At 34.1% G+C, this 144,179-nt stretch overlaps 11 protein-coding genes across 14 annotated transcripts; 4 read left to right on the plus strand and 7 right to left on the minus strand.

The window, feature by feature from the left end:
* The first annotated feature begins 10,381 nt into the window (after positions 1-10,381).
* LOC113782108 (glucan endo-1,3-beta-glucosidase-like) lies at positions 10,382-12,789 on the plus strand. The gene is made up of 3 exons (XM_027328021.1): positions 10,382-11,496; positions 12,214-12,493; positions 12,641-12,789. The coding sequence occupies exons 1-3, from the start codon at positions 10,429-10,431 to the stop codon at positions 12,667-12,669; spliced, it is 1,377 nt and encodes a 458-aa protein (XP_027183822.1). The 5' UTR covers positions 10,382-10,428; the 3' UTR covers positions 12,670-12,789.
* Positions 12,790-33,194: 20,405 nt separating this feature from the next.
* On the minus strand, positions 33,195-37,899 carry LOC113778516 (leucine-rich repeat-containing protein 9). Of its 2 annotated transcripts, none has more exons than XM_027323964.1 (10): positions 37,778-37,899; positions 37,622-37,693; positions 37,397-37,489; positions 36,709-36,790; positions 36,552-36,608; positions 35,190-35,236; positions 35,015-35,110; positions 34,722-34,808; positions 34,539-34,619; positions 33,195-34,448 (listed from the first exon to the last, which is right to left on the minus strand). In XM_027323964.1, exons 1-10 carry the CDS (start codon positions 37,874-37,876, stop codon positions 33,684-33,686), a joined length of 1,479 nt encoding a protein of 492 aa, XP_027179765.1. In that variant the 5' UTR covers positions 37,877-37,899; the 3' UTR covers positions 33,195-33,683. The 2 variants fall into 2 exon arrangements, with proteins under 2 accessions (XP_027179765.1, XP_027179757.1); XM_027323956.1 differs by having other exon boundaries at positions 35,190-35,254.
* A 5,316-nt stretch (positions 37,900-43,215) lies between these two features.
* On the plus strand, positions 43,216-46,845 carry LOC113765516. 2 transcript variants are annotated; one of them, XM_027309764.1, is made up of 10 exons: positions 43,216-43,426; positions 43,559-43,743; positions 43,859-43,969; positions 44,084-44,140; positions 44,663-44,743; positions 45,094-45,128; positions 45,512-45,601; positions 45,693-45,849; positions 46,138-46,346; positions 46,513-46,845. In XM_027309764.1, the coding sequence occupies exons 1-9, from the start codon at positions 43,306-43,308 to the stop codon at positions 46,255-46,257; spliced, it is 957 nt and encodes a 318-aa protein (XP_027165565.1). In that variant the 5' UTR covers positions 43,216-43,305; the 3' UTR covers positions 46,258-46,346; positions 46,513-46,845. The 2 variants fall into 2 exon arrangements, with proteins under 2 accessions (XP_027165565.1, XP_027165636.1); XM_027309835.1 differs by having other exon boundaries at positions 46,138-46,310.
* A 1,101-nt stretch (positions 46,846-47,946) lies between these two features.
* LOC113782226 (nicalin-1) lies at positions 47,947-57,376 on the plus strand. Its single transcript, XM_027328133.1, has 14 exons — positions 47,947-48,337; positions 49,993-50,189; positions 50,896-50,999; positions 51,409-51,475; positions 52,083-52,175; positions 52,258-52,422; positions 52,492-52,632; positions 52,741-52,818; positions 53,779-53,891; positions 53,988-54,048; positions 55,406-55,573; positions 55,883-55,984; positions 56,496-56,585; positions 56,791-57,376. The coding sequence occupies exons 1-14, from the start codon at positions 48,016-48,018 to the stop codon at positions 56,851-56,853; spliced, it is 1,764 nt and encodes a 587-aa protein (XP_027183934.1). The 5' UTR covers positions 47,947-48,015; the 3' UTR covers positions 56,854-57,376.
* A 1,512-nt stretch (positions 57,377-58,888) lies between these two features.
* On the minus strand, positions 58,889-67,147 carry LOC113763213 (mRNA-decapping enzyme-like protein). 2 transcript variants are annotated; one of them, XM_027306970.1, is made up of 8 exons: positions 66,769-67,147; positions 66,621-66,661; positions 66,410-66,459; positions 64,755-64,899; positions 63,881-63,937; positions 61,443-61,554; positions 60,281-60,751; positions 58,889-59,090 (listed from the first exon to the last, which is right to left on the minus strand). In XM_027306970.1, exons 1-8 carry the CDS (start codon positions 66,931-66,933, stop codon positions 59,034-59,036), a joined length of 1,098 nt encoding a protein of 365 aa, XP_027162771.1. In that variant the 5' UTR covers positions 66,934-67,147; the 3' UTR covers positions 58,889-59,033. The 2 variants fall into 2 exon arrangements, with proteins under 2 accessions (XP_027162771.1, XP_027162764.1); XM_027306963.1 differs by having other exon boundaries at positions 61,428-61,554.
* Positions 67,148-68,044: 897 nt separating this feature from the next.
* On the minus strand, positions 68,045-75,275 carry LOC113760651 (OTU domain-containing protein 5-B). Its single transcript, XM_027303322.1, has 10 exons — positions 75,151-75,275; positions 74,566-74,616; positions 73,578-74,477; positions 72,808-72,969; positions 71,326-71,403; positions 69,526-69,604; positions 69,286-69,431; positions 69,007-69,072; positions 68,736-68,910; positions 68,045-68,573 (listed from the first exon to the last, which is right to left on the minus strand). The coding sequence occupies exons 3-10, from the start codon at positions 74,292-74,294 to the stop codon at positions 68,359-68,361; spliced, it is 1,638 nt and encodes a 545-aa protein (XP_027159123.1). The 5' UTR covers positions 74,295-74,477; positions 74,566-74,616; positions 75,151-75,275; the 3' UTR covers positions 68,045-68,358.
* Positions 75,276-76,529: 1,254 nt separating this feature from the next.
* On the minus strand, positions 76,530-77,407 carry LOC113772867 (casparian strip membrane protein 3-like). The gene is made up of 3 exons (XM_027317362.1): positions 77,109-77,407; positions 76,840-76,963; positions 76,530-76,745 (listed from the first exon to the last, which is right to left on the minus strand). The coding sequence occupies exons 1-3, from the start codon at positions 77,405-77,407 to the stop codon at positions 76,530-76,532; spliced, it is 639 nt and encodes a 212-aa protein (XP_027173163.1).
* Positions 77,408-79,443: 2,036 nt separating this feature from the next.
* On the minus strand, positions 79,444-85,550 carry LOC113764996 (mitochondrial fission protein ELM1). The gene is made up of 10 exons (XM_027309049.1): positions 85,132-85,550; positions 84,231-84,469; positions 83,571-83,667; positions 82,646-82,795; positions 82,422-82,548; positions 81,483-81,595; positions 81,331-81,394; positions 81,151-81,244; positions 80,869-80,977; positions 79,444-79,830 (listed from the first exon to the last, which is right to left on the minus strand). Exons 1-10 carry the CDS (start codon positions 85,330-85,332, stop codon positions 79,729-79,731), a joined length of 1,296 nt encoding a protein of 431 aa, XP_027164850.1. The 5' UTR covers positions 85,333-85,550; the 3' UTR covers positions 79,444-79,728.
* Positions 85,551-117,464: 31,914 nt separating this feature from the next.
* On the minus strand, positions 117,465-122,142 carry LOC113762206 (serine carboxypeptidase-like 18; the record flags this gene model as incomplete). The annotated part of the gene is made up of 12 exons (XM_027305587.1): positions 117,465-117,733; positions 117,858-117,903; positions 118,008-118,121; positions 118,207-118,325; positions 118,407-118,478; positions 118,579-118,740; positions 119,179-119,265; positions 119,387-119,488; positions 119,610-119,647; positions 120,696-120,798; positions 121,638-121,760; positions 122,053-122,142. Coding segments are annotated over 12 exons (1,140 nt in total), but the record flags the coding sequence as incomplete, so codon positions are not given.
* A 15,153-nt stretch (positions 122,143-137,295) lies between these two features.
* LOC113772876 (basic proline-rich protein-like) lies at positions 137,296-137,967 on the plus strand. Its single transcript, XM_027317374.1, has one exon. The coding sequence runs from the start codon at positions 137,296-137,298 to the stop codon at positions 137,965-137,967; it is 672 nt and encodes a 223-aa protein (XP_027173175.1).
* A 522-nt stretch (positions 137,968-138,489) lies between these two features.
* LOC113768938 (neoxanthin synthase, chloroplastic-like) lies at positions 138,490-139,977 on the minus strand. The gene has a single exon (XM_027313469.1). The coding sequence runs from the start codon at positions 139,975-139,977 to the stop codon at positions 138,490-138,492; it is 1,488 nt and encodes a 495-aa protein (XP_027169270.1).
* Positions 139,978-144,179: the final 4,202 nt, after the last annotated feature.

Here is a 144,179-nt window from a genome sequence, read left to right on the forward strand (position 1 = left end):
ATATTTGTAAACTAATTTCTAACTAATGCAAAGAAAAAACCAAATAAGAAAAGAAATCAAATTGACTTTACTCAAATACATCACCCTAATCAAATTATATTGATAAATATATATATTTTAAATTATTAATTCATTTATATCGGGATCCGGATCTAATACGGGTCGGAATACTATATTCCGTATCCGACCCGTTTTTTTTGTTTGACAAAACGGATCCGGATCCGGATCCGGAAAACGGAATTAAATCCCTACCCATACTCGCAATAATTTCACGGATCCGGTTCGGATCCAGGTCTAGACCCGACCCGTTGACAGGCCTAATCAGATATTGCCCACTGATGCATATCAAATCATGTGTAACTTCTAACAGCACTCTTAAAGGAAAAGGGGCCACCTTCAATATTCTATTGGATGGCTTTCTCCCAGCCCAAAAAAAAAAAAAGTATTTCTGTGCTTGGATCAGAATATTTAAGATTGATTTTTTATCTTCAAAAAAAAAAAGAAAAAAGAAAAAATTGAACTGCACCTGAATTGCGTAGATAACTCTAAAGTACTTGAATCTTATTATGCTTTTAATAAATGCTTTAGTTCGTATGTCATCTGTTCTAATTTATAACCTATTGTTGGGATTCATCTCATTTCTGGGAGAATTACATTAATCATCCCTCAGGTTTTGACTCTATAAGTTTTTCACCTCTTAGATTAAAATGAAGCATTTGGTCCTTTATATATCCTAGAAAAGCAGCATATTATAGTCCCAGAGTTCATTTGCCAAGAAAGAACATGGACAAATCAAGTGAGTGACATGGGCAATGAGGAAGCATAATAAGGGAAAAAGTTAGGGTCCTCCATGGGTTTGAGTAAGCTTTGTTGTGCATGTGTGTGTGCTCTTCCCCCCCCCCCCCCTCTCTCTCTTATGTTCTTCCTAAAATGTTGTTCAAGAGATGTACTCTGGTGAAAAATAGACTATAAATGAAGTTTTGGACTATATCACAATACTTATAAAATCTGAGGGACTAAAATGCCTATTTTAAGTGTGAGGGACCATAAAAGTATAAAATACCAAAAATATGAGGGATTACTTTAATAATTTATCCTTCAACTTTTTAAAATTGCAAATGATTACATGATTAGGTGTTGGTACAACAACCAGCTATTCAAATAATTGAGCCTTAATTACAAATAAATTACTCCCTCCGTTCCTTATTAGATGGCCTGAATAACTAATTCTCTTAGATTAAGAAAGTTGGTTATTTTCTAAAAGTCAACAAAAGTTTTACTTTACTTCTCAAAATTACCCTTTATCTCTCTTCAGCTATACCTAATTAATACTACCTGTCATTTACTCTCTCTCACATTTCTCAATCAATAGATTAAATCTGAAAATCTGAATAGTTCCCACCAAATTTGTTTTCATAGATCTCAAAATTTGAATATTAATGAAGTTGATCAATCCCAATTTATAGACACATTTCAATTTAATTCTTCATCTCTTCAACTACTTCTATTGTTAATGCTACAAATACTGCATTTAATTATTTAGAGTTCCAATTCAAGAAAGTTGAAAGGGTAAGCAAGGGTAAATTTGGAAAAAAGTTCATAAATGCTTTCTTGATATCATAAAATGACAGATAAAAAGAAACAATGGATTAGGACATCTAATAAGGAACAGAGGGAGTACAATCCAATAAAATTGATCAAGGACAAAACTAGAATTCGAGATTTGCCAAATCCCATTATTAGTTCAGAAGGGCCATCTTAAAGTATATAATTACAAACATTTCGTGTCTCTTTCCCAGCATATCATGTACTCTCCATGGCCTTAATGTCCTAAGTACATAAAGAAAACAATATACAAAAACATGCGAAAAAGATTGATCATTAATGACTTTTTATTGGCTTGTCATGTTGTAGACTACTGCAGCCTTTTTTGGTCTTTCAGCCATCAAAGTGTTTTGAGCTTTCGTCTCAAATATATATTATCTTGAAGGGAATTAATCACTATAAATTAGTTTATCGATTATCAGTATCTAAGATTGTTCCAACAATTAAAGCAGCTTAATTACCATGAGGGACAAATGCCGCTCTTTAATATTCTATTGAGCCGCCCCCTTATTGAGAAAATGCCATTTCCTCATGATTCTTACATGCTTATATAGTATTTCAATAGTAAGTGAACAGATGTACATATTTTATGTATTTTTTCATGTGTGTAAACATCAAGAAGATTAGTCTTATTGATAAGGAAATATTACCCATAAGGAATATTAATTTGTCTTTAGCAGTAAAGATGGACGGGTTAAGCAGTTCTTATTACGCTAGTAGCTACGATAGATTGAATTTTAGTCTTAATCTTAACTATTGGTGTTTTAATTAAGCTTTGCTTTTCTTGTACTGGTGACTACTAGGAAAAGTCTTATGCACTCGATAAATAGTATGATCCATCTATATTATTGCACTAATTTTTTGGTCTTCCTCATAAGTCATGAGAATGATATAAGACCTAATCTTCTTCATGATGCACAAACTACCATAGTACAGATTCATTCATTTCTATTATGTCAGCACAAAATCATATAGTATTAGAACATCAAAAAGGGGTGTCATCAATGGTAGTGTTTTTTCTAAAAATAGACGCCTGTATTTTTAAGTCTAATCCACTGGGAGGAGGTATCTTATAATTGATCTTTATCTGCAGTCTGAAGAACACAAGGTTTAAGCTAGTTTCAATTTTTTTTTTTTTAAATGGAGCTTGAAAAAGTTGCTATGTCAGGGATTCTTTATTATTCAATATTGATACCTTACACACAAGGCAAATGAACGTCAAAGTTCAGATTTTTTTTCCCCACTTTGTTTAAAAAAATGTTACTAATTTTAGCTCAAATTAAATCTTCAATAGCATAATTTAAGTTCCAACTGGAGTTAGGATTAGGACATAGAAGATGTCTGTCCTGTCAATAAACAAGTCATTAGGGGAGGATTGAGTTGGATGGTTAGGCGAAGAATTGTAAATAGGAAATACAGGAATCAAGACCTCCCACTTACTAAAAAAATGAAAAGAAAAAGGTTCTTTATAAATTCAAATTTAAAAAGATATTTTCACTGAAAAATGAAATAAAATAATGCGTGGTTTTTTATTAAAAAAAGTCATTTTCACAAAAGAAAATGAAACAAAATAATGCATGGTTTATTTTATTAAAAAAAAGGTCATTTCCACAAAAGAAAAAGAAACAAAATAATGCGTGGTTTTAATAAAAAAAAACAAGGAGGGGCAACATCTATTTTGATCATGATATCAAACTAAAACCTTGCTAATAATAATTAGGTAATGGGTTGCGGACAAGGACTCGGTGGCCTTTCAGTTTCAGTCTCCCACCAGAAATACCTTGGCAACCTCACAAGTAACTTCGAGTTGGGTGGTGAATTGTGACATCCATAAACCACAATCGCGGATTACCTAATCAATTAAATGCTTTTTATTGCTTGTCATTAAGTAAATTTGGTAGAAGGTCATTACCATTGGATTAGGCCATGCATGCATTTGATCCCCATATAATATTACTTAACAATCAAGCAATTTCATTCCAAAAATAACCTGAACGTAGTCTAAATTGGGGCAAAATTATCCGATCATAATTACTCTTATGCTTCAACAAAAACATGAAAAGTTAATCTTTAGAAATCTTTTCTACATTTCAATAAAACAAATATTACAAGTTAGTAACTAAAATTTCACAATGATAGTGATTCTCCTGTTTACATGGAGTGATCTATACCTAGACTCGTGTGTACAAACAAGTAGCGAAAGGCCTCATGCTAGCCATGAAAGAAATTTTCTACTTGCTTACTCCATGGGATCCATCAACTATTGGAAACAATTCAACAGAAGTACTAATTCTGATATAAGACACTTAAAATTAAAAAGTAGCCAAAAAAAAATGTAAAATTTAACCAGCTTTGACAAAGATAAACAAGTACATATAACGAATGAAGAAAATACTCGATATGACCATTGTCTGAGTACTTGAGCCAATGAAGAGTACAAAGCAAGAAAAAAACGTATCACGTAGTGCCAAACTTATTAAAATGTTTAACTTAACAAAGAATCCTCTTTTTTTTTGGGTCAAATTTGTACTTTACTCTTAGCAGAAAAAAACTCCTGTTATAGCCTATGAAACTTGTACAGTACTTTGTTCTAAATTTTTATCAATATAGAAGTTTTTATTGTCAACTTTTGAAAGCCTAATTTCATTGGATATGGGATTTTTGAGCATTAACTAAAGAAATATTTTGCAATTTTGGGTAGCCTTCAAGAAGATGAGGATAGAATTAGTATCACAAAGTGACATTATGTTCAAATTTCATTCGTTACTCTCTTGATCCTTTTTCCCTTCATCTTTTAATATTGTTTAATTAGTTATTCTCAAGTTTGCTAAACTAATCTTATTTTGTCCCTAAATTCATTTGTTAACAACCTTAATAGCTCAAGGTACACAAGTAAATTCACCATATTTTAAGTCAACAGTGTCCCCAAAACATTATCAGGGAAGATCAGTGTAATTTTAAAAATCTCAGAAAAAGGTCCGTGCGAGTGTCTGAAACCTCAGGACTCCTCCCAAGATAGGCGAGTACATATAATGAATAAAAAATACTCGATGTGGCCATTGTCTTGAGTACTTGAGCCAATGAAGAGTACAAAGCGAGAAAAAAAAACCTATAACGCAGTGCCAAACCAACTAATATTAGAACATTTATCTCGTGCGCGAGGAAATTGAAGAATCCAGCAGCCACATTGGACTACAAATCTGTCAATATCTGTAAGCATCCCTTATCTGAAATTGGCTAAATGACTATTTCCATTTCTGTTATCAGAGTCAGCTGCATTATGCTATATTTGTGACTGAGCACTCAAATTTCTTGGTAACTAGAAAGGGTGATAGCGAAAGTGAGTGAACGAGTCTCCGGTCGACTGATTAGTCGGTGATGCAATGGAGCAATAAGACTTTTGGCTTAGCAGACATTTCAGTTTAATTTTCTAAAGCTAGAAAGAAAGAAATGTTTTTCATGGTTAATTTATGACAGCCTTTTAATTCTCCAAAGTCAAATCTGTTGACTTATAGATAAATAGAGCTTGTGGTTGGTAAAACTTTTAAATTTACGTTAATTAACCTAACAAGTGCTACCACTAGCTTTAGTCAACTTCATGTGTGAATATAAGATTTCACACAACAAGTGTTATATTAAAAAATGTTCGTATGGTCTTTCTTTGACATTGAGTTGTAGATTTCTGCTTTAACTAATCAACTTTTGATGATTGAGGGATGATTTCTCTAACCTTTGTTAGCCCTTATTTGACTCAAACATGTATTAGTTTTTGGGATTTATATTCGCTCTCGGATTCAGTACCAGAGGAGGGAAAGAGGAAAAATTCCTTCTTTTTCTTCCTAACAAGTAATTTTGCATGGTGAATTAAGTTCATCAAGCCCGTGTGTAGGTGGACATTGTTTTGCATACTGTACTTCGTTGTACATACAAACGTAGACTTAAACAGGGCACCAAAAAAAAGAAACAAGTAAGGCCTGGACCAATTAATAATAGAACAAAAAATAAAGAGGGATTACTCATAAAGCTGTTGATGAAATTAAAAATTAAAGGTTGGATTGAAAATAGAAGAAAAAGGAAGAAAAAAACCAATAATTAACAGTTAATTTCAACACAGATGTTACTAATAGTGAAGTGTATATCATAACATGGATTGACTGGAAAATATAGGAGACGACAACTTTATAACAGATTTATATACCAATTTTTTTTACCTTTCAATTCTTTTTACATCCTATTCGCCCTCAACTGTCAAGTTCAGAATTTGAATTGTAAACTTGACAGCGGGCCAACTCCAGTAATTGGATTTTATATGCCTATACAAAGAAGAAAAGTGAAGAAAATGTAAATTAGTTCCTTTTACATCCTTCGTTTGTCGAATTGACACATTTTACATCACAAAGTAAAATTTGTGGTAAATTAACTCTCAAAATGCCTTTATTCATCAAAGTGACAAATATCTGTACGATCATTTGAATATGGTACTATACAATCATGGACATGAAGTTTCAACTGTTCTATGAAGAATTTGAAAGTTATCTGTTGAGTGTTACGTGTAATAATTTGTTGCAAAGTTTCTACATCAAAGTGGGACTACTTAGCACGAGTGCTTCAAATTTAAACCAACATTGGTATTATTACGAGACAAATAATCACGAGCCAGGGTGACAAAAACACGTTCCAGTTTTCTTGATCTGTCGATATGGTTCCAATCTTTTGGAATAGTCTTAATGGCCTACACTGATCAACTCGGAGGATGTCCATAATAATGTAATCGTGCATTACGCTGCAGAATAAGAAATTCACCAGTTTTATGAGAAGAGAGAAGTGGAAAAGTTGCTGTTTTTTTTTCCCTTCTCAATAGAAAGAAAAAAATTGCTTCACCTACCTCTAGTGCTTGAAGATTTTTGAGGCCGTAAAAGTTTTATGTACTAGGAATTTTATAGTAACTTGGGCCCTGCAACTTTTCTGCTTTTCATTCTAGAATCAGTTACATCCCAGATGTACCAAGTTAATGGAGAATAGGATATGATTCTCAAGATCATAGAAATAGAACTATAACTCATACTTAGTTGTTTGATGCCTTCGAGCCTTTGTTAAGCAGAGTCTTAAAGCCAAGTTTAAATGAAAGTTCTGTCCATAGGGCACCAATATTTCCGATGCCAGTTTTGGCGATGAACTGCATAAAACATGGATATTAAGGATTCTCCAACAGAAAACTCCTAAAAAGAATTGCAACTTCATCCAGATTGTGGTGGATACAGGTAATTTTAAAATTGAAAACTTGTAAACCTGAGGTCATTGCAGCTTCAACCAGATTGTGTTGAATGCAGGTAATTCTGATGTGCCTCTAACAGTTACAATATGCTAGCCTTCTAAAAGTGAACGTTTTCAGCACCACTACCCCAGAATCAGTCAGAGCTGCTCTAAGTTTAGTTACAGTGAATTGTCTCCTTGGAACAAAGGATAGATCAAGGAGAAAGTCTTCGTGGATCACGAGGGAAAAGCGATATTTTCCGGATGTTGTTCAAGGCACAGAAATGTATAACCACACACGCTCCAATCCTGCTCCAAAGTCCAAAGCCACCGAGCTGAAGAATTGAGGTTCTTGAGTACGCAGAGCTGCAGATGATGATGGAAGTATCGTTGCAGGTGATGATATTCAAGTAGATCTATTGGTGTAAACTGATGCATCTACTTGTCACCATACAGGTTTATTGTATCTAAAGCTTTCAGGTAGCTCATACTTCAAAAAAAAGTCGAAAATTTTGATTGTCTTTGTCTAGCTGTGCTGCAAAAATTATAATTTCCAGCATGTTATTGACTGTTAAAATTTTCAGATTCTTACAAGCTAGAGTGGAAGGAGAGAATAAAAAGAATCAAAGTTGTGAATATTTATTTCCTTCTTGTCTTAATCATTAGCTGTTTATGGAGCCTATGTCTCTGCATATCTCTCCAAAAATCTGTTCAATCAGGCAAGAAATTTAACTTCTGCAAAAATATCTATTACATTGTGCCCTCATGTCAGCGACTGATAGGGTTTGTTTAATCAGACCAAATGCCATCCAATGGATATGCAAAATTTGATGAAGGATTTGGTTCTTTGTTAAACAAGCCAGCTGAGGCTTGATTTCTGCTTGTAACTATTTTTGTTATGGACTAAATCAGCTTAGGGTGCTAAGCCTAATTCTTGTTTTAGAGCAGTGTTACATGGCTGTAGTTTGATTGGACTATATAAAGCTTCACTAATTCATTTTTGTCGAAAGGCCAGATGAATTGGAGACTCATGGCATGTTTAAAAGAGACTTTCTTTCACGAGGGTGCTGATGCCATTTAATGCTTGATGGTTGTATTTGATCACTTACTGTTCAATTCTCAATCCCATTTCATACTAGCATAGTTTAGCTTGACTACACAAATTCAGATACACTGGTTGTACTTCTGTCCAAAAAAAAGTTTAATAATTAATGTATTGTAAGTCCTTTTTATGATAGGAAAAAAGTTTGGATGGATTCGATTTCGATCACTATCACGTGACAGTATAAGTCTAGAGATGCATATGAAATCACCACCACGCCCAGTGTAAGTTTAGAGGTGCATACGAAGTGCTTCTCTCTCTCTCTTGCGTTTTCACCCAAAGAATTAGAAGTGTGTATGAAGTTATGAACAGACACAATTTATTTTCCCCCACTGTATGCAGCAATGCATCACGAGGGCAATAAATGATTTATTCTCTCTCCAAGCCATGAGCTACCACTATTTTCTGGAGGCCAAATGCAGCACAGCAGCAAAACTTGTAGCATTGAAAATTTTGGGAGACAAACTCATATTCATAACAACTTGTTCTTGTGACAAACACAATGTACATGATTAAAACCATAATGACCTATGTTGCAGCTGGTTTTTTTCCGGTTCAGTTTGAAAAGACTTTGAGATACCACAACATCTGAAGTCCTAATACGCTCAGAAAATTGGTCTCAACCCTAAAACAGAATGGGCACGGACAGTTGTCAATGACAATCATCCGGAACAGTGTGAGGATTTTTGAATTGATTGTAATTCAAATTGAATTACTTGTACATCCTTGTAACCGAGGATGTACTATTATGCATGGAACTCAAATGAACAGTAACACAATATTACACTTTAGTTATAAGAATGTATAAATTGTTCAATTTGAATTACAACCCATTTAAAAATCGTTATACCGTTCCGGATGATTATCACACACAATCGTCCGTGCCTCTGGTCCAAACATTCCCAATTGCTGGTGATGCGAAAATGATAAAATCATACCCAATTCATCACTTTTAATAGGCCTATTTCTTGACAGAGATAAAAAAAAGGTGCTGGCAGAACACTAGTCTTACTAATATAACTTAAACTAACAAAGGTTCAAGATTTAGAGCTGATTTGGATTGTAAATTTTTGGAGTTTTTTAAGTAGAAAAATATACTGTTGCAGCAATGTAATAATCCAAATAGGCTCTTAATATTTTGCCCTTCTAAATTCGGGTTCGACCATCATTTTTGCAACTTAGATGTATACTGCAACAAGTTTCAGGAGTTAAAAAGAAGCGGGAACATGAACAAACATGAACTGCCAGACCAAAAAAGGGATGGAATTAACTGAAAATATGAAGAAAAAGAAAAATAAATTTTACAGCTTGAATTTACAAGTACCAAAGAATGGCCATGGACAAAATCACAAAATACAGAAGGGAAAAGGGACTCACCAAAACCAAAATACAAAGTCCAAACCAGAGCTCCAACCCAAACCCCCACGTCTGTGTTGCCTCTCCCTCACGAAGCTCCGTCACTTGCGTAGCCTCAATTGCTTTGCATGCCGCCCAAAACTAGCCAACTTCAATTCCCACGTACTACCACTGGGCTCCATCCCCGACCCCACCAACACTTTCCATCTCCCCAACCAAAGAATAATATTTATGGTTAATCACAATTAATCCCCTTCAAGTATACCTCATTTTTCATTTTATCCCCTAACCATTTTTTTGTTTTACTTTATCCTTCATTGGACAAAATTATCCCTCTATTATTCTAAACTCTTATTTTTGTCTTTTATTTTTTTCCTTGCCCCTTGTGTGCTCTTTTATTTTCTTTGCTTCTTTCTTCTTTCTTTAATTCTTCCTCTTTCCCACAAAAATTTTAATCTTAATTATTGAAATTAAAAAAGAGGAATTGCAAAGATTTATCTTCTCCTTAAATGATTTAAAAAAATTCAAATCACTTTCCTAAAATATAATTTTTTTAGCCTTTCAATTCTTTTAATTTTGATTTTTCCTCTTTCCTTTCTAGTTTCTTATTTTATTCTCAAGAAAATATCATAAGATGAAATTGCGACCTGTTTAATAATCATCAATTGAGATTTGTGACACGTCGCACCATACAAAAAATCAAAATTAATTTTTTATGCCTTTTAAACCTTCATCCAAAAATGCAATAACAAACTCAAAATAAAATTTTCCTTTGAGATAAAAAGTTTTCTATTTGGAAGGATGAAAGAGAGAAGAAAGAGTAAAAAAAAAAGAGAGGAAAAAAGGTAAATGAAAAATCAAAATAATGGAAAGGTAATTTTGTTCTATAGAAGGTTAAGTGACCAAAATTAAAGGTTAGGGGATAAAATGAGAAATGAGATATACCTTAAAGGGGATTAATTGTAATTAATCCTAATATTTAAAGATAAAACTCCCGGAACAGGTAAAAGAACCGTTTACATAAGCCTAGGAAGGTTTTGCATTCATACACGATAGAACAACGTTGTACTCTTCCTCAATAGCAGCTATAGTACTACTGTTACTTGCCAACTATGGCAACTCATTCAAGCTCTCCAGCTAAGCCTTTTCTTTTCTCCATCTTCTTCGTTATCTTCCTCCATGATTTCCTTCACCACTCGGCCGTGGCGGCGGGATACGCCATCGGAGTTAACTACGGCACTGTCGCTGACAACCTTCCTCCACCAGCCCAAGTTGCATCCTTCATCAAAGACCAAACCTCCATCGACAAGATCAAAATCTTCGACGCCAACCCGGACATTATTCGAGCCTTTGCCAACTCCAACGTCTCCCTTACCATCACCGTCGGAAACGGCGACGTCTTGGCGGTCTCCAAGCTCCCCGCCGCCCGGTCATGGGTCTCCGCCAACGTCTTACCTTACTACCCACAGACAAAAATCCACCGTATCGCCGTCGGCAACGAAGTCATCGCCACCGGCGACAGGATTCTCATAGCCCACCTCGTTCCCGCCATGAAATCCGTGCACGAAGCCCTGAGGCTGGCAGGAATTTCCGATATCCAAGTCTCCACGCCGCATTCCATGGGTATAATGTCAAGATCCGAGCTTCCTAGTTCAGGTCGGTTCAGGCGTGGGTATGATCGGGCCATTTTTGCTCCGATGCTGGAGTTTCATTGCCGAACCGGGTCGCCTTTTATGGTTTGCCCGTACCCGTTTTTCGGGTTCACCAGCAAGACTTTGGACTACGCTTTGTTTAAGCCAAACAGCGGTGTTTTTGATAACGTAACTGGCGTGAATTACACTAACATGTTCGATGCCCAGATGGACGCCGTTTTCTCTGCGATGAAGAGGCTCGGGTATGATGACGTGGACATCGTAGTCGCAGAAACGGGTTGGCCTTCTGCGGGTGACCCGAATCAGCGGGGCGTGAGCTTGGACAATGCCATATCTTATAATGCTAATCTTGTCAGGCACGTGAATTCGGGTTTGGGTACTCCTTTGATGCCGAATCGGACCTTTGATACTTACATTTTCTCGCTGTTCAATGAAGATCTCAAACCCGGCATCTCGGAGCAGAATTTCGGGTTGTTCCGACCCGATTTCTCACCCGTCTACGACGTGGGTATTCTGCGGAACCAGCAGGTACTAATTGTTGAAAATTATCTAGAAGTCCAAATGGTCTTAATGACGACTTAATCAAATCGAAAACTTTAGTAATTCAATTTTGATTGTTTATCGACCCAAATTTAACGAGTATTTTTGAAGTCGAAAACTTTAGTGTTTAATTTCGATTGTGTATCGAGTCAAATTCAACAAGTTTTTATCAAATCGAGCTTTAGGCGAATTTGAAAACTTCAAATTTAGTCCGATTTTTTTGCAAGTAAATTTTAGGATTTGTGTTTATTGACCTAAAAGTCAGCTGAATTTACAACTTTGGCAAATACAATGGTCAATTTACAATTTCATGTTTTCCTTTATTAAGTGGATGAATTAAAAATTCTATGCGTTCTTATGAGTTTATTTCAATATCAAATAATTTGGTTTGATTTTTGATTCTAAAATTTGTGACTTGTTGAATTGCTGCTTTTTTTAAAAAAATTTTTACTTTTGTTATGAATATATTTTTTAATTTTTTTTATTATATATATATAATTATTATAATATATTTTTTTAAAATTTTCTAAAAAATAGCAATTCAAACGAGTTGAACCGCAATTGGCAAGTTTTTAAATTCTTTTCTTCTCCACGCGGGAAAAAATCTCTGACAATTTTGACTTTCTAAGACTTGTCCTCGTCCTGGCAAATATTCTCTGTTGCCAAATGGAAGCAAAGAACTTACATCACGACCGTTGATCACAGGGCGTGGGGCCTGCACCAGTAACGCCAACAGCACCAGATGATAAAAAGTGGTGCGTCCCAAAAGATGATGCTAGCGATGGGGCTCTGCAGTCCAACATCGACTATGTTTGTGGGTCCGGAGTGGATTGTCAGCCCATTCAAAACGGTGGGCCTTGTTTTGAGCCCAATACTGTCAGGTCCCATGCAGCCTACGCCATGAACGCTTATTATCAAGCCCATGGCCGGAATGATTATAATTGTGACTTCATTGGTACAGGAGCCATCACCACAACTAATCCTAGTAAGTCATAATACCACTATAGATTTTCTTGATATAATTTATTTATTTATTTATCCTATTCAGGGAAAATTTTCAATGATAATATTTTAATTGCAATTGCATAGTTATTCTAGTATCATAGGAGAATTAAAGGGTACATTGTTGCAGGTTATCAAGAATGCACCTATGTGGCTTAGGAGGAAGGAAGAGACAATGGCACAATGCCTCGGTCTTCTCTACTGCTGTTCCCATGCTGGGCAGTTGTTATATATAGCCAATTCTTCTCCATGATCTATAAATATAGACTTCGAGATGTTGTCCTGAAATCAATCAAATATATTTGTATTTTAGTGGGTTCGGGAAGGGATGGGTTGGGTGCCACTAGGGAGGGGTGTAACTGAGAGGTTTTGGGCATGGGGATGGGGGCGTAAGGATGGATTGGGTGGCACTAGGGAGGGGTGTAAGTGAGAGATTTTGGGTACGGGAAAGGGAGCGTAAGTGGGTGACCAAAGCCAAATCGAGAACAAGAATGTGATAATTTATTTCTGCCTTGAAAATAGATCTAAACATGTAATATGTATCTACATGCGTGGGAATAAATGAATATCTTCATTACCTAGGAGCTTCACTTGGAGTGATGATGAATAATTTCTTTGGATAAGAGCAAAAGAGGACATAAATGTAGACCAAATCCTCAATTGGAGTGATGATGAATAATTTTTTTGGATAAGAGCAAAAGAGGACATAAATGTAGACCAAATCCTCAATTAGTCCCCTAACAAACAAGTTCCACTCTTAAGAGTGGTGGTCAATTGTTATTTGTCAAAGCAAGAATGTACAAGTTTATCCTTTAATAAATTGCCATCTACTAAGGCAATTTATAATGGTAATACCTCGCATCCTTCCTTGTAGTCATCGTCATCGGAAGGGATGGGTTGGGTGCCACTAGGGAGGGGTGTAACTGAGAGGTTTTGGGCATGGGGACACGAAATTTATAATCAAAAGAAAATTCCGCATGGGAATGAGATTTTACATCTTGAAAAAAAAAAGTTGATGATTCGAATATTACAAATTGAATATGAAATTCATCTAGAGCCAATAATCTATTTCTTTGGTTGAGAGAAATCAAGAACAACAAGCAGAGAATTAATATATATTAATAAAAATAAAAAACAATCGATCAATCTATGGTTATATGTACAGCTTACAACCAATGGTATCAAAATTAGGTTACCAGCGTTGGTTAAAGAATTTGATTATATACAACTTACAAGTTTTTCCAAGATAAGACTCCTAGCTACAAAGAACTTTTAATATTTATCTCTAATTAAGAAAAAACCCTAGTGATTAATCACGTAACATAAACAGTCTGGCGACATATTGGACAGGTTGCATTAGTCTTTAACCATTTATAAATGCAAACTGCATGAAATCCGTGCTTGCACCTTGGAAGAACCCTCCATAAGTATGGCAAATCATCTCTGCAACCAGACAAACAGATTCTGCATTGATCATCATCCGATCCCTGGAAACTATTATCTCCTGATTCAGAAACATCCCTTTTCTTCTTGTTTATTTTTCCTTGTTCTTTTCCTCCAAAGATGTTATCTTGAGCGCCATCGGCTGCGACTTGGGTTGAGGCCCGGCAGAAGCATTGGCAACTCATCAATAGAATCTGTATATACTATACTGGGGAAAGCTTTCGGCAGAACAAATCGAGGGATTGGATTTTTTACGGTTCATTGAAATGTAATGGACTCTAAGGAAGAGAGAGATCGAAGGCAAATCTGCCGATCAGCTTCTCAGAAGGAGAGATTGCAAGCAAAGAAAACGAATTACCCATGTTTCTTTCATCTTTTTCTTTTAAGCAGGAATATTTATCCTTGTTTCACTAAATATATAAACCAAAACAAGTGCCCAAATGCTTTTTCGTTTAGGGTTCTCTTCCAGGCTAATCGGCCCATGTTTGCTGATACTAACTTGACTTGGAGATATTCAATTATCTATAGGCCCACGATCTGCGAGGATTAATGGAATTTTATTAATTATGATTTTCTCTTGTAATCTCAAGTTTTCAACTAAATACGTATTTTTAATGAAGAATTAGTGAAAAATACATATCAAAAGTACGTATAGGGATTTAAGAAAATTTTGCAAAGACTAATTCTTTATTTGATAATGTTCAACAAATGTGTACGATTACAAGTATTTCCAAGAATATAGTAATTTTTTACAAGTCGATCCAACATTTACTTTTTGATGCTAAAAGAAAACCATGAATTAGTTAGCTAAAACGAGTTCTTAATGCTTGGTCCTGAATCCAAATTATTTATGTCCACAAACTCTTGATTTTGTGTAGCCATAATAGAAGCCATGAACACGACTCAAGGGTTGGCTTACCATTCCCTGTGCTTGTAATTGGGTGCATGAAACTATACACTCGAAGAAAAGCATCGAGAAAATGAGTAACATTCCCACGCAAATTATAAAAAGGCTTAGTGTGGCTTCTGGAATCGTAATTTATATGGGGAGAGATGTAGATCTAAAGGGGACAAAAAATTTTGAGGAAGTATGTTATGTTTTTTAATATGTGAAAGACAAAAAAAAAAATATTATAGTATACGATGATTTGACTTTGGAAGGAAAGAATTTATAGAATTTAAAGTGTCTCTGGGATGATCCTAATGCACTTAAGGTTTGGTTGGCATCTGAGAAATACAATTACAGAAAAATATTTAGACAGAAAAATATGGTTTCCTCACATATATTAAATGGTTACAATACATTTTTTTACAAAAAAAAAAATCTTAAAAATAGCAGTACAAATGGGAGAGTCGCACAATATAGCAGCGAGATACTTTGTTTTTAAGGCAATTAAAGGGACACAATACGTCGAAGTGGATACAAGCTCAAATTTAAGCTCAAACTTCAAGATTTACTGTAAGGGTGCGTTTGGACTGCTATAATGTTATCTCCTCTCCGGATTTTGAATTTGAACGAGTTACTCAGATGTATAACTTTCTTAGATGCTTCACTTTTTCAAGATAAAAAAATTTTAACATTTTTCCAATAAGCCAATTTCATATGTTCCTGATTACGTGTGGTGTGTATAATGAATAAAATACCAGAGTGATTATTCTATTACCCTATACTTGATCACTTGATTGGAGTCTAATTATCTAATCATGGCTAGAGTAGGATGAATAATTTTATTTCTAGGAGAACAAATGGTTCGATGGTTGGATCATGGTTTTGCAGTATCCATTTAAATCCTATCCATTTAGATCCATTTATTAAATGGTTATAATGGGATTGGATTAATTTTATCCATTATCTATTTAAATAAAACTATTTATCAATCATATATCCATTTTGCCACTTCTAAAATTTTAACTGTACTAGTAATTTGTTACTCTTAGTAAAATAAAAAAAATTAAAAAGCAAAATGAGTGATTAGAGATATCTATGTTGTATATACCGTTTAAATTGTTGAAATTATGTCAAATCCTCTAAGATATTAGTCAAATATCATCTTTTCAATTGTTAAAATTTAATGATTTCACTAAAATTTTCACTATTCATTTGAGTTGAAAGAAGACATATCTAGACTCTCGTTGGGAGATCATGGGGAAAGGGTAAGCATGCAAGATAACAACCTGACTTGGAATGATAGAAATAGAATAAATGAATTCATTTACCATATCCTTCTAGAAATCAATGTTATAATTTTAGCCTTCATTTTACTAATATTTATAAATTCTATTTATTGCTCCAATACTGACATCTACTTATATTTTTCTTAGCTAATGACGTTGGTTTTAGGTATAAAAACTTAATGTTAGTGTAATCACCTTATGAGTATTCATAAATTTGGTTGAATATGATAATATCAATATTTGATTTGTCAAACTTTGAAATCTAAATTATATATAAAGCTTGATAAAAATTTTGTAAAATATTATATGCGTGCTTTCAATGTAAAAAAATAAATGGGTAAAAAAAGAAGAAAAATACAATATCATGAATCTAACAATTAGCGTTTCGCAAAAAAAAAAAAAAATTTCCAGTACTTTTTGAAAGCAAAATAGTATAGTGGAATAAATGAAGCTTTAGAAAAGTTTAGTGACTATTGAGGCACTTTGCACGAAAAACTTTTTGAAAGCTAAAATAAAGAATGGTTGGAAGAGAATCTTCTTTTAAAAAAAAAAATTTAAATGCAAGTTATCCTTGCATTCCTAAGTGTTTAGGAAAAATTATTGAAGTACTTTAACAAGAAAATAACTTGAATCATAAAATAACAAAAGAAAAACTAAAATCCTTTACAAAAATGGTGTATTAATATTGTAGCAACTTCTGATTTATTAATATTGTAGCGAATCTACAGTAGATAAACAGTAATACATAAAAATTACTACTACAACTTCACCAATCAACATAAAAATGATGATGAAAAGGAACTATGGTGGGCGAAGAAGAGAGAAAGGTTTCATAAACGAGTTGACTTCTTTATTTCTTGCATGTGTAATTTCTAAGGTATGTTTTCACTTTATTGCTCTTATTTATTCTACCTACTGTGGTTATCATCATTTATCTTGTGGTCTAATTCATCCCTGGTGGATGGGTCTTGCTGGTTAGATAAAATATCCTAGATAATGATAGTTGCATTCTATTTCAATTTAGTATGAACCTTTAAATGGTCTCTAGAGAAATTTCAAGAAGGGTTATTATCACTTTACCCCCTTAAACTATATCACTACTATCAGTTTACTCCCTAACGTTATCTTTTAATCACTTTACCCCCATAAGTAATTCAACTCAACATATTAAAAAATTTTGGACAAAAATACCCTTTTATTTTATAGTATTGCTACATTGTTATTATCAATTTATTCGTTTAGATTATAATGATACAATCACTTTAGTTCCTAACATTATTTTCTAAGCATTTTACCTCATCGTTAATCTAACTAGTATGGTCAAAAATTTTAAATATATTTACCCTTTTTATATATAATTAAAAATAAAAAAGTTGGAATGGTTATTCTTCTTTTTTTTTCACTTTAAGAGATTGAAAAACATAAAAATAAAAGGATTTTCTCAAATTTCTTTTTTTCACACTTATTAATACTAGGAAAAGAAAAAGAGATAGAAAAGAAGAGAAAGAAAATTAGATTTTGCAAAGAAAGAAAATAAAGAAAAGTCTAACATTATCGTATTATATTAAGGTTGTCGGGATTAAGATTAGAATTTGGTAGTAAACAGAAAAGTGAAATAATTTTAAAATAATAAAAGTATTTAATTCTTTCTTATTTGTAATTTTTAAAAAAAGAATTGAGCTCTCTCCCTCTTCCCCTCCCCCTCTCCATCTTTCTATTCTTTTTCGATATTCATAAGATTGCCAAGAAAAAATAAATTAATATTTTTACTTTTTTTCTTGATACTAAAAAGGAGAAGCGTCATTCTAAATTTTTTATTATTTTTATTATGCAAAGAAGAGGGTATTTTCTTCTAAAGTTTTTTAACTTGCTAAGTTGGTTTAATGGTAGGATAAATTGGCTAAAAAATAATTCTAAGGGGTAAATTGATAATGAGACTGTAGTTTATGGGGTAAAGTGATAATAAATTTAAGGGTTAAACATGTCTTTTTACTTTAATTAACAAACTCCATTCAATTTGACTGTTATTCTTGGGGTAAAGTGACTAAAAGATAACGTTAAGGGGGTAAAATGATAATAACCCTTTCAAGAAATAGAATTTATCTTGTATTAATAGTTAAAAGATGACAATTATCATTTTAGTTTAGTTAAAACAAGAAAATTAATTGATTTTACAAAAGTATTTGCTTCATTATGTTTTAGAATTTTAAAATTGCTCAATTTCACCTTAACTAATTAAAACAATCCATTGGATATATATTTGATTTTGTTTTAGAGTTTTAGCTTCCTATAGCAATCAATACTCTAGTACCTTAAGAGCCTTTTTTTATGTAGTAAAAGAATGTTACCATTGAGGAACTTAATTATTTTTATGAAAAAATTCCCTCCGTGACTCCAAACAAAGAATTATAATTGATAAATTTCAACCTGACTAATGTTAATACTATATGAACTTATATCACTTACCATAATAATTTTTTCTCTAAGTTTCACTATTATGTCAATTGAACGGCTTCTTTGATCGCTCTTGGTTTACATGTCAAGCTTCTAATTTGATGAAATCTAAATTATCTGCCACTAACAATAATTTTATAATTTTACTAAGCTAAATCGGTCTTCTATGGAATGATTTACTAGGTAGGAACACTAGGTAATAAGGTTACACAATTTAAGAGTGCAATCTTGGTCTTCTGTGTAATTGGCTGGTAAGATCTTCAGTTAATTGGCTAGTAAGTACCAATTTAATAGGTAAGAATAGGATCATTGAGTAGAGAAAATAAGGTCCTACCCTTTTTCCTCCTCTTTTCCCTTCCCATATTGTAAGGTTTGGGCTTCCCCTTGAACAAAGAAAAGTAATTGAGTCTACCTACCCAAAAAAAACCCATCAAATTGCTCCAGAAAGACATAATCAATTAACAATCCAATTGAGGGAGAGATGGGTTGGGATCGTCGGGTGGTACCGAGAAGAAAGCGTAAGTTCGAAACTTCTTACTTATACTAAAAAAATAATAATAATAATAAAATAACAATCCAACCTAAAAAAAAAAAAAAAATTAACAATCCAACCTTGGACCTATGTTATCCATACAACTAATACGATGTCCAAAATTGAACACTAGCCCTACATATTGGACAGATTCTGTTTCTTTCCAACCATGCATAAAGACAACCAGAATGGAAACTATGCTTACACCCTGAAAGACCACTCCACATGCATGGCATCGGATCATCTCTCAACTGAGAAAGACATATTGCACAAAAAGAATTTGTGATGCTTCTATTTGCATCAAGGTCTTCTTCATCAAAATAGAACATATAATCTGCTACTAAATTCCTTCTAACGGGGTTCTGGTTTTGGGTTGCCTTCTCAGACCTGCGTTGCGAACGGCTCCGAGTTTGTCCATCTGCTGCTTCATGGTTGGAGCAGAAGTAAGAAACTGCAGCATATAAGCCGATCGATATCCCCAGCAACAAGAAAAAACGGCTGTTATCCATGAGGTAGAATAGACCAAAGGAGATTTTAAACACAATAGTCTCATATAATATAGGCCTTCAATAAATTTTCAATGCTTGACTTAATTCCAATGGTAATTATGGAATTGGCGTTGGGTGAAGGAAATTTTACTGCAGTTTTCTTACTTAATTTGGGTGCAATACTTGGAGAACAAGAAATAATTAAAATAAAAATAGTCTTATATAATATAGGCCTTCTATAAATTTTCAATGCTTGACTTAATTCCAATGGTAATTATGGAATTGGCGTTGGGTGAAGGAAATTTTACTGCAGTTTTCTAACTTAATTTGGTGCAAGACTTGGTGAACAAGAAATAATTAAAATAAAAACCCATTGAAAAACTCGCGAAAACGTGGTGAATATGAAAAAATTAGAAGAGTCAACTAGCAAAAGAACTACCTAATTCCTATATTGTTAAATTACACAAAAGTTTACCCTAACAGAACTCCAAAATATTTTGTACTTGTGGGATCTTGATATCAATGATATTCTAAACTCTGAAAGAAAATTGGAATAAAATTCCAAAAAAATTAAATTGGAAAGAAATTTCTACACTTGGTTTAATAGAAGTGCATCTGTATTTCTACACGTGCATAAAACATATACAAGTTGAGCAAGAGTAAATAGTTTTAAATTTTTATTTTTATTTTATTTTTGATAGTACTAAACTTTTTTTTATTAATATGTTTGAATTAACTTAGGCAGAGGCCAAGGCCATCACATGTATTAGCACAAGGACTTATAATTCTTGTTTTATAAAGCAAATAAGGTACAAGTTGGTTGCAACTAATAATACCAATTACAATACTAATACACAAAGAGTACAACTCTACAAAAACTTTTAGGGATCTTCTCTAAAACACTAGAAGAATAAAGACATAACATTCAAAATTCATCACAATTCTAATCCAAAGAAATCCTTAATTATTGAATAATTTTCCGACAAAGAGGACAGGTTCTACTAATCTTCAACCAATGACGAATACAATCCGAATGAAACCTATGCTGCAACCTGCGACAACAATCCACATGCGCAGGGCACAATCATCTTTGGTTCCCGACAACAAATTACTGACAGGTGTCAAACTTGTATAATAATAATTACCTACTCAATTAAAATACAAATTTTGTATATAGCGATGCGCAGGGTCGAATCCATAGGGATTGGAAAAAATTTGTTTCTTCTAGAGTCCGAAATAAGGGGGGTTTTTACAAAAATGTGAATAATTAAACAAATCAAATAAAAAGGCCTAATTGATAATTTAACTAAAAATGAAACAATAATAAATAAACTCTAGCTAAGAAATAACTTTGGAAATGATTCACTCAATTGATCATAGATACAATAATAATTTCATTCACTCACTGATAAACAAGTTATAACTGCCAAACATACGATGACAATCAACTTCTCCTTATTGTTTCAGTGATCAAAGTACGACCGTTAATCACTTCACTAATCAAGAAATAACCCTAGGTACAACCTTAGAATTCAATTTCCCAATTGCCTTAAAAAATAGAAAAGACTTGTTCTAACCAAATAACACGGTACGAGGATTATTTTAAGTTAGCACATATGTTCTCCTAACACAAATCCAATCATGTCAGTCACCACTAATTTAGAGTAATTAAACAATTACGGATTTAACTACTCTAACTGGTTTTAGATTATTAGATTAAATTAAATATCAGGCCCTTGGTATTCACATAAAATAACAACCATAAGAAATTAAATCAGAGAACATATCGAAAAATTAAAAGAATAAATAAAACTAATCTGATCTCATAATTTCAGATGAACCAAATCCTTCATTGTTCCTTGACTAAAATGGCAAGCTTAATTCATCGTCATGGAAAAAGCTACGTGCAAAATATTAAAATTTATTGCTGCGGCCATTCTCTAATTGAAATGAATTCCCCAAGAAAAGAAAAACGAATTCCGTTCTCTTGTTTCTTCCTAAGAAGAAACGAGACCTCACTACTGACTAGTCTTCCCTTGTAGAAAAGAAAGGATAAAGAAACGATAGTCTCCTAGTCTTGGTTCCTAATACTAATCAACTACTACTACTTAGCGGAATCAAATTGTAACAAATCAAATCTTATTCCAACAAAAACGAAATGCCTTAGTAGACAAAATAGACTAGCATCCTAGTAGGAATAAAACACTATCCATTTGGTGACACATCCGACCCTTGTGACTTGAATTCGAATTTTGGAGATCACGTGCCAAATTTCGAGCTCCCCAGAGTGCAGAATTAGACTTTGATGTGTCTACGCCAAATTACACAAAAATTAATTAAAATTCATATTCTTAACTCTTTTTCGCTCCGAATCCCTACAATCAATACAATTATCAAATATAAGTAAAATCCACTAATTAGTGCAATATTTGGTAAAATAAAAGGGAAAACAATCATGAATTTTATGACAAAAATGCCACCTATCAATTACACATTCCCAACTGTTGGAGTCATTGTCATCTTTGGATTTTGGAGGAGGGGTTCCGCTTTCGACAATATCCATGTTCATGGCCGTATCCCAACCGGAGGCCTGTTGTTGCTGCGGCGGAGTTCTCCGGATGCGATCGTATAACTGACGTAACAACATGAAAGCGGACGCCACTAAGGTGAGCCTGGGAAAAATAAATATGTCCTCTAAAAGAGCAAAGAGGCCTGTCTTCCCGCAAGAGTGACCGGGAGGCGGGGACGAGGAATTTCTGTAGCCATTCTCAAGCATCAGGGACAAATATCTGTAGAAGTCACTCTGGCAGCTAATCATGGTAAAAAATAATAATAATAATTTGTTGGTTAGATAATTGGATTAAAACCGGTATTAAATTGGCTAACAATATAACTAGCTTTTATTTATTTATTTATTTTTGGCCTAAATGTGTAAAGATCATGGTTGTATATAGGCAAAGTATGTGGGGTATTCCTAGTCAATATGGGATTACATGACGCAATAGGAAAAAGGAAAAGAATTACCACTAATCTGCATCCAATTATGCGTAGGATTAGAATAGGACATTTAAAATGGAGTCCAGCTATGAATTAACAATTGGAAAAATTATTCACTCCTATTAATTTCCACTTTAAAAGGTTCAATTGGGACTTAATCGCTTTTCGAGGCTAAATTAACACTTTGGTCTATTTTGAAGGTATTCAATCTTCTACATGGCGGAGGAGGGAGAGGGGAGAGCAATTGCCCACCTTCAAGTATACACCACTAGGGACAAAGAATGAATTGATGTACCAATTGTTATCTTCAGATGGTAGATAGATAATTATAAACTGTAATAATTAGTTAGTTAAGGTTATAATAACAATGATTTGGCTAATGGCTGCCTAATGGACACTCATTAAGAGAACATTTAAGTGTTAATTTACTTTGAAAAAGTGTCTAAATGTTAATAATTATGATTGTGTGTGCTTACATGATAAGTTAGATGTAGGTTAGGTATGTTAACTAATTTTCACTAGGCACCTGCAAAAAATATTTTAATAGCAACACATGAAAACACTTGTAGAAAAGATTGCTACTGTTTTGCTATTGATTTGCATCTGAGTGACTGAATCGAGCTAAAAGATTCCTATCACTGAATGTGTATATTCCATCAAGCACAATAGTTTTCTCAGATAATTATTTTAGCAAGTGAAAAACAAATTAAGCGATGAAATAAATTTGTCCAAATGCATGAGATATTGCAGCAATAAAAACTTTTGATGATGAAGAATTCAAATTGATGTTAGCAGAATCTAAGGGCGTGTTTGGATTGTAATTTTTTAAAGAAAAATTGCTACGTTTTTCTTATATACATTTTCCAACTACCTTTTTACCCTATATATATCAAATCGTTACAATAATTTTTCTACAAAAAGTTTAGAAAAATGCAATCCAAACAGAGCTAAGAATCTCTGGAGATCTTTCTTCTCTAGAATTTGCAAGGGAGATTATTGATAATGAGGGTGATGAACTTGGCTTGATTTAAGGAAGGCAAGCATATTAAATCAAGTCTCAAAAATAAAAATTTCTATGTTATTATTTAACAATGTTTTAGGCAAGTTAGGATTAACAATTCTGTTGAAGTCAAGTTATGATAGTTTTATTGTTTAGGAATTATTGTTTTATTAGAAAATTTATTATGGTGTAAGACTTGTTTATCAAGTCATCTAGTCTGTAAATAGAGAGTTATGTTACCGTGATTAGTTGAAAAGAGTAAAATTTGATAGATTTGTTAGTTTAATATATTATTATAAATATTATTTCTCTTTTCCCACATATACACTTTGTGTAAATTGCCTCCCCATATGTATACTGCTACATCCCTTGAAGCCTGCTGCTCTATACTTCCTGCTGCGTCTGGGTTGCGTGCTTGCCGGGCATGGCGGCACCGACGACGACTCCAAGGTTGTTTATTTGCTTCAGCTGCGGAAGGATTGGATTATTTGTGGCAGTGCGCAGTTGCTAATATTAGTGTGATGAGTACCACAATAATTTGACCCAAAAAAAAAAGTAACAATTAGTATCCCAATAGGTATTGTGGTGGGTATATCCATGAGGAAATAAAATTTCTGGGCTCCATTTTCTTCTTTGTGACTTTACTATTTTCTTCAAGACCCCCCAACTTCACATGCAAATTGAAAACCCAATAAGAAATAATAATTCCTTTTTTGTAACTTTTGAGGTGGCCTACGGTGGTTTCCCTTTTTAGCCCCATCAAACTTCTCAAACTGTTTCAAATGCTAATCCAGTTGCCTAGTAGAAAACAGTTTCACCAGTGGAACAAAGTATGCACAAAGGAAAAAAAAAAATTTTTTTTTTGAAGAACTGTTGTATTATCAACTTAATTGCTTTAAGTCAAAAACATCAAAGATCATCCAAGCATAACTCAAGCTTGTGCTATTAAGCCTTCAAACAAACAAGTTAAAATCATCAGCGTCAAAAATATATATAAAAAACGACTCTTCAATCGACATATAAAAATTGCATTGAACATAATTTTTCCCATTTGATTTAGTATATCTAATTTTCGATCCACCATGCATTCGCCTGCAAATTATAATTAAATCATATTATACTTCAAAAATTAAACTCCCTAATGCATGGTATGGTATTGTGAGGATGTGGTCACATTATAACTTCCATCTCGGCTATTGTTTTCAATCTCATGACTGAAATTCTTGTCTTCAATAAACAAAATAATACAGAAATATTCCACCATAGAAAATAAAGAAGGGAACAAAGTTTAAACATGCAACCAAATAGCAAGCAACTCACAGAAAGTTTTACTTGCAACTACCAAGGCACCAGTATAGAATATCAATCCTCTCATATATATATTGTAATAAAGTCCTAACAATTTCTCATTTGCCAAACAAATAAAATTCAAGTCTAGAAAAAGTTAAACCTTAAAAAAAAAAAAATAGTTAAACCTTTCTCTAAAACTGGAAGAATAAGGACATAAATTAATAATCAAGAATTGAACATAGAACCCAAAACTGGAAAAAGGAAATAAAGCACTAGAATAAAAATCATGTATTATTACAAAAGGATACGAGTTAAGTGAAATATATAGGACTACTCCATCATGTTTGTAGTGCTGTCGTGAATTGATATACTTTCATTAATTATACTAATCAGTCTTGGTACAATTTATTTCCTGTGAATTTCTAAGCTTTATCAAAGTTGTTGAGTAATTATCAGTTTAATTGTGCTCGGATGCATGCCTAAGATGTGTTAATTCAATATTTGTCGCTAAATCTTCATAATCAAGGAACAAGTACATAATTTTTTATTTTTATTTTTTTTTTGGAATTGGTATAGAAGGGCGTAAAAGTGATAATCACAAAGGATTTTCCTTTTGCTTTTGAAGATAAATGCAAATGAAATTGTAGAGGTTACATCACTATATGATATTTGCCATTGATTATGTCACATTCAAAAGAGTTAATTTCAATCTGAATGCTAGTTTTAAAATCATGACCTATTATCTTTTTGTTGATTTGCGAGCTCCTTGTGACGGTAAACACGTACACTGATTTTTTCACGACCACATAATTGTGATAAAATGTATATCGATTGATGCGTGTTTAAAATGTGTGTAAATGTGGACAAAAAAACTTTTTGCCTGTGATTTTTTTTTTTCGATTTGGTTTAATGCATTCGCAAAAATTCAAGAAGAAGGTCAACATATTCCTTGCCTTTGTAAGAAAAAAAAAGGGATATTCCTTGTCTTATACTTCATTTTCCTTTTAATCAATGTACAGTACTCAAATATTCAACTTATATGCTGCAGCAGTCTGGTCTAATGACTAAAATTGAGATCCAAAAAATTAAAGATTCTAAATTCAAATCCCCCATTCCTCTCTTCATCTCTTAAATTTTCCCCCTTCCTCTTGCTTATTTATATAAGTGAATATCTATGATTATAATTTTACTATAAATTACTTTTTTAGGTTAAATACTTATAACCCCCTATGATTTTATATAATGCCAAAGGACCCCTCTAATATTTCAAAATAGCCACATAACTTCTTATGATTTTATGTAAAGTGAAAAATGAACGAAGTGCATAACCAATTTCGGCATTTATACCAAACGTGCTCTAAAATCTTGTGTGATAAAAGTTTAATCTCAATGTAACCCCTTTATGATTTGTATAAATATCTACTTTATCCTTTATGATACTTACATTTATCCACGTAATCCCCCTATACTTTTATACAAAGTAGTTAACTCGTCAATTGACTTAGCATTTAAGTAAGTGCATTATTGATATTCAAATTAACAACATTCCACAGGATATCTTTCATCAAGTCTCCATTTACATAAAACTATAGGGGTGAAGTAGACATTTTAAAACATGAAACGTTATAAGGGTTATATGACAATAGATGAAATCACATGAGGGTTATATGTAATTTACCCTTTTTTATCACTTTATGAACTTTTATGTATGAGCATTTTTTTTTATGAAAATGAAAAAATCACTTTATTTGGAACATTAAATGAATGATGGAATTTTGACTTGTTTCAAATAGACGATTACATTCACCGCAATGATTGCCAGCCATAACAATAAGGGATTATAAAACCACAAAAATCATAAGCGCATCCAACCAATCCTTGGAACTAATTGTTTAATTCAAAAAAAAAAAACGACGAGGAAAAGATATATATTAAGAGAACAAATAAAGTTTCAAACTTGGCAAAAGTTAAATCTTTTCCTAAATTGCAGACATAATAATCAATAATTGAACAGCCGACCCTATGAATAATCGTCAACCAATTATGAATACAATCTGAATGAAATCTGTGCTTGCAACCAGCGACAAAGAACTACCCACAAGCCTGGCACAGGACCATCTTTTGTTCCACAACAAATTGCACATTCCCAATTTTTTGGAGCCATTTTATTATCTTTTCGCGGATGCTGCATTTCGCTTTCGAGAATATTGATGTCTATGAACGTATCCCTATCGGAGGACTGCTCCTTTCCACTACGCCGACGAGGAGTAGAAGGTTCTTCTTGCAGGCACAACCAGCTGCAACGTGTTCAAACTATCATTAAGAGCAGAAAAGCAGACATGATTCCTATGTCCATGGAAAATGAGACTGAAGCCATAAATTCTTAAGAGATATGGGAGACGGCGACAAGTAACTGCCGTAGCCACTGTTCTTCGTCACAATACATACGTAGAAAAAAAGTGGGTATGTATAGAATAAAAGAAAGTGCTATTACGAGAAGTTGATATAAGAGATAGAACAAATCCTGAATTCCGAGTAAGAATTCCAGTAAACAAGTGATCTTGAAAATTTCTTCCCGAAATTCCAACAATAAGGCTAGATTTTAATAGGAAACTTTAGATTCTCCCTTGCATATATATATGAGCTAAATAACAAAAAACATTGTTTCAAATGTAAATTCATGGTTCAAACAATGTTTTAAAACTGGATCAGATCAGACAGTTGGAACATGAACCAGCCGTGATATAGGTCTGATTCTATATTTAACTTAGAAAAATTATGAATCAGTCAAACCTTATTAAAAACCAAATGAACAGATCAAACCTGCTAACAAATATATATATGTTAATTTTAACCAAGTCATTTAATATTAAATAATTAGAACATGTAAAATTATTGAATCGGATTTTGAATCAATCAAATCGGTTGAAATATAAACCAAAAGGTCATCCAATGCATTTGTCAATCCGGATTTCAAAACATTGGGTTCAAAGACGATAGGAGTGTACTACCATACTCGTCCAAGAACAACACGTACAAGCAAGGGTGAAGCTACATGCTCCTAAGGTGGGCAATGCCCCCTTCCCCTAAATTTTTCAGAAACCCCAATTTACACCCTCTCAAACCACAGGAATTATATATAGCACCCCTTTAAACAACGAATCATGGTTTACTTACTAAAGCTTAAATTAACCAATACCCAATGTTTGAAAAACTAGTGAAGAAAACAAAAAAAGCAACAGAATAAGAGATGCATAAAAATTTAGAAAATTCCACATTAGACTTTTAATAACATGGAATACTTATCCCCAAATGCAGTCAATGTATCTAAGGAAGAAACAAGGTAGTTAAGGAAAGGGAAAATCGTTCAAAACGTCCCTCACATTTTACAAAATGACTTTTTTCGTCCATCACTTTTAAAAGTATATTTTATATCCCTTACAAATTTATATTGACCAAATTTGGTCCCTACCTAGGTTTTCGACTAGTTTTTTGCCGGAATCCACCACGTGACTTGCATGTGATCATTTTTTAAGGGTAAAATTGTCAAATCAAATTTTTACATAATCTGATTCATAGTCCCTCACATTTCACAAAATGAATTTTTTCGTCCCTAACATTTTACAAAATGAATTGTTTTGTTTCTCACATTTCAAAAAATAAATTTTTTCATCCATCACATTTTTCAAAATGAATTTGTTCATCCCTCATTGATCATGTGTACGAATAAATTTTTTTTTCTATAAACCCACGTATATGTCTATTTGATTTTACCTGAACAGTATGAATAACATGTAATTTATCTCTATTAAATTTCATCTAAACATGCTAATCGTAGTTATACACATGCTATTCAATAAATATATATGTATATATATAGAGGTTTAAAACTAATATTTTGTTTGAAACCCATATATATATATATATATATATATATATATATGATTTCACCATTTGAACCTATTCAATATTTGTGACCTTTCTTTTTTGGTGATAATTTATTTCACACACATGATCAATAAAAGATGAAAAAATTCATTTTGTGAAATGTAAGGGACGGAAAAATTTATTTTATGAAATGTGAGGGATTATGAATCGAATTATATAAAATTTGATTTGACAATTTTGTCCTTAAAATATGATCACGTGCAAGGCACGTGGTGAATTCCGATAAAAAACTAGTCGGAAACCTAAGTAGGGACCAAATTTGATCAATGTGAATTTGTAAGGGACGTAAAATTACATTTTTAAAAGTGAGGGATGAAAAAAGTTATTTTATAAAATGCGAGGAATCTTTTGAACGATTTTCCCTTAAGGAAAATAATAAAAATGAATAGTGAGAAACTACATGCAAAATGGAAAATAGATTAATTACTCTATTAGAATGTGCATTGAATACATTTCTTTTTTTTTTTTTTTTTGCTAGGGGCATACATATAAATAACAAGAGCTATGCAATAGTTGTTCATCTCATTGCACATGTGCAATTAAATCCAATAAAGCACGACCAGGTAATTTCATTTTAATTAACGTGGATTGAGGGCTCAAGAAGTCTATTTTTTCAGACTTCAAATAACACACAACCATGATTACCCCTCCATTTTGTTTGGTTAGCTGATTATTTTGGTAGATACTTTTGGTTGCATCGTAATTATATTTTTCAATCACCATCCATCTTGTCAACTACATTTTTTTTTATCTTATATACATTATATTGTAAATGGAACTACTAAAATATCATTCTAAAAAATTAAATATTCTTCCGTCCAACTATTTCTTATATACATACATACATACAAATATATATATATGGTAATAATTAGGGATAATTTTAGAAACCTCCCCTGAGGTTTCTGACAGTCTCACTCACCTCCCCTAAACTTTGCAAAATATCATATACCTCCCCTGAACTTATAGTTGGAGTAACAAGATCAGCCCATGTCAGAAAAATGAGCATTAAAAAAAATATTTTGAGGAGTGAGATGATATTTGTGTTCCACATATGCCCTTTTTTCTTATCCACAACTTGAGCTAAAGCAAAAGCAAAAAAAAGAAGTAATAAGTTGAACCAGATAGAAACAAATGCAGATGGCTTCTTCAAACAATGTTACAATGCTATTTATATTTTTTTGTTTTAGCTATTAGACATTTATTTAGATAATATGATCATTCAATTAATTGAAACATACTTCTGGTGATATAAAAAAAATGTATAGTTTTATAATTTGAGTGATTAAAAGTATAAATTTTTATTAGTTAAGTCATAAAAAATATTATTTGAGTTATTAAAAGTATAAATTTTTACTAGTTAAGTCACAAAAAATTTTCACTATTTGGTTAATTGAGTGAATGGCAATTGTAGTTAAATAAATAGTGTAACAATCAAATAACCAAATTCTCAATAGTTTAATAACTCTTTTTGCGATTTTCTCTGTGGAAAATGAAATGAAGTAGCAAGATACTTCATTTCATTTAGTGCTAGATACTTTACTTGAGATTTTAAAAAAAAAAATTAATTAATTCACACTGTAGTTAGTCGAATTTATTCAACAAGCTTCGTTTGAATACCAGAACTTAGGTAGATTCGATTTTCAAGAAATTCAATAACCCAAATTGTGTCGCATCACTTTATGAGATGATGTAATATACAATTTACGTCATTGAATTTTTTAAAACCAAATTTACCCAAATATAAGTAATGAGTTACACTAGATAATTGTCTTACAAAAAAAAAAAACATGAAATACATGACTTTAGAGAAAGGTAACACTAGTGCTAAACTCTTTATTGGTGATTGTACTACGAAGAAAAAATGTAAAGTGGAATAGAAGGTATATCATAAGTTATATCAAAAGTTATATCTCTATTACTCATTTAACTAATTCTGTCAAAATAGCTTCAAAATATATCATAAGTTATGAGGGTATATCTGTCAATTCATCATCAATGATATCACAAATAGGGCCCAATAATCTGACAAGGGAGGTATCTAATATTTTGCAAAGTTCAAGAGAGGTGAGTGAGACTGTCAGAAACCTCAGGGGAGGTTTCTGAAATTATCCCTAATAATTAATGATTTAAAATCTACAACTTAATCAAACTTCTAACTTTTCCAGAATTTGTCATATTTATAACACGTGGCAATTCTAGTCTTTTCGAGTTACACCTGTATCCTCTCTATTGTCGGCCTTTCTTACTATATTGGACACTTTTCAAATGGATAAGCGGTGGACCGCCTGAGAACAAGACGGCCATCAATTTGATGTTATGTTTATCTTAGCCGTTGGCAGGTGTGGTGGAAGGAATGATTAGATGCTGATCCCAGTTAGTACTATATTAGAGTTCGTTAACAGTTTTAAGACAATATCTTGTGACAAGAAATGACCTCATGAGCGCGTCACTAGATCATTGGTACAACCAGATTTTCTTAATATAGAAACTTTAACTCATTTGATTACTTCAAATCCTCAAGCCTAATAGTTTCTTAGAAAGTTAATAGTAGTATTAATTAATTAAAGTGTGTAAATGCAATAGAGGATAATAATTGTTAGGATTTGTCTAAATGGGCATGCGTCAAGATATATTTCAAGTGCGTTATTTTTTAAAATGTAAGATTGATATAGAAATATAAATAAATACAAGGAATGGTAGGTAAGATTAAATAGGAAAAGTATATAAATATAAGTGAAGTTAACAATTAATGGTACGTGTATATACACGATAAGTTAAGTGAATTTTAGATATATTAATAAGCGACCAATTGACACCTGGTAGAAAAACCCTAATTGTTAATGTGTATATATACATGATAGATTGGATGAAAATTAGGTATGCTAACGAGTATCCATCGAGCACGTGCTAGAGAAATCCTAAATTAAAATAGGTCAAATGAAGTTTAAAGTCATGTTAACTTTTATATTGAGCAACTACATACTAGCAGCAATATATTTGGATTGGCCATAATTACACGTGAAAAGAAAATTTATTTACTTGCATCATAAATACATATATTAATAATATTTTTATCTCACTTATATCACATCAAAAAAATATATTATAGAAATTATTTCAAATTATTTTCCAAATAATCTTCTAAATTTTCTCAAAATTTTGCACTACGTTAAGGTCCTCATAATAGGATAATAGCAGAGATGATTATAGCTGTCAAGCGTGAAGAGAGAGCAACAATAACTTAATGATCGGAGGCCTCTGGAAACCATTGTAATATAAATTAGTCTGCCTTGTTTTTGCCATGATATAAACATTCTTCCCCCAAGAAACCTGCTAACTTGCCGGTTTACCAAATTTTCTTTTAAACAAGGAAGGGTAAACAGGACAAATATAGATAGTTCCTTAATGCATTTTATAGCATAATCAAGAGTTATTTCTCTTTTTGAAGAGGACGATTACATATACAATCAATCATCATAAAGCATGAACAAGAATGCTAGTCCGGCACAATGGACAAGTTCTGCTCTTCTTCAACCATTTCTGAATGCATTCAGCATGAAAAGTATGATTACAAGCAGTAAGCTCCCAGCAAGTTTCCCCATCTTCAATCTCACATATGCAGATTGTGCAGCTGCTCAAGCTTCCATCCCTTCCTTTTCCTCCAGAAACGACTTTATCTACCACTACTTCAACTCTAGATGATGAAGTTTGCAGAACTTCTTCTCGAAATCCACCGCTGGTAGCAGGTTGCGCGGCCCCGGCTATTGTAGATTGCCTTTGAATACGGATTCTGTTGCAAAAATAGGTCTTACATTTTATGAAAACAGCAGATAAAACGAATGCTAGAAGCCCAGCTCCAAAATAAAAGAATACTTGAACTTCGTTCATGTTTTTTTTTTTTTTTTTTCAGAAAGAAGGGACAGTTTGCTACATGATTCTAGCAAGAGTTTGTTTGTTTGGTGCTGTGGGCTACAAGAATTATTGAAGTATTTGATATAATAAGAGTGGATTTGAAGCTGAAACTCTGAATCCTCCAAACATGTCCTTGAGCACCGAATGATTCTTCCTTGTAGGGGAGCAAGAATAGGTAAAGAACGAAGACACAAAAGTCAAGCAGTTTGGATACTGTGGTATAATTTAATTTCTTTGGACAATGTCCCTATCGAAATGTAGCTTCGATGTCGTGCCAGCAAACTAGCATTGGTGTTCCCAGGACACGAGGCCAGGGTCCATAAAAGGAATATTTGGGTCACGTAGATTGGAAATTCAGGTTGCGTCTCTAGTCATCTCATTTAACAACTATGCATTTCTTGATGAGATTTTTAGCACTCGAGAAAACAGAGCAAAATAACAAAGGGCTGATGACTTCACAAGAACAAGCAACAAAGTTGGTCGCCAAGTTTCAGCAAGTAAATGATAATAATCTTTCAATACTGAAAATTGATCTTCTCTAATCCAAAATACAGGGTAGCCTCTAACAACTATCTACCTAAGCAAGAATCATCATGCTGAAGTTTCAGACAAGAAGAAATACTTGCAACTATATAGCAACAGAATCGTGGTTTCTTCTTCAATTCAGTAATTCCAGGACGTTGACATCTTCAAACAGGGAAACGAAACTGAGATGCTCTAAAGTTGTATAGATCAAAATCTGCATCTGTATGACCAATGCCCCTTTTTGAGTTTTGAGAAGAAACAGTTTTCAAAGTTCAATCAATATACCTTTGGCTTCACAAGCAAAGTTTCAAACTTTGGAATTGGATATAAAGCAGTTCCAGATACTACAGCTTTTAGAGTTTCTCTGAAATGTAAAACACCCTCCAGCACCCTTCTAGGTCCGTTTCTAGTCATCCCAAGTTGATGGTCCACCTAATCCAACTTCAGCCACTGGTGACAAATCAAAGTTGGCAGCCCGGTCCCCAAGATTCTTCTTTTTCTTACTCTGTTTTGGAAATTTAACTATGGCACCAGCTGAATCAATGCCCGGAACACTCTTCTGTTCCATCTTCTGACCCCTGCTTATAGCATTTTCAGCAACATCAGTAGTAAACAATTCCACAAATGGGGCTTCTCCATCATCAATGATGTTCCCTGTATGTTGTTTCAACTTCTTTTTCAATTTTCCATCACCTTTTGTCGGGATGATACTATCTTCCCCATGGTCTTCTTCCCTTTCCAGTTTTTTGCGCTTCAATTCCTTCCCTGCTTTGGGATTGACTGGAGGGAGTTTTGAGCCATCAGCACTAACATCTTTGTTCAATTCTAACTTTGAATTTTTCTTTCTTTCATTTTCTGAAGTCACTCTCTCCTTTGTGCTTACCAATTTCTCCTTCAATAGTTTATTTCTCTTATGCTTCTTATTGTCGGATTCCTTCTCTGTTGCCCTATCTTCAGCATTACCAAGAGGCTGATCATCACCTTCTTCAATCCCTAAAAGATATTTCTTTGAGTTCTTTTGTCCCCTTGAATTATCTGTCCGATCCTCCTTTTGGCCTGCTAGTACATTGCTGTCAGTAATGTAACTGTTACTTCCATCAACTTCCTTTTTCATGGTTTTATCTGTTGGTCTAGCATTAAATATCTGCAAGTTTGGTAGTAGTTTCTTGATCTGCTTAAGAATCATTTTCCTAGAGGTCAGTTTTGAAAGACAACTAAAAGGGAGATAGATATTAATGAGACAATAAAACAAGATCTTCACCTTCTTAGCCAATGTTTCCTTTTCAGAAATAGGGTTCCCCTGTAGGTTCAGATTTCTGAGGTTAGCCAAAGAAGAGAGCACCTGCCATTATATGAGAAAAGAGTCGCACAACAAAAGTACTTTTAGCCATATCCAATAAAATTATCAATAAAGCACCACAAGAACCAGAGACGAGAGCAAAACCTTCAGATCTGACCAGTTCGTAATTAAGTTGTTTCCCACATCTAGATTCTGTAGTTTAGAATTGTGGCTCAATTCAACTGGAAGAGTCTGAGTAACAGAGACAGATGATACCAGATAAAATACAAACCAAATTAATAGCATGATTTATGCATTACTTCAGGCTGTACTCAAACAAAATTGATAATGCAAGTCAGAAAAACAACAAATTTTGGTGGGTGGGGGCGCTGCAACACTTAAGAGAGACCTCAAGAATACTCAGGCATAAATAAAACAGGATGAATTACACAACACACCTTGATCTCATTATGAGCAAGGCGAAGCTCTTTTAACTCAGTGCAAGAGGTAAGTGAGGAGCCAATGGTTTGCAACCGACAGTTAGACAGAGAGAGCTGAAATCAAATATAAAGGTAGACGTTACAAAACGCCCCAAGAAATGCTGCAGCTCAAGGCAATAATTGAAACACTTACCTTCGTTAATGACTTTGTTTTGACCAGAGAGTCACCAATCTTACTTACTGGATTCCTAGACAGAACTGCACATAATCAGCAAATGGTGATTATAACTATTAACTATAACGTAATGAATATAAAATTTTCAAGAAACAATTCGAGAATCACATACAAAAGCAATAAAGGTGAACATACAACTCATAAGAAATAGTGTACAAGCTCTGAACATTGTCAAATAATAAAACAAGAATGAACCATCCTAATCAGTTACAGCAGAATAACTATGCTCTTAATGACACCAACCCATTAGATGCTGTATTAAAACACTATTGCAATGTAGCAGCCAGCGTGAAGAACAAAGAAGACAGGAGTAGAAACATACCCAGGTATTAGGTTTAATAAAGTAAATATTGTTTGCATAACATTATGTATTTGTCCTAGTTTGTGGAGTAGATGATCCTAGTATGGTTCTCTGAGTTATCATCTATAGGTTACTAATTCAGATCTCACTCAAAATTTTATTCTATGTCAGTACTTCTGCTAAATTCTAGACTCATATCCCATCATGTCTGCTTTCTGCATTCTCTAATGACAGCTTTTAAGTTTTAAGACCACAGCACGCAATAGTAAAGCCTTGTTTTTGAAAACTGCCTGTCTTTATTCTGTTAAGTGCTGAAATTTATTTGTGGCCTTTCATAAGCCAGAAAATCACGAGTCTTTCAGGTTTCAGCAAAGGCTCGGACCTACAACATGGCTAACACATATAGGATCACAGCCTGAAAAAAGATAACTTGTCCTTTTGGGGACTTTGATCCCACAATTATGGAGGTTAAAAAGGTACTCACTCTTATCTAAAGGCAAATACATTCCGTACTCAAGATAATAGATCAACTCAAGCAACTGCATCTCCCTCTTAAAAACAGGTTTATTGATACTTGCAATATACTAACTAAAATATTTCTTGAAGGCAGCAATCATTTTGCACTGCACTTCCTGTTATATTTGTGGTAATGCTTTGTTAGTTCTAATACTCATATAACCTTCACCTCAATTAAATGACTGACACTAAGATAGGTCATCATTTGCTCTGAGTGAGTCAGACTGTCATTCGAGTCATCCCTAAATCTGAAAGGAAACATGTTCAACAAAATGATGCTTAAATAATTCTGGAACCATGCACAAAAGAAAATTAAACAAAACTAATTGGATGAAATGACAGAAGTTAATATGGATTTTTATGAAAAACCAGTGGTTCAGAAAGTTAATCATCGTCATTTGCTACAGAATCAAACTCTAGTTAAGAATTTTGAAGTTGATGAATATTGGAATCTACTGAAAGTCACCATCAACGGATCATAATAGAAAACTTGGACCATATACCAAGAGTGTTCAGCTCCTTCATTTGATCAAGCTTGGAAATTGAAGAAATTTCATTGTCTGCCACCAGAAAACAAGTCAGAAAATAAAGAAATTTATTTATTAATAGAGACACTGGTTAAATGAAAATGATAAAGCAGCTTAATCTACATAGCTTTACCATTTAAGATCAATGCGCGCATGCTCACAAGAGACCTGACATCATCCATAGTTTTGAGCTTGTTCTTGCCAGCATTTAAGACCTAATTAACCCAAAAAAAATTGGAGTTAAATCAACATTCATGAAATTAAAACCCAATTCACCTGTTCTACCATAGTGCTTCCACTATCAAATATTCATGACACACTTTTGACTCGTTAGACCACATTGGTTCTAACTGATAGTTTCTTTTTCTGATGATTTGGGAAAGAATATGGGTTTCATTTCATTCTTCAAGAGAGATCATTACAATGTCACTGGTGGAGATAAAGAGTATACAAGTGACTGCAGTGGCGTACTAGGAACAAAAAGCACATTTCGTCTAGAGGAACAAAAACCATATTTTCTCCAAAATCATCAGAAAACGAAAATGCATAGAGTTGTATAGGTAGTTTCCTACAGAATTCATTCCCTTCGAAAGCTTTGCATTTTCTGATGCATAACACAGTTAGAAGAAACAAAGGGTAGAACGAGGACTGTAAAACCAGGAATAGAAAAACCAGCAGGCAGATTTTGCAAATCAAATCCACAGAGTATACCTCAAAATTTAACAAATTAAGCATATAATCGTCCTAACATTGCCAAGAACTGAAAAAACAAAAAAAAAAGAAGAAGCATTTAAAGGGATGGGAAGAAGTGTACCACTCACAGTGAGTTTAGTAAGCCCCTCGATACCTTTCAAGCTCTGGAGCTTATTCTGTACCACTGATAACCACTTCAAGTTTACACATTTTCCCAAAGCCTATTTTCAGAACCACCAAAATATTCAACAAAAAAAAAAGCAAAAAAGATCAAAGAAATACCATTTAAACAAGAAACCTTGCTTAAAATAATCGCAGCAAAATAAGCAGTAAACAGCTTAGGAATTTCCTACCTCAACTGAAGTGAGATTATTGAAGCCAAGATCAAGTCTTTCCAAACTTTTGAAATCACCCAAGCATGAAACCTATCAAAAGCGAAAGAAAAAACATCAATTCAAAGATTGAACTTTTAAAGCCATGACACTTGCAAGGGTGGTTTTGGTAATTACATCAGAAAGAGCTTTCTGGGTGAGAGTGAGATTTGTTACAGAGTTGGGATCACTAGCATTCTTTTCTTGTAGTATTTTCTTGGAGTTCAATACAGTCATGGCGAGTGCAATGGGGTTTTTCTTTTCACCTTTTGTTCTGTAAAACCCTAGGCAAGTTTTCAACGGTTAAATAAATAAACAAACTGAGGTGAGGTGTAAAAGAAAGCATTTTGTTATATTTATCATTGGGGCCTTCCATATTTGCAAACTTCTCAAAAATTTCAAGAAAATAGAGGTGTAAGCAATTATAGGCTTCAAGCCAAACAATTGCTTCACTTTGGCTCAATTTTTGCTCCTGCTTCAAATATAGCTTTGATGGTCAGTTTATCTTTGATCTATCAAAAAGATTTGATTTTTTAACCAATATCGAATAGACGGAAGCTGTAGTTGTAAGAGAAGCGGTCTTACTGGCAAAACTGCTAAACATCCCTAGCTACATTTTGGGGGGAGATTTGTCCTCAGCTATTAATCTTATCCAAAGCTGAAGACATTCTCTTGGATGTTGGTTTAATAATTGAGGATGTTAGACTAGCTTTCTTAGAGGAAAATATTATTGATGTAAAATAGATTTTTAGAGCAGCTAGCACGATTGCGCATAGTTTTGCTCACTTTGCAAAAAATAGGCTAAGAGTCTCTTTGGAGCTCCTCTTCGAATTTTGTCCATTAATTGTTATTGGACGATTTTCAACAATCTCACTAATAGTATTCGTTGTGTTTCTTATAAAAAAAAGTTAAAATGGCGACTTTATAACTTATATATATGCTAATCTATTTGCTTATACAATATAAGTTAAAATTATAAATTACATTATATGTTGTTATGTGCCTTGTATGGAACACAAAATGAAATTTAGTTCGTAAGCATTCTCATGTGCCTTGAGTTGAAAACAAAATTAAATTATAAGTGTTGTTGTATACTAAGGTTGTGTTTGGATTGCATTTTCCGTCATTTTTCATGGAAAAATTATTTTAGCGATTTGATATGTGTGAGGGAAAAAGGTGATAGGAAAATGTGATAGGAAAATAACAATATTTTTCGACGAAAACAAGCAAGTATGTTGTGCAAACCATCAATGAACTAAATTCAATTAATGAGGATATTGTTACAATCATTGTGGACACTGGATTTTAAACAATTTATTTATCTCATGTTTCTTTTCTTTCATGGTACATATTAGAGGTGACAATTTGTCCCAAGTTCATTGCTCATGCCCATAGGGACTTTGGGCGGGATGGGTACTGGAATTTGATATTGGGTTTAAAATGGGACAAATTCCAATTGTACCCATTAATTGATGGGAAATTTTGGGAAATACTTGGGTACCCATTGGACTCAAATAGCATGGGCTCTGTTTGGATTAGCTATTTTTTGGGGTGTTTTTGAAATATTTTATTGTCGCAGTGTATATGAAAAATTTTTACTATAAATTTTTTTTGAAATATTTGATATACTAATATGGATGAGATATTTTTTGAGTTATTGTATATTACTGTAACATTGTATTTGAAAATTTTATTTTTTGGAAATATAGTCAATCCAAATGGAGTCTTAGATTCAAAAATTATCTTTAACAATTTTTATAGTCATACCAGCGAATATAATCTAGCAGTCTTCCTAGTCATTATCCACAAGAATTTCCAGCATTTCAGTCAGTTTAGACCTGTCATCCTTGGACAATGATGAGAATAAATATTCAACACCCTAAATACACTGTGACAGCCCCACCTCCCCCTAAGGCGAACCAGAGGGTTCGGCGGGCCGCCTGCCCAACTCTCGCCGGAACTCAGTCGTTCACTACATTCCTCAAACAGATTACAAGATAAAACTCATATATTACATCAAATTCTCCAATAAATAATTACATATCAAAAGCGAAGCGTCCATGCTTCCACTGCGCCACTCTGATCCATGATCCAACTATTATACAAGAGGAAGTCCAAATTCAAAGTACACATGAGATAATTCATCCGATCTCAGGAATAAGTACTACAAGTCTTCCTTCGCCTTGAGCCCTGTGGAGGGGAATAAAATAGTTTTTGGGGTGAGCTAGAAACTCAGCGAGTAACCAATAAAATTAGTAATCAAATCGGTTTAACAATAGTTCATTTCAATGATGTCATAAATCAATGATGTCATAATTCAAATGATAAGTCCAGAAATAATTACAACATTTACAAAACATTAAATATGAAGTATCAATAATTCAAGAAACATTTACAATGGAAAGCGATAGTAACATTCATGAAAAGGATACGGGCCCACATGGAGCCAAATATTCGCGCGTTCGCTCGTTCTCCTGCTATTTCCCCTTATTCCTCCAATTATTTGAAAATTTCATTTTTGTGAATAAATCCTCGTTTGTTCGTTCATTTGTTCATTTCATTCACCCTCTCTTGGACATTGTCCAGGCTCCACCAACCTCCATCAACCTACTCGAGTATACCAAAACGTTCACCCAGGTCACCATATCGCCCGACCGAGTCCGCTTCTGACTCGAGTCGATCGGTAACAAGGGGCAGTGGCCAGTTCAGCCAAAAGGCTTACATTCATGCGCAACTAGAATTTCAATTATTAAATCCTTGAAAATTGCACAGTTATTTAGGTCGAGTGCGATAAAGTACACCCTCGCCTAGAAAACTCGTTTTGAAAATCATTAAAAGCACTTAACACGTTATCAATCAATAATACAAGTTATGAAGTCAAGAAACATTTAACAAACAAGGAACACTCACATGTAAGCACGCATGATATGTAAGAAAACAGTTCAAAAGTAACTTTGGAAACAGTTCAAAAGTAAATAATGCAGGAAAACAGTTCAAAAGTAACTTTGAAAACAGTTCAAAAGTAAATAATGCAGGAAACGGTTCATAAATAACTTTAGAAATAGTTTGAGGTCACTTACCTCCATGGCTCAGAAATCATCCATCATATAACATTGCCTTGCGCAAATCCAAGTCTTAGATCACAAACTCAATGCAAACAAATCCCTTCAAAGTTTGGACAGCACTTCCCCTGAATTTGCTAACTTTTCCAGCCATCATGGCTTCATTATTTCCTCAGCCAGTCCCAAAGTCACACGAAATATAAATTCTTCACAACGGCCGTTCAATAGGCTCCCAATAGTACAAGTACAATTCAAACTCTAAAATATTCCAATAAGCACAATAAGACTTGATTACAAGTCATAAACCAATTCCAAATACCACCAAAATAGGGCTCCATAAGAATGTATAAGCACTAGAGTAAACCAGGAAAAATCCGGAAATGATTTAGCTTTAACCCTAAAAAAATAGTTTTTGACGTCATTTTGCGGTAATGGCACCAAAGGCGCTACGATTGTTGGATGAAGGTGCAAGATACACCGTTTCGAAACTAAGAGATAGGGCTACAATATTACAGAAGGTCACTCAACCCAGTTTCGAGTGTAACCAGGTCAAAAATGCAAGATACTACACCAGAACCGCAAAAACAGATTCACAGAACGCATTCTAGCGGAAACATCATAAATCAGGCTACCTAAGTCCAAATCCAGAAATTCCAAAACCAGCTGAAAGCTAAGAAACAGGGTTACATTTCATCAGAAGATCTCAACAACCAATTGGGAAGCATTTCCAGCCAAAACAACCAATTACAGGCGCAATTTTTACATTGGGGTAAAACCAGGACAGCAAGGGTAATTTTGACTTTTCTCATTCTACGCTACTCCGATTGACCTGAAATTTTGTAGACACCTCTAAAATGTCATTCCCTACAACTTTCATGTTTTAAGCCAAGGCCAATTCGGCCTCTAACTAGGAGCTATAAATTCGGGCAGAATGTATTCATCATAACCCTAACTTTCGAAAATTTCTTCCAAAATAGAAATTGGTTGCAATTAACCACTTTTCCCACCTCCTAGAGTCATTATATACCATTTCCAATCATCATAGATAGCCACACAATCATGTTCATATTAAAACAGAAAAATCCCCAAAAATTATAAAACTTCATCACTTCAACCACAAATCAAGAAATAATCCATAAACTTGCATCTCATACTACCACTAATCATGATTTAAGCATCAATTAAGGGAGGAGGGTGGTTCTTCACAACTCACCTTAGAAACAAGAGAGAGGGAGCAATAGGTCCTCTTAGCTTTCCAAATAACTACACAAATCAACTCACAAACACTAAGTGAAGTGGTTTTATGGAGAGATTGCAAGATTAAATGATTAGATTGTTGAACTTGAACAAGATTGAAGCCAAAAATTGAAGAGTTTTCTTTCTTTTCTTGCCTTGAAGAAGTCGGCCAAGAGGAAGACAAAAATGAGGAATTTTGGTGAATTTTTAGTTATTTAAGTCAATTGGTAAGACATGGAATAGTAGTCAAATGGTCCACCCAATAGCCAAGTGACACTTGTCACTTAATTTAATGCTTGCCTAACTTTTGTCTCTCTCATACCAATCCACTTAGCATCCTCTACTTATCTCTTAACACCCGATAAATTAATTCCAATATCCAAAACTTAACCTAGTTGGCCGAATTTTTTCGAACTTTTCGCACTAGTGGGTCCCACGTCCGGTATATGCTCTTAATTTCTCAAAAACTATCCGATACTAGAAAAATCATCCAAAAACTATATTTACTCATAAAAATTATTTTCCCAATTTCTCACATCAATAAAATGTGGAAAAACGTGCAATTATAAAAAAAAATAAAACCGAATACTTTAAAACAAAATTACAGGCTCTCACACTTATACTTTTCGGGGCGTCACATACCTTGGCCATCTTGATATATGTTGGAATATGGTTGTATTATATCTATCTTTTAACTTATTTGTTAATCCAATTTTTTGTGGGAATCCTGAGTATAAAGCACTTGCATGTTTATTTAATAAAACTAAAAGAAATTTAATAAATCAAAAATATTAAAGTTATATAAAAATAAAAATGAATTAAAGGAAAAAATATATATAGAAAATAGATTTGGGTATTGGGCGGGATTAATCTAAACCCATCCCAAAGTGATCCCGCCCAAGTTAGTCCCAAAACACATATGGGTAAGATTGGACCCAAACTCATATGACTCGATTCCATCTTAAACCCAAGCAAATCCCGCCCATTTTGCTACCTCTAGTACATATATCTACTTAACTTTAGTATTACCTTTTATTCAACTTCACTTTTCTATTCTTTTGCCTAAAAGGAAACCTTCTTTTTTCTATCAAAAAAATTTGAGTAAATTTTATATATAGTGTAAGTGTATACATTGTCACGGTTTGATAGATGACATATGAGTAAATTTTAAACAACAAATATATCCTCGCTGGGGTCACAGAGTACTTTGAACAAATATGAGGGGTGGAGAATGCAAACTAACAGATACATCATGAGGAGAAGATAAAAGAAAAGATATTTCAAGAAACAGCTGCTGCTTCTTCAGAGGACCAAGCCAACAATGAGCTTTGATTTCCACTAATCACAGCAAAATTCTACCTCCTAAAAATGAACCCTGCCATTTCTCTTCCTCTGAGATTAAGCTACTCCAATCTTTATTCTCCAAAACGACGACGCCCCACCTTCTTAGTCCCAGCAATTCTGTCTGTTCTCAGGACTTCCCAGCATGGTAAACTCAACTGCCGCTTAAACACAGCATTGTTTTTAAACATTTTAGCATAAAAATATAACCACTATAGTTTTTCTTTCTGGGATTTTATAATTAATTTGTTTGTTTATTTTCTTTTTTGGGCTACAAAAGTGAGTGAATTTGCAGGAGATGAAGTATTAGAAGCCTTCATAAAAGAAAGAGAATTCAGTGGAGACTTTATAGCAAAAGTTTCTGACAGAATTTGGCTCAAAGAAGCTATTGATTCCCTTAATACTAATGCTCAAAAGACAATTGCAGCTGATTTTTCTGATAACACTCCTCAATTACCAGAACAGGTTCTCTCTTTTTTGGGTTTTTCCTTTTAATGTTGATTTAGAAAAGTAAGAATGGTTTAGGAAGAATTATTGTTCAATTTTGATTATTATGACTTAATTTTTGTTTTACTTGTAGGAAGTACTTGACGAAAACGAGGGTGGTGGATTTTTAAAACTAAAAAGAACTAATGAATGGGTATTGGGAGACACCCTCATTGCACCAGTCAATAAGAAGATGAGTATTAAGGTATTTTTATAAGATCGTTTGGGAATTATTTCTGTAAAGCCTTGTCTGTTATATTGTCTCCTTAATTTTAGTTTTTGAGAGTAATGGTGTTATTATTTCATTTGTAATTTACAGGAGCTACAAAATGATAGTGAGAAGAGGAGAAAGCTCAATTTACTCAGATATGAAGCTGTATGATGTTCTGATGTGGTCAATTCTGTTTTATATTAGCTGTAATTACTATACTTCTCGCTGTTCTGGAGTATGAAAAAAAAGCACCCTCCCTAGTGTTTCTGAAAATTAGGATTTCCTGGTTGAATGTTTACTTTTCGGGTAATGTTCTCCAAATTCATGCTAAAGGTGGAGCTGGTAAGAGGTCCTGTGCCAGGTTATAATGGTTATTTGAATTTATTAGTTCTGTGCATTGTCTGCTTAGTTCTTTTGTGTTTATAGAACGTGTTTTGTTTGTTATATTGTGTATAACATTATCTGATTTTGACAAGATTAGACAATGATGAAGCAAAATAATGGAATGAATCAAAGTTAGTAAAATGTATCCTTGCCCCAGCTGATGTAATTGCGCTCAAGTTTTGTTTGTTCTTACAACATATTGTGGAGTAGCATGTACATGCTGAAGATAGCTACCTGAAGTCAGTTTTGCACCAGCAGAATTTGTAGAGAATTTCTTACGCTTTACCTGTTCCCTGATTTCAGCTGAAAAGGGAACTGCTTCTGCTGACGGCGGGGATTGGAACTGCATGCGGAGGATATTGCCTAGTAGTGTTGTCTGTTGAGGTAATTGGTTTGAAGGTTAAGATCTGGAAATAAAATGGTTCTCAATGTGTTAAAACTTGTTGGTGTCCTTGTTTCTCATTGCTTGGTCGTTGTCCTTAACTGCTTCATTATTGCTGAAAGCACCTATGACGTTTTAAAAATTGATTATAATGGAAGCAAACTTTTGTTTCATCTTTCCAAAAATTTAATTGCTTCTCGGTAACAAAAAAGTAGATTTCATTTATTTGAAAATTTTCAGAAAGCTGTAAATCATATTCTACTAATGATAACAGCCTAACAGGTGCTAGAAAAAGCTGTTTGGTTCACATGTTTATCAAATGCATAACCTACTATGCTTATTCTTCGATCAGGCTGCTTTGAGCTATGGTACTGGGGTGCTTTTCAGGTTAGTGATTAGCCACTGTGCTTCTCTATTTAGGGATCCATCTTATGGTGTTCTTTTTACTTAAAATTGTCAAACTCATATATTTAACAATTGCGAATTCAGTACTACTAAGTGTGCATCAGTATCGTAAAAAAAAATCTACTGTCATAAGTGGTTAAAAATTCCGTCATTTGATGTGTATATCATAGCAATTGGTTTACCTTAAACTCTAGTTTACATTTGTATTCAGATGTCTAAATCCTTTTGGCATCCAGCACATTCATCTCATTTTTCTCTTCCCCTTCAAAAACTTTTACTTTTTTATGGCAGAAGTTATCCACTCAGTTTGTCTCCAAAGGGCCTGCCACCTTACATTTTTCATTTGGTTTTTGCCAAATCTGCAGTTGCTTGTACCTTCAACTCCTGTGCCAACATGTGGACAACCTCTCGAAGGAAAAAGTTCCAGACATCTTTATGCAAAAGAAATCAAAGAAGTATTACTAAAACTTGAACTTCTTTTTCATCTTTTGCATGTGTTGAACCCAACTGAAATGCTACCTAGTACTAACATTTATATTTAACCAGGATTGGAATAAGGTCTGAGGATCTGCAAGATCTATTTGAAAGATCTATAAAGGGTACTGGCCTTGCTCTTTCATCTCCAAGGCTTGTAATTCCTGCTGCAATATATGGCTTGTGGGAATTGTCGCAGCATTTTGCCCATGATTTGCTTGATTTCCAGGTAATTTCCTTCTTATAACAGAGCAACCAGTGGGCCCTGACTTGGAAGTTCATAGTACAGGATATATTTAGTTACGTAGCCGGAAGTTCCCTTGATAATTTTGAAAGAAAGATTGGGGATAGATAGGAATTTGGTAAGGGCATATAGAGATTTTTCTTTTGGATCACAAGAAACCTCTCTGCCTGCTTGCTGCCACTCTCTGTCAGCTACTAGATGCGAACTTGGAACCTGGTCGTTTCCCTTCTTGTATATGGTTGCTTATGTTGTGTTCTTTTGTGCCTTCCTCAGCTTGTACCAGCAATGCTTGGAATATTTGCATATAAAGCCGCTGCTCTGGTGCAAGTCTACAGGGACAATGAAGACCTCCAATTTATATTTCCTGAGAATGAAGAAAGATCAGGCAACTGAACCTCTGGAATTTCCAATTCAATGCCTTTGATGTTACTGGTGTTACAGAGCAGGTTGGTGTGCTGAAAGGTTTCACGCACGCGTAGAAAGTAAGAAATGTATTATAGCTTTTTGTATGTTTCTTTAGTTACTTTTCAGCCAATTTCCTACGTAGATATTATAAGCAATATTTTTTCTGCTTCTCGATTTTCTTCTCATTTCCGTTTCTTTATTTCCTGCAATATGACAATTAACAAAGCCCTATTCTATATACAGCTCCACTAATCTAACTGTGGCCCAAAAGATATGAAGAATCCTGCAATCAAGGTTGAGCTCAATCCAGCCACGAGTAAGATTTGTATGATGGGAAAATGAAGCTTCCTTTTTCTTTTTTGGGAGGGGGGGAGGGGGTGCATCCTTGGATGTTCATGGTGATATGTTAACAATGGCAATCAAGGAAGCTTGGTTGCCATATAGATAAGATTACCTTCTTTTAGATTATTGAAAGTTTAGCTGTATATAGCTAAATCAGTAATCACTATTATGTCCCTACTTCAATGGCTTTGTGCCTATTAATATACTCGTCCAAGCTTCATCTTTCCAGTTCTATTCCATATGGCATGTTGAATGAGTAAAATTGACTGGTACACTTTGTATAGGTGGTTGAGCCGTTGCTCAAATATTGTAAAGTTTGGTTTGCTATAAAATTTATCTATCGTTTCCGATAAAAAAAAAAAAAAAAAAACCAATGACTGCCTTAAGTTTGGTGCTACCCCTTTTTCCTCCTTGAACCATGCAACTTGATGAAAATTCTAGTTTTTCAAGATTGTAAATCCAAATTCAGATGATATCACATGGATTTGCTGTTCAAAAAATGAGTAAATATATGACAATAAATATTAAAGGGACTTACATTTTATGTGAACCTATCCAATTTTGAGATTAAAAAAAAACAGTTCTGATTACCAAATTCTACTTAAAAGTGATTTAAATTCTTCAACATGATCATGGTATTCCACTGATAGGTTGCATTTGAATTAAAGCATTATTACATGATCTTGACATTCCATTGAAAGGTTACTTCTATAATGTGATCCTTTTTTCTTTCCTTCAATTTTTTTTTGTAAAAATACAATGAGTTACATTTTTTAAAAAGGTTTAGATGTTGTTTTTCTACTCTTAAGGGGCCAAAATGTAATTTAGTTGAATCTAAGGTCCATGTGTAATTAATCAAGAAATCTCTATCTATTATCTTCAATAATGAAATTCAAAAAATGCTATTTTTTAAATAAGATTTTTCTTATACACACTCATATTTATTGTTCCCTTGTATTTTGATACTTTTTTTTTGAATTAATTTCACTCTTATCAAAAAATTAATAATTATTTTAAGTGCATAGGTTTTCTTTCAATATTTTGCGGCTTTTGCCTAGAGGTCCATAAAACACAAGACAAATAATTTGGGTTAAAATTTCCAAAAAAAAAATAGTGAATAAAGGTTTTTATCACAAAAAGGAAAAAAATACAATTCTTTGCCAAAATAAACACACAAATAATTACCATATTAATAACTTCTACTTAATTGATAGTCCAATGATTAGTAGCTGTACAAAATTAAAAATTATCCAATCCATTTTTTTTATTAATTTTCCGAATCAAATTAAATCCTCTATTATTAATTCCCAAGTCCCAACCCGATCAAACCTCAAACAAAAGCCCTCGCTCTCTTCACTCTTACCTCTATCTCGCTCTCTATTTCTCATACTTGTGCGTGTAACCATGGGGAGTAGTGAGAGAAAGTCGGCCGGAGTATTGGAGCCGACAATGTACACGGCGTCGATGATGGCGATGGTGGTGCTGATTGTGCTTGCGGCATGTGCTGACCTCTGCGACGGCGTTACGGTCGTCGACGTCTATCGCCTCGTTCAGTACGATCTCGCCGGCGTTCCTTTTGGATCTCGATTCGCCTCTCTTAATCATCACGCTGCTTCTTCTCTCTTCTCTTCCGGCGCCGGTAGTGGTAATTCAGCTGCCGCAGCTGATCTCTCGCGTACGGTTTTGATTCTTCCGCTTCGTGAATTGAACCTCACTCTCATTCGAGGTATGCTTCTTCTTGAGTTTCTTGTTAGTTCTTTTTGAGGTTCAATTTTTATTTTTTTTAATGGAATTTCGGTTCTGTTAAATTGCTTTTACCTGTGGAAAAGGCTATATTTTCTGTTTTTGCCAGTTAGACTTAGGTAGGATACGGAATGCTGATTGGAATTTAGCTGACGATTTTTAAAACCTACACGTGTTTGAGTGGTGCGGATATTGTTGGAGAAAGGAGCGAAAGTGATGCCTTAGAAAATCGTGATGTCAATAATGGTTGCCTCATTTTATGGTTTAGGACAATTAGTTACGGAATGGAATAATGATATACTATTGGAATTAATTAGGGTAGATGAGACGACAGACTAGATGGACAAATGTAATGAAACAGAGAGAGAAAGGGACTGGTTTGGTCCCTGGTGCAATGCAATTTATGGAAGTAATTTTGATGTTTATGTCTTCAAAGTTTCTTTTAGAGTGACTACATGGATATGACCGTTTGCAGCATCCAAACCAAGTTGTGAGAAGAATGCTTAACTTAACGAGAAATTTGGGACCTGTATTTTCTCTGTCAAAAGAAGTAAAAATAGGTGAACGCACAAGAATATTTATATTTATTAGGATGGAGTGGACAAACTGAAGCCTTCTGATAAAATTTTGTGCTTTGGTATTGGACAATATATTTAAAAAGCTCAACTACTACAAAGTACTCATTTTTCAGATCATTCATGCCTAGAATTTTGCATTTATATTGTGTATCTATTGTTATACCCATTTTACATTGGTTATATCAACAAAGAAACTGCATCAATCAGAATCCCGTAACTCACCGTGAGTTTTACATCATGCCGGAGCTAAATTGAAAAACAGATCATTTGAGCCACTTTTAATAAGTTAACCTATTGAATGAGAAATCACAAATTTGATAATCAATAGAGTTTCAAAACTTATTCTTGCAATGAGGTTATGGAAAAATCTGAAAGCTTCATGTAGATGACGATTGGCTGTTTGAGTGACAATCCACATGGAGTGATAATGATGTTCAATATAATAATATATCATTTAACAGTTTTGTAGATGCATATACTTGCAATCGTGTGTCTGAATTTGTTAAATATAATATCTAAACAATCTCTTGCTGGTCAATATAGAGGTTCGCTTTGGGCTTAAAATGTACTATATACATACTTAGTGAACTAAAGGCATACTCTTGGATGCTTAAACAGGCTAATTCTTTTTTTCTCCCCTTGTTTCTTTTCAAATTTCAAGTCGTGTTAGTGTATGCTTTTGGGATATACTCTGGACTTACTTTAGGTTGGAAAAAGCTAATTCAGAAGCACCTCTGGAGATGTTATTTGGTAACATCTATTCTTTTCAAAACATTCACGGCAGAATTACCCTTTCAATTTTCAAAAGTATACTATTGTGGTCTACCATTTTGGCCTACCATTTTGAGAAGCTCTAGAAAATTGCAAGGAAACAAGAACAGGTTCTAATGAAAGGATTAACCTTGCATTATAATTTAGGTTCTGTTTTCTTATTTGGTAAGTTTTTTTAATTTGGGTAGTTAATTTGGTATCATCTTTAAGAAAAATTTTAATTCTTTGAGCACAAGATAAGGAAATATTATCATCCATGTAAAATTTGGTTTGTTCCTCTGTTATGCAGAATATATTGGACAAAGAAAGATCTTGGGTGGTTTACTTCTTTTACTTCCTTCTATATTTAATCCTGAGAATGTAGACAATATGGGTGAAGCTGATCATTCTACATATACGGGTGAAGCTGATCATACTCCTGCAGAAGATGTTTCAAGGGACATCTTAGTTGAACTTGAGCAGTTGCTAATACATGCCAACATTCCTGTGAGTGGATCAAATGATTTACAGTTTTCTAAATTTTGGTACTGACTTGCTGTTGCTTTTTTTTTTTTATTGATTCTTGAACCTGGCCACTTGTCTTTTATCATGGTTTCATGCTTTTTGTGTTGCCTTTTTAATATCGTTTTGTTTGAATTGTTTCTTCTATCTTTGGAAGTGGATGCCCTTTTGGACATTGGTGTGACATCACAATTTTGCTGTCCAAGGTTTGGCGTTCTCTGGCATGATATCTACAAAGAGTCAAAAACTAAATTTTGGTTCTTGTTTTGTTTTTATTGATAGACCACAGCATAGAAGTCCGCTATGTTTGGTATGGGCAGTGAATATATGAGAACATCGATCGTAGTATCTCTTTTGTGCTTCTCACCTGCTTTTGGGTTAATCATACTTTGGTCTTTATCTATCTGCTTAAGGTGGTGGATAAAAAACAATCTAATAGAAAAGAAAAGCCTTCTACCTCGCCAAAGTGGGAAGAACTGGAGATTTAAGTTGGAATTTCAAGTGATTTTTGTGTGCCACGGCCACTTCCCTTATTTGAATTACAGCTTGCTTTTTTTTGGAAATGCCTGAAAATTGGTGTTCTGCTAATCCCAATGATGATCTCTTAATCTTCTTTTGTTGAGTCAAAGCTTAATGTTTGTGTCTTACTAACATAAGTGGTGGTCTTTAATTATGTGTTATGCTCTTGCAGTATCCTGTTTATTTTTCTTTTGAGCATGACGATATCAATGCTGTGCTGGTGGATGTCAAGAGGAATGATGTTACTGGTCAGCCTGCAACCGCGACCACAGGCGGGTTAGTTGATAAACTTGTAGCCCATGTTTCTAAATTTTTTATCTGCTAACTGCTGGAGCATTTTAATTTGGGGAAATGCCAAGATTAGACAGAAAAAATGTCTATTTCTGTTTTTCATTTATATATGTGTGGAAGCACTTCAAATTGCTATTGTTTTATGTCTATGCGAGATGTTTATCATGTGTGATTCGCTGGTTTTCTTTTGCATGTAACCATTATTATCATATAGGTCTTTGTTGAAATTTTGCATTTGGATGATGGTTGGCATATTGGCATATTGTTTGAGTACATTCCATGATAGACAAGATTCTCTATTTCGGAATATTATACTGGCTTGGGATATTGTGCACCTGGTGCCTTGAGTTTTATTATCTGAATTAATCCTTTTTTGACATCTTAATTATTTCAGGTACAAGCTCGTTGTTGCTGCTCCAGAACCAAGGAAAATAGGATCTCCTGCCATCACAAACATTCAGGTATATGTCACTTTTGCCTTTTATCTTCCAAGTGTACAGTTATCACGAACTGCTTGAGTTAGGTGGGGATGCATTTAATTACAATAGTCAATCATCTCAAATTATATATCTTTTATATGTGCAGTTAATATAAGTCCACCTTGCCTGTGTGCTTTGATTGTCATGTCTCTAAGCTTGCTTGGAGTTGATCTATGCTCTTGTATTTTTATTTTTGAGCTGATTTATTTATTCTTATTTTGTTCTAATCTCAGAGCAAACTGTTTGGTGACCGGCTGGGACTATATTTATGATGTTGGATTTCTTGTCCGGCAGTGGAACTTTGTTTGCCTATGAGCTTCTGCTAACAATTATTTTGATGTCACTTGATTGAATGCTTTCTTTTAGTTTGGGACGTTAAAGTTTTGAGCTTGAACACTATAGGATTGAGTTTACTGCATAGTATTTTTTTGTAATGAATTTTTTACACAACCTGCATCAGTATAATCATGTCTTCATTAATTATTAGATGGTTCTAGCTATATCTCTGGTATAAGTCACTTGTTATATATGGATACTGCTCTTGATCTTTTGAAGATAACTTAAGCACTTGATATTTTTCGGATTACAGGGATGGTTGCCAGGACTGAAAGCTGATGCTGATTCAAATCAACTTCCTACTATTGCCATAGTGGCATCATACGACACGTTTGGGGCTGCACCTGTAAAATGCTTTCATATGTTTGATATAGATCTTCAGGTTTTTTATAATTACATCTTATTGAAATTTTTACTGTCACAAACAGGCACTGTCTGTGGGAAGTGATAGTAATGGAAGTGGTGTTGTGGCTCTTCTCGAGATTGCTAGGTTGTTTTCCATTTTATATTCCAACCCCAGGACAAGAGGTAGATACAATTTACTGTTTGGCCTGACGTCTGGTGGGCCCTATAACTACAATGGAACTTATAAGGTAATTTGTTCTCTGCATATCTTTTCAATAATTTATGTCAATGTTTGATTTTGAATTGTTGTTCTCCAGTGGCTTCGCAGCTTTGATCAACGTCTACGTGAGAGCATTGATTATGCTATTTGCTTGAATAGTATTGGCTCATCAGGCGACAAGTTGTGGGTTCATGTGTCAAAACCTCCAGAAAACGCATACATAAAGCAAATCTTTGAGGTGCTCTCCATTCCTCCACTCAAAAAAAAGTATATCTATGGAGATCAGTAATATTGAGTTCTAGCATCTTGCAGTGGTACTTCTGGTTTGATGGGAGGTGTTTTGCAGGGTATTTCTAGTGTTGCTGAAGAATTGGGGCTAGAAGTGGGTCTTAAGCACAAGAAGATAAACATCTCTAATCCTCGAGTAAGTTAATTCAATTGATTATATCAGAACAAGGCATAGGATGGCATTGCTAGTACATATGTGAAATAAAAAACGTAGGTCAGCTATTGTTTGATTAGATGATTAAATTAATTGTGAACATGTCTTGTTCTGCTTTTGGGATTGATGTCTATATAGGTGGAGCTTACAGTTTAGGTACACTTGCCAGAGAATATATGTGCCTGTAGCCTACAATTCATCATGGGGACCATTCCCTGTCCTTTTAAAACTCTTTTTAGGTTCCTATGCTTTATGCAGTTTGTTATGCTTAAAGAACTTTCTAGTCCTGTTTCTACCGCTCGTCTGGAACCATGTCACTAGAATGAGGCTGTGGATAAGTTGTAAATTATGATAGTAAAATATACTCTTGTCTTTTGCTTGTTAAAGCTACGTCTGGCTCTTTCTTTGACTTTTTTGCCTGTTGATCCATATCATTCATTGGAGACGATGAGTTGAAGTGAGTTACTGCCTGTCAGTTGGACAGCTTTATGCTTGTCTTTCTACAAAGGAATGTTATACTATGGGATGAATATCTATCTTAATGAAGAAGTTAATTAATGAAGATTATGAATAATACATCATTGGAAGATGAGAGATCCTTCTAATGAATGTATAGAATTCTAGAAAAGTTTCAGTTACTTCAAGGATATGCTGGTGACATTCATATTGAGCATATATCCATACTTGCTTAGTGGTAATAGAAAATGAATATCTGGCTGTAGCTTGTATGGTGATGGCCAAGAAATGTTGAGGTAGAGATTGTGCTGCCTGTTAAACTGTAACTCATATGTGCATTTTCAAATTCAGTGGACTTCTTTTTTTTTCCCCCCTGCAACTCATTAGGTACTTGTGCCTTTTAGAGATGGTACAAAATTGAGCAATTTTTGTGCATGGGATTTTCTAGTGTTTTGATTCTACACTAATACATTTAAAACGCTGTAGGTAGCCTGGGAGCATGAACAATTTTCAAGGATTCGGGTTACAGCAGCTACACTCTCAGAACTCTCTGTTGCCCCTGAGTTGCTAGAAAGCACTGGTGGTCTGTCTGATAACAGGTATTGGAACTTGAGCCTTCTTATATTTGTTTTTCCATGGGAACTCTTGTTCTGTTTGAGTTAGGCATTTGATAAAGTAACTGGCTTATTCTGCAGACACTTTGTGAATGAGGCTTCAGTAGTTCGAAGTGTCAAGTTAGTTGCGGAAAGCCTAGCGGTAAGGCATCAACATTGGTTTTATCCTCTACTAGGAATTGTTGTTCCATCTAATAGATTGCATATTGGGTGAACATAATTTTTATTGGTCTTTCAGACATTAACACCATCATGTGGACCCTCAACACTCTTTACTGATTATAGAAGCGTGACATTTTCTAATGAGTGTCCTGTAATACAAGTCACTTGTCTAGCCCGAAAATGTAGGCTGTCCTTGAAGTTCATGCCATATATATCAGATTGCCTTTGCTTGGATGAGTGCAAACTAAATGAATCACTTTGAAAGCAGTCAAATTGTGACCTCTGATAGGGTAGTTAGTAATGCTTCTTGCACTGCAGGAATTTTTGTACGCTCAGTTTGTGACCTTAGGTTGGTTGAGACTTCAGTTGGTATTTAACTTGAGCTTTTGCTTTCAAGCTTGGAGTCAAAGTAAAATTTTTTCCTCTAATATTTTGACAATTAGTTTGCCAAAAAGGTAAGTCTTACTGGTGGAAAGACTTGGGGCTTGTAACAGTTGCTAGTTGATGAGCGCATGCTGTTTTCTCAGTTGATATCAGTGACATGCCAATTGATGAAACTGAATTATTAGCCAACCTGCTTATCCCCTACCAAAGTGATGGCAGGAACTATGACCAATGAGTGTGTATGTGATGAACTATGTTTGGATTTCTTTTAAACCTATTATCCTACGGCTTCTTCTAGAAAGTCCTATTTTATATTGCTGATGGTGTTTAACTGTAGAGTTGCAAAGGATTAACAAACCCGTTTTATGCTGCATTCTCATGTACTTGATAATGGGAAAATAAAATCTATTAGGAAACCAGTTTCTTTTATCTGATACCCTCTACCTGAAAGTTAGTGTCCATTTGGTGTATGCTACCCTTTTTTAGTTCCCTAGAGACATTTAATTCTGATTTGGCATGTTCATGATTTAGATACTTTTGTTCTAAAGTTCCATTGGATTTTGATGGTTAATTTGTCCAGTTGAAGGTTGATTAGAAGAATACAATGGTGTGTGCAAGTGGATTTAAAGTCCATGTCTGTTTTGAAATAAAAATCAGAAACAAAATATGTTTAGTCAAATATGAATTTCATTTTATTTGCATTTTAACTTCACAACTTGCATATTTACGTTAATCACAGCTTAGCCTTGTTAGTTTTGCATTCATTGATTACTGCATTCATCCATATAATGCTTACTTATTGGCACTAATCCTTCTGATTTCTCGGCTTTTCTATGATGACCTGATTTAGGTTGATAGTTTTCTGATTTGTGATCTGTGACAATGCATTTGAAAAACAAGTGTGTGTTACAAAACTTTTTAGTTTTCTAATGAAGTGGTTCCCTTGTTTCCAGAGGCATATATACAACCAGGACAGGAAAAACATCAATATCTTCGCTGATGATAGTAGTTTGGCTGTCAATCCTTCTTATATACGTTCATGGTTGAACCTTCTATCTACAACACCACGTGTGGCACCATTTCTTACAAAAAATGACCCACTCATCATGGCACTTAAAAAGGTTCGTAACAACGAACTTGAGTATGTTGTTTTATTTGTGAATTTTAGTTTGTTGCTAATATTGGCTTTGGTGGCTTATACTTTATGGACAAGACAACCAAAAGCTATTCCTTGGCCTGGACTAGTTTTGTTGCTTGTAATGTTTTTCCCGTATGAGCTTATGACAGCTAATGCTCTACAAACAGTTTGATAGCATCTTCTTTGCTTTTGCATCTGTTTTTTGTTTCTTTATCATTGTTTAAAGTTTCATGTACGTCTTTTAGCCAGTATGTTTTGCATTTATCAAATCTGTGCTTCTACATGTTGGCAGGAATTGACAGAGCATACTGTTGAGGTGAATGTACAACATGAGGTGCTCGATGGGTTGTTCACTTTCTACGATTCAACAAGTAGTCAATTACATATATACCAGGTGACTGGATAACTTGTTTCACCTTTTTGCTATGCGTTTACACATTCACACTATTGCACGTGTAGATTCAGAACAAATTAAATACTTGAAGAAAAGAATCTTGGGAAAGAAAGTTGAAGACTAGACAGGACAAGAAGTTAATTGCTCTGCCTGATAGAATCTTGTATTTGTCAAAGAAGAAGCATATGGAGGAGGATATGATGAATCAATGAGTAGGTTTCTTTGACAGCAAATTGTTGGCTTGGAATTTGAGTCTGGATTCATACTTAGTTCTGTTAGCCATGACTCGTGGGGGTGCTCATTACGTCTGAAAAATAGTATCTCAGGTTTACAGTGCAACTTGTGAATAATAGCCTCGTTTCTTGTCCTTCCTCAAACACTATGCCTTTCCCACTGTGTGTGCCATTGTCGTTGGTGTTGAAGATCTGGCAATTAATGAAGCTACTTTCGCTTGATAAGTTGTTTTCAGGTGGCTATTGAAATGACTATTGATTAACTGATGTCATTGCAGGTGGCCAGTGTGACATTTGACTTGCTTTTGCTACTCGTACTAGGATCTTACTTGATTATTCTTTTCAGTTTCCTTGTTATCACAACCAGGGTATGTCTTTCGAATTGAATATATATTTTTTTTTTTATTCAGTCTACTTGGAATTCATTTATTTATTATTTTATGTCTCCCTCTGGTCATTAATTCAGTTTGAATTGAAGCCTTTGGTGTTCTTACCTTAATCCTAGTTAAGCAATATGAATACAAATAGCAAATAAGAGAGAATGACATGTAAGCTCGTGCATGGTATCTGCAGGGTCTTGATGATCTCATCAGCATATTTCGTCGCCCCCCCTCGCGAAAAGTAAAAACAGCTTGAAACAAGAAACAGGATGTTTAGCAATGGATCATTGCACCCTTGGGGGTTGGCATTTTTAGCCTGAACTGGAACCTGCATTGGATGAGTACTTCGTGACCTCTACTAGTATGTAGATCAGGCAGCCATCTCGAAGTAGAATTTTTGCAATCTAGCACTGATGTTTAACGAGGGAATCATGCATCTCCAGAAAATTTTGTTTAATAGGTGTAATCTTGTAGACTTACACAAGAAAGGCTGCGGCTTTCATGTTTTAGCGCTACAGGACCAAGCTGCCAGTCTGACTATAGATATGAAGGCCAATCTTTGACGTTTAAATTAAATCTTTCCTTTCATTAAATGAAGACTCTAGTGCATGTATTCTCAAGCATGATGAACTTGATTTCTCCGAAGGAAACAAGAGCACTGCTTCAATAATAGAGAGATGATTTGGGCGACTTGCTGGTTTGACCGACCTCGGACAAAATATGGGTTGAATTAAACTCATGTGGGGATTTTTTTTTTTTTTTTGAATTAAACTCTTAAACATAATATTTGTGTTGGTGCGTGTTTTTAGGGCATAAATTTCAGAAGTTAAAACCTCTTTATGTTTTTTCAATTTTATTATTCTCTTCAGATTGAAAATGTTTGTATCTGATAATCTTGACATGACGCCGCCTTTGGGTTCTCTTGTTCTCCCACGGAGCGAGGAGTAAAGGCAAAAGCGTCCAGAATTTTGAGCTCTCGAACAGCAAAAAAAACTTTTATGATACCTTCGCATCTGAAGACATTAATCACTAACCATCCAATGTTACACTTACCATGAGACCTTCAAACATCAATTGCTTACCGAAGAGACGGTTATTTGAAACCAGCACTCTTGGTGGCAACGTATTGATCGATGCGGAAAATAGTTAGACAATGAAAATATTTTCTTTCAATGTTTTTTTCTAAGTGCAAGTGAAAGATCTCGAATCCAAGATCTCTCACTTATACTTCCTCTCCAATACCATCTAACCCTTCCCTCCCCTCCTTTTCTTCTAAGGTTACCAATGATTGACCCAAAAAAATGCAAAAGGAAAGGGCAGAAATATATGGTACAAGTTTAACAATGTCCAATTTTGATTGTAAGAAATTTTAAAATCTTACGATCAAAACCAGCCACAACAAGAAGCTTATATTTGTGAGAGAAACCTTCCGAGTATGAAACTTAGAAAAACCTTATCCATCTTAATGCTTCTGTCTAAATCAACAGGATCATACTATGGAACCCTACTGGAAAAGATACCACGTTCCACGTCATAAAATCCCCTAAAATAAAAATTAGTGACAGCTACAACCCTCAGAGCATATTTGCAGCAAACCCTAGTTTTCCATTTTAATTATTAACTAGCTTAATATCATGACCTAAACAACCAATTACAAAGCAGTAGAGATAAGTTGTTCAATATCTTAAAGAGTCTCAAAAGAACTTCTCTTCCGACACATTAATGGTTCCTCAAGCTTTAAACCGTTTCATCTTCCCATGCCGAAACTCAAAAAGAATCCACTGCACCTTCTAGCTCATTTTATATCAGATAGCCCAAAAGTTAGAACCCACCAAGGAAGGAGGGGAAAAAATTGCCAAACCTATAACCACATAATACTTCACCACAACTAGTTCCTCTTTCTGGCAATACCTCCAACTTAAAATGGCCAATAGTTCTACACTTCAAATCTGGCAAATTTAATGTCTTTCTACAGAGGTCGGTATAGTTTTCCAACATTAGCTGTTCATAGAATAGCCAGGCTTGTGAAAAGATTTCACACCGATCATGCAGAAGAATGAAGCCATCTTTTTCCAGCATTATCAATATTGTCCTTTCCCAATACCTCAGTCAACACCATGCATGAAAACTTCGTCTTGGCAGGATGCATTTAAAACTGATCTCAAAAGGCTACCTCACTAAGGTTCAGGCACAATACAGCCAAGTAGAATGCGCACAAAACCATAAAAAGCACAAAGGATCAAGAAATAAACTAGTCTCTGCAGCAAATAAACTATCAAAGCCAGACGAAATAATACAGTAACAATGTTTTGAGATCTGAGCATAAATAAAGTAAATCCTATACAGAAGATGTCTTAAACCAAAGTATATTCATAAAAACCTAAAAAATGCACAGTAAGCAATGACTTCACCAAGTATATAGCAGCAATTGATTGGTCATGATGAATGAGCATTCAGCACCGCCCGGTAAACCATGTCGATGAATTGATTATCCTACCATCAAAAGAGGAGCTAATCAGATACATTGAGAAGATATGTTAACTATGAGCATGAATCTCAGCATTACAGTAAAAGGAAGCATAAATTATCACAAGGTCATCATGTCACCATGAGAAATGGAAGCTAATTCTAAATGAAGCAGCGCTAGATGGGACAACTGTCACCATTGGATGGCATAATCTACATCTGCTCATCAGTCAAAGTTCAAAGCACAGGTTGCTCAATCTCAAAACAAAATCAACCAAAATCTTTAGCCTGGGAATTAGGATAGTAAAATTTATGGGCTTCAGACCACCACCATGGCAATAGGATACAACATTATCAAGTATTTAGTAGTTCATGGTCTATAAAGTGAATTGAGGACATGCAGAATTCTTTGTGATGTTTGATATCTTTCTTATGACATGAGTTGGCCTCTTTCAGAAATTAGTACTTCGAGTCTAATTTAATGATACAGGTTAAAACAACTTTATAGCATACAGGAATCAGGTTTTTTCTACACCATTATATTGGTAGGTCCTCTTGTCAGCTGTCAGTTATATGCCTGCACATTTTGTTTTCATTTCATTTTTGTTTTTCTGGGATGAGGGATCATCTATCTATCTATCTATCTATCCACCCGATCTTTTGTCTTTCTTCACTCTCTTTTATCAGGTTCTTAAAGAAAGATTCAAGAGAACCAACAGAAACGAGAAAAACATTCCCTTAATCAAACTTGACCAAACTCCCAGACTAACAGCTGCTCCAAATCCATTATTCTTTGTCATAAAATCACTCTACGGATCCACTAAATACTTCTAATATTAACTGCGTAAGACCGCTTAATACAATTCATGCTTTCCATGTAGCCACCACAGGTTTTAATCTAAATTTTTCTCTTCGAGAAGGCATAAACACACCAAAATTTTCAACTGATGGATATGCTTTTTGATGAACATATAGCTCCATTAATCTGCAATTTTAAGAAATGGATAGATATTGAAACAGACACATTGTTATCTTCTCATTCCTTTATAACCTTCATTCATTGAACCCCCAACCACACAAACTGTATCATGTCCAATTATCAAAAGTTGTAACCAAAAAACCACAAAGATTAAACACTAAAACTACTACTAGCTTATCAGAGTCAGGTCATAAGAAACTAAGCACATACGAGAAGACAGGTAAGTTGTCATACGTACCTGAACAAGTACCAGAAGCGCCTCACGAACTTTGTCTCTGGAAATAGCAGGTGCATAGTTAGGTGTAGGAGCAGCAGTTGGGGTAAGAGATGGTGGGGGAGTCGGTGGTGGAAATGGTTGAAGCAAAGGAGCACCATATGGGCGCTGGAGGCTCCCAGGAGGATGGAGTGGGGGAGCAGTTGGCATAGATGAAGAGACCGGCGGCACCATAAGTGGAGAGGAGGAAGGAGGGGGACCAAAAAAGGTTGATGGCTTCACTAAATTAGCTGATCGCTTGGTATCATTGTTGTGTTCGGGAGTTTCAAGGAGAGGCATTAGGGGGTTGGTTGTTGAAAGAGGGGGAGATGGTGTTCGTATTGTTCCCGTAGGAGGGGTAACAGCACCTTGTGGACGGGAAGGTGGAATTGTTGCAGATGGATGGTAAGGTTGACCAGCAACTGTTGCATTAGCACTTCCAACAGTCATAGCAGTCTGAGAATCATATTACGAAACATTCAACTCATTATGGTTTTAACATAATAAAATGGAACTTGGAAAAGGAAAATCACAGAAAAATCACACCAGAAGTAAGACACAAACAAATAGAAAAGAATCCAACAAAAATTAAAGATATATAAACGCATTGGTAGATATTGAGTGTAAGCATACGAACAAGAATCAAGCATTTTATTATATCCCATTGTAATATTATTGGTTTAACTCCTTTCCTTTTTTAAATAAACTATCTTTTCCAGGGGTGGGAGGGTAGGGTCGAAATCAATGACAGAATGCCCAAATTATCAAATTAAGAAAACTTCAAAATGAATATTCCAAGGTGAAAGAAAACGAAAACAATAGGTGTATTTAAAGAAGTTCAAGAATGAAAACTAAAAGCAGAGAGGAGAAAGAGATTTACAAAGAGACAAAAAAGGCTATTGATTAACTGCAATAGCAAGCAAAGAAGGCACTCTAACTGCAGCATATTATTAAAAATCAAGAGAAATCACTACCAGAGTATGGTATCAAAAAGCAATAATATTGGAATATTGAAACATTTTAGGGTTGAAAAAGGGAAATGTTTCTGTTAGATTGTGCCAAATGATGGGCCAAGGAGGATTTTAAATCAAAGGCAATTCAAAATTACAGCAGTTGAAAGCTATATGCATACACTAAAAAAATTTACAAAGGAAGGATCATCAGGAACATCTGCAACATTTGAGGAAGTTGACGATGGCGGCTCCAGTGGACCATCCATAACAGCCATAGTTGGGACAGCTTCCAATTCCTCGAACTCACTGCATCAAATCAACAAATTATGACATCCCACAAGGTATACAAGAAAAAAAAGGGAATAACTATTGGAAAAAAAAAACTGATGAGGTGAAAACCACTCAGAGAGAATACGAGACAAAAAGAAAAAAGAAAAAAATGCAAAAAGATTTTACACTTGAGAGATGTTGAAGAAAATAAATTACTAGGCCATATCCCAAGGAGGTTATTAAAAAAAATTTTACACAAGGATATGAGAAAACAATAATAGAAAAGCAGGAAGTGTTTGATGCCTTCGGGAGATGGTATACATTTTGAAAATTCACAGAACCAGTAATTAGGTTCCCAAGACAGTAAATAGATAGCTGCAATCCTTGCCAGAGGATATACACCTGTTCCATTAATCTATTAAAGTACTAAAGACAAAGTACAAACATTACCAGATATTCAAGGATCATATTCGACACATGTCAGCCGTAGGCTTTAATTTCAAAGCTTTTCGGGTCACAAAGCCCATTTAAAACTGAGAATGCACGACTACTAAAAATGTACTCCTAATAACCCATCATTTGTCTAGGATCAACTTACTTGAAACTGCTGGTTGCCCAATTAAGGGTAATCCAGCCAATCAGTCTGCCCAAGCTCTGATATAAACATCTAAAAAAATATAGTAAATAATAATTTCTTGCACTCGTTCTATTGTGCTTTTCCAAATAGAGGTTTCCTTTGCTTCTTTTTACCCTACTTTTTCATTTTTTGGGATATAACATCAGCATAATTATTTAATTTGGCCACTGTATTTGTAATAACTTTATTTCTTTATTCATTTATTTATTTTTGGACTCAATTTTTCAAACTGTCAGCTTTCATTATTAAAACTTCTTTTTGCATGCCTCACAGATAGATTATGTAACCAGATACATACAAGACAACTGACATGTTATGTGTTTCTTCAAAGAAATTTTAGCTTGTTACCAATTATATAAGAATTCATTATTACAAAACTCTACATAGACAAATTATGACTTCTCAACCACGAGCGCTAAGTGATGATTATACCTCTTGCTGTATTGTGCTAATCCTAATGGATATTCTTAAAATGGTTGAGTGTTTCCTTGAAAACATTCTAATTGTTAAGGCAATAATTTCCCTAGATGTTGACACTTATCCTCTGTTTGATTAGAATGCAATGCAATTGCAATAGTGATTTCCAAGTACATAAATACCACAACCCTTTGAACTAAATGTCTGTTATCTAGTTTCCACTTCATTCTTTGGTTCTGCAATTAAGAACTTACAAGATCTTAATGCCAGTACATTAAGAACTGTTAGCATGTCCAACTGTGTCCAAAACATCATCCAATGTAAACAAGATAAATGTACATAACCACAATACCCTTTGTCTAACCCCTAACATTAAACTACCAAAACCACCTTTAACAGCCTATTTAGTGACCGCAAAAACCCCCCTGCACGATATCAAACAAAACCTACTTATGTTTATACACATAAATGTACATGTGTGCGTATGCATACTGCAGATATTATGGCAGATCCAGGTGTAATTCATTCTTTTCAACGGACTTAGTTTTTCCTGACTATGTTGGTGTCTTATCATTATGCTTATAGCTTGTGATTTTTTCCTTTTTCTTATTGTATACTTTTTATTTAGGGTTGATGGGGAGTCCCAATAAGACCTTTAGACAAGCAAGGGGGCAAGGGGACATCAAAGTGATTGCGTGTGAAATCTGATGTAAAGATATCTACAATGCAAAATTCTCCCAGAACTATCAAAAAGAAGGGGAAAAAAAAACTAAAGACAACAGATACTAAAAACTAAGCTATTACATATTTCTCAATTAATGTGAACGGAGAAACGGTCTATTTGACTTGTGAACGGAGAAACTAAGGTATTACATATTTGTTTCCTTGTGAAGTCTAGCCATCAAGTAGAAGTGCAAGTTAATGGATGATTGTACGTTGTAATGCCATTTGACTTGCTTATGCTGGCCAGGGAATCCAAGTTAATCAATAATATAGCGTGCCATCAATAAATCGACTATTGCCATCTCAATATTTGAAGTAGAGAACATCAGCAATCTAATCAAAATCAATCTATTGTTTCTATAGTGTCAGGGCAAACATCATCGTTCATACACATCTTGTTATTGCACTTCTCGAACTGAAATGTGGAATCACATTCAAATTGAAGTAACTTGTACCACAGACTCATCACGTGCCACAAGGATGAGCAATAGAAAACTAATGCATAAAATATTCATCCCAAGGATTTACAAGGCTCAAAATGTACAGTACATTAAGCAGCTGGCAATCAACACAAACAATGATTACCTCTTTGCTGAAGAGACTTTTGATTTTGTGGGCACCTTGGAATATGCATTCAGTATCCTGATTCATACATAAGATGAGAAAGATTAAAAAGTTAAAAAGTGTCACAGAAAATGAAATAATAGTGGACTGCAGCATTTTCCATCCTCTTTTTTTTTTTTTTTAACATATATCATCATCTAGTGGAATTAATGGACCAGCACTACCAAACTAAACCAAAATACAACAATTGCCCAGTCAACGATAAGTATCCATTACCCAAGAAACTATATATTGACCATAGTGGCTTGCTGTCACATCATTGAAATCTGAAACGCTATCACCCTGCGTTCCATGTCAGAGTAAAGGAAAACTTAAGCAGCAACAAAGGACAGAATCAACAATTGGAATCCATCTCTCCTCCCCCCCCCCCCAACACCCCCCCAAAAAAAAAACTTCCTCAAACCAGAGGTCAGGAAGAATATCAATCGTCCAAATTCTACAAGTCACTTAACGATGATCTACACTCCCTAAATTGAACCTGTATACTAAACCTATGAGAAGCATCCCGTAACAGACATATAAGTGTCCAATTTGATTTTCTGTAGAATAAGAACTGGATATATTTTTCCCTCTCCAAATTTGATTGTTGATAGAACAACATACATTCCACAAAAACTGTTACCTTTCATTCTTAACTTTTGTAATCAACAATTCATTCAGAGTTCCATATTTGTCAGAATAGTCAACCGAAAGAAGTTAAGCTGACAAGGATCTAGAACAGAAAGAATGCAGGGACAAAAATAATCATATTCTCAACTGAAGAGATATATGAAACATGGAAGCCAAAGAAAACACAACAATTAAAGAAAAATACCACAACGAAATTAGCCAATACCTTGTAAAGAGATTAGCAACCTCTTCACATTCATGTGCATTATAGAACCATATTCCATTCACTTCCTGGGCTGCATTGCGGTACAATAAATATGGCACCTGTACTTCAAACTCAAAGTCTTCCAAGAGATTCTCCACCAAGTTATCTGCTTGTACAAATCAACTTATACCTCTTAAAAATTTCACTCATACTGTAAAATCATAAAAAGTATCACACCATCTCAAACAAAGGGCAGCAAAAAGGCATCTTTTATTCATCTCTACGACAGCATTAGCAATTTTCACATGTTTATAATTGGCAATAAAAATTCTATGGAGGTCATTAAGACCTTTTAGCCATATAATGACAACTACTCTACGTCATAATCCCACTGTAGATACCTTTTACATGTTTCTTCTCTTAATCTGATATATGGCGGACAGAAGGTTGCCAAACTCCTAAAACAATGTCATTGGAAAAGAGAAAAATGTATAATTTTTTCAAAAGAAGGAGACAAATATTAGGCAGAAAATCATTTATTCCGTCAAAAACAGGTACATCATAATACATCACAATATTAGCTGGAAAAATGACAGATGGTTCTATGAGTATTCAGCAATTTCAAGAAGCAAATCATTCTTTGTCACTCAGCATACAATTGAAGCCAAACAAATACAACTTCAAAGCAACATAAATGCCACAGTTGACAAAATTGATCAGGATTTACTGTAGACTCAGTATAGACACTTTGCTTCATTTAGTAATGAGAGAGCAAAACTGTTATTGGTTAATCTTGTATACACAGACACCCTTGAATGCATGCCACCTGTGCAAAAAATGAAGTTCAAATTCAAATTGGGATTAAGTGGCATGTATCCAAGGTTGCTAGTGTATACATCGTCAATGTATACAAGATTAATCCCACTGTTATACTACAAAACCACAATATTTTAGATGCAAATAGAGATCAGTTCAAACTTCAAAGTCAGAGAGAGAGAGCTCAGAACTAACTATATTAGGGATGAGAATGATGGTTTACATATAAAGATGGTAAATTTGCTCTATCTAAATGAAACAGGTATTTTACACATGTTTATTTTTGTCTTCCATTCGTACTCTAAGTTAAACACTTCACTGTTGACAGGAAGCATCTTTAACTCACGAGCAATACATCACTAACCAAAAGCTTGGGCAGTTTATCTGTACTTATACTAGAAACATTGTGACAAATACAGGGCTAAAACCAACTAAAATTCAACACCCTCAACGCTGTACTCTGTAGCTTCAGAGCAGTCACAAAAATCTCAATTATCTATCGTCATATGATCCATACCAAGCACAACATTCATTTTTCCACAGGCAATTCAAATAAACTGAAGATACTGCTCTTTAAAAAGTCCAGGCAAACAGTGATTATTTACAAGTTAATTCCTGTTTCTGACTTATGACACAGTTTAACACTTATCTTTTCCATTACAAAAAGTAGATGCTCTCAATGAACAAACTAAACACCTACAGTTAGAAATAAACCAATCTCATCACACTAATATACTCATTTCCACGACAAAAACATAGCATTAAAATCCCAATAAAAAAAAAGGTATGAACATCTGAATAGAATGACACATGAAGCTGATCACCGTTTTTTACTTTTTTTTTTTAAAATACTAACACACCTGTATTTCTCCTGTTCATCACAATAAACTGAAAGCGAGGTTGAGTATTCCTGAAATACAAACCCCACAAAAAACAGTTAATTTATAGTACTATATAAATACATGCACTGAATTAAGCTACATTCTGCTACAGAGACAGTAATCACATTAAAACCCTAGCTTTCCAATTTTTTCAAACACAAATCGGAAAATAAAAATGCGAACACCACACCTCTTGACTACAAAAAGAGATCCTTCCACATCTTTTCGACTCTGCAAATTTCATCAATCACTCAAATCATTTCCAATTTCTCGCAAAACAGAAAAACAAAACTAAAATGAACTCAAAAAAAAAAAAAAATTTTGTTTAACATATGCACCCATTGGCTTGTGTCGATGTTGAATTCATAGAAAGTAACATGAGCGGCGGTGATGAGAATTTCTTCAACGAAAGGATCGATTCGTTGCAGAACAGTCAAATTCAGCAGCTTCGTGCTGTTTTGGTCTAGATTCGGCATTAATTTTCCATTGTTGCTCTGCGCCATTAAATTTTTTTTTCCTACAATTAATCTCTTCCAAATTTTCCTCCTCTCCGTCCCCTCTCTCCTATATGTATATGTATATATAGATAATGTATAGATATAGAGATATATATGTATATATATATATGTATTGAAAGCCTAAGCTGAAGAGAGTGGAGGAAGTGGAGGGTGCTTTCTTCTTCGCGTCTGTGATTTTTGGTGAAACTTCGTAAATTGTTTCTGCGCTTTTTTTTCTACTTTATTATATTTTTGTAGGAGGTGTTATATACATCGAATTTGAGGGAAGAAGGAGGCGACACGTGGATAGTAGCCGGGTGCGACTGATACTGCGAGCTCGATTAGAGACCTTCGTCCTCCAGATTATAGTACAAGTTTTTATGCAATATGTACAATATCTTAGTGTTGTACCTTGTGTAATGATGGATGATGCTTTAAATTTTTTTTTTTTTGTTACTCTTTCTTTCATTTAAATAAAACTCAACTAGATCATATAGATTTTTAAAATTTTTGTTTTTATATTTTTTTTACCCACTTTTTACTTGTTACGTGACAACAAAACTCTTTAAAACTGACAGGTCGCAAAATCAAAATTATTTAAAAAATCGGTAAAAAATTACTATTGATTCCCAAATCAAAAAATTAAAAAAAAAATAGAAAATAGAGCACATACTACAACATTCATATTAAAGTAAGCTGAAATCTTAGCATGACCACGAAGACCTAAGAAATAAGCGTAGTTAAATTCAATTTACCGAAATGAAAACGTTAGGTTTTAATTTTTGGTCCATTTAGAAATTAATTACCACATCTTGAGAGTCTACAACTTTCCTAAATTTTTTTTTTTTTTGTTACAGCAAGTGAAAGAAAGGTCTCGAGCTCGAACCTTTCACTCGTACTCCATTTTCATCACCCAACCCAACCCATCCATCCCGTTTCCTAAATTTATATGATAATAAAAGTACTTGTGTGTATATATACAGGCACCACCACTACCATAATAAGATATTCCTGTGATTTTTGTCATGGGTAATCATGACCCTCACGGAGTTGTAACAATCATAGCACCCCCGGCGTTACGCAACATTTACTAAGAAACAATTATTATTCTAAAACATCCACAACCTTTCCAGCTTTTCCTGCTTAACTGTGCTTCAAATTAGACACAAAGTGAATTGGTAATGAAACTTAACACATTGCATCTACCAGTCATTAACACCATATGAGAGCCAAAGGATTCATCGAAGTCTACCTTACCACCCATCACAGTTGAAGCCTACATGCTTTCCCTAAACGCAGCTCATTTTTTTTATTATTAGAAAGATCAGGAGAAGGCCTGTAAACAATTCAAGAAGGCGGAGGCAAAGATACAATCATCCAAGAAGGTAACAGATTCTACTTAGCACCTAATGCCATTTTAACACTTCCTCCTCATTCAGTAGCCTTGCCTTTGCGTCTGCTGCTGCTGGTTTCTAAAAGATAATAGACCATAGAGTCCACATCATCCCCGAATATGCTGTAGGCTTCGATTGCCTGCAGATAGCTGAAGCCCATTGACAGAACGATCTGCATGCTGCTACTTAGGACACACTCAGGCAATGCAGAATCACGTCCCCCTTCCTTCTTGGTTTCGCTGATAGATGACCCTATATTTAATTCCACAAGTTGGTCAAAACATAATGGTATAGGAAAACTCTTCCAGTTTATTTGGCCTAGGAAACCCAGAAGTCAGACAGAGAACCAATCACATATGTGATAGGCTGAGAAAGATAGGCTAAAAAAGTGGACAAAAGAAAGTTAAAACTTACTGGCTCCAGATGATGATGGTTCAGCACCTGAAGTAGAAGATTCTCTATGACCGAGCTGTTGCTTGAACGTGTTGTTAGAAAGATACTCAGCCCTAGAAGCTTCCATCACCATGCGTTCAATTTCCTTTTCAGTAAGTTCAAGATCAGAGTAAAACCGTCCTTCAGCAAGTAGTGCCTAACAACACATGTACACCCATAATGAAAATTAAGATACTAATGTCCCTCTGAAAAAAATGAACAGAGCTAATACACTCAGCCACGTTCTCCTCACATTATCAATCTGCTGATCCTGCTGTGCTTTGATAGCTGCTTTCACTTGATCCTTGTCAACATTTGTCTGTAAAACAAAGTCAACAGAAAGCAATCGTAAGAATTAACCATCACGACCAAGGTGCACAATTAACCCTTAGATTAGAAGCAAATACTTAAAAAACTTAAAACATCCATAACTCAAGTTATTTATTCTCTAGATTGAATCAATGGCATCCACTCCAGAAAATTCTTTAAATGTCTGCAGACTTTTGACTAGTGTTTTCAGATTCAAACTTACCCCGCGTAGACTACTAAACCCCAACCCAGCACCAACTGTTAATCTGCGGGGATCAACAAGTGAATTGTAATGATTCCCATGATGGTAACTGAGTCGTATTGGAGGAGTGTCTGTGTTGTAGTTTCCATGGAATATATTGATAGGCTCTGAAACAACAGATACTCAAATAAAATAGTTGACTAACAAAAGAGCAGGTTCAAATCCAGATACAATCACAGACTTATCCTTCATCCTACCCACCTGTAGTATAAGAGTATATATGAATAGGCCGATTGTACATCTCAGACAGGGCTTGAATCTCCACATTGTTACCATACACCTACATAAAGTGGAAGTGTTAAGTAGGACAACCATTTCAACAATAGATTCCTTGATCAACTTCAATTTATTTAATTAGAGTCATTCAAATTTCAACAAAATGAGAGCTCCTCCTTGTCCCTTCATCATTTAATATTGTAGTCATCCGTAAAACGATGGTTGTTATAGCTTAAGACATGTATTGACAGACTGATAATTGAAACACTATTCTACTAAAATTTCAACTTCTGTAAACACCAAACCAAAAGAGAGTATGCATTAACATCCAAATCCCACAAAGGCATGAGAATAATAATTAAAGAAAAAGGACAGCTTTAAAATGCATACTCAATTAAGTAAACAAAAGACTACTGTATAATAAGTAAATCAGAAATTAAAGCCTCTTTTTTCCAAGAATAAGTCAATAACCGACTCTGATGTATTTTGGATGACAAATTGCTTAAAGAAAGTAAAATTATAACGCACAAAGCAAATTGTGTCAAGACAAAGCAAAGCAATGGCAAAGATGCTTTTCATGCACCATACTAACAAAGTGGCACATTCAACTCAACTTGAAATTTGACACTAGTCATCTATACTTCGTCCCCCGTTATTTGGGCAGATTATTTAGAAATCAAACCACTAGAAATATGACATTGATAGACCAGTGAACTCTGGGAAGTTCAAAGGGAATAGCTCACTGGAGACTGGCCAAATTAAGCCCACAAGACATATAGTAGTTCGGGAATGAATATAAAGAATACAAAAGAATAAGAGACTAAGAACTAGCATTTCTCAAAATTTAGTACATTTTTTAGAAAGCAACAGATCATGTGTGTGGATTATTGGGGATTTAACTCCAGAACAGGGACTCGGGAATCATTAATTCCAAGGATCTGGCTAAGGTTTTGCTAAGACCCAAAAAGAAGTGATGCGTAGCATATGGATATACATAGTGCTGGCATTGATCCAACTGACACCAAATAGAGCGACTTTGTGGTTAGAGCTGTTAAGTCAATCGAGTAGCTCGAAAGCTCGTTAGAGCTCGACTCGTTAATTTTGGTTAACGAGTCGAGCTCGAGCTCGAAACATGCTCGTTTAGTTAACGAGCCGAGTAAGCTCGGCTCGTTTGATACTCGAGTAGCTCGTTAGAGCTCGTTAATGAAAGGCATATTTGTCATTTTAGAAATCAAAATTATAAAAATTAAAAATTATAGGTTTTTATTAAGATTAATTTGCACGAGCTCGAGCTCAAGCTCGTGAAGCTCGACTCGTTTGTGCTAAACGAGTCAAGCTCGAGCTCGAGCTCGAGCCACATGTACATTTAACGAGCCGAGTTCGAACACATTTTAAAGCTCGTTTTCCTAACGAGCTCGAGTAGAGCTCGGCTCGAATTAAACTCGAGTCGAGCTTGGCAGCCAAATACTCGGCTCGACTCGGCTCGATTAACAGCTCTATTTGTGGTATTGGTAAGACTGAAGAAAGTACTTAAACAGCCCCCAACAAATGTCATTTTCAGTTATGGGAATCTCAGACCCTCAAAGGAGAAAATGGCTGTTTATACTGTTCAAAACTACTTATGTATAGTTAACAAGGATAAATCCAAAATCATCTCCCTTATGACAAGTCCTTTCACTACACCAAAAACAAGTAGCAGAGGAAAAGCACAGCAATCTCAAACAGATAGAAACCCCTTCCAAAAGAAAGCACCAAATAAAGCAAAAAATGATCTGATAGGCATACCTTATCTCTTCTTTTTCTCTTGCAATAGGAAGTAAAACCCTCTGTTATGAACTGTGAGAAGTGGTCCCTTTCTCGTTCCTAGGAAAATATAAATGAATTGAAGATATTCAACACAAACTTTTAATTGGGATCGAATGATAATATAAGTTAAAAGGTACACGAGTAAAAACAGCTCAAAATGACATACTTGCCAATGAAGTTTTAAGAGAAACCGAATAGAAAATTAAACATCATTACACCATCCACCATATGCAAATCAACACATAAAATGATTTGCAACCTTCACATTGGGAAGAGTACTTCGCTTCCAAAGCCTAACTTGGATCAGTTCTGACGTTTATAGAACTCTACTGAAGTACTAGGTTATTGTATATAAGCAAAACAATATTCCTAACTACTCACTCAAATTCACCATAAATTAGTATATCTGAGTATCTACTAGAGTAAGAAACGAACTCCAGAAACATCTTAATAAGAATAACACCTATATACCCACATGTCAGAACATAACCAACCTTAGAAAAGAATGTGCTAAAAAACAACAGAAAAACACCTATGAAAAGAATTGAAATTTGAGGAAGCAAGAAAGTTATCCTAGTAATATACTTCACAAGTAAGCAAAGTAAACAAAAGAAGAGAAATGGAGGCCATGGAACAACTATAGGTCAAAGACTAATAAGAATATCTCCAGTCAACAGTTTGATCAAATAGAGAGCAACCACAAAACCAAATGACACTTTTCAAAACCTTAAGGGATCAACATAAACCTTTCTTAAACCTATGGCAACTAAGTAATTTTACCCCAAAATATACATGATAGAAGGGATATACACCATCCTTCATTCATAACCAACGGTTAGGAGATTCTCTAGACTGTAGCCATTGCATCTCGCTCTTTCTTATTACATGACCAATTCATTATACTATCATCATTCCTCAAAACACAATGTAAATAGAAGGGAAACCAAACATAAACTGATACAGCAACCATTTTAGTCATCAACAAAACTTATACAAAAGATGGCACCCATTAAACCTCGTCCAACTCAAGGCATGCATTTTAGCGTGTAAAAGGCATTGTCCAGGGAAATGACAATAGTAGTTGCATATAAGCCCAGCTTCCAAGTGGCTGATAGAATGACATTAGCCGCAAAAGACCATCTACACAGCGCAGAAAAGAGACCAAGGGTAGAAAAACTGATGCATGAGAATTCAGAAGACTTTTACAGGATCTTACAGGCATGTTGATACATGTCCGACCAATATGGAAGCGACATAAGCAATTCTCAGGAGACAAGTCAGATCTGGCTATTAGTAGGGAAGATTGGTCCTAACCTCCAGCAACTAAACAGCGCTAATGCATTATTTGGGTTGCCTAAGAATATCCAAAGAAAAAAAACTCTAGTCCCTGTCCAGTAGTTCAACAATCCCAAAAGAAACAGACATTGAATGCAAGAAGGAAAACCAAATGCTAGAGCATACCATGTAATCGATGCACATCTGCCGCACCAAGTCGTGTAATTCAGAGTCACCATAAACTTGATCAGCAACAGCACGAAAGAGGCAGTTTCCATCCTCCAGCATTTTCTTAACTTCCAATCCTTTGTCCCGCCTTATATCCATCTCAAACTGTCGTTCCCTCTCCTGACACAAACACTACATATCAATTTCACAACATTAAAGACATCATAAATCTCCAAATATAATAGATGACCTTGTTCTCCTTCCAGGCTAACAGTGTCTTAAGGAACCTTCCAAAGGAAGCAGAGTGATAACATTAACTGGCTATGGCTCTTAAAGTTAGGATTAAGGTTGCCTAATTCAGCATGATGACATCAAAGAAGTATCAAGACAATACCTATTTTCCATTTTTATTCACTTGATGAATAAAATTAATCAGATACGCCGTAAAGGAAATCATAAAACAGACTGCTTCACTAGTTCTCATCTTATATCAGCAATTAGTCAAAGTAAACATGTAGATAGAAACATCATTAGCTTATGCTGTCCGTGGACCTTCAATCTATAACAGGATTAACGCTTCTACAAGCCAAGAACACATAAAATGAAATACTAGAGCGCAAGCTCCATAATCACTTAGCTGTAAGGATACACCTTTTTTAAGTAAATCAACTGGCATCAGCAGTTGAGTACTGAATGGCACTGACTCTGGGTTAAGAATTAGTTACAAAACATCTCAGATATACAGAAACCAAAACCACACTTCAGTACTAAAATTAAATTTGACTTACTGTATCATCATATGAGGATCCAAAGCAAGGACTTTGCTCATCAGCACTATTATAACCTTCACTTTCACAGTGAGATCGAGGAGACGAAGGTCGAGATCCAGTTGGCGAAGTCCTCGTTGAAACAGTTGGCCATCCAGCAGTTCTCCTAGATGATCCTACCCGCACAGCACTTGAAGTGCCTGATGCAGATCTCCTGAGATTTGAGTTCATTGAAGAAGGTCTAGGAGGAGGAACAGGAGGTGGCGGTGGATATGTGCTTCCCGTAACCATTTGCAATGAACTTCCAACCAAGCCCTCAATTTCTTCTTCCACCACACTCAATCCACCAAAGTCTTTTAACAAATCGCCCGTACTCGTAAAATCATCCCTAGGAAGCGACTCATTTTCAACAGTTTTTTCATCTGCTTCATTCTGATTACTATCCAAGCTTGTTGGTGAAAGATCATCATTACTCACTCCCTTACTCTCAAAAGCACCAGAAATATCAGAACAATCATCTACAACATTCTTTTCTTGTGCTTCTATTGCCAATTCATCATCTTTTTCAGCTGAAACAACTGGATTTTGATAATTGTTGTTATTATTAGCAACCACTGACTGGGCTGGAGCTGGCGTAGAAGAAGAGCAACTTGGTGCCGATGCTGATGCTGAAGGTCTGCTCTGGTTGGAGGACGATGAAGATCCTGCAGAACCTCTTTGAACCAAGATTCGAGTCATCTTCTAATCTCTTCTAAAAACTGAAACCCTGGCACAAATTACTGTTTTACTCAACCAGAATTAGAGGTAAGAAAACTTAGATTTGAATTTATCACGTGTTCTGGCCTTGGGCGCTGTCACACCAATTCCACGGCTGAATGATTTGTTACAGCCCAATTCACTCTGATCCCCGCAAATGGCTTTCTGCATTCCCCTAAAAATTCTCATGAGACCTTGAGCTCCTAAATCTCAAATAACAAAACCCTCTTTTGTGTAAAGTTGTCGAAATTACCCGGAACAAAAAAAAAGATTTTGCAGCTCAATATGACTGCAATTGGCCAAACTGCAATCAAATGTATAATAACCAATGAACACATGTATCCTCAAAATCGAAGTACACCCAAATGACAAACCCATAAAATTCAATCCAAAAAAAAATCCAAAAGACGACAACAAAGTAAGTAATCGACTAGGCTTTATCTCATACAAACCAAGCATGCAATCAAAATCCAAAAGAAAAAGAAAATAAGAAAAAAAACCAACAAAATTGACCAGAAAAGGACAATTGATGTGAACACATCATCAACTGTTCCAATTAAAGAACAAAAACGTTAACCGCAATATCAGATTCACCGATATGATAGCTTTAATCTAAAGACAAGAAAAAGCATCAATCTTGAGACTGATCATCAAGAAAATCAAAATCCTAACCCTGAAAATAAATAGGTAATTGGAAATGAAATTCCAATCAATCAAAGGAAATCAGACTCAGCAGAGACCCAATCAAGAGACACAGTAATAGCACGAATATCTGTGATGAATATTGAATTGGGAACCCTACAGTTGACTCAGTGTCCGAGATAGGGGAAAAACTCACCTGAGCTGAGCTAGTACAAGTGCTGAGTGAAGACTAGGGTTCTTGGAATGTGAAAGAGAGAAAAAGCGTTAAGAGGATAATAACTTCGAGGCGAAGATAAATGTGTGGAAAAGTGGAGATGGAAAATGAAGGATTTTATAGGACATGGAAAAAGGGGTGTGGAAATTTTGGGAAAAAGGAGAAGGGAAAAAAAGGCTGGTAGGATGAATCTTTATGGAGAGAAAAATGCCAAATGCCACGTGACAATTGGCCCGCATAGGTTAATCCTAATACCCTAATGATCAAGGTCATATTTTTGTATTACTATGAAATTTCGATTGATATTCAAACTTTTCCAATCGAACTCAAATCAATTTTTATCAAGTCAAATTTGAGTAGAATTCGAATAGTTTGAATTTAAGAGCTGAACTCAAAAATTTTTGTTGAATATAAAATCATGTTCAAGTTTAGTTTAATTATTTGCAGACTAAACTAAAATCAACTTTTATGAAGTTGGATTGATGATTTCGTGCATTAAGTAATTTAGTTAGTCGTTCACATCAAATTACCTGGTAGAATTATGAATCACGGGTCACTTAAGTTGAGTTCTAAACGCTTCAATCTGACTGTTATAATTGTTTATAATTTTTCATGTAACATCACGTAACTTTAATGTAATCGTAATTTTTACACCAATTTTATTGTAGGATCGACAAATTTAGTTTACACTGAACTTTTATTAATTTACAACAAATATTGCACTGACAATTGTATGATTGCACAAAGTTGAGCAACACTTCAATTTGACAGACCGGACCCTTCATCAATTACACCCACACCGCATTGGATTCAAATTTGTTTTCAGTTTTCACTCCTAAACAATTTCACTTTTTACTCCTAAACTTCCATAAAGCGTGGCAACATAATGGGATGACAGCAATTTGTCTTCTATAATGGTTTGGTCAACGCTAAAGTCAAGGTGGCAATCTTGCAATCTGACTCCAAGAATATTATTCATCATATATCAATCCATGGTTTTCTATCTTGTGTGATCAATCCTCTGCTAAAAACAGTTTTTGGATTTCCTCTTGAAGCTTGAACTGCCTTCATTTTACAAGTAATTTTACATGCTTTAAAACCACAAAAGAAAAGCTTTAGTCTACTAAGTTAACTGCATCAATAAATATACATATATATAACAAGAAAGAAATTGATTAACTGAATGGAAGAATACGTATACACTCTGAAAAGGGTACACAACTGCATTCGATTTATCAAATGTAAACACACAATATTACGTAGTTTCCCATCTGTGCTGAAGAATCATTGAGGGGTTGAAACAAGTTTAGTAAAACAATGCACATTGAAGCCAAGAAGAAAGTTCTGAGTCCATATTTTGCTTAGCGTCTTCGAAGAGCCACAGCAGAAAGCACGACCAGGAATACGAAGGTGACTGCTGCAATGAATGAGGCCACCACAGCCCCGCTTACGCGCTGACAAAAATCAGTGTACTGCTGACAAATTGCAAGCCAATTTGCGTTTTGATTGCCGTTGTGAGCCAAATAGACAATGGCAGCCGCGGAAGCTGCTGCAGCAGTGGTAAAAGCCAACAGCATCTGCAGAAGCATTGGAATAATACAGGCAGGATCTGTCAGCTGTTGAACCAAAGAGTTGAAGATAAGTGAGTTCAAAAGGCTTTTCGGATATTACTGTGTCAAAGATGAGAAGTGCTAATCTTGCTCCGGCTGCATGAGGTCGAACGATGCAGACGATTGAGAAAGGCAAGGAGAGAACAAGGTAGCCACTAGCAATTGCATTCGCCACCACGAAGTATCTGCATAATCATTTTGTGTTTAAAAGTTTTGGCATATTTTTTATCATGACATAATGTATAATTTGATGTTGTTAAGTGGGATATCAGTAAATTCAAGAAATTCATAGTCACTGAAGAACAATAGAAGCAATGAATGATGCAGTACGAGAAAGCTGGAAGGTCATCATAGCTTGCTTGAAACTGGAAGAATTGTGTGAAAAAAGGGAGTGTCTGATCAGTAGTTCCCATAGTAATGGTGGCAGTTAAGGTAGCAATGAGGGCACAAAGCCTCAAAATGAAGTCGAAAATCGCGACCCCTCTCTTCCATCCTCCTTTCCTGTAAGGTGTAGCTTTTGTTGTAGCCGTAATTGCGGCAGGAGCAGCAGTAGATTTACCTTTGGCAGATTTGGAGTCAATAAGGATCGCTGTTTCAGGGTTGCTCTTGGTTGAGTGACTTGGCTCCATTGGAATTGAAGGTAATGAGAAGATGTATTTGACTGAACAACTGTGCCAGGGGAGAAATGAAATTAAGCTTGTTATGATAAAAAGGAGGATTGGTGGTCTAATATATAGTACCACCAGACAAAGGAGAACAGCTAATGGATTAGTTCTGGCATTAACAAACTATGGAGGAATTAACAAACTTGGATTACTTGTATGGGTGGAATAATATACAATGTAGATAGGAGAGTTGTTGCATCACTTGCTCCACAGAGGGAAAACAATTAGATGATTAAAATGCAAATACTTGATTGGTTTACTCAGACCATAAAAAAGAGCAAAAGCACCAGGAAAGGGAACCTTTATCTAGTATGATCCTCAGTATAGAACAAGAACTGAAGAACTGAATTTTTCAAAGAAATTAGACTGTTGCAGAAGATCAAAGAAATTATGCATTGTTGTTATTTCACGTAACATGCAGATCATATGATGAATAGATGCAGATCAAATGTTAGGTCATCTGCCACGCTTTGGGGTTATTATTGAACGCATTGAAAAGCAGAAGCAATTCTATACATCGAATTCTCATGTCAAGAAAAGTGCATATAATAACGTGCTGAGGTACAATACAAACCCTCTTAACTCTTTCAATTTTACAAAAAACCCTGTAAATTTAGATTATACGAATTAGCTTCGCAATCAAATGGATTAGGTTATAACCATTTTGCTGCCTTTGAGGATTAGGTTAGACTAATAGGAGAAGTCACATTTGATGGCTACCATATCTACCGCAAAAATTTCTTGATATAACATTTAGGCAATGTCACTCGACTGAATGGCAAATGGCATCTAGAACTATTGCAGCTGCAGATTGGGAAAAAAAAAGTGCTCGTGATAATGGAGATCATGCTGAAAATTAACAATAGTACTAAAATAATCCTCTTATTCCCATTATGTTTAAATCACTGATGATTGAATGAATCGCCAAATCCATGAAAGCCAATAGACAGCTTTTTGTTGCTTTCACATTTTTCGTTCCTTTCTTGGTGCTGTAAAAGCATCCTAAATTTTGGCGAAAAGATTTATAGCCAGGTGAACCTTGAGCGAGTTAACACTTTGCTGTCATAACAAAAACATTTTTGGGAGAATGATCTCAAAAGTATAAGCCGAAAAACAGGCAAGTACATCAATTCCTACGTTGCAGCCGAGTCGTCACCGGAACAGGTTTTTTCGATCCGATATCGGGACGAGATGATTCCAAAATAATAAATCACCGAAAACTTGACCGAATCACCGAAAACTCGATCGAGATGTCTCTAAAACGGATGAAAACAGCCGAATCGCACCAAATCATCCGGAATCAACTTGAATTTTTATTATTATTGCTAATTTTTTTATTATTTTTGTTTATCATATTTTTTACATTTTTAAGAGTAATAGATATTTTAAAAATTTACGTCTTGTCGAGATCACGATCAATATGCCGAGACCGATATGAAACAGTCCGGGCCACGGCTTCGACTTTGAAGCATGATTCCTACCCAAAAGAGGCAACAAGAAGGAACTTGAGCTGTTAAGCACATTAACCGAAACTATATATTTAATGGAGCAGATATGCTACAATTTCTAAATTCTCATCATCAAATGCTTCATGGCTTCAGTAAAACCACCATTTCAACCATTTGAAACTAGCTTGGACATTAAAACTTCCGGCGATGCTTTTTAACTCAATTCCCAGCCAGCCTCAGGTGTTCTAGAAATGAAATTACAGCGTTGAAACGTGTGTAAGAATAGCTAAAGCTATTCATCAACAATCATTCTCAATATCAGAAACTAAAAGTTCATAATTGGCCAGCAACTGCAATGCATCCACAGAATAAGTAGTAATGTCTCAAAAAACACATATTGGCATTACAGCAGTACGTTATTACAAATTTGTGCAAATTGCATAATGACTTCCATTGGAAAGTACCTTTGTTCGGGGTATGCGACGGGAAAAATTGGAATTCAAATTAATAAAAACTGGCATCAGAAGGCACAATGAGGAAGAGACTTCCATGCTGAAAACTCATGCCCTTTAAAGAGAGAATAGTAGCTTCTGTTATGACAATAGGGCAAGAGAAGAACTAGCATAACATTCCATTCTACAAGCCGTGTAGTAATCAAACTTATTCTATATATACCAAAACCCCCGAAGGGAAAAGAATAGGCCAACAGTACTTACAAAGATATTCTCTACCTGGCTATAATTTGGAACGAACTGGAGTTACAAAAAACATCAGCTTTGTATTGGCAGAAGTTACATATAATTGAAACAGATCGTAACAACAGAAGAACTAACATTTCTATGGTCGCAATGCCCATCCACGCTCAGTGAGTGCTTGGTGTACCCGGCTGGCTGCATCAGCAGTGTCATTCAGAGGAGGATAACTCCAGCTTTCTGACATCTGCATGTTGAAAAGTTGACCACAGAACAATTTAAGTAGACAGCAGCACTCAAACATATGATTTTTTACTTTCAGGATAATTTAGAAGCTGATGAGGTACAGGCATAGGCAAATGAAGTTCACTCAATTCAAGGTTTTAAAAAGAGCAGATAAGTGGTAAGATTCGGCAGCACAAAAAGACATTACTTTCATAACACCATTAATTGAATAAATAGATATGAAAATTTTTAGAACCAGAAAACTACTCTTGAGTAAATAGGCACAACCATTAATTAAGTACATGTATGTGAAAATTTTGAAAACTAGAAAACTGCTCATTGAGTAAATAAGCTCAACCAATATTCAAACCGTAGGTAACTTAAACCTCACATTTTGAACATATAGTAGACAGCAGCACTCAAACATATGATTTTTTCCTTTCAGGATAATTTAGAAGCTGATAAGGCACAGGCATAGGCAAATGAAGTTCACTCAATTCAAGGTTTTAAAAAGAGCAGATAAGTGGTAAGATTCGGCAGCACAAAAAGACATTACTTTCATAACCATTAATTGAATAAATAGATATGAAAATTTTTAGAACCAGAAAACTACTCTTGAGTAAATAGGCACAACCATTAATTAAGTACATGTATGTGAAAATTTTGAAAACTAGAAAACTGCTCATTGAGTAAATAAGCTCAACCATTAATTGATTAAATAGATGTGAAAATTTTGAGAACCAGAAAACCACTCTTCGACTGAGCACAAAGTGCTGCCTTCGTGAATTTCCACAAATCTCAAGTTTAGAAAGATTTCAGATACCCAACAAAAAATATCTTTCTAAACAAGAAAATACACATCGGGGTGGCTTTGGCAGATACATCTCTAATAAGAGTCATTCCTCTAGCCAGCCCAAAGAAAAGGAATCAACTTAAGGCTAAAAGGCAACAGCTTACAGTTACCCCAAGTAGTAGAATAAATAAGGTGCTGTCAAAGATGCATTACAAAACATCCAAAAACATGAGTCTTCTCAGATGGTTATCATGCTTCTGTACTTACATCTTCAAGACCTGTAAAGGGGCGAACCAGGCCTCTTTCCCTCAGAGTTTTGTGGAACTCCACAAACTTCCAGGTACAGCGCTCAGCACCAATTACATATACTGGCTTTCTGCAAAAAGTCAAGCAATATTTACAAATTGACATTGTAGTGTGTATACATATACGCAAACATATTCATACATACATACATACATACATACATACATATATATATATGTAAAGAAGTTGAAACAGCAGCAAACTCCAAGTTTCAATAACCATTAAGATTCTCCTCAAACATACCCAGTGCTGCAAGCTTCACTTAGCATACTAACTGAGTCTGCTGTGATGACGAATGCATCAGCCCAAGCTAGATGCCCCATGTGTGGATTTGGCTCTACAAAGGATTACACAGTAATCACAATCAGATTCCCTTCTTTATATGTCTCCAGCTACTCTAAAAAGAAACCAGGGGAAGTTTACCTTCACCATTCCATATGTTTATTTTTGGATGAGTTCCAAATTCTTTTGCCACAATATTGGAAATCTTTCAACAACAGACACCAGAAAAAGCATGGAGTCAATTATAAACTTCTTCTATTATGTTAAAAACAAGGGACGCTTATTCTAGATACCTTTTCAGGTGTCCTTCTTGAGAAAGAAATTCTTACACTCCCACAGCTTGCAAGAACATTGTGTAAAGAGGCAGTCAGCTGCTTTGCAAGGTCCCCACCGTAACGACAATACCCTAATCGAAATCCAGCATATGCTATTACTCTCAAATAGAAACAACTAGTGGCTTGGGAAGCAGATACAAAAGTGAAAAAGGTAAAAATTACTAGAGAAATGTCAAAAACATAAAAGAGCTAGAAATGGGTGAGGGAAGCATAAAAGAAATCTCGAAAACATACTAATCCGAGATTATGAAGAATATTTTAATTCAAATTCTAATTTCTCTAATTGATTTATCAATTATATAGGCTCAGAAGACATCTACATGCCCCAAGAAGCATGGTTGGAAATTGTCTTGCATGAATTGGAAGATATGCCAACAAGACCTAATTTCCACTCATGCAAGACATGTCCAACTACTATAAGGTTGTCATGTCAATCACTCTGGATATCAGGAACTAATAGATAACAAGTAGCCTGAACTACTGGGTGTTGGGCCAGCCAAAAGCTTCAGCAATAGAAGTGTAAAAGATTCTTGACAGCAGAAGTGTAATAAACCAGCAGAACATATTTTCAGATATTTAGTACTGTACTGAACCTGGAGTGACAAAATCTGTTGATACAAATGTCTGCTAATGCCATGTTTTACAATGTAATTTCATAATTAACACCTAACACACCATATTTTGATAACACGAAAGCACACCCTACATAAACTAAGCTCCTAACTCCTTTGATACAGATCTCTTTCTCTCCCTTCCCGCTCTCTATCTCCTCATACCAACACAATCACCTACCAATCCCCTTGATATAATACGAAGCCAACAGAAACTTTTAACGGAAGAGACAAAAACCAAACAGAACGTAGAAATATCAAGGATGTGAAAATGTAAGAAAGTTACTTGTAGGCCCTCCAATGTTAACTACAAGTAATGGCTTTGCTAAAGGCGCAAACTCATCATGCCAAGCACTAGCTGCACTACGAAGAGCAGCAGAATCAACTTGATGAAGAGCTCCTGTTGTTAGGACCTGATATTGTGGGGCATATATCAGTGGACACACTTCAAACTCTTTAAAGTAGTTTATTCCCAGTTGATAAAATTATTTCAATAGACAGAATACATACAACATGCCTATCCGGAGGTTCACGTGGAGTTATCCACCTCCGTAGAAACCGGGGAACCTGCTCCTGGGCCCGAGGAGTCAGGGGGTAGTAGTCGTGCTGAGGGGTGATCACCAGGTCAAATCTTTCCAAACGGGACCTTGGATGCTGAATCTGTAACCAAATTATTAGTCATAATTCTGATAGTGGTTAGCCTCAAGATGATGGTAAAAGCAAACATTAATCAATTATCAAAACAGTGCAAGGGACAGAAAACAAGGTTGAACACCACAAGAACAGAAGTAGAAATGATATGTTGACAAGATAATCCTGATGAAACAAAGTGTTCTGCAACAGAAAAATGGTTTGTATTCTAAAATATTTAAGTTAGACCAATAGAATTGACACAAGGACAAGTCAAAAAAGATTGAAACAAAGACAAAGGGAAATGGCAACAGATATAACTACAAGATGTAGAAAATCAGCTTATGTACAACTATGAAGATTATAAAGTAAATCAATAAATCTCACTCAAAGCCAGAACCCGTGAAAGCTACTAAATTTACAATTTGCTTTTCGATTTCATACAGGAAGCAGGAGGATAGAGACAGAGACAAGTAATATTCTGAAGAGAAAACTATATGTATGACACAATTCTATGCATCATTCTCTTGGGAAAATACATTTTCAATTACAAAAAATTCTGAAGGCCCAAGTATATGTGAGCATTGGAACACCCAATAAATTTCTAGCACAGATAAGCACCACTAAAAAATATTAAGGGCGACATTTGAAGACCTCGAGGACATCAGATTCAAATTAAATCACCAGAGAATCAAATTACAAAATGCCTCAAGTTGTCAACTTCATCATTTTAACCTAAAGAATTTATAAAACCAAGATATAATGATCAGATGGCAGCTTGTCAAAAATTAAAATTCTCACGTACCTGGACAACAAATACATTATCAGATGCCAATCGTCTTATCGAGCTTGCAATTGAAATAGTATCTCTACCACATGCCACCACTAGTAATGGACCTTCCCTGGAAACAAGCAAGTGAGAATTACATTTAGGCAGCACAAAACACATGAGGTGCCAAATTCTAGATTTTCTACATTCTATGCACACCCAAAAAAATCTGCTTTCAGATCGAGACAGACAAATACATAGAAACATGTGAATAAAATTTATCAGTTGTGAGAAGATACTGGTATTAATGCCCTTAAGAAACATGATCAAGTAAAGGCTTCCATTTAATTGGACTATTCAAGATTCTGTATCATGTTATCCACAGGAAATGGAGGATGATAGTCACTGAACAAATCGGATGATAACAGAATGAATGAGCAGGAGCCAGGTAGATATACCTATAGCATATGCACCTCAATGCATTCAAGTGACTTACAGACTCTTATTTGCTAAAGTGATATGGAAGCTAACAGCCACATCCATGTCCAATCAAGTTATTATGTTATTAGCTATTACTACAGATCAGAAACCATTTTCACCAGGAAACAAGACCAATTTACGCATGAAAGGAATCGAGTAAAAAATGCTATCTAAAATGAATACATAATTTAATTGATTTCAGGGGGACGGTCTTACTTCTCAAAAGTTTGACGAGCCATAGTAACTATATTCTTGACATCAGCTTCTAGAACAGATGACAAACCAGCACTGAAACCATTTTCTGAAGGCAGAGGCATTAGCTTTTTCCCTCTGCCAGCAAATAATATCCGAGAATAACCATAAATCTGAGTGATGATGATATACAACTTTTTATGGACAGAGACTGGAAGCCAATGTAGCCACTCATTGATCCCCCCTCTTGGCCTTGTGACCCGCTGCATATTTGACAAATTACACATCAGAAGCAACAACTAATCCCACTAGGTCTGTACAAACTTGCAAAAAAACTAAAGGCTACTCAGCAACACATGGTTACAACCAGACTCATTTCGATTTTTCCTAAATGACCAAATCCAACATGCCTAGTTTCCATCAAACCATGCGAAATTCTTGACCCGAAGCTCCTAACTCCTAAAATCTAAACTACAACAAGTACAAAGTTTTTTTTTTGCTTTTAAAGGCACTATATTCTAATAAGCTACCCCAGAGGTAATATTGACCAGCTTTGTCAACATTAATCCCATGCTACATTGCTTAGCCTATTTTAACATCTTCACCTATTCACGGTAAGATTGCAATTTTATTTAGTTTCTATATAATTTGAGCTAAATCCTCACATTTTCCAACAAACACCTGCTACCAATCTCAGTAAAACCCCCCAACACAGCTTCCGAAGATGCTCATCTTAAAATCAAAATTAACTGAAACTTGAAAGATTCAAAGGACAAAAAATAAGAAAAATTAGCATCAATCATAGTACATGATCAAAAAAAACTGAAACTTTAAACTCCATTTTAACATTTTACACCTCGAAAATCTAAATTCCATGCCCCAAAAAATTTCTAAAAACAAAAGTGAAGAAGAAATGAGAACCGACATAGAGAGTATGGTGGCTGGAGAGGCCGAGGGCATGAACTAAGCCGAGGCTTTGATTCTCCGAAGCCGGGAAGCCGTTACCAATCACAACGGCCCGCCTGATGACGCTGACTCCGGCGTCGAATATATCCGTGATGCCGCCAACGCCTCCGCCTATCGCCCGTGGACTTGCCGGCGGCTCCGGCAGCCTTATGGGCTTCATTTCTCTCGCTATATATTCTTATATGGTAAATTCTACTATTTCCCACGAATATAAGTTAATTTATTTGGATAGGAATTAAGAATTAAACCTAGAACAAAGGAGTAAAAGCAAACATATTGAAATTGAGTTCTTTGGTCACGGACGAGAAAAGTTGAAGACTTGGGGTGGGGTTAAGGCTTTGGACAACCGCAAAGTCGTTGAATTCCGTCCCTCTTCTATTCCATTTCCGCCTTGCCACCTTCTCTATTTTCCAGCACTTTTTTTTTCTCTATTTTCTCATGTCAAGCTGTCGTTAGTAGGATTAATTAATCGGGTTCCTTCAAAAAAAAATTAATTAATAGGGTGTATATGTGTCTAATCAAATCAAATATTATTATTTAAATGTATTTGATTATTTTAAATTTTTGTTCAACTTTAACTTATTTATTTGTTTGATTATTTTAAAGAGTTTTTTCTATTTTCACATATCAAAATTTTTGTTAGTAGGATTAATTATCAGGATGAAAACGTGTCTAATCAAATCGAACATTTTTGTTCAAATTTGTTTGATCATTTTGAAACTTTGTTTAAGTTTAACTTATTTATTTGTTTGATTATTTTTAACAAATTTGAAATTTTGTTCCAATTTAATTTGTATTATTTTTAATGAATTTGAAATTTTATTCAAATTTAACTCTCGAATGAACTTTTTATGGAGTTTTAAAATATGAAATATAAAATGCTACTGAAATTTGGTTTGATTAGTTGACAAACAACTCGAGTATTAATTTATTAATTACTATTAGTTTGTTATTCGTTCATCTTTTAGCCTTATTAATTACTACTAGTGTTAAAAACATTTCTTTAATTCATATTTTCATTGTTGTAGTATTTAATAATTCTTTCCTTCATTTGGCTAGATTTTTAGTTCATTCCAAGTTTTTTTTTATCTTTTGGATTTTGACTATATTAGTCCAATACTTTGAATTAAAGAAAGTTACACTATCTTTTTTTTTTCCTATCATCTTCATCTACATGTGAAAAGGGAAAAAGTAGGAGAAAATAAATTTTTGAATTTGAGTATTTAACCATTGAAACATATATATATATACACATACTAAAAGTTGACACTAAAAGTTGACAAAAAAGAAAAAAGAAAAAATAGAGAATGGATTGGTTCGATCAGATTGCTAAATTTAATTATAAGAAATCGGGGAATAAAGGAAAATAACTACTCTTTATGAATCTTTTTTCTTCTATATTGTGTTTTTTTAAACCTAAACAGAGGTTTTTGGAAAAATTGATTAGTGATTTTTCGAGATCATAACTGCAAAAAGAATTATAGTTTATATACTTTGCTATTTGGATAATTTTACGTAGCTTGTCTAGCTGATGTATCCACTGAGTTTCCATAGTATTATGTCTTACCATTGCTTTTTGTACATCTTTTTAATAAATTTCTACCAATTTCCTAAAAAAAATTTCTTTTGCTATTTGGAAATATTTAAAAAAAAGAGACAACTGTGAGGACCCGAAAATTATCTTTATTTTATCTTATTTCTTTGAGTACATTTTCTTTACTTTACTCTATTACCTTAATTTCCTAAATATTTTTATAAGTGAGTCAAGTTTGTAAATCATTTTTCTTGGTATAAGTTAGTTTATGTTAAGTTTGTAGCGCATTATAGACGTGAGACCTGCTAGTGCGGTAAATGCGATAAAATTTTGACGACTCTGTGAAATTTGCATAAAGGGATGTTATTTTATAAGGTGCTAAGGAATAATTAGAAGTTAGCTAGAGAAATTAGTTTTGGAAGACAAAAAGATGAGATTAAACTCTAGGAGAGCCAAGTGTCATGAAACCTTTGGAAGTTGGAATTTGACCAAACTTTACTTAACTTTACTAAAACCAAATTTGACCAAAAGTTTCTTCATTTTGCTCCTTGTTTGGCCGAAATTTTGAGAGGGAAAAACAAGAGGGAACTTCATCTTCCACCCCACTTTCTTGCTTGAATCTTGAGTTCCAACCATAAATTTTGCAAATTACTCCATAAAAGTTGGTCACTAGGGAAGATTAAGGGCTTGAGTGGAGAAACTTTGGAGGAAAAAACACTAAGCTTCCATCTTTCTTGGAGGTACAAGGTAACTTTGACAAGAAACTTTCCTCTACTTCGTATATTGGTCAACTAGTGGTTTAGGGTTTCAATTTTTAGTAATTTTATGAGATATTTCATGGTTTGAAGTAGTGAAGTGGAAATTTTCAATTTTTATGATGAAAATTCTGCCCATATATGATGCTTAAGGGTTAGCCATGGTTTGATAGCTTTACTATTTGAAATATCTAGTTTTTACATGTTAGTTTGACTTGCCAAAAGAAAATTTCAGCTTGTGATTATAAATTTCAGTTTAGGGTTTCATTTTCTAGCTTGAGTAGGTGATAGTTATATGCTATATATACACTTGATTTAATGAGTTGGCCGCCTGGTATGTATATGCTTGATTTGAGGTTGTTTTGTAGTGAGAATGAAGCCTTGAATTGACTGAAAAAATTAGTAAATACAAAGGAAGTGCTGCTGAAAATTTGTCCGCAGGAAATCTTAGGCAGTCTTAGAAAATCTGTTATATTTTGGTGTAAAAAAATCAGAATTGAGTTCTGTTTATTGCGTTTGAAACTAGATTCAGAGTAATTTCTACCATGAAAATTTCATAATTTTTCTCAATTCCTATTAATATCTATGATTTTTCAAAATTGACTGAATTTGCATACCTGTTCTGTCTTTTGATTGGATGAAGCAGCAACTTTAGGTTGAAATTTGACTGACTTATTGTCTGAATCATACAAATGTGTCTTCTGGGAAATTATAATCCTTTGTGTCTATTTCCCAACGGTATAAAGTTTATAAATTTTGAATTTAAGAAACTTGAGATATAATTTTTCAAATAGTATTGTGCAAAACTGAAAAAATTCTATTTTCCTAGAACTGTTCCTACTTTCATTTCCAACTTTAGGATTGGAGTTGATAAACTATTTTGAGTTTTGTTTATGAGTGGAATTGAGATTTAAATGAAAGGAAATGAAGTTTTGAAAATCTTAAGTTCTTCATGTATTTTGGATTTGTATTGCTGATCTTTTAATATAGTATATAACCACAGGACTCGAGAGAGTTCAAGAGGACGAACCAGGGTTAAAGTGAAGGGTTGCAATTGATTGGTGAGTGTTCCAACTGTGTATTACATGCTCATTGTTGTTAGAAGTTGCTAAGTACTTGATTTATCGTCTTATAGGCAAGTGTGTATTTTATCGCACTTAACTTAACTCGATTAACTTTTGATATTCTGTTAGGTTGTTATAATTGAAATGTGGCTAGAATCCGGCCAATATCTGGCCGGATTTGTTGTCAAATTTACTGAGAAAATTTCTGATTTCTGCAACTTTCTTCCAATTTTCTTTTTTGATCAGGGTTCTTAACCACCTGATTTGTGTTTGGACTTGAAATACTTGAAATGCTTAAAACATGATATGCTAAACTTATTTGTGACTTGAACCTGTTTAGATGAGTGTGCTCTTATGTACACTCAATTGACTTGACTTAACTAAATATTTGATATCTCATTTACGCATGAACAAGTAACTTGATTTGTATATGACCTGTCTATTGACTTGAAATATATAAAATGCTTGAAACATGATATGCTGGACATTACTTGTGAGTTGATTATGGCGAGGCGAATGTGTCTTTATTCGCGCTCGACCTCCATGAATTTGAATTAATCAATCATGCGTGTGGACTTGCATGTTTATGTGCATGGTTGTAGACCGGCTGCATTATCTTTGCAGCGGTTGAACTATAGACCGGGTATATTTCTCTTGTAGCGGTTGAATAGTAGACCGGCTACTACGCTCTTATAGCGGTTGAATTGTAGACCAACTACATCTCTCTTATAGTGGTTGAACTGGGCCTTGAACCCTATCCGAGACATCGGGTAAGTAGAAACTAGGATTACTCATGCGTATGCGTTAATGTAGGTCGGTAAAGGTTGAATTGAGTCCTCGTTGGTCCTCTTGCTTTAGACCAATCTCAGAGCAGTCGGGTAAGTTGGAAAATTTCGGGTAAAGGACAAGTTCCTAACTTGTTTATTCCTGACCAGAATTCATTACTTGAACACTGATATTTCTGAATATAGAACGTTAAGTGACAACTAACATCTCCAATCATTTACTGTGTGAGTTTTAGATAACAGCCAACGACTTCAATCTTAATTATTTGAATACTTGGGGTTATAAGCCAGATCTTGAATTACTGAATATCTGGAATTATAAGTCCAATCTGGTCGAATCGAGCCAGCAAGAGTTTGATTGAGGAGATCGACGAACATTATACTTTCGTGGTTGATGGAGAGTCAACGGACCTTGATCAAGCTACTGTGGAACTTGCTCCTGAGAGTAACCTATATCCTTTGCCATGAATTTGTTCTTTACTATACACTTTTGCATGATCTATCTGACTACTTGTTTAACTATATATTGAGTCATGATCTATTTGAATTTGACTTGTTTCTTGATATTTGGGTATGCTATATTGTCTCTTATTTTACCTGCTTGGTTATTTGGAATCTCACTGGATTTTTAACTCATTCCACGCCATTTATTTTCCTTACAGGGATGAGAACATGAGAGGTTGAATTGAGGAAGGTCTCGATTTCTTCTAAGATTGTTAGTTGTTCGAGCGAGTACTTGATAAATGTCTAGCCAGTTTGTTTGGTTTGATTTTTTTGTAAGTCTGATTCTTTGGTTGTATTTATAGATCGTTTGGATGTTGGAGGTCCATGAGTGTATATGTTAAAGGTTGTATTTAAATTTTGTTATTGAGGATTTTATTTGTAAATTTTCATGATACGTGACTGAGTTTTGGCAAGAGTTAGGCAGGCGGTCCGCCAAACCTTTGGGTACACCTTAGGGGGAAGTGAGGCTGTCACAACAACTCAAATTGTAAAGCTTCAATACAAAATAGAAAAGAAAAAAGAGAGAGATTATAAAGCTCAAAATTTTACATAGCTTCAGTTATAACCAATGAATTCAAGATATTATTTAGAAAAGACTTTTTTTAATTTTTTTTTTGTAGGGAAAGGATAGAAATTAAGAAGTGAGGATCAGAAAAGGGAATTGAAGCCCATAGCCTCTAAGTCCCGAGGCATTAACCTTTAAAAAAGACTTCAATAATGTAACTTGTCCAAACACTGATTGCTTTTTTTTTTTCTTTTTTTGGTTTTAGTTGTTCAGACAAGAGATTATTTTTTAACTGAAAGAAACTATACAAAACAGAAATTATTAATGGATAAAATGGCACCTCATATTCTTTCTTTCTTTCGAAATTCGGCAACTTAACTAGCAGCAATAACCATTGAACAATTGTGTATTGTTTGATTAAATGGATTCTCCACCATGGCACTAGAATGTTGTTGTTGGAGCCTTCACAATCATGGTTGCAAGAACTATTGCCTATTTGGAGATTTCTGGAGACATGACATTTAATAGGCTAATGATTGATACTAACATGAAGATTGCAGATTTTCTTTTGTTGCTTGTTGGATACTTCATCATAATTAGTTTACCACATTATTATTAGTATTAATTTGTTTTAGGAAAAGATATAACAGATTATGCTTCATTCACTTTAAGTCCAACCTTACTAGTATACTTGGCATTACAGAAAAAGGAAAAACGTTTAGGGTATGTTTGGCTTTCCATGGAATTGGGGTTTGGGTTAATCACATTTTATCCCCTTAAAGAATACTCCATTTCTCAATTTACCTCTTAATCTTTAATTTTACTCACTTAACCCCATTTAGGACAAAATTGCCCTTGCATTATTTTGACTTTTCATTTACCTTGTTTTCCTTTCTTTTATTTCTTTTTCTCTTACTTCTTTATTTAATTCTTCCTCTTTCCCACAAAAATCTTCACGTTAATGATTGAAATTAAAAAAGAGGAATTGTAGAGATCTATCTTCTCCTTAAATGATTAAAAAAATATTCAAATCACTTTCCTAAAATACAATTTTTTTAGCCTTTCAATTCTTTTAATTTTGGGTTTTCCTCTTTCCTTTCTAGTTCTCATTTTATTCCTAAGAAAATATCTTAAGATGAAATTGTGACCTGATTAATAATCATCAATTGAAATTTGTGACACTTGGCATCATACAAAAAATTAAAATTAGTTTTTGATACCTTTTAAATCTTCACCCAAAAATATGCAATTACAAACTCAAAACAAAAATTTTCGTTGAAATGGAATTTTTATTGGGAAGGATGAAAGAGAGAAGAAAGAGAAAAGAAATAAAAGAAAGGAAAACAATTTCATCTTATGATATTTTCTTAAGAATAAAATGAGAAACAAGAAAGGAAAGAGGAAAATCCAAAATTAAAAGAATTGAAAGGTTAAAAAAATTGTATTTTAGGAAAGTGATTTGAATATTTTTTTAATCATTTAAGGAGAAGATAGATCTCTGCAATTCCTCTTTTTTAATTTCAATTATTAAGGTGAAGATTTTGTGAGAAAGAGGAAGAATTAAATAAAGAAGTAAGAGAAAAAGAAATAAAAGAAAAGAAAACAAGGTAAATGAAAAGTCAAAATAATTCAAGGGCAATTTTGTCCTAAAGGGAGTTAAGTGAGCAAAATTAAAGGTTAGGCAGTAAACTAAGAAATGGGATGTTCTTTAAGGGGATAAAATGTGATTAACCCTTGGGGTTTAAAATTGGAATTGGGGCCCCAATTCCAAATCTGTTGTTTGGATACTGCTTCACTTGAAAAATTAGAATTGAATCTGAATTCTATGGGGGTCCAATTCCATGAGTTGAATTCTTTACTGGACCAAAAGAATTCTAATGCCAATTCCACAACTAAATCCTGAGAAACAGGTCTACACGCGGATCTAATGCGTGTAAAAAATTAAAAACGGGTCAAGTATATAACCATCCCTCTCTCCCATTCTAATTCACCATTTTATCTTAGCCGCAAGTGCTCTTGCTCTCCACCATCGCTCCTACCTTTCCCCTAACATTTTGCCTCTTCCACCACCGTCTCCCCCATCGCTCTTCGCTTCAGCCATCCCTCTACCCTTCGCCACTCCTGCCACGCATCCACCCATCACCTCGCCAATCGCAAGACTGATTTGAGTGCTCTCTCCTTATCCCTGCCTAATTTTCTTGAACTGGGTTCTTCAGCCTGGAAGGTAATTTCTCCTAAGAATTTGCACTGAAATTTGACGTTTTCTTACAAAGCACTGCCTATCTCTTGAGTGCCAGATATTAATTCTAGTAATGGTTCTTGACTTTGGTTTTACAGCCCAGCAATAGCTCAGAACCTACAGTTGGAAAGACCCTTCTTAAGGATAGAGGTCTATTTTTTATGGAAACCTGGTACTGGATTGGTGTATGAGCTCTTTTAGCATTTTCTCTGCTGTTCAATGTTCTTTTAATTGGAGCATTGACATTTTTAAAGCGTAAGCCCCACATACAACCTTGTTATCATACAATTTTGGTTTCTATTATACTATATAGTAAAGAAGTCCATGTCTTGAAGGTGAATTTGCGTCTAAATTTTTGCCAATCAAACATTAGAATTTTTTTTTTGTATTTTCTGATATTTTCCTCTAGTATTTTTGGCTTCTAGATTTAATGCTGTTAATAAGGATAAAAAAACACAAGTTGATCATTTGTTTCCTTTTTCAAGGGTAATGTTTTATGTTTCCCCTAGCAAAAACCTTCCAAATGTAATGATTATTATGGTTAAAATACCACCTTGTTTGAATTGCTATTCTGTAAGTGTTATTCGTAGTTACTACTGCAGATGATGCCAAAGAATCTGTAAAGGAGGAAATTCACTTGAGGTGAAAACTTTCTGAAGTTTTTGACCATGGGCTTATTTTTTGCTTATCTCTGCTGCAGATTGCTGTTAGTTATCTTGATAATTGATATTTTAACCTTTCTAATCAAGTTGTGCATTTCTTAATGATTGAATGTCTGCTTTTGTTTTTGCCTCTTCTCACTAATTTGTTGTGTTGTGAGTTGTGACTGGAGTGAGTTTGAATTCAATTAGTTAAATCGAGTCCAAGTTTTAGCTTGTCGGAATATAATATCAGTTTAAAATGATATTGGTGATTAAGATGAAAAGGCTAATCTCGTATGTCTTCCTTAAAATGGTTTTTTGAGATGTATTTTTCTTTTACTAATACTTATATCTTTTTTACTATGTATGTACATCAGCTTTGGACTTATTACCACACACTTTTGAGGTTTATGGTGAATAGTTAAGTTCCGTACATTTTTATTGGCTTGCTATTTAGTACTCCTTGTTAGGAACTAAAGTAGCAGTCAGACAACATTGTGTTGTTTACTTTCTTTCATGTTTGACTAATGTTTAGTTCCCCTTTTGGTTCCCAACGATGCCTCCACATCACTCTTGCTTGATGTGGTACCATCTTTGATCAGCAACACTATGTCTTTCCCCTATATCTGTTGGCATTTACGACATCTGAAATCAAACCATTCCAATTCCAAGTAGCTAATGGAAAAGAGTTGTTGTCAGCAATGGTGCTTAATGTCAATTCATTCATTGTGTATTCTCAAAATACTGGAACCTATAATGGTATAATATTGAAACATAAACTAGAAAACATTTATATGTTGCAGCACTAACCTAATAGTTGAAATGGCATCTATGGCAACCTGATTTGGTAGGACAACAGATAGAAGATGAGAATATTGATGTATATGAAAGATGTGTCATTCCCTGAAAAATTCACTCCTTGCTAACATTAAAGCTAGAAGCCAGCATAAGTTCTTCATTTAACATATGTATGAATTTTTCTGGTGCATATTTGCCATTCATTTTTAGTTCTATAATGCAATAGCTATTAAATACATTCTTAAGAACATGACATTGTGATGTTTTTCTTATAGACTATACTATTTTTGTGGATAGTTAACCAAAGTCACATGTCATCATAGGATAGTGTAATGGTATAAGATTATAGAGACTGTAATTGATAGGATTAGGCACAAGTGTATGCCTAAAAGAGATATTGTTTACATTGTGGATATGGAGACTGTGGAGAGACCATAGTAGGATCTGTGCCTGTATTGAACCTTAAAATGTATTAGCCCAATATATAAGACGAAAAAGAACTATCCTAAGATAGATAAGATGAAATTACAAATCCAATATGAGGTCTAATTTTTTTTTCTTTTTTTAGTTAATTCTTTAGAAGGTACAAATCCAATGGAAGGTCTAAATGTTATTTTCTTAGTTAATCCTTTAGAAGGGAAATGATCATAAAACAAATGTAACTATAAACTCTCTGTGAAAAATGAAGTACATATTTGTAGTACAGAATAAGCAGTAAGAGATAAGAGTTATTTATTCAAAAGTTTGGTCGATATTCAAATAATTTTGTGATGAATAGGAAATATTATTATTGGTATACAAACAAAATTTTCAAATATTTCAACTAAATTGAAAACTTTGCCCATTCTCATGGAGCCACTATTCATTTGGAGTATTTAACCATTGGAAAATTTTGTTTGCTAGAGTATTGAATCACTTGGTTCAGATGAACTACGAACTATTTTTAGTAGATCATTTAACTATGAACTTTAGTCACTATATTAACAACTCTATTACTTCTGCAAGAAAATGCTTAAATGTGAACTTTAATTTGGGAGATAAGATTAATAATTCTTTCATTGGGATCCTTTCACTAGTTTCATATTAAATATGAACTTTATTCACTGAAAAAGATTCTGCATGAAGCATTTTGCCTACTTTATCGTAAATTGAAAGAATCATAGCCATTATATTAATAACGCTGGCTCTATTGGAAGGCCAATTATTTGGAATAATGTTATATTCTTGTTTGTCCCCTTTATTTTATTGTGCTTCTCTATTTTTGGTTGGCACTACTATTCTCTTTAGACTTTAAGGCTATAGAAAGGAATGAGATGAGAAAAAAGGTTGGTTGAGAGAAATTCTAGAATGAAAACGACCTTAATACTCATTTTGAGAGAAATGTCAAGTAAACAAAGGTGTATGAATAGTCTTGTTTTCTTCAGCTTGATCTAATATTAATCATAAATTTGTATTACATATTTTAGACATTAAATAAATTAAAAGCAGAAGCACAAAAGTAGTGACAACTATAGTTTTAGATTTAGATAAAAAAAATGAATAACATAATTAGTTAGTTTTGAGTGACTAAAAATCACTGACCGTCACTCAAATTAATAGTGATGCAAGTATTCTTCTTTTAGACTCTCTCATTCTCCCCTACACCCTCTCTACCTGAACTGTCAGACTTAGGATTTGAACAATAAACCTGGAGAGCTCTTTTTTGACCACTGGACCAACCCAAAGTGGTTTAATAGTGATACAAGTATTCATTTGATGATTCCTAAAATTTGTCCCTCCCACCAAAGTATCATTCCTCAAATTTGTATCACTCACTAAAGCTTTTCTTCTTTAATTTCCTCAACTTTATTTCAAGTCTGTTATCAATAATGTTTTAAAATTCATTGATAAAAATATATTGAATTATGCCAAACAAGGTTTCTGCTACTTCTACATAAATCATTTTCTCAAACTTATGCGTTTAATAAACTTATGCGTTTAATAAAGATTAATAGTTTTGATGATTTCTAACAAACAAAATAAACACTTTTAACTTTACCTGACCATTAAGTGGAGCGCAAATCCCAAAATTCCAAAAAAATAAGTAAGCCCACTAGATTTACTTTGGACAAGACACAATAGGTCTTCGGGCAAGGCACCAGAAACCGTTCTTTCTGGGGGTTCAGGTACCATTAAGAAGAAGAAGAAGAAGAATGGACTTATTTATGAGAGTAGGAAGGCTTTTACGAGAAAATCATATCCGTCTTTTATTTTATTAGTTTCAATCTAGAAATTTCTCGTGTTACTGCTGTAATATCCAATCTTTTGGTTTACTGTAGAAATCTCCTAATTGAATTAAAACTAGTCATGAAAATGTGTTGAACAATTTCAGAGTGCGCGACTATCTCATACATACAGTCTCGTGCTCTAAGACTTCTAGTTTTCCATTAATGATTTTTGTTGATGGCCTCGTATAATTTAACATGAACAGCTACCATGTTTTTATTGTTGGCATAAGAATTAATCAATATTTGAAGTGGATAAGATAATGTAAGATAAAATAATTCTTGCTACAGTTTATGAGACATGAATAAACTATAATTTAGAAATCAACCAAATTGTAAAAGTATCCTATTATATCAGGAAATTAATTGTACAATCAAAGAGGGGAGTAGGTACTAAAAGGTGTTTAGTTTGTAATTAGCAAGTCTAATATCAATTTACATAAACTTAAACAAAAAAATCTAAAACTCAATTCGATACTTTCCTGCTGCATCTTCTTTAAGAATGGTGCGAAAATTACATTTTTCAATAATTTTTTTTTTTCACTTTTCCAGCAATTCGCTCAAATTGTCTTCTGTAAGATCCATGGTCCTGACTTTATCTCCTTTCTCTCGTACTTTTGCTTCTTTCAAATTGTTGAACAAATTCACAATTGAATCGGCAGCCTTGTTGGTGAAGAACTTCACATACTCCACACAGACTTTAATTCCTCGCCTCTCCAACTCGAATTTCAAAGTTGTGAATTTGCTATTTGCAACCAATAAGAAAATAAGGCGATGAGAGTAAGTCTAACATATTCATTTAAAGACTTTAAAGGCTATACAATAGAGTTGATTAGCAGAAAGAACACTAACATATATGTTAAAATTACTAACATAACCAGTTTAACACGGTCCTCAATAGTAGCAAGTCTAATTTCATTCACAAAGTGCACTACCTCATAATTGTCACACTGCACCAACAGTTTCTTGTATTGCTTATAATGCCCTTGCGAAACAGAATACTATAAAACTCCAATAATAGATGTGAACTCTACATCAAAAATATTTTTCGCGTTTTTAACAACATCAGCCCATCTCTCGCATTCCATAAAAGAGATGATTTCTGTATAATTCTCCACAACACCCTTTACCCACAGGATCATCAGGATTGAATATACCATCTACAGAACATGTCAACTTTCTAAAAAGTAAGAATATTTTCACTTTTATCAGCTCCAAAACATCAAAATAAGTATAAGAAATAGCAATCCACTATATCATTTACCCACAAGATTACCAAGATTGAATATATGATCTACAAACCATGTGAACTCCCTAAAAAGTAAAAATATTTTCACTTTCATTAGTCCCAAAACATCAAGATGATTACAAGAAATAGTAGAATAAGAAACTTATTTCTCATCTTGTGATCCTTCCCATTTTGCAATACTTGGGGGGCTCGTCAACTTCTTCACAGGTGCATCTACATCGTGCACCACTTGAATGTTGTATTTCTTTATCAAATTGCACAAGTCTCGTCTTTTTTCACAAGGCATAGAAGTGAGCTACCGACACCAACTGTTTAATGAGATAACTATGGATCGAGAGCTTTCTGTGATATTCATTGTTGGATGCAGCGAAACAAGCTCCATTGCGTATTTGACCTCTAACTCCAAAATCATTTGCTTAGACTAAAACGACACTTGAACATATATTAATGATATAGTCATATATTATTAGTCTTTTTAACTATACTTCATAAATTATATAAATTATCAATGTCCGAAAATTTTCTAGAGCGCTGCCATCTTTCATCTCTTTCTCACCATGTCTAGGCTGTAAAGAACTTGAGTTACTTTTAAGATCAGCATACTTACAAACAAATTCAAGCCTATATCAAGAAAAAATGAATACATAACCAATACCCATCATTTCCTCTCTAACTCTATTCTCTAATTCTGCTCACACTTTTTTCATCCTTTTTGTTTCTTTCTTTGTTAGACCATAACATTATCAACCGCCAAACGTTTTCTAAAACGGAAAGTAGACCTTTCTTTAAGCCCTGGGTGCTTGACTCTAATCTTCAACTTTTGTTCCAAATGAAATGTTCTTTGTGTTTTTGTTGATGCTGTGTTTGTCCTATAGTGTCCATGGCCTTGGCAATCGCTTGGCGTTTATTGCGCAACATCATACCAACCCAAGATTAGTCATTGCTTTTATAACTTGAGAAAACGTTTTGACTGTTGATAATGTTATGGTCTAACAAAGAAAGAAATAAAAAGGATAGAAAAAGTGAAAGCAGAATTAGAGAATAGAGTTAGAGAGGAAACGATGAGTATTTATTATGTATTCATTTTTTCTTGGTATAGGCTTGAATTTGTTTGTAAAGTATGCTGATCTTAAAAGTAACTCAAATCCTTCAAAACCTATACATGGTGAGAAAGAGATGAAAGATGGCAACATTCTAGAAAATTTTCGGACATTGATAATTTATATAATTTATGAGTTATGGTTAAAAAAACTAACAATATATGACTATATCATTAATATATGTTCAAGTGTCGTTTTAGTTTAAGCAAACGACTTTGGAGTTGGAGATCAAATACGCAATGGAGCTTGTTTCGCTGCATCCAACAATACATATCACAGAAAGCTCCTGACCCATAATCATCTCATTAGACAGTTGGTGTCGATGGCTCGCTTTCATGTCTTGTAAAAAAAGACGAGTCTTATGCAATTTGATAAAAAAAAATGCAACATTCAAGTGGTGCACGATATAGATGTACCTGTGAAGAAATTGACGAGACCCCCAAGTATTGCAAAATGAGAAGGATCACAAGATGAGAAGTAAGTTTCTTATTCTGCTATTTCTTGTAATCATCTTGATGTTTTAGGACTAATGAAAGTGAAAATATTTTTACTTTTTAGGGAGTTCACATGTTTTGTAGATGATATATTCAATCTTGATAATCCTGTGGGTAAGGATATAGTGGATTGCTGTTTTTTATACTTATTTTGATATTTTGGAGTTGATGAAAGTGAAAAAATTTTTACTTTTTAGGGAGTTGACATGTTCTGCAGATGATATATTCAATTCTGGTGGTCCTGTGGGTAAAGGGTATTGTTGAGGATTATACAGAAATTATCTCTCTTTCATGGAAAGCGAGAGATGGGCTGATGTTGTTGGACACGCGAAAAATATTTTTGATGTAGAGTTCACAGTTATTATTGGAGCTTTACAGTATTTTGTTGCACAAGAGTATTATAAGTAATACGAGAAGCTGTTGGTGCAGTGTGACAATTATGAGGCAGTGCACTTTGCGAATGGAACTACACTTGCTACTACTGAGGAGCGTGTTAAATTGGTTATGTTAGTAATTTTAAAATATATGTTAGTATTCTTTCTACTAATTAACTCTATTGTATAGCCTTTAAAGTCTTTAAATGAATGTGTTAGACTTGCTCTCATCACCTTTTTTTCTTGTTGGTTGCAAATAGCAAATTCACAGCTTTGAAATTCGAGTTAGAGAGGCGAGGAATTAAAGTCCGTGTGGAGTATGTGAAGGGTTTCACCAACAAGGCTGTCGATTCAATTGTGAATTTGTTCGGTAATTTGAAAGAAGCAAAAGTACGAGAGAAAGGAGGCAAAGTCAGGACAATGGATCTTACAGAAGACAATTTGAGCGAAGTTGCGGGAAAAGTCAAAGAAAATTTATTGAAAAAATACAATTTTCGTACCATTCTTAAAGAAGATGTAGCAGGAAAGTATCAAATTGAGTTTTAGACTTTTAGTTTGAGTTTATGTAAATTGATGTTGGACTTGCTAATTACAAACTAAACACCTTTTAGTACCTACTCCACTATTTGATTGTGCAATTAATTTTCTGATATAATAGGATGCTTTTATAATTTGATTGATTTCTAAATTATAGTTTATTCATGTCTCATAAACTGTAGCAAGAATTATTTTGCCTTACATTATCTTATCCACTTCAAACATTGATTAATTCTTATGCCAACGATGAAAACATGGTAGTTGTTCATGTTGAATTATACGAGATCATCAACAGAAACCATTAATAGAAAACTAGAAGTTTCAGAGCACGAGACCGTATCACTACAAGTAAAAATGGCCTTTTGTGACTTGTAATATTATGAGGGTCATAAATACAAAATCTTTTATGACACCACTAAGCATGTCACATAAGGAGGAACAAAACTACGTAGTTTAGCAAGTTTTTGTGACTAACACTCATTCAAGTCATAAAAAACCCAACTTTATCTTATTTCTTTGTTAAGTAAAAAAAAAATCCAACGAAAAAAAATAAAGCATTAAAGTTTCACTTACCAGATTTTCCCCTTACCAAATAAAATAGAAAACATGTTGAGCACTAGTGGTAGCAATATATTTTATGCCAGGCGGCTTCGCACCAGCGGGTAGGACTGGTACTTCTTAACTATATTTAATTTTCATCAAACCACCGTCTCAATCATGAATTGTATTTGCTGAGAAATAATGTCTACTCCCATAGTATGAACCGTATGGTATTATTATAAGTAATAGTATTTACTATTACGGGAATACTTTCTTTTCCCCTCTTTCAATTTCTTGTTTGCATTTTGCCATTCCCTCTTTCAATTGCCGTATCAACTCCACATCTCTCTCTCCCTTCATTCAGAAATAAATCACGGCCATTAGTATCCAGCACAATAGAGAAAGATGACCATTCCGTCTTTCATTTTTTCTCTTTTTTCCTCTTAAACCTTTTCCAATTTTCCTCTTTATCAAGCTCTGAGAGTTTTTCAACTTTCCTTTGACCGATTTCACTTTGAGTTGAGTTGAAACCATTGCAGTGGACGCTTGGGAGTTGAGCTGAAAATTTTCCTAAATCTGGACACGGAGCGAGATTTTTCAGGTTTTTAAGCTCATTTTTTATTAATCTTTTTTTTTGTTTGTTTTGCTAGTTTTTTCCCGGAATTTTCGATTGTTTTTCTTTACTTTTGATCACATTGTAAATTTGTAAAATAGGAATTTGTTATTACCAGTAGTAATAACCTTCATTTGATAGAATTGACTCCAAAACTATCAAAGATATTCTTAACTTTCTTTGTATTTGATATATGCGATGTTGGTTGCAAGAGCATTGTGAGGATTTGCGCTGAAGATTTAATGCTGGTTTGTTTAAGAGGCCTATGACCGTAAGATTTTTTCTGCACTTTCTTTGTAATGGCATCCTATGCTTCCATATTGTTGATGTTTACATTCATATTCTAGCTTCCATTAGTAAGTATCAAAGATTTAGAATCATAGTTTTTGTGAATTAAGTACATAACCAGATCTCTACTTTTCAAGGTGATCTCAGATGCAATTTTCCCTATGCAAGAGCTTCTTAAAGAGATTTCTTCCAGGGTTTTGAATTATGCCTAGTGTATAGCTTGTCTACTCTGTCATTGGAATTGTTGAAATTCCAATTCAATCTTTAGCACTTACTATAATTTTTTTGCCACATGAGCTCTGCTTGAACCACACTGCATTTCATATTATAAAATGCTTACACCACTCTTTGTGTGCTCTAGATTTGGAGGTGAAGTTTTAGTGAGCGTTTCAGGTAATTTTTTTCTTTTTCATGAAATTAAGTGGCTATATTTTCAGGTTACCTTAAACTCTGTCACTTTGGTCAGGCTTAATTTCAGCAAAGCCTTGAGGATCAGACTTTGACTATTCATCAAATAAATGGAGCTCTGAAAAATAACTATTGTATATATTGCAAATTTAGCATATCTCGGGCTTAGCATATTCCTGCTTGTACACTGGCAAAATCCTCATTCTTTAGTTTAGCCTGGCCCATTCTTTACTCTACTACTGTTTTAATCCATGATAGTAATGTTGAAGTTGCCTGATAAACAATTGTTTGACTTTATGACATAAAGGAAGCAGTAGCAAATTGTCAAAAAAGAATACTTCTGTGGAATACCTTGTTCTGCCTGCAAGCTATTTCTTGTACAGAATATTTCTTTCAAATCGTCAAAAGATGCTTGCCAGTACATTATTAAACTTTAAACGAACAACATGATGGCCTGCCCCATGGATCAGTCCTTGACATGTTTAGGAGTAGTGATGTGAAAGGCAAAATGTAATGTTGCCTTATTTCGAAAGCATAACTTATACTATATCTATGCCTTGTAAGCATGTATTATGAGATGCAAAGATTATTTATCAACATCTAACATATCCGTAGCTGATATTTGTCAATGTCTTATTAATACTAGGAGTTTTACTTTATTTTATGAGCTTGCTTCATAACTTCGTTGGTTTTCTGTCTTTCCATCAAGAATGCTAAATTCATTCTCTTTCAATTAATTTGTTTATAATAGTTTTGGTAGTTTATATGGGTAAAAGTTGGATCGACATAGGAGATATTCGCTCAAAAGAGTATGTCGCTGGATTTGAGAATTTTTTGAAATTTGCTACAAAAAACTTGACAGATTATAACTCAACTATATGTTGACCATTAAATAAGTGTAAAAATAAATACTTCAAAGACATAAGTGATGTGAAGTTCCATTGCCGTCTTTGGGGATTTCACAAGACTTATAAGATTTGAGTATATCATGGGGAAACGTATGCATCTCTACATAAAACTCAAAGATGAGAGCGAGTTGGGCCCTTTTTCTGCATGGAATATAACAGGAACATACAGAGGTTTGTCAATTATCCTGCTTTGAATTTTATCATCTTAGATCAAGGCTCTTTTATTCTCACATGCATCCGTTCTCTGGTCTTGATTATGTATACCTTTTCTATGTTGCTGAATATGCTTATAAGTACCTCAACTTTGCTGATAATTAGTAGTCTATTTTATACATTGTGTTAAGCCTGAAGGATATGAATGAAATGTGCTCAAAGTTGTTCTTGGATACTACACCTTGTTGATTATATGATTCAATGGATTTATGACATGCAGGAATTAATTGCATAGTATTGGGATCTTTTCTGAATGCAGTTGGTAGGAAACCTTGGGATATAAGTATAGCAGCAGTGGATATGTACGCTACTAGACTATATAAGTATAGTAGTAGCGAATATATATATTCTGGTCTATGTCAAATTTGCAATCAATCATGAGACCTTTTTAATTTGTCCAGGATTTGGACGTGGTATTGCTGCAGTTCTTGACTTTGTTCTTTTCATAAAGCTATCATGGGTGGTAAAAAAAGAGCAAAAGGCATCACTATGGCTGATGTGGTACATAATCAGAGAAGTGCATCTCTCTCTAATGCTTCTATGTCTCGACCTATTCAGCATCATGTGATTAGGTCTCAGTTTCAGTCGAAGATGCTTACACCTCAAGTTGGACTTATGCATAGCCAATTACAATCATTTTCCCTTACCCATACTTCCAGATTGGATTTTTGGTGCTTTTCCTAGTCGACGGGTAACAAAATTTCAGAAAGTTGTCATGTTTGTATTTCATTTCATCCATATGTCTAATATAAACTAATATCTTGAAGGGTCCAGCTGAGTCTACTAATAAGGAGCAGTAAACTTGTGATAGATTTGGTAAGTACTTTTGACTTGTGATAGATTTGGTAAGTATTTTTGGCTTTTCTCTTCCTTTCTTCACGACTTTGTTGTTGAAACTTGCATAGAGTGTTGGGGTGAAAGAATGAGTAGTTGATCATTCCAATATGGCAACTTGATGTTTCTGATTGCTGCAAGTTCTGATTGCTGCATGTTATCTTCTGCTTTCTCAGGATTAGGCAAATAACTAGCTGCACTCAATTTGAGATGCCTTAATTGAGACATTAGCCAAATCTTTGGCAGCAAAGTTGGATATTTTTTCGATCTCTTGCTTGTCCAAGGACAATAGACTATGATTGTTTGCAGATTCTAGTGAGTGCAAGGTGCCTCAAGTTTATCAGCTTCAAGAACACATGAAGCAAATGAAAGTTGCTGACTTTTGAGTGATTGTTAGACTAGCTCGGTTAATGATAACTAATGCAGCGTATGTTGCCTGTGTCTTTTGGAGAATCTTGTGTTTGCTTTGTTATGATATGTATAGTTTGTTTTGTTGGTAGACCAGACATTTATATAGTGCCATGTTGGGTTGGCATTAATGGATGGTTTTAGACATTAATACTCAGCCATTTATTTTGCTATAAATAAATTTTGTCTTTTTCTTATTTGTCCATCACGTGAGGTTTATGGATGGACTTCTTTCTAGTTTTGGGCTTTCAAAAAAAAAATGAAAACTGGTTGAAAAGGAGGAAAAAAAACAAAAGAAGATGTTTTTGTGACTTGCAATTCTGCTAGACACAAGGTTTTTGGAACTCACTTTTAATGGTTAATTAGTGGGTCCCAATAGAACTTGTGACCAACAAAACATGACACAAAATATCTTTTATGACTATTATTTGCATGTCACTAATAAATTCTAGTTTTTTTTACTTTTTATTACATTCAAAATGCAAGTCATAAAAAGTATTTTTGCAAGTCACAATTGATAATGTGACTTTCATATTCAAGTTATAAAAAATTTGTGACTATTAAATCCGTGACTTTCATATTCATGTCACAATGTAGTCACAAAAAGTTTTTGTGACTCTCTGAACCTTTATATGACTATCATTAACAAGTCACAAAAATAGCTTTTTCTAGTAGTGTATGGGTGAGATAGTCGTGCATTCTGAAATTGTTCAATATATTTTCATGACTAATTTTAATTCAATTGGGGGATTTCTACAGTAACGCAAAAGATTGGACATTAGAGCAGTAACACGAGAAATTTATAGACTGAAACTAATAAGATAAAAAACGGATATGATCTTCTCGTAAAAGCCTTCCTACCCTCATAAATAAGTCCATTCTTCTTCTTCTTCTTCTTAATGGTACCGAACCCCCAGAAAGAACCGTTTCTGGTGCCTTGCTCGAAGACCTATTGTGTCTTATCCGAAGTAAATTTAGTGGGCTTACTTATTTTTTTTGGGGCTTTGGAATTTGCGCTCCACATAATGGTCAGGTAAAGTTAAAAGTGCTTATTTTGTTTGTTAGAAATCATCAAAACTATTAATCTTTGTTAAACACATAAGTTTGAGAAAATTATTTATGTAGAAGTAGCAGAAACCTTGTTTGGCATAATTCAATATATTTTTATCAATGAATTTTAAAACATTACTGATAACAGACTTGAAATAAAGTTGAGGAAATTAAAGAAGAAAAGCTTTAGTGAGTGATACAAATTTGAGAAATGATACTTTAGTGGGAGGGACAGATTTTAGGAATCATCAAATGAATACTTGTATCACTATTAAATCACTTGAGTTGGTCCAGTGGTCAAAAAAGAGATTTCCAGATTCATTGTTCAAATCTTAAGTCTGACAGTTCAGGTAGAGAGGGTCTGGGGGAGAATGAGAGGGTCTAAAAGAAGAACACTTACATCACTATTAATTTGAGTGACGGTCTGTGACTGTCTCAGATATGGCATCTGAAGCAACATCTCAGTTAAAAAAGAAAAGTAAAGGGTATTTCACTTGGACTCCTGAAATGGATCGTGTAATGGGCACTTGTTTTATTGATCAAATGAACCAAGGAAACAAATTGGATGGTAAATGTGCATGGAAGACAGCGGCCTACACTGCAGTAACGAATGCTTTATTTGATAAACTCAATATATTTGTGACAAAGGCTAATATTATATCTCGTTTCAAGACATGGAAGAAACATTATGACATCCTATACCCACTGCTCCAGTCATGTAACTCTGGATCTACGATAATATGGGACTACTCTAGAGGTAGAATTGATGTTCGTGATGAGGATGTATGGAATACTCGAGTAAGTGAGAATCCAAGAATTCTTTCTTATATAAAAAAAATTGTGGTTGAAAATTGGGAGGACATCTGTACACTGTTTTCACAAGATCGTGCAAATGGAGAGGGTGCACAAACTATTTTTGAGGCTAATGCTGAAACTGTAGTAGAAGAGTCTGCTAATGTAGAGGAATCATTTGAGATTGATTCACGATCTTTAGAAGATAAAGTTATGAATGCATTGCTAGCTCGACAACGGTCAAAATCAAAAGCTTCATCTTCAACAAATGATCGGTGCACAAAGAGAAAACTAACGAGCTCTCAATTACTTTACAAGGTGTTGGGACAAATGACAGATTCACTGGATAAGTACTTAAATTCAGAATGCTCAAAAGTTACAACTAAAATGGTGGAAGATGAGTTATCTAAAATTGAATTGGATAGATTTCAATTGTTGAAGGGTATTGATTTACTTATGAATGATAGGACAAAGTATGACACTTTTCTGGTCTCCGAGATGACTTAAAAAAGGATTGGCTATTGATGCACATTGGTAATTGACTTTTTTTTGGTAACCTCCAGTTGAAGTTGCTTTCGTAGAAGAAGTTGAGCTGATTGCTGGAAGCCCAAGTAGAGAAAGTAGAAGTTGTTACTACTCCATCGTGTATCCATGACTTTTTAAATTCTGATGAATTCTTTGTTTTTTATGTAATGGATCAAAACAAGATTATAGAAAGATTCTAGGGAGTGTTTCACCTATTTTCTATCTGATTTTTGAGATGATAAGAATGAGACATTGGATCTTTTTGTCTGGTGAACTAGCATTTTAGGTATTGAAATTAACATAGTTGCCTATGTTGATGACTTGACTTGTCCTTGAGCTACATGAACCTTTGCATTCTTTCTCAAAGTTAAGGAGCTTTTGCTCTCTTTTTTGTGTATAACTGCTCTTCCTGTAGTCTGTTGGTTTTTATCTCCCACAAGTCTGCACACATGCTAAAGCATGGATGGCAGATTTTTTTTTTATTGAGTTTTAACTCTCTAAACTGTTGAAATGGGTGGGAAAATGCAGTAGTTGAGTCCATGGTTAATAGTGCCATTAGAAGATTACAGAGTTTAAAGATTTTATATAAGACTAGAAAATGAATATTTAGCCATTCTCTATGTTCCTTTCTGTTTACATTTTAAACTCATTAAGAACAACTATTCACCAAGTTTCCAAACTTGTCACTTGCAAACAGATATATTCACCATTCCAGCATTCAAAACATTATTTCCACGTGAATGACTATGTTAACTGCTAAGTAAATAAGCTAGGTGTCACTATACGATGAAGCATTTGATCAAGTGTTTTTGTTACATATGTAGGATTTATTTGTAACTGATTGTTTTCTTTATCTTTTTTCATGAAATATTGCTTCTTGATTTTGTAGTTATTGTCACATGAGTGAAAAATTGTTTCAAAATAAATTATTAAAGGCACAAATTGGTTTTTTCTTTTAAATCTTCAGTAAAAATTAACTAAATGGAAGAAAAAAATTATGATATAGAAAAAAGAAAAAAAATTTATGTAAGCAAATGTTTCATGAAAACAATTCTAATTCTTAATGAATTCTTCTCTCATGCAAACAAAGAATTTGAAATTCCAAATAAATTCTATATCAATTCTATGCATTTCCCAAAGAAAAGAATTGGAATGACTTGGAATTCCAATTCATAGAATTCCAATTCTAATTCAATTCTAATTCTATAGAATCAAACGTACCCTAAGATTTTTATGTGTGATGCTATGGCTGAAATGTTGTCTGGACCAAGGAGTATCAAGTAATTAGTTTCATTGAGTCATTTAGAGGAGCTTTTATGTGCAAGCAAAGTCAAATAATTTTTGTTTTAAAGCAATGTATATTAGGTAGTTGCACTATCTGGAGATTCTGGACTGACCAATCATTTCTGAACCTCGTGCCATAGATCTCCTAACATTTTCCCCCTCTTCCGGATCTGCATGCTTCCCTTCTCTCCCCTACCTCGTTCCTTTCTGCTCATGCTTCCTTTTTTTTTCCGTAAGTTGCGTCCTTCTTTGAAAGGGAGTAAGGTTTGTTATTCCTCCACAAACCTTAGCTCCCCTCGCTGCTTTCTTCTCCGCATTTTTGAAGTATTTGGCACACCAAGTGGCATACATATCTGATCTTGAAATGTCCAAAATCTCCTTCCACTTGGGTCCTAAAGAAAAATCACCATTTATTCTCTCAGCCTAAAACTTTTAAGAACTCCGCTGTCTGAGGATTTGTTTTAACTTTGTCTTAGCTCTTTATTTTGATGTTATATCTGATCCACAAAAGGTCTAAATGCTTATGATATCATGATAATCAATATTTTCAAAATCTGCCATCGAAGTTTCTACTTTCTATTGAGTCATCATTGGTACTTGCCAGATTAAAGTAAGCTTTGAAAATTGTGTCTAGAACTGTATTTGGTACCCTATTCGAGTGGGATTGGTAAGTATCGTAATTGAGTGAGCATTTGAAATTAAACCTGCGTGTTATTTGGCTCGTGTTCTGCAAATTGTGCCTTTTATAGTCAATATTCTTCTCTGCTTCTAGAAATGGATGCTTCTAGTCTTTTACTTTCCTGCTTTATGTAATAATAGATATGTCTGCTTTACCTTCGTCATGGTCTTCATGGATGTCTAACTGAAATTCATAAATATTGCATTACAGAAGCGTTACGAAGATATTCCAGTTTTGGGTCAGAGGCAGAGTGAATGAATCAACTTTTGTACTTGATAGTTTTGGTCGTCCATCATCATTTCAGGTCAAAATCAGACTTCTTGCAATGATCCATTAATAATTAGTTCCTTAATTGGACTATGCAGATTGGAGACTTGAGGTTTCTTTGAACTGTTGGAATACCTTTTATCTGTCAAGATATATTTTACCCTTGTGTGGAAGTTCATCTGATAACCCGATGTGCTTTTGAACATTGATTTTCACGAGAAGTAGAAGTTTATTTGATTAGGTGTTACTGAAGCAACTCTTTGGAGGCTAAGTCAATGGTAAAACTAATATGGTTCTTACAAAGCTTATGTTGTGGAATATTGCGCTTATGTTCAGTCCACTGAACACAATTCTACAGAGAATTGACGAATTTCACTAACGGTAATGCATGTAAAGTTCACTTACATAACTGTTTTTTGTTTTTTTTTTCCTTTTTGTTGTAAATGTTTTCCTTCAAATAACGAAAAAAAAGAAACGAAAATGACTTGTTTAAAACATTAAAGGGTTATTTGCACTACCTCGTTTGAAGTTTGATCAAAGTACAGATCAAGAGTTGAGGGCCTTGAGGTCTAACCATATTACAGTCGCCATCCGTTTTGTGCTTTCCTGCATCATACCTTGCCATCTTTCTTTCATACGCAGAAAAAGTCTACCCAATACTTGATGGGAATGTTCAAACTCTATTATCTGTTTTCTCCGTCATGCTTCTGTTAGGGTGGTTATCTAAATTTAACCATTGGTGAAAATCTTCACCTTTAAACCCAAAATTTATATGGCGATTATTAAGAAATAAATTAACTATAAAATAGCGGAAGCGTACCTGAATCCATATTAATAAATTTGACGCTTGAATCTCTAGAGATTTTGGGATGACCTTCCAGGTCAACAGGTATTCACCAATCCTTTGAGAGAGGCCTTTAGTTTCTTTCTGTTATCTTTCCTGATGATGGGATATCAGGGAAGAGTTATTTTGTGGTATTAGAAAATACGACAACTAAAATGATACCTGTGACCTGGGGATCATAACCCTATTTATAGGTAACATTTAGTTACCTTTAGGAGCTCTATTTCAGCCCATCATAGAAATAGGAGCCCTTAAGTCTCTACACATTAAAGGCTCACATCCTATTAGATACATTAAATCCAAACTATATTTGATCACTTTAATTGGGTTTAACCTTAATTGACAGCTTGCAATACATAATTATTCACATAAAAGTCCAATGTTGGATTCTTAATCCAACAATCTCCCACTTGGACTATATGTGTAACCTTATAATTATGTTTCACAATTAATCGTATAAGCTCAACTTTACTGTCATTATCACAATGTATCTGTAACCAATTCGGTCCATCAATCATACCAACATAGGATCAAAGCGGTCTTTGTTACAATTTCGTAACTCGACCCATCAATGGTCACATATATTGATATAATTGAATGACATGAATCATGATGTGGATGTGTAGCATGAAAATTTCATGTAATGTGATCAAAACATGCCTATTTTCAACTGGTCCACCTTAAATTTTCATGTGATCAAACCATATCAAAGTCAGAGTGTAAATAAATCCAAACTTTATTTATGAATAAAATATCCTTAAATCCTTAATAACTGAGAAAAATCATAAGAGCATTTAAAATAACAAACTCCCACTAAAACTGTACATCATTTAATACGACACCCATATGAGCAGTATGCTCATGAAACATTTTGGATGGTAATCCCTTAGTAAGCGGATCCGCAACCATAGAGTTTGTCTCGATATGCTTTATCGATAACTGTCCATTCTGCACTCTTTCTTTAACAGCCAGGAACTTGATATCTATATGTTTAGATTTCGTCGAGCTCCTGTTATTATTGGAATACAAGACTGCTGACTTATTGTCACAAAATAATTTGAGAGGTCTTTCAATACCATGCACTACACGTAATCCTGTGACAAAATTTCGCAGCCAAATTCCTTGGTCAGATGCCTCATAATAAGCTATAAACTCTGCAGCCATAGTAGAAGATGTTATGAGGAACTGTTTAGCACTTTTTCAGGATATGGCACCTCCAGCCAACAAGTAGATATAGCCTGACGTTGACTTCATAGTATCTTGGCATCCAGCATAATCAGAATCAGTATACCCAATGATCTCTAACTCATCTGACTTCCGATACGCGAGCAAGTAGTCTTTTGTTTTCTGTAGATACCATAAGACCCGTTTGGTTGCTTTCCAATGATCTAATTCAAGATTACTCAAATATCTATCCAACATCCCAGTAATGTACGCAATATCCGGACTCGTACATACTTTAGCATACATTAGACACCCTACTGCTGAGACATAAGGAATCTTTTGCATCTCTCTTTTCTCAAAAGCACTCTTAGGACACTGCTTAAGACTAAATTTGTCTCCTTTATCCACAGGAGTGTCACCTGATTTACAATTTTGCATGCCATACCTTTTAAGAACCTTTTCGATATAACCCTTTTGTGATAGTTCTAAAATATCCCGAGAGCGATCACGGTGTATCTGTATGTCTAACACAAAAAATGCATCACCAAGATCTTTCATCTCAAAATTTTTAGTTAGAAATTTCTTGATTTCATGCAATAGACCAATATCGTTGCTGGCAAGCAAAATATCATCAACATACAATACCAGGAAAATATACTTGCTCCCACAGAACTTATGGTATATGCAATCATCTACTAAATTCATCTCAAAATCAAATTAGATGATCACTTGATGAAATTTTAAATATCACTGTCGAGACGCTTGTTTGAGTCCATAGATGAATTTTTTAAGTTTGTAAACCATATTTTTTGGATCTCCTGATACAAAATTTTCTGGTTGCACCATATAAATCGTCTCATCAATGTTACTATTGAGAAACGCTGTCTTTACATCCATCTGATGTAACTCAAGATCGAAATGCGCCACAAGTGTCATGATAATTCTAAAAGAGTCAATTGAAGAGACTGGAGAGAATGTTTCTTTATAGTCGATACCTTCTTTTTGTGTAAATCCCTTAGCGACAAGACGATTTTCATATTTTTTCACATTGCCTTTCGAATCCCTTTTGATTTTAAATATCCATTTACAACCAATGGATTTCGCACCTTCTGGTAATGGGACAAGATCCCAAATATCATTGTCCTTCATGGATTTAATCTCCTCATTCATGGCATCGATCCACTTTTGAGAATTTGAACTTTCCATGGCTTGACGGAAGTTGATTGGATCATCTTCCATCAATCCAATGTCATCCTCATGTTCTTGGAGAAAAATGATGTAATCATCTGGCACTGCACTTCTCCTTTCTCTAGTGGATCTTCTTAATGGCACTGGTTCTTGGAGAGAAAGAATTTTTTCTTCTATAACAGTTTATTTTTCGACATTGTCTTGATTTGTTATGTCATGATCTTGTTCAGGAATAGGATCCAGAACAAGATCAATGACACCTGTGAGAATATTAATATATTACTCTTTAAAGACAATATCCCTTACTGTATTTTCTCCCCCAAACTCGACATTCTCAAAGAACCGGGCATTTCCTGTCTCAAAAATTAATTTGGCTGTGGGATCATAAAACTTGTAACCTCTGGATCTTTCAGAATATCCAATAAAATAACAACTAATCGTTCTTAAGTCCAATTTCTTTTCATTTGGCCTGTAAGGTCTTATCTCAGGTGGACACCCCCAAACATGCATATGCTTTAAACTGGGCTTTTTCCCTGTCCAAAGCTCATAAGGGATTTTAATAGTTGTTTTAGTTGAAACTCTATTAAGGATATATGCTGCAGTCTTAAGTGCTTCACCCCAGAGTGACTCTGGTAAGGTAGAATGACATATCATACTCCTTACCATGTTTTTAAGCGTTCTATTTCGTCTTTCAGTTACACCATTCATAGTGGGTGAACCCGACATAGTGTACTGTGGGACGATACCGCATTCCTCTAGGTATTTAGCAAATGATCCTGGACGTTGTTCACCTGAACCGTCATATCTACCATAGTACTCACCACCACGGTCAGATCTGACGCTTTTGATTCTTTTGTTGAGTTGATTCTCAACTTCAGCCTTAAAATTTTTGAACACGTCCAGTGACTGTGACTTTTCAAAAATGAGATATATGTAACCATATCTTGAAAAATCGTCTATGAACGTTATAAAATATTGCTGACCATTCCAAGTAGATGTAGAAAAAGGCCCACAAATATCCGTATGTATAAATTCTAAGACGTCTGAAGACTTATTGGCTTCAAATCTCCTTTGATTGGTTTGTTTCCCCTTTATACAGTTAATGCAATCATTAAAATCTGTAAAATTTAAGGGGTCGAGAATTTCATTTGACACAAGTCTTTCCATTCTCCACTTGGAGATATGTCCCAATCTCTTGTGCCATGATGCGGCTGAATTCTCATTGGTTAATTTTCTCTTTACTTCTCTAGTACTCAAATGTAGAGATTCATTAAATGAGCCAATCGTATCAATTAAATATAGATTATCGTAATGCATTAAAGAACCAGAACCGACCAATTTTGAATCATGAAACAATTCAATTTTTTCATTTTCAAATGAACAAAAATAACCAAATTTGTCCAAAACAGAAATAGAAATTAAATTCCGTCTAAAAGACGGTACAACAAATGTCTCATAGAGATCCAAATAAAATTCAATTTTTAACAATAATCTAAAAACTCCAATTGTCTCAACTTGAACTGTTTTGCCATCGCCCATGTAGATATATCTTTCATTATCATTAGGCTTTTCTACAATTCAGGCAACCCTGCATAGACACACTGATGTGAGTTGTTGCACCAGAATCTAACCACCATGTGTGTCTAGGTACTGAAGTTAAATTAACCTCAGAACAAACCAAATTAAGAAGCATGCATTTCTTAGCACGCCAAGCGTGATAGTTGGTGCAATGCTTCTTTTGATGCCCTTCAGCTCCACAGAAGAAACAACTATTCTTTTCCTGATCATTTGATTTCTTTTGTTGTTTCTTTTGTGGCGCTGTACCTGCAGCTCCTTTTTCTTTCTTTCTCTTAAGTCCCTTGCTTTTATTATTAGTAGTTGACACCAAGTAGTTGACACCAGATGGGCACTTTCTGTCTGCTCTTACTTCAACCTTTCCTCTTCCTCTACACAGTGTGAGATGAGTTCATTTAGAGATCAAATCTCCTTTTGACAGTTGTAACTCACCTTAAACTGGCTAAACTGTGTAGGAAGAGATATTAAAATCAAATGCACTAGTAACTCTTCAGAGAGTTTCAACTTAAGTGCATTTAATTTCGAAGTAAGATGAGACATCTCCATGATGTACTCTCTGATGTTGCCTTTATCACTATATTTCATTGAAACTAGGCGTGTCAAGAGCGTACTAATTTCAGCCTTTTCGTTCTTGACAAACCTTTTTTCAATGTCCTGAAGGAACTCTTTAGCGGTTACAGTTGTTTCTGACATTATTCCCCCGAATGCTTCTGGAACAGCCTTTTTAATGATCATCAGACACAAGCGATTTGATCTCTCCCATCTCTCATTATTTCTCTTTTCATCAGAGGTACTTTGATCTGTAAGAGGGGGGGAGAATCAACCCTTAACGCAAGGTCGAGATCCATTACTCCAAGTACTATCAAGAGATTTTCTTTCCAGGACTTGAAGTTTGTGTCATTCAGCATAGGACTATTATTGATGTTGGAAGTAATATTTGTAAGATCATTTGCAACTGAACAGAAAACATAAAATAATTAAAACTATGCTCATATAAACCAAAATAATAATAAATTCAAATAAAGGTAACCCCATCTCAAGATACCGATATTTCATTAATATTTCGTCTTTGGACAAAAATATTAACTTCTGAGTGATATCTTGGTGCAGTAATAAATACTGATAATAATAACATGTCGAAAATAAATTTTTCTTTGGGCCAATATATAAATCACATTTAAAATTCAAATAATTATCACGTATTTATTACCACAAGTGCACATGTAACTTCATTAAATATTGACCTTCCTTTGGGCCGATCAATATTCATAAAATTACTAGTACCCAACTAGTTATATTTTAAAATAAATTAATTTCCATAATAGAGGTCACTTTGGTGGCATATTAGTTCAATTAATTTATTCCAAAATATATATAATCATACCAATATTCAAATTTAAAATTATCCAAATTAAATAAAAAATTTGATCAAAGTCAACTTTGGTCAACTTTGATCAAACCAATCAATTGGATCAAAACTTATTGGATCAAAGGTCCATATCCATAATTTGACCCAATTTATTATTCAAGCCCAATTTATTCTTGAAGTCCATAAGCACTTTATAAAACTATATATTTAATGGGCCAAACATATGAACTTTAATAGGGCTTAAATATCTTATCTAACTTTATTAGGGTTCACTTAAATTAAAGAAACCCTAATTTCTTTAACATAAATATAAATATCGATGAGTAAGGAAACCAGCCAAAGAATCCAATTATAAACAATTGAGCTACAAGGAATCATATTGAATATCAATCTGAATCCATAGACGATGAATCGGTCAACTAAACATCACAGCAAATAACCAAAGACGTAATGGAAAGTCACAGCAAAAGAAACTATTCTGGCTTTCGGCTTTTAGCATAGCAAGACAATGGCCCACTAGAAAGTCATGGTCTTGCATGTTTTTGCTTTCTGTTTCGGCTTTCTATTTGAGATAAGAAAAGGGCAACTACTACACAATTAATTAAGATCCCGAAATATGTGCCAAGTAGTCATAGTATGCTAAGTCAAATACTCCAGATGTAAAGGTCAATCGGCCATTATATCAAACAAACCTACTGGATACAAATAAACTTAAGAATCACAACAATTGGCCAATTCTTTTGGAACAAGCAAAACCCTTTTTTTTTTTTTTCTCTGACCGATTCTTTACAACAGAAACAGGAGTAGGACATCATTCATAATTTACAATCTTTAAGATAAAACTATCAAAGATCACAAATTATTTTCTAATAATCAACCATATAGGCTCTGATACCACTTGTTAGGGTGGTTATCTAAATTTAACCATTGGTGAAAACCATCACTTTTAAACCCAAAATCTATATGGCGATTATTAAGAAATAAATTAACTATAAAATAGCGGAAGCGTACCTGAATCCATATTAATAAATTTGACGCTTGAATCTCTAGAGATTTTGGGGTGGCTTTCCAAGTCAACAGGTATTCACCAATCCTTTGAGAGAGGCCTTTAGTTTCTCTCTAGTATCTTTCCTGACGATAGGATATCAGGGAAGAGCTATATTGTGATATTAGGAAATACGACAACTAAAACGATACCTGTGACTTGGGGACCATAACCCTATTTATAGGTAACATTTAATTACCTTTTGGAGCCCTATTTCAACCCATCATAGAAATAGGAGCCCTTAAGTCTCTACACATTAAAGACCCACATCCTATTAGATACATTAAACCCAAACTATATTTGATCACTTTAATTGGGTTTAACCTTAATTGACAGCTTGCAATACATAATTATTCACATATAAGTCCAATGTTGGATTAAGGATCCAACAGCTTCACCTTCTATCTCTCCTCAAGGTTTTTGTTGATTGGGCACGTCTCATCTTCCCATATTGATTGAGCCTTGCATTCCTCCTTCCCATATGAGTAGGCAAAAACTTGAGCCCATGCACCCATATGTGCCCCATTCACCTTAGCACCAGCAGGATTTGAACGATGTTGCCGGGCTCATCATAAATAGAGAGATGTTGATACCCTTAACACGTTCAGCCAAAACATGGAAGATCCGCTTGTCAAAAATTCAGTAGTCCAAATTAAGTTGCGCCACTTGGTGAGATGGGTAGCACAATTTGACCTATTGAATTTCTAAAGATCGGATTTACTCAAGTGTGAGTCAAGTGTAAGCCTTCGATGATCAGATCATCCATGACCACAAACACGTAATTTAGGACTATCTAAAAAAAAAAAAGCTTTTAAGGTACTTTTGAGTCATAGTTTTGCTTAAAAAGTGATTAGATCAGTCCTAGACATGATTTAAACGATGTTGCCGGGTTCATCATAAATGGAGAGATCATTATACCCTTAATGCGTTCCGCCCAAATTTGATAGATCCGATTTTCAAAAATTCAATAGTCAAATTAAGTCGCACCACTTGGTGAGATGCGTAGCACAATTTGATCCATTAAATTTCTGAAGATCGAATCTAGCCAAGTGTAAGCCTCGATAACTAGATCATCCATGACCACAAACACGTAAGTTACTTTTGAGTTACAGTTTTGCTTAAAAAGTGATTAGATCAATCCTAGGCATGAAGGATTTATTCTTTTGATCTTCATTAGGTTTTAAAAGTGTTCTCAAGAATATTGCTTTTCAATTATGTATAAGAAATTCCTTTTCCTACTCCTCTTCATCTTTTAAAAGCTTTCGTAGATTCCCTCCATTCATGTTTAATGGAGTAACAATTTTTTTTTTAATATTTGAATTCCTTGCCAAACCTGTACTTTCCTTTGAATTCAAAATTTTATTTATTGCAAAATAGAGGAAATTTATTTCAATGACATATCTTCAAAGTGAAAGCTTCAACAGTCATATAGAAACGTTTGGAGGCGTAACGTGATTCCCATTTTAACAACTACATTTTATTCACTTCTCCACTAATCATATATCTCCATAAGAAAGCAATCCATTGGAGAGTTGGAGTAGAAGCGTCTCATGACCCAAAGTTACAATAATTTATATTTAAGAGTGGAACATTTGATGCTCAGAAGTCATCAAAGATGTTCATATCCATATGCCAACTGATTAGAGAGGCTGATGCGATATCCATCTCTCAAGCATAGTTCTGCATTCGGCAGGCTTGAACATATAAGCAACATGGGCTCCTCCCTTCACCCAAAAATAGAAAAAAGGGGTGCTAGTTAGTCCCAAGAAGGTTCTGACCTTCTTGTTAGTTGTTACCATGCATGTGAACAAATCTTGCACTGAAGCAATAGAAACAGGAATTTCTTACCTTCACTGTTGCAAATGTCATCTTATTTGCGTAGGTCCTTGTATAACTGCGAGCAGGAAAATAGAACAAATTTAGATGAGTTGGGTAAAGTTATCTTTTATCTCGTGTTAATGGCAATCAAGAAAGAAACATTTTCAATTTTTAACCAACCCGGCAACTTGGCCTTGATGAATCCACTGTCTCCAATCATCAATAATTGGGTAATGTAGAGATCTTATCCATGCTTGAGTTTCAATGTGCGGTGCCAACAGATCATGGTCACCACTGAATTACAAAGTACTCCACTTTCAGTACCTAAAATAACTGCTGCTAACCTACATGCATCAAGATTCAGAGCTAGGTACCAAACCTGTATATAAGGGATCTATAACCTTTAGTGCTAAGGTTTGCATGATATGGTACAACACTCCCTACATTTGTTGTGTATGGCAAGGTATCTCTGCAGCTTACCCACTGTCCGATAGTTTCCTGCAATGTGATTACAGAAATCAGTTCAGGCTTGCTTCGGCATTCAAATGCTACATACCATAGTGCTTGATTTAGACATACCCTTCGCACATGGAGGGCCTCTTGGACGCTCTTGTTGTTAGCCCAGTGCTCAACGAGCGTAATCCATTCCATCTACGATTGCCAGTGAACAGAAGAAACGCGATCAGTTGTGCTACCAAGAACAGATGGTCTTATCCACGAGTTTACATAGAACATACTAGTGGTATCTTACTCGACATTTGACTGGAGTAGATTCCCGAACGTCTAGCTCTTCAAACTTCTCATACAACATTTGTATAATGGATCTCCCACCAGTAAATAATTTATTTGGCTCTCGTGAAAGGGGATGACATACAGGAATCAAGATATTTTGTTCGTCAATATTACGAACCAACTGCAGAAGCAAATTATTAACCATCATCCTTTATTCTGATTCTTCCCACCTTGTCACCTTTGTGGCCCGCAAATTAAAGGGAAGGGGTAGGAACCAATTGTTAGTACAACCGTTTCTGGAAAGTGTGTTATTGTTTGAATAAATTAGAGTAATTCATTGTCAACTTATACAATTTTCGCAACAGAAGTATGATGTTCGATCAGTGCTCGTGTAAGCCCCTAACATTAACTGCAACTCTGTTACGAAATTGTATGAGTAAGTTACAATAAATTACTTCTTGTTCAAATGATATTACATTATTCAGGAACGGTTATATTGACGATCCTTAACTCTGTCTCTCTTTCTTGAGTTTAGGGGGCGCTTTAAGTAAATCCATTAGGCCTTGCCTAATTTTTGAAAATAGAGTCACATAAAAATTGCATAGATATGATTGCTTACCTCATTGTATGCCTGCATATTTTTCGAACACGCTGCATTACTGGGATCTATGATTTCATATTCCCCTTTACAGCTAACCTTCAAGGACTGCGTTGTAAATATATAGGTCAATTAGAAAATCACGGGTAGTTTTACATTGTAAGAATGCATGTGACAAATGACAGTGTTCTAAGATATCAATAGGTAACAAACAAAAGAAATAAGTTACCTCATAGAGTTCATCAGAAATCAGCCCCATATCATAAGCAAACGGAACCCTATAGTTCTGAATTCCTGAAGCTTTCGACCAAGGATTTCCAAGTATGTATCCCTGAAGCCATAAATGGAAACGTCTCGATTTTAAACTCAGGATGGTAAATTTTTCTCCAAATAGTATGTAGTCAATCAAGATTAGGTAGACTAGAAAAGAGAAGATCATCAAAGGTATAGACCTTAAGGTCAATACGTGGTTCAATGCCGTCCTCGTTTCCTGGAATAACACCAAAATACATGTAAGTTTTAGGGCCTTATTAATAGTCATAGAGCAACAAAGTATTGATCCTATACTTCTGTATTTAGCAAACTTCAACTGATCATCTTGTGGCAGGAGATAATGTAGAACTCTGAACTAGTCAAAGAAACGTTTTCTTGCTTTATCTTGGAGCGTCTTATAACTTAACATATTGACAGAAAAGAATAAAAAGCCTGCAAATTTCTGAGGGAACTTTTAACCATTTTTCCCCCTCTTAAAGCTCTGCATTATGTTAATAAAACCCATTTAGCTTAAGGTGGCAACTACATTCCTACCAAAAGAGACTTCGCATATACTACAAGCTTACAGAAAGCATTTATAGTATATTCAGATCTCTTACAATGCCTATGTATTTGCATGACAATTTCAATAATCAGATTGTAACACAACCAAAAAACTTCCCCAGGGTAAAGAGCCACATTGAAAAAATCTTACCATTTGATATAAGTTGAGTTAATATTGGAACAGGAATGCCCCCATACGAGATTCCACTAACATAGAATGAACTCGACTTGTACTCTGGGTGATCATGTAGCCACTGCAAAATACATGTAAGTTTTAGGGCCTTATTAATAGTCATAGAGCAACAAAGTATTGATCCTATACTTCTGTATTTAGCAAACTTCAACTGATCATCTTGTGGCAGGAGATAATGTAGAACTCTGAACTAGTCAAAGAAACGTTTTCTTGCTTTATCCTGGAGCGTCTTATAACTTAACATATTGACAGAAAAGAATAAAAAGCCTGCAAATTTCTGAGGGAACTTTTAACCATTTTTCCCCCTCTTAAAGCTCTGCATTATGTTAATAAAACCCATTTAGCTTAAGGTGGCAACTACATTCCTACCAAAAGAGACTTCGCATATACTACAAGCTTACAGAAAGCATTTATAGTATATTCAGATCTCTTACAATGCCTATGTATTTGCATGACAATTTCAATAATCAGATTGTAACACAACCAAAAAACTTCCCCAGGGTAAAGAGCCACATTGAAAAAATCTTACCATTTGATATAAGTTGAGTTAATATTGGAACAGGAATGCCCCCATACGAGATTCCACTAACATAGAATGAACTCGACTTGTACTCTGGGTGATCATGTAGCCACTGCAGTATAATCAACTATCAAAACGAATCTTGTAAAAGGTAAACATCTTTTAACTATAATTTCTTTCCCATTCAAGGGAAATTAAGTTTTTAACTCGAGGTTCAAATGGGTAAAAATGCAACAAATATCGCCTGCCCAAGCTTCTATAATTGGCAGTTGTAATTGCACTGTGTACCATAGGCACTGGCAAACCAATTGTAGACATTAAGATACAACAACAAGCAAAAAGACAATAAATTGCCTCGCTTATTGAAATTTGTACCCAAAATTGAATTGTAAGCATCAAATTCAAAATTAGTCATCTTCCACTATCTTTTCAAGGTAAAACTGTAAGTTCATTGATATGGGACAAGTTTGTACAAGAGATAGAATATCTCAGTATACATGTTAAACTAATTATCATAGGAGGCCGTATCAGAACATTTCACTAACTAAACACTGTGAGTGGGATTTTCCATTCTAGAGATTGCCACATTTCATGAGACTTTGGGATCTTTCCCAATGCAAGAGACCTCCTCCTCTACTATGGCTTCCATGACGCTAACTGTCGAAACTGCCATAGCCAATTATTATTGATGTAACTTTTATTCATCTTCCACTGTCAACTGTTCTATACAATCAAAACCGTGTTCATAGAGAACTTGAATCCAATGGGGGCAATTTTGGGAGGGCCATGCAGGATTCCGCTATTCAGAAGGAAAATAATTAAATGGTAGTAAACTGGTCTTTTTGCATAATAAAGGGGCTAGAGTCAAATATGGCATTTTCCTGATTAGTAATTGTCCAACGTTCCATGAAGCCTTACGATTCATTAATTAGCTGAGTGATGGGCGTGTACCTTCCTGATAAATTCATAAGCTTGATCAGGGGCTTGTAAATCTGAAGATTGAGAAGCTTTTGCAGTCTTAGCATAAGAAAAACCAGTTCCTACTGGCGAATCCAGAAAGATGATGCTTCCAACCTAACAAGTAACAAGAAATGATTCTCAATCTTGCAGTCAACTCGAATGCTTAATCTTGAAAATTAGGTTTGTTTGGATAAAGATTATTTGAACGTTATTTCAAAAAAAAAATTTTGGAACCTTATTTGTATATGTATCTCAATAACCTTTTCATCTAGGATACATTACATCATAATAAATGCTAAATAAATAACACTTCTATGAGTCTAAGATATACTCATCAACTTAAATCTCTTTTTCTCTTGCAAGAAAATAAAATAAAAGAAAAGAGAAACTCAATTCTTGAGCTTACCTTGATCAAAGTATAGGGATTTAATACCAAGTTGGGCAGAGTGCCGTCGAACGACAATGGCTCGACAATTATTGGTCCTGCAACAGAAAATCACGGGCCAGTGACTTGATCAAATGCTGGCACTCCAGTTTATCAGTCATCATCACTTGAACATTAAAGACAAAAAAAGACTATGGCTCCATTTGAGTTAACCGTTTTTAGGAATGTTTTTCAAAAGCTTTATTATAGCAATGCATATGAAAAAAATATTTAGGTGTGCGTTTTTGGAGCTTAGTTTATATTTTGGGCTTTTTAATTTGATGTGAATGTGTAGTTAGTTAATGTACAGATGTTTGTAGCAGTTGCTACTGGCAACAAATGGATGGTATTCAATAAAATTAATACTTTTACCCAAAAAAACAAAACAAAAGACCTTACATAAAGCTTCGTCAACCAGACAACAACGTCTTTTGTCTTTTTTGCAGAGTTTCAACCAGAAAGGCTGTTTGCAGAGTTTGAAGATTATACAAAATCAAGAACAAAAAAGTGCCGCAATTGTTTTTTTTTTTTTTGGGCGACACCTAATGCAAAGTGTAAGGCATTAGAATTCACCTGTCCCAAAGAAAAGTGCAATAAATGAACTGCAGCCAGGTCCTCCATCTAACCAAAGGATAAGAGGATCCGATTGAGAATTTGACTCTGACTTGATAAAAACGTAGAAGAGCTGCACATCCTCTGATTCACCAACTCCAATATACCTGATAACATCAGAAAATGGATCAACTATTTCTTCTAAGTTTTGATCAATGTTAATTTCTAGTGTTATTATATATATGTTATACTTGGTGGCTCATCCGGTTTCGAGTTCAAAGGGGAGGGGTCCTTCAAATCCTGGAAGAAACTTAACTATGGAACCAGCCATAGCAAGGTTTGAACATGCTTGAACATAAACTATCAGCAAGAACAGGTTGCAGAAGATAGGATGCCTTAGGAGCACCTGCAACTTCTCCATTGAGCTTGGCCTATATCTCGTTCAGGGCACTGGGCAGAGCAACTTTAGACTCCAGACGCTTGGATAGAGTTCTTGGGCGAACTCTATATAAGTCCTGCATGCTGCTATGTCTACTGAGAATCGCCTTATCGGAGCCACAAATTTAACTTACCCTACCAACACAAATGTCATCGTCTGCCAACTCATGCGATGCAGCTTTACTGTAAAGCGGCATGTAAAAGACTTAGCTCCAGTTTTCAAAGATGGTCCAAACTAATGTTACATTACTTGGTAAAATGGTGCGTAACGTAACTTTTGAATTTTGAAAAGGATAATTTCAGAAATCTCCCCTGAGATTACTAACAATTACAAAGAGCTCTCTTCAAATTTATTAAATTACACTTACCTCCCTTGCTTTTACTGTTTATATAACAATATAAGTCCAAAAGGCTATATATTTTCTCAAAAGTCTTAAACTTCCCTTTTTGTACAAAAATTATTTTGCCAATTGCTTTCTTTCATATTTCAGGCTAACCCACTATACTAACAAATTAGCTTAACAAACAATCTAATTCCAAATTCTAAATCCAAGCAATTCTATCATCACAGTCATAAAATTGCTTCTCCCAAATCATGCATTCAATTCTGAAGATTCGTTCCATCCTTCAAAAGTACTCTTACCATATAATTCCATGGAATGGCCAAACTCATAATCAACTACCCTTATATTTGCATAATATTCAACATAGGATGCCATGGTTTGGTTCCATATAAGTGGCCCAACTCCTACTACATGAGCTACATTATGGCCTTGAAGAAAATTCTTAGGAGAGATTTAGGCATGAATGGGATTAATTAAGTTTAAGAGAAAGAATGGCATCATTATGATTATAGAGATTTTCAAAAAATTCATTTTGTCAAAAATCAAAATTCTATCTACAACTAATCACACCCCAAACTTCAAATCCAATACCCATACCTTCTCAAAACAAAATAATCTGACCTACCATCAAATCTCCAAACGTGTTAACATCTTAAATATAGAGAAGAAACTCTATTTCCATAGCGAAATCACAACCAACAATTGTCAAGCATAAAAAGAAATATAAATGTACTTATTAACATCTTAAAAAGTTTTTTCGGATGGATAATAAACAAATTAGCAAATTCACCAATTTTAGTCCCTCTTCCTTTTTTGGCCAATGATTGCATTATTTGTTCCATTATTATTGTGTGCCTCTTTATGTCCTTTTAGTTTGACCATAAAATTGAATTTTACTTCTACCATCAAATCTAGGCCCTGTTTGGCACCCTAGTTTTTTACCAAGTTTTTTAGCTACTAGTTTTTTAACAACTTTTGCTACAGGAACCCCAAAAAACTTTTCAAAGTTTTTTACCTACACACTTCAAAAATTTATACACAAAAAATTTCTCAAAAACTTTTCTTCCTCCCTCACCCAACCCACCACACCAGACACCGCCTCCACCACCTCTCCCGGCGCCGCCGGTAACCTCAAAAAAAAATTTTGAATTTTCGAGTCCCTCACCCTCAAAAATTTATTATATATATTATATATTTATTTAAACATATTATAAATATTTTATTTTATTTAAAATATATTTTTATATATTTATATAAATATTATATACCATATAAATTAATATTAATATTAATATGTAATTATACATTTATATAAATATTATATATTATATATTTAATATATATAATACATATTATATATATTACACATTTATGTATATATATTTATGTATATTTATATACAATTATATTATGTATTATGTATAATATAATACATTTATACATAATATTAACACACAATATTAATTATACATTTATACATAATACTAATACATTTATATATTTATATTAATTATATTAATACATTTATACATAATATTATATATTTATATATTTATAATATATTAATTTATATATTTATATAATATTCATTTATAATAATATACAATTATTACAATTGTAAATATATTTATATTATGTATTATATATAATATAATACATTTATATATTTTTATATACCTATATAACTATATTTATTTATAAATGTATTATAAATGCATAAATATATATAAATAATTGAACAATATTAATTATACATTTATACATAATATTAATATATTTATACATTTATATTAATTATATTAATACAGTTATACATAATCATCATATATATTTATAAATTATTAATTATACATTTATATAATATTCATTTATAATATATACATTTAAATTAATTATACATTTATAAATATATGTATATTATGTATTATATATAATATAATACATTTATATATTTTTATATAAATATATAAATATATTTATTTATAAATATTTATAAATGTATTATAAATGCATATAAATATTTAAACAATAAAAATTATAAATTATAAACAATATTAATTATACATTTATACATAATATTAATACATTTATACATTTCTATTAATTATATTAATACATTTATACATAATCATCATATACATTTATAAATTATAATTTATACATTTATATAATATTCATTTATAATTTATACATTTATACTAATTATACATTTATACATTTATAAATATATGTATATTACGTATTATATATAATATAATACATTTATATATTTTTATATAAATATATTTATTTCTAAATATTTATAAATGTATTATAAATGCATAAATGTTTAAAAATATAAAATTATAAAAATTATAAATTATAAACTACTCAAAAATATGTTTTAAAAATACCTCTAAAAATAATCCAAAAAATGTCTACAGTAACATTTCAAAAACTTCTACAAAAAAGTTTTTCACCTTAAAAAAACTTCTACAAAATTTTTTCAAAAACTTCTACAGTGCACTACAGTAAAGTTTTAGACAAACTCCCAAAAAACTCAGGTTCCAAACAGGCCCCTAATCTCTCAACTAAACTTGTGATTTGGTAATTCCAAAGGAAAGAAAGGAGGAATGGGAATATATAGTAGAGTTTGAGGGATCACTTGTTGTGTGATTGACTGTAATTATAAGCAATAATTGGTGGTAATTTGAAAGCGAGTTATAGAAGGAAAGGGTTGATGGATGAAAACAGAGTAATAATAAGTGAAAAAGAATCGTCATTGGCTATGTAACTTGTTCCGAAGAGGTCAAGTTTTTTTCTTTTTAATCTCATTTCATTATACTATGAATTATTTATTAAGTGAAGGTTGTAGACACCAAAATTTGTCAATTCATTTTATTGTTATTTTTTGTTAAAAAGATTGTTGTCTAAATGAATTCATTTTTTTAAATTATTTTGTTTTGTTTTGTAGGAAAGTGAAGGAAAGAAAAGCAAAAAAGAAAAGGGAAAGAAATGAAAATGTTGTTTTGCCAAAACAAAAAAAAAAAGACCTTTCTACGCGTGCGTGCGAGCCACGCCAGCGCATCATCTTCTCGTTTGGTCCGTACTGAAAGCCATAGTACAAGAAAATTCCAGCAGCAAATTCACAGCCATTTCCACTCTTTTTTTTTTTTTTTTTTTGCAATTTTCTTTCCCTCCAAACCCCTAAGTACAATGCCAACTCATCTTAGTTGTAATCTATCAAGAAAAAACTAGAATCCAAAGCCATCTAATGGCTCAAAGTTGCCAAGAAACCCATCTTTCATCTACACCATGGCTGTGAGGGTTTAGGGAGCTTAGTTTCATATAAAATCCCATCAAAACGTAACAAGGGGAAGAACAGAAGGAGGCGGCGGACAAGAAAATAGAGAGGAGAGAGAGAAAATCGAGGGAGAAAAGCAAGAAAAGTGCAGAAAATTCTGGGGGGGGGAACCTGAGCCAGGGTTGACAGTTAGGGGGGTTTCGTGGTCACCTTTCGATCTCTGTAGAGCCTCTTTGGAGCGATTATTGGTTTCTGGGTAATCTATGATGATCAAGGAGGAATATTGAACTTGGTGCCTTCGTCACCCTTAAAAATTCTGCAGCGAGCTTGATTGCCAAATTCCAGCGTTGGAACGCGCCTTTCTTGGATTTCTCCATATTTGCTTGCTGCCAAAAGATGTCAAAAGGTAGCCCATTCATTCCTCTTTTTTCGTGTATACCCGAATATGCAATAAATGTGACGAAATTTGCTCCATTTGCTCGTCTCTTTCCTTTTTATGGTGTATTTTTTCATGGATTATTAGCTTAAGATTTTTGCCATGTTTGTATGTGATTTAACCTGATAAGCAAGTGATGAGTTTTTGCTTGAGTTTCCAGCCTGTATGATTTTGTTTTGGTCCAAATGTTGGATGATTTGTTGGTAGCGTCTTTAGTTGATGAAAACCTAGCAAAGTTGTAGAAGAACAAAAGCTGTCTTCGAAGGCTTGCAGGGAGATCTTTCAAAAATTTTGAATTAGCCCCTCAACTTTTGCCTAATTCTAGTATGGCCCAAAAACTTGTGAAATTGAACCAATTTTTGCCCATTGTAAGTCTTGATCCTCTTTTTATATTTTAAGGGGGTTTTTTTTGGGTAGATTAATTCTAGATTTTGGGATATAATTAGGGTTAATGATTTTTAGTTGATTTTTATCTTGTTGGATTTCGGTAATATAGTTCAGGGTTTGGATTAGGTTTAGTTTGATTGAGTTTTGGAAGTGGGTTTTAATTTAATTTGATTGGATTTGATATGGGTTTGGAGGGTTAAAGCCCACCCCTTTTCGTTAGATTTATTTGGGTCAAAATGATGATCTGGCCCGCATTTTTTTGTTGGACTTTCGTTGGGCTTAAGAGGCATTGGCCCAAATAATAAATAAGGAATGGCCCAGTGGCCTGTTTTCTCAAGAAATCTGGTAACAGAAATTGCATTTCAGCCCCTATACTTTTGAGTAATTATACTATGTTCTAAATACTTTGGATTTATTTCAATTAGGCCCCTAATTTAATTGTATTTTGATCCCTAAACTTTATTTTTCTTTGATTTTGACCTCTAATTTTTGTAATAATTATAGTTTGACCTTAAAAACTTTTAAATTTTTGCAATTAGATTCCTGATAGTTTTGATTTCTTAAATATAAGTTGCTTTTCTTCTTTAATTGTTAATCATACTTCATTTAAGTGATTTAATTGGTGAATTTCATGATTATTTCATTTTTTTATAATTAAATTGGTGTTTTGATCATCTTGTTGATTTTGGAATATAAGTAGGGCAAATTTCACCCCATTTAACCACAACTTCAAGGGAGGTAACCTTCTTTTATTATTTTAAATCCTTTTATGTGCTCCAATGTGTTTTTATGTGTAATTGCATGTTTTGAGTGCTTTTCCTTTAATTACTCATTTTATTCATTTTAAATTTCATTTATTTTATTTAATCTTTGATGATTATTTGTGAGGCATTTAAATGCCAAATTGTAATAGATAGGTGCTCAAGACATGTATTTAGTTAGGCTATGTAATAGTAAGTTTTAATTTTGTCAAAAATGTAATTAGTTAGATAAATGTAATAGTTAGATTTTTTTTTAATTTTCCCCTTAAATTGTAGTTAAGGTCCCAAATGTAATAATTAGGTTTTTATTTGTGTTTATTCGCTTGTGTGCTTATGGTTTATTCGCTTTCCTTAGGGTCTTTGCATCTAGATATTATACTTATATGCTATATGCTCTATGTGTTTTATATGTTTACTTGTTTTAATTATGTTTTATATGGTTTATTTAATTATAATAAATGCATGATGCCACCACGCTAGCCCAACGATAGTTGTGGCCATTTTTCCCGATTTCTCACTAGTCCAACGCTAATGAAAACTTGTAGAAATAGGTTAGTCCAATGCAAGATCCTTTAGATCGTCTTGTGCTAAATTCACATTCTTTGCGTGACATTCATCACATTTCATACATTTTTGTTTTAATTTTAGGGTCTTTTCTCATCTTGCATGATCTTTTCCCATTATTATTATGTTAACCCTATGTATGCGAAACATGACATTTAAACTTGTATTTCATTTAGGAAATTAGAAGTAGGCTAGTTCATTTGGTTGATTAGGTTAGGAGAGCCACCCTTCAAATATGAAAAATGAACGAGTGTGGTTTCTTAGTCTTAGCACGCTCTTTTTCTTTCTATACGAAGGAAAATTTGAATCACGAATTTTAGTCTCCAGTACCCGTTATATTGCATTCCTCTCCTTTAGGTTACGTATATTTATATATTATAATTCTTCTTTTGTTTGAGTCTCATCTTTTGCATATTCGTGACTTCTTCTAAGAATCATTTTGGACGTCACAATTAATGTGATTTGTACCAATTAAATTTTGAAAAGATATTTCGACCCTTTTGATATCCTTTAGATCTATATTTGCATTCATGTAGAAAAATCCAAATGTGATAAGTTTTATATGTTAGATTAAGAAAATTTTCGACTAAATCTCACAACTAGTCTTGGCTAGATTGAAAGAGTGTCTTAGGTTTGATTCTGTCAAATCTTTGTCTTCCCTTTCTCCAATCGTGACTCTCGAACTCTTTTCTCTTGTTTTGAAAGACCTGGAATCATCTAAAAAGGGTTTTACCTATTTTTTTTTAAAAAATACATTTTTAGGTGATTTGGTACACCTAAACTCGATATCAAGTGGCGACTCCTATTTTTCCTAAAAACCCTTTCTAGACTATTATTTTGGGCCAAAATTGTCGCACTTTTTAAGTCCCATTCTAGGCCCTTTTTCCTTGTTTATTCTCTAAAATAAAAGAACTCATTTTCCACTCATCATTTTCAAATAAACTCAAATTTTCTCAATAACTTACATATAAATTTATTTTATCTTTTAAAAAAAAAAAAAGACGCGACAAAGGCCATTATAGTCATTTATTGTGACAAGGGAGGTTTGTGTAATTTGTAAAACTTGAGGGGAGTTGAGTGAAATTGTCATAAACCTTAGGGGAGGTTTGTGAAATTATCCCTTTTGAAAATTAAGTCTGCCCAAATTTTGATTGTATATAAATAACTATCAAAATGTTTGCGAATAGATGATAGGATAAAATCTGCCAAGTACCAATGAATGATCGATCAAAACAAAGCATCTCATCAGAAGAATTTATCAAATAATTAAAAAGAAAAATATCTCACTATCCTTTTAGCTCTCTCATTTTAATGGCTTAAAATATGTTTCAAGTAAATTAGAATCATGCAATGCTAAAATCCCCACACAAGATAACTTCGTTATGGGTATTTTAGTTGGTGGACGCTTGGCATGTGTTAAAAAAATTAATATACGAGTTTGGTTTATTGAAGAATTTTTGAAGTTACCACCCAACTTTCAAGTTACGGACACTTTTCTTTACCAATTGTCATACTTATACTTTTCTTCTTAAAAAGGTGGCGTAAGGACGAAATAAAATTAACCTTGTTATGAAAATTGCCTTATTTTTGTTTTAAGTAGTAACATGTAATGAGAGTAAGGGAAGGGCTTCCTGCTACGTGAGAAATGTCATACTACGATTGCATCGGGATTCAAATTAGATTTTTCTATTTTTCTCACATAAAGAGTTTGTCTTTATAGATATAGATTTAATAATTGAATTGAACCACATTAATCTTGTATCTACTCGAAGTTTCATGTTTTTTTATTTGTTTAATTAAATTGTCTTGTACTTAATTTTTCAATGATTCTTCGTTTGCACTTGGATCCCAGCATCTTGTATAATATCATAGCTAGGTTTTGGTTAATTAATGAAATTAAGTGAGTTGTGGTAATTTTCAATTCAATAATTTAATAGGAAAAGAATATTCATGTCAATAAGGCTTGGCATGGAAAGGAAAGGATCGAAAGACAACAAACATAGAGGATATTTGCCAGTAAATTTGGGCAAGTGATTCAGAGGACATGGAAAAACATAGAGTCTAGTGTTAAATTAGGATGTAATTTAGTGGAAATGTTCTTAACAATTTCCAATGGTATGTACTTGATGTTGGATGTATTTCAGTTTTGTTCTTTGAGCGGTATGACACATGTATCAAAAATTTTAAAAAAAAATCTAATTTCATGCATCCCGAGACTCTCAAAGTTACGAGGTTTTCATTAATGATGGAATTTTGAAAAGCACACACAGGCGAGACAATATTATGAAGGGGAGAAGTATGGTGATTTGTTTTTTTCAAAAAAAAATTTTGTTACTTGATTACCTCAATAGTTGGGAGCAGAATTAAGAAAGGGATCCAAGATTGCTTTCAAGTTGTAAGTAGTGGAAAAAAGGAAAATCCTACAAACTTAAGTCAACTAAAGATTACATTCCAACAACGTAATAATTCGGTATGTATAACTACACATCAAGCTTTTTGGTGGAGATTATTAGGATATTACTTATTTTGTTTAGGCAATTTTGTGACAAGTAAATAGTTTCTAGTAATTTATACGTATTTGGAGTAGTTGCCAAGAAATTTTGTATTTATATACGTTTGGAAATCAGGTAAGTTATTCTTTTATTATTATTGAAGTATTTGTCCAGTAATATATCCTATAAATTGGAGGGGACTGTCATATCATAAATTAAAGTACACAAAAAGGAGTCATGATTATAGATGAGAGTGAGAAAAAGGACTTTGGAATATGTGAAATATTACACAAGAGTTGGGTTTAGAATTCAAATTGTATTTTTATATGAATTTTTTTCATAATAAAGAATGGGTTATTGATATGAACATGTTAAATCTTTCTTGTCAATTGTATTTTCATGTTTTTGACTTATTTTCCTTAAATTGTTACAAACTTGATGTCTTATTAGTTGTTTATTTCGTGCTTAGATCACAATAACAGGTCAGTGGATTTCAATTTTCTTTTTTGGTGCGATAAAAGTTTAATCATTACTCATTGCAGATTTGGGGACCAACAATGAAGAATTTCCTAGTTTTTGTCAAAATATTTCTTTGACGTTAATTGGCAAAACCGGTTTTAATTTTTTGTCCTTTGTTTTCATTTTCCTTCAAATTATCGCAGGCCAATTGCTGTTTATGTACGAGGAAAGTGAAAACTCCGTGCAGATATAGTAGAGTTCCATGTGAGGTCCAAATCCAATTCCATAATTGTGGCCTTACAACTGTAGTACAATTCTCGGTCAGTTCTAGAACTTGTCTCCCATGCAAGTTTTTAGTCTAATTTTTAATAGACAAGTTTTTTTATAGTAATCCTCTATAAACATCTCAAAATTTTTAATGTACACGTGGCTTAATATCTAAGAACACACAAAATTTTCACTTTTTTCATCATTTTCTTCCTTCTCCCCCACCTCAACCCGCTACCGTTGGCCGACCGATGCTGACGTCACCAGCTTGCAACTTCCTCCCTATCCTCTCCCTCCCCCCACGTCCCTCCCATAGTTCATCAGAATTCCACATAGAGTTCATCAAAAATCAGGCCCATCCCATAAGCAAACGAGACTACATGGTAAAGAATTCCTTGAACTTTAGTCGCTGGATGTCCAAGTATGTATCCCTGAAGCCATAAATGGAAATGTCTCAGTTTTAACCTCAAGATGGTAAATTTTTCTCCAAATGGTATGTAATCAATCTAGCTTATGTAGGCTAGAAAAGAGAAGATCATCAAAGATATAGAACTTAATGATCAATACGTAGTTCAATGCTGACCTCGTTTACTGGAATAACACCAAAATACAGGTAAGTTTTAGGCCTTATATATAATTAATCTTATAGTCATAGAGCAACAAATTGTTGATCCTATACTCTTTGTATTCGCAAACTTCAATTGATCATCTTATGGCAGGAGATAATATAGAATTCTGAACTATTGAGGTCCAACACGAAAGAGTACTTATGCAATGAAGGCATAAAGGATCCCATAAACTCGCATCCTAAGTATCTCCTAAATGGAAGTTTTCAAAGAAACGTTTTCTTTCTTTATCCCAGAGCATCCAAGGAAGTATCCCTAAAGCAATCAATTTAACAACGCCGCAACATGTTAGCAAGAAGTATAATTAAGTAAAATCTAGATAGTGATTTTTGGAGCCGGAATAGAGGATGTAACTTTTTGCCTAAGTGTTTTTATCTTGCTACATAGGTTAAGGAGAAAGAAAGCTATGAAATATGTAGAAGTTAAGATCAATATGTGGCTCAATCCTAGCATTGTTACCTGTAATGACACCAAAATAAATCAAGTTCTATGAGATGATGTTTCATGTAAGTATTCATGAAGCAATAATTTGTTGCTTCTATTTTTGTTTTCAGCAACTTGAATGGGTCATCTTGTGGCAGGAGATTAAATTATCTGAATTATGAGATCCAACTTGAAGGAGTAATGCCATCAAGATATTAAAAAAAAAATCCCAGAAAATTGCATCCCTAAGTATCTCCTAATTAGATGAAAGTTTTCTTCTTTACACTTCATGAGTACTTCTTCATCAAAGGTGAGGAGGAGAAGGAAAAGGGAAAGATACCAAGAGAAAAGAATAAAAAGCTTAAAAACTCCTTAGTAAAGTTTTTAATTCATTTTCCTCTTAAAACTCTGCCTATCAGGTGCAAGCATGAAATATCCCTAGCTAAGAGGCTTTTCGGATTCACAAGTTTATAAAAGAGCATTAATAGTGAATTTGGATCTCTTTAGAAGGCTATATATCTACATAATTGCTACTCTCAGTTTCAAATTTAACTGTTAAACTTGCCAAAATCGAGAACTAATGGAGTCCTTATAGAAACGTCACTGATTTTGTTACTGAATGGACAACCAAGTCAACCAACTTAACATGGACACAAAGTGGAGATTTTCGTCTGCATGCATGACAAATAGATTAGCGGTTAGGGTTTTTCTTATAGCGGTTGTCATTTTGTTAAAGCTCTCCCATCATCAATTTTCTTTTTCTCTACCAGAGGAAACTATCATTAGCAAACTATATTGCACGTGGTTGGAATATCCCCAGAGAGAGAGAGAGAATAGATCTGAACCGTGTACTTTAATTTCTCTTTTTTCCTTTTTGGATCGATCAGAACAGTTTAAACTTTGCCAACAAAATAAATTTTTGAGAAGTAGGATTCAGATAATGTTACCTAACAATAACATAACACATACTTTTAATTGTTAACAATCTTATTAATTCATGTCACTGTTATGAAATTATATAACTTGTGTCTTGTATACAATGAATTGTAATTTGTCACTAAAGCTTTATACCATTTAGAAAATGGTTGCGCAATCATTTCTGCCCCAAAATTTTCTTCTTCTTTATTTTAAGCTAATTTTCTTGTCTTCTTTTTTTTTTTTTTGGATCATTTAGAAATTTTCTTTTAAGTATGAGCCATTGGAAGGAAATGATTTTTTTAAGCATTTTTTTGTGATGCAGCTATTGGGATGGGTCCCTGAATCTTTGGTACATATAATTTTTGGTATTTTACAGGATGTAGATAATTCCTTTTTCTGTAATTGTTTTCCAGCTAAATTTAAAGATAGTAGTGTTGATGGCCCTAGCCCTTCTTCTCTTGATCTAACACGTTGGCCACGCCAGTTTCTAGAATCTTCCTGGGATCAGTTATAAGGTTTATAAATTTTGGGAAAAAAAAACAAAATCATGGTTGCAGAATGGCTTTGATACTAGAGGTACAGGGTATATAAATAAGGGATGAAGCATGCTGGGAGAGGTATATTTGTTTGGCAGATGGCAGAGATATACATTAAACGAAGATGTCCTATAGTCAAGTGATGTATGATACTTAGCCATAAAAGTGGATTTTGATTGTTATAAGTATAGGTGGCAAACAAACTCATTTAACTAAATTTATCCATATTCGTCCATGAATAGAAAGATATCGGTATTTTAAGTTTTTGTATATGTGTACAAATGGATTACCCAATAATATCCATTTAATAAATGGATATTAATTGATAACACATCAAACCCAATTAACCCATTTAAAATTGTCTTTCCCCAAATCTCCTCTCTTCCTTCACCCATTTTTTTTTTTCAGATTCTTCATTTTGTCATGATGTTAACTACTTTTGTTTTATTATTATTATTAATTATGGGTTTTATCTTATCATATTATTTTCTCTTAGTTTGTCAACTTACTCATTTTTTAGCATTATCAATTGATGACAAGTTTTAGCCTCTTTTTCCACCTTTTCAAAATGAAATTTTAAATTTACACACGAAAAAAATATTAGGAATTCAAAATTTTTGAATCAAGTTTTTATGTTAACTTTTATAGTACTTATGTCAAATTTCTATATTCTTATTGTTCAATTATTAAATAGTATATAATTTTGCGACATAGAGTACGGATGAAAAAAAAAGTGGTAACTAGGTTTATTGAACATTATAAATAAATATTTAAAACTAATGATGGGTGCAAAGGGTGGTACAAATTGATAACATAGTTTACAAAAATGAATTTAAATGAGTTTATGAAAAGTTAAAATAAATGGGTTATAAATGGATAATTGAGTTATCCAATTCATTTTTTGACTTACCCATTTATACCCATTTAATTAAATGAGTATAAATGAATTGACTCACTTATGCCCATTACCCATTTTAACCAACTCATACCTGCCCAAGTCATCCATTTTCACACCTCTAGTTATAAGAAATTAGGAAAGATTGTTGCTTGGAAGTATTTTGATCAGTTCTATTTATTTCCCCTTCTAGTTTACTGTCTAATGTTCCTTTGCTTTATTTACTTCAAATAATGCTAATCGATACATTGTCAATTGGGGAAGGGATGTTTTCCTTTAATTATTCATTGCATTTTCTCTTTGAGAAAAGGAAAGTGAGGGTTGAATATGAGGTGGAAATACAGTGGAGATTAAACTTGTATTTTCTCCTGGGGAAAAGGAAAGTTTTTAGGGGCTGTTGGAAATTTAGAAGGACGAGTTAAAAATGATGTGAATAGTCACTTAATTTTTTATCATTTTAGAGGTTTCTGCAAATTCTTTGTGCAAGATTGTAGCATGCTATATAAACAAGACGCTGGACAATAAACCCAGCCAACTGATACAAGTTGATAGTACTAGCTGAAATGCCTTGGCTCATCTTCCTGTTGTTTTAGGAAATAGAGAGAGAGAAGAAAATAGTCATTGTGGTAATTCTGAACTGATGCTTGAAGTGTGTTTTGTGCACGCTTCTCATGATACATGTTGGATAGTGTAGGATTATAACTGGATGCAGCTGAAATTCGTTTGAGATACTGTACAGCATAGCTCTTACAGGCTCAAACATGTATCATATACAAACAATGGAATTCTATTATTTAGTCTTTCTTGCGCCTCGCATTGTCTACAGTTTTGGCGTATTGTTTAGCAGTTATCTGCTTAAATTCACCCTTTTGATGATTTAGACTTGTACCATGGCTTGATTAATATATAGGAACCTTTGAATTTAGATCCATCTTTTCAAAGATTTATTTTCTGATTTTAGTTAGCTATTTGACTAATTGAACATTCATGAAAACTTAAAAGCCCAAGTCAAACTGTTGATTACTAAAGAACATGCAGTGAATCAGCTGAATTAGACTGAACTCTAATTTTCTCTGGTTGCTTCTTAGTAAGAATTGTTCCGATAAGTTATTTATTAGATCATGCAAAACAGCATTAATACAATAGATATACCTCTTATTCCACCGTATGTTTTCAGCTAATTTTTGTTTTGTGTCCTAGATTTTCTGCCATAGTTTTTAAAAGAATTTGATTTATGCTAAGGGTCTATCTATGGACGCTTGTTAAAATATACTTCAGATGTTCGATTTTTGGAAAGGTAAAATTACTTAGGGGAAGTATATAAGTACAAGAGAAAGTAATAATTGTTAGCGTGTGTACATACAGAGAATAGGTTGGATGGAATTTAGATATGGTAAGGAGTGCCAATTGGACACCTATAGGAAAAACCCCCTATGCAGATTTGAAGACAGTTCAGGAGTCAATGAAACAACCAGTCTGGATACAAAGTACATATGGTTAAAATACTGGAGTCCATGCATTAACCAAAATGAAGGCAGGTGCAATCAAGGAGATCTGCTTGGTATCTAGACTTCCCTGAATTTAAACAAATTTTAACAATCATAATGATTATCTGTTCATGGACAAAGAGAAAGAAGAAGAAAGATACTGAGATTAATGCAGGTAGCTAATAGAGGGATCTTTAGCAGAGATGAAATGTACTGCCACACAGCCTAATTATAAGCAAATTAAATAATTAGCTTTCCATACTAAATCTCCAACCCCAGACACACCTATAAATTTCTTCGTTGAGGTTGAAAACCAACATCTCAAGAAAAGCTACTGAGCTTAGCTACATTGTTGCAATGAGATCTTCAGCAGCAGCAGCAGCAGCATTTAAGGCATGTTTAGGCTACCTTATTGTGGCAATTCTGCTATCTGCTTCTTGTGTATTAGCTGCTGAAAACAGTGAAAAATCTTTCCTCCCTAGAAAGGTTTACTTTGTTCATGGCATCAAGAATAGCTATCCAGATAAAACACATTGGTCTGGCTTCTACTGGGATCCTTTCCCTGGATTTAAATGGCCACCTTTCCCAGGATTTAACTGGCCACCTTCTTCACCACCAAGTGGATCATCACCACCTTTCCCGTGGCCTTTCCCAGGATTTAAATGGCCGCCTATTCCATCCCCTTCTTTTCCACCTCCACTAGCAAAGCCAACAAGTGGATCATCACCACCTTTCTCATGGCCTTTCCCAGGATTTAAATGGCCCCCCATCCCATGGCCTTTCTTTGGACTCCCAGATTTTCACAGGTCACCTACTCAATCCCCACATGCATCACCTCCGCTAGTACAACCACCAAGTGAATCACCACCAGTTGGTGGTGCTTCAATCTCGCCGTCACCATCACCACCACCACCGTATCAAGGGGAAACACCACCACCAAGTCCATGGTCAGGGTGGGACGAACCTACATTTACTCAAAGTACACCTGATTGGTTAATTTGGGAGGACTCAACCACAAGAAGCATCTGATTGGTTACCTTGATCAGCGACTACAAAAGAACATCTACGGTATTTTATCGTATGATTTGCCTAAAATGAGTTTGTACTGAAGTACTCGTTCAGACTATCAGCATACTGTTCTTACAATATATTCTTGTGGAAGGAATATAAAACACAAACCTCAGCATTTTGATTTGCTGCTTTTTAACTTACTATTAAGTGCCAATTGATTCTACAAGCTTAACAAGGCAACTATATATTTAGGATTCGCCATGTCCTTGATATTGTTCACTTTCAGCAGCACAGGGTCATTGAACTTAAGTGACTTTCTGATGCCGAAGGCCTTAAATCATTGGCTGAAAATCTGAAGTGAATATGTTTGAATGAATTGGAAATGTCTGAAGATAATGCATACTTGACTAATCCTAAACTTCTAGTGAAACTTCATGACAGCAATAATCATACAATCATTCCATCAAATACAAAGTTCTGCAAAATAACAAAATTATTTCATCACTGTCTTTCCTGAAAATGAAAAATAATTTTGCAGAATCAAATGGTTTCAAGTGCCATATTACGGATCATTCTGACCAAAGGGGCTGGACACTTGGTGACCATGTCCAATCTGGAAGGATTTGAGGCATGACCGAACAGAGACAGGCAAAACATGGCAAGCTCCCTTAGTGATAAATTTGAAGACATAAACCCTTTCCAGTGGTGAGGATCTAAATCAAAGAAAGCATCAAAAAATCTTCTAGTCCCATTTAAGTCGAGTTGCAGTAAGGTCTCCATGCCAAAAGAGTGGAATTCTCTGATACGTCTCCTCTCAACAGGCCAAAGGCCCTTCCACACTCGATCATAAAGTGGAGTCCCTCTAATCATTCTGGTTGAGCCTAGGCACTCTGCAATTGTATCAGCTAACACCGGTGCTAAAGCCATTGTCCGCGCCACCATGTAGCCGCTTGAAGGATGCACTATGCCTGAATTTCCACCAATTGCCATCACACTTTGAGGGATTTTAGGCAGTGGCCCTCCCATCAGAATGAAACACTTCTCTTCCTCTATAACACTCCTTACTTTAACGCCTAAGTGTCTCAATCTTGCCACCATCCTTTTCTTAACCTCCATATACGACAACACAGGCCTGGCAACGAGAGAGGTCTCTTCAAGAAATATCAAATTTGAAGAAAATGGCATCGCATACAGAAAAGTTGGAATCTTTGAGTTATCTTTGCGCAAATCTGGTTCACTTCCTAGATGGGAATCTCTCCAATCCATCAGAACCATCTTATCCAAATCAAAGGGGTGATTATCAACTTCTGCTAAAATTCCATGAGCAATTTGATAACCATGGTTTCTCGGCTTGTCATACTCAATAAAAGGACTAGCATATCCACTTGCATCAACGATCAAACTTGCCTTCAGCTCACTTCCATCAGTGCAAACAACAGAAGACTCAAATTCTTGATGCTCTATTTTCCAAACCTTAGCCTTGTGAAACTTGACTTGATTTGAAACACAACCACTTAACAATTTAATCTTGAGTTCCTTTCTACTTACTCTACCATAGGCACGGTCTAAGTACCTAGTCTTGTGATCGTTGATATAAACACTACACATGGGCCATGTCTTGTCCAAACAATCATCAAGGCCTAAACTTTCAAATTCATCAACCCAAACTCCATAGTTATTTGGCCACATAGATAATGGTGAAGGGTCCACGCAGCATACCTTAATCCCGTATCTTGATACTTGCTCAGCTAGTCTTAAACCAGCTGGTCCAGCTCCAATGATGATCAAATCAAAGCGACGATCAGAAGGATCAAGCCACGATACATCAAAGTCTAAAGGTTCAGGTTTCCATGCAGGCTGTAAGTCAAGAAAGGAATTAAACTTGCTGCTTCTGACTCTGTTACGAACGTTTCTTGCAGAAGTTTTGGTTTTAGGAGAAACAAATGGAGGGTTCAGTGATGAACATGATATTGGAGGATGAGAAGTTGAAAGTGCAAGAAATGGAGACGGCCTCAGAAGAGTTTCCATTGACAAAAGACTGAATTGAAAATCTAACTTTGATGGTTTAGGCAGAAAAGAGAGGAGTGAAGGGAAATGTTTATGATAAATTGATGATGAAGAAAGCGTTTAGGTACTCTAATGAAGACAATGAAGAATCAACCAACCAGGACCAGCAATGGCAAGAAATGGATGCCTTTTATAACCGATTCTTGGTCGTTTCTATCAACTTTAACAAGAATTAATATAGTAGATTCCTGTAGCTATTAACTTAATCATAGCTAGTTGGCCGTGTGGATATGGCGCCTCATTTCTGCTAGGCATTTTATCACCTGTGTTGTCATATTAGACAACCTTTTAGTCTTTAGTTAAAAAATAAATCATGTATGCATAGGAGAGATTTGATGTGCATCAGCTTCCACTTTAGTTAAGTAGTAATGCAAAACTAGTAAAATATGTTGGAGTAGAATTTACAGAATTACTCAAGTAGATATATTACCAAAAAATAAAAAAATCTAGCAAATGTGGCTCTGACAGACTTACTTAATGTCTAAAACTATGCATGCCGTATTACAGGTAACAAGATTTTATTTTTTAAAAAAAAAAAAAATTCCTGCCCAACACGGCACCCATCATTTTTTTTTTTTAATAATTCGTGGGGCTGCCGTGCTGACTTGTTTTTTCTTGGATAGGAACCAAAAATCATAGTCAGAGAGAGCGGATTTTGGGAAAAAAAAAAAAGGGGATGCCTTGTATTGTTAGATTAGATATTAATGGGTGCATCCGTGCATGATAAGAAACCTACCTTGATTCTCGCTTTAGAGTCCGAACTAAAATAGTAATCCTGCCAAAGCAAACTAAAAGGCACAAAACACAAGATTGATTGATCATACTACAAACATGAATTAATGAATCGTATCATACTACAAACACAAACAGGGGCTGCTGTGCTGAACAAATGTTTTTAAAAAAAATAAAACCTTGTTGCTTGTTGTACTAACACAGTACGGCAGGCATAGTTTTGAACACAAATCCTGTCTAAGCCATATTTGCCAAGTTTTTTTTTTTTATATTTTGACAATATTTTGAGGAATTAGCCTACCATCAAAATTCAGGAAAAATGAAGTGAAATAAATCAGAAAACCAAAAGTGTAACAGGAGTGGTACATGGTCACCATCTCATTTTTTTTTGGTAGAGTTTTTAACCAATTAAGTAAGAGCATGCATTATCATTTTTATATAACATTTTGCATTGCATTAGTAGGAATTTATTACTTTAAAAAAAAGGGAAACAAAAAGTTTTTTTCCAAAGGAAAAAAAAAATAAGTGGGCAAATAGCAACACAAATAAAACAAGGGTTAAATGCAAAAAAAACCCCCCATGAACTATATACCTCATTGCAGTTTACTCCCCAAATTATTTTTATAGGCGTTTTGCCCCCTTTCACTATGTAATTGGACAAATCTACCCCATTATCTTAAGCATTGTTATTTTTTTTATTCCCTATCTTTTTCTTTTTAGATTCTTCCTCTTTATTTTCTTTAAACATTGTTTAAATTAGTATACTAAATTAATCAAAATTTGTTTATTTCTTAATTTCTCATGTCAACATTTTATAAAAGAATTCTATGGTGTAGAAGATTTTTTTTCCAAATGTAGAAGTCAATATCATTTAAGAATTTGAACTATTCAAATATATAAGAACAAAATAGAGATATTGATTAATCAATTATTAATAGTATTAATAACAAATAAAAAATGAATTACTATTGTTATTTATTCCTATCTTTTTATTTCACTACAAAAAACAATTGTTAACTTTTCTTTCTTACGTGATATATAATAAGTTACTTTTGTTATAAATAGTTGAGTAATTATAAACTTTAATTGGTTATAGATACTTAAATTGTTGAATTATTGAATTAGTATATAAGTTACTTAAATCGTTTACAATATAAACTACATATATATTGTAATAACAAAGAGTTTATGATGAAATATTAAAAATGAATGAATTAAAAAAGTAGTTCAAAAAATATTTAAAATTTTGATGTAAGTCTTTTAGCATTGGAGGGACACATTGGCTAGTTCCATGAGACAGGGGGGCAAAGCAAGAAAATAAAAGGAAAAAGAAATGGGAGAAAAGGAAAAAAAATAGAGAAAAAATAGAGAAAAAAAGAAAAAATTTAAGATAGTAAGGATAGTGTTGCCCAAATGTATAATTCAAGGGAGTAAAATGCCTATTATTATAGTTTATGGGGTAAACTCTAATAGCTAATTACTCGGAATATCGTTGAAAAAAAAAAAGTTGGACATATATGGGTCCCACAAGGTGGTAGTGCAAATCTATGGCTGCCAGCCAAAGAGGCAATTTTTTAAAAAAAAACTCTGACACAGCTCAGACAAAATTCTTTTTTTTTACAAAGTCGTTGGCCTGTCAGCCCGGCTGCGGCAAAATTCTGCAAAAATTTGCAGGAGATGTAGAATTATTGCTGCTGCCATCGCATTCAAGATTCCGTATGGGGGCCTTTATATTTTTCCACAATCCGAAACTAACACTGGAAATTTGTCAAACACTTTTTTTTTTTTTGCATGTTTCAATGAAAGTGACTGATGTCATTGAATATTGAATGATTGAAGATATACTTTTCGTCTCTTTGATCTGTTGATTTCATCTAACAGCGACTAAGATTTTCTTTTTTTCACTAAATTTTCTTTTATATATGATTTATGTGTTATCATTTGTTGGTAATTAATTTAACGAAAAGATGCTCTTTACACTAATATGTCTTGACAATGTGGATTACTTTTAAGAATTTTAATGAGATTTAGACCACATTTTTTATGCATTCAATCTAATTCACATTTTATTTCATTTGAAATATAATTATTTAAAACATAAGGGACCAAAAAATATGAAATCAAACTTTTGACTAATTCTAACTTGATTTGACCGTTATATATTATAGTTTTGTATTAGTTGCCCTAAATTTGGCTAAAATAAAAAATTTGCTATCATAATTATTTTGGTTAAAATATCACGGATTAGTTTAAACTCATAGACCAAACGTTGGGGGGACCAAAATTGCACATGTTCCTTTATTTTAATCATATTTGAAATCCCAACCCTTTCTTTTATATTTACGCCTCAATTATTTCAAAAATGAAACTCAATTAAAAAAATAAAATCTACCACAATATTTGTTTTGACATGTACAAAATTCACTAAATAATATTGAAAATTTCACCCATTTTCCAATGCAACAATTTCACCCCTTTTTTTATTAAAAACTTATGCCGCTTGACGTACTAAATCCGACAGTCTTTTAAGTTAATTAAATTACGTTTCAAAATTGGAACGTAAGAAAAAGATGAAAACAGATTTGTTAAATCAATAATTACTTCTATAGGATGTTAAACTAAAAAAAGGCTGTTTTAAAAAAAAAATCTCATTCATTTTATAATAAGATGCAGTTCTCAAATTGTTGAAAAATTATTTGTTAAAATTATTATGTAATTTTTAATGTACAATATAATTTTATAAATATAAATTTGTTGTGCAATATAAAAACAAAATAGGCAAAAAAAATGAAAAGAAGAAAAAATGCAGAACATGACATTATCAAATTGTGAATTTAAAAATAGCGATAATTCTGCCTGGCAGCAGCAATAATTCGATGGCAGCAATAATTCTGCATTTGAAGAAAAAAATGCAGAACATGACATTATCAAATTGTGAATTTAAAAATAGCGATAATTCTGCCTGGCCGCAGCAATAATTCGATGGCAGCAATAATTCTGCATTGAATGCGATGACATTGAATGATGGCAGCAGCAAATTTTTGCAGAATTCTGCCGGCTGCCGGCCGTCAGAGTTTAAAAAAAAATTTGCCTTTTTGGCTGCCAGGCAGTGTCATAGATTTGCAGTACCCCGCCCGGAAGCCATAGATCCATATGTGTCCGACTTTTCTGTATACAGTTCGTGCGGGATTTTTTGCATTTAACCCATTAAAGAAGGGCCGAATTAGACACGGACCCAACGCGAGTATACTAAGATCAACATCAAGCGGAAGATTTGTGGGGCGGCAAAAGTTGATGGCTTATCACTAATCAGCCGCGCAAATAAATACTCTTGTTTTTCTTTTGGTTTTTTTTTGAAATGAATAGTTTAAAAGTCCTTTTATAGTACTTAACAAAATAGTATCCAGTTTCATTTTTGGGATTGGAAATCA

Source organism: Coffea eugenioides, chromosome 1 (assembly GCF_003713205.1).
Source record: "Coffea eugenioides isolate CCC68of chromosome 1, Ceug_1.0, whole genome shotgun sequence".
Classification (NCBI taxonomy): domain Eukaryota; kingdom Viridiplantae; phylum Streptophyta; class Magnoliopsida; order Gentianales; family Rubiaceae; genus Coffea; species Coffea eugenioides.

What these genes read in the sequence shown, in the direction of transcription:
- LOC113782226 (XM_027328133.1), top strand. Translation starts at nt 48,016, where the DNA reads ATGGGGAGTAGTGAGAGAAAGTCGGCCGGAGTATTGGAGCCGACAATG. An exon ending in ACTACAATGGAACTTATAAG is followed by an intron (nt 52,423 to 52,491) that starts GTAATTTGTTCT and finishes GTTGTTCTCCAG; the next exon opens with TGGCTTCGCAGCTTTGATCA. An exon ending in GGTGGTCTGTCTGATAACAG is followed by an intron (nt 53,892 to 53,987) that starts GTATTGGAACTT and finishes CTTATTCTGCAG; the next exon opens with ACACTTTGTGAATGAGGCTT.
- LOC113763213 (XM_027306963.1), bottom strand. Translation starts at nt 66,933, where the DNA reads ATGGCGCAGAGCAACAATGGAAAATTAATGCCGAATCTAGACCAAAAC. An exon ending in GATGAACAGGAGAAATACAG is followed by an intron (nt 64,900 to 66,409) that starts GTGTGTTAGTAT and finishes TTGTACAAGCAG; the next exon opens with ATAACTTGGTGGAGAATCTC. An exon ending in GTTGCTAATCTCTTTACAAG is followed by an intron (nt 63,938 to 64,754) that starts GTATTGGCTAAT and finishes TGTATGAATCAG; the next exon opens with GATACTGAATGCATATTCCA.
- LOC113768938 (XM_027313469.1), bottom strand. Translation starts at nt 139,977, where the DNA reads ATGGAAACTCTTCTGAGGCCGTCTCCATTTCTTGCACTTTCAACTTCT.
- LOC113765516 (XM_027309764.1), top strand. Translation starts at nt 43,306, where the DNA reads ATGAACCCTGCCATTTCTCTTCCTCTGAGATTAAGCTACTCCAATCTT. An exon ending in TCTCAGGACTTCCCAGCATG is followed by an intron (nt 43,427 to 43,558) that starts GTAAACTCAACT and finishes GGGCTACAAAAG; the next exon opens with TGAGTGAATTTGCAGGAGAT. An exon ending in ATTTACTCAGATATGAAGCT is followed by an intron (nt 44,141 to 44,662) that starts GTATGATGTTCT and finishes CCCTGATTTCAG; the next exon opens with CTGAAAAGGGAACTGCTTCT.
- LOC113760651 (XM_027303322.1), bottom strand. Translation starts at nt 74,294, where the DNA reads ATGACTCGAATCTTGGTTCAAAGAGGTTCTGCAGGATCTTCATCGTCC. An exon ending in TATATACTCTTATACTACAG is followed by an intron (nt 69,432 to 69,525) that starts GTGGGTAGGATG and finishes CTGTTGTTTCAG; the next exon opens with AGCCTATCAATATATTCCAT. An exon ending in ACCATCATCATCTGGAGCCA is followed by an intron (nt 68,574 to 68,735) that starts GTAAGTTTTAAC and finishes AATTAAATATAG; the next exon opens with GGTCATCTATCAGCGAAACC.
- LOC113764996 (XM_027309049.1), bottom strand. Translation starts at nt 85,332, where the DNA reads ATGAAGCCCATAAGGCTGCCGGAGCCGCCGGCAAGTCCACGGGCGATA. An exon ending in CCAGCCACCATACTCTCTAT is followed by an intron (nt 84,470 to 85,131) that starts GTCGGTTCTCAT and finishes TCAAATATGCAG; the next exon opens with CGGGTCACAAGGCCAAGAGG. An exon ending in TAACATTGGAGGGCCTACAA is followed by an intron (nt 81,596 to 82,421) that starts GTAACTTTCTTA and finishes GATTTCGATTAG; the next exon opens with GGTATTGTCGTTACGGTGGG.
- LOC113772876 (XM_027317374.1), top strand. Translation starts at nt 137,296, where the DNA reads ATGAGATCTTCAGCAGCAGCAGCAGCAGCATTTAAGGCATGTTTAGGC.
- LOC113778516 (XM_027323956.1), bottom strand. Translation starts at nt 37,876, where the DNA reads ATGACTGTATTGAACTCCAAGAAAATACTACAAGAAAAGAATGCTAGT. An exon ending in CCCAGAAAGCTCTTTCTGAT is followed by an intron (nt 37,694 to 37,777) that starts GTAATTACCAAA and finishes CGCTTTTGATAG; the next exon opens with GTTTCATGCTTGGGTGATTT. An exon ending in AGGAAACATTGGCTAAGAAG is followed by an intron (nt 34,449 to 34,538) that starts GTGAAGATCTTG and finishes ATTCTTAAGCAG; the next exon opens with ATCAAGAAACTACTACCAAA.
- LOC113782108 (XM_027328021.1), top strand. Translation starts at nt 10,429, where the DNA reads ATGGCAACTCATTCAAGCTCTCCAGCTAAGCCTTTTCTTTTCTCCATC. An exon ending in GTATTCTGCGGAACCAGCAG is followed by an intron (nt 11,497 to 12,213) that starts GTACTAATTGTT and finishes CGTTGATCACAG; the next exon opens with GGCGTGGGGCCTGCACCAGT. An exon ending in CATCACCACAACTAATCCTA is followed by an intron (nt 12,494 to 12,640) that starts GTAAGTCATAAT and finishes ACATTGTTGCAG; the next exon opens with GTTATCAAGAATGCACCTAT.
- LOC113772867 (XM_027317362.1), bottom strand. Translation starts at nt 77,407, where the DNA reads ATGGAGCCAAGTCACTCAACCAAGAGCAACCCTGAAACAGCGATCCTT. An exon ending in GATGACCTTCCAGCTTTCTC is followed by an intron (nt 76,964 to 77,108) that starts GTACTGCATCAT and finishes ATGATTATGCAG; the next exon opens with ATACTTCGTGGTGGCGAATG. An exon ending in CACTTCTCATCTTTGACACA is followed by an intron (nt 76,746 to 76,839) that starts GTAATATCCGAA and finishes ATGCTTCTGCAG; the next exon opens with ATGCTGTTGGCTTTTACCAC.